Here is a 133238-nt window from a genome sequence, read left to right as displayed (position 1 = left end):
CTCTCCAGTTCTCACATCCCCAGTACTGTCCAGTTCTCACATCCCCAGTACTCTCCAGTTCTCACATCCCCAGTACTGTCCAGTTCTCACATCTCCAGTACTCTCCAGTTCTCACATCCCAGTACTGTCCAGTACTCTGCTCCCAGTTCTCACATCCCCAGTACTGTACAGTTCTCACATCTCCAGTACTGTCCAGTTCTCACATCCCCAGTACTCTCCAGTTCTCACATCTCCAGTACTGTCCAGTTCTCACATCCCCAGTACTCTCCAGTTGTCACATCCCCAGTACTCTCCAGTTGTCACATCCCCAGTACTCTCCAGTTGTCACATCCCCAGTACTCTCCAGTTGTCACATCCCCAGTACTCTCCAGTTCTCACATCCCCAGTACTGTCCAGTTCTCACATCTCCAGTACTGTCCAGTTCTCACATCCCCAGTACTGTCCAGTTCTCACATCCCCAGTACTGTCCAGTTCTCACATCCCCAGTACTGTCCAGTTCTCACATCTCCAGTACTGTCCAGTTCTCACATCCCCAGTACTCTCCAGTTCTCACATCCCCAGTACTGTCCAGTTCTCACATCTCCAGTACTGTCCAGTTCTCACATCTCCAGTACTGTCCAGTTCTCACATCCCCAGTACTGTCCAGTACTCTGCTCCCGGTTCTCACATCCCCAGTACTGTCCAGTTCTCACATCCCCAGTACTGTCCAGTTCTCACATCCCCAGTACTCTCCAGTACTCACATCCCCAGTACTGTCCAGTACTCACATCCCCAGTACTGTCCAGTTCTCACATCCCCAGTACTGTCCAGTTCTCACATCTCCAGTACTGTCCAGTTCTCACATCTCCAGTACTGTCCAGTTCTCACATCTCCAGTACTGTCCAGTTCTCACATCCCCAGTACTGTCCAGTTCTCACATCCCCAGTACTGTCCAGTTCTCACATCCCCAGTACTGTCCAGTTCTCACATCTCCAGTACTGTCCAGTTCTCACATCCCCAGTACTGTCCAGTTCTCACATCTCCAGTACTGTCCAGTTCTCACATCCCCAGTACTGTCCAGTTCTCACATCCCCAGTACTCACATCCCCAGTACTCTCCAGTACTCACATCCCCAGTACTGTCCAGTTCTCACATCCCCAGTACTGTCCAGTTCTCACATCTCCAGTACTCACATCCCCAGTACTGTCCAGTTCTCACATCCCCAGTACTGTCCAGTTCTCACATCCCCAGTACTGTCCAGTTCTCACATCCCCAGTACTGTCCAGTTCTCACATCCCCAGTACTGTCCAGTTCTCACATCCCCAGTACTGTCCAGTTCTCACATCTCCAGTACTCTCCAGTTCTCACATCCCCAGTACTGTCCAGTTCTCACATCTCCAGTACTCTCCAGTTCTCACATCTCCAGTACTCTCCAGTTCTCACATCTCCAGTACTGTCCAGTTCTCACATCCCCAGTACTCTCCAGTTCTCACATCCCCAGTACTCTCCAGTTCTCACATCCCCAGTACTGTCCAGTTCTCACATCTCCAGTACTCTCCAGTTCTCACATCTCCAGTACTCTCCAGTTATCACATCTCCAGTACTGTCCAGTTCTCACATCTCCAGTACTGTCCAGTTCTCACATCCCCAGTACTCTCCAGTTCTCACATCCCCAGTACTGTCCAGTTCTCACATCCCCAGTACTGTCCAGTTGTCACATCCCCAGTACTGTCCAGTTGTCACATCCCCAGTACTGTCCAGTTGTCACATCCCCAGTACTCTCCAGTTGTCACATCCCCAGTACTCTCCAGTTCTCACATCCCCAGTACTGTCCAGTTCTCACATCCCCAGTACTCTCCAGTTCTCACATCCCCAGTACTGTCCAGTTCTCACATCCCCAGTACTCTCCAGTTCTCACATCCCCAGTACTCTCCAGTTCTCACATCCCCAGTACTGTCCAGTTCTCACATCCCCAGTACTGTCCAGTTCTCACATCCCCAGTACTGTCCAGTTCTCACATCTCCAGTACTGTCCAGTTCTCACATCTCCAGTACTGTCCAGTTCTCACATCCCCAGTACTGTCCAGTTCTCACATCCCCAGTACTCACATCCCCAGTACTCTCCAGTACTCACATCCCCAGTACTGTCCAGTTCTCACATCCCCAGTACTGTCCAGTTCTCACATCTCCAGTACTCACATCCCCAGTACTGTCCAGTTCTCACATCCCCAGTACTGTCCAGTTCTCACATCCCCAGTACTGTCCAGTTCTCACATCCCCAGTACTGTCCAGTTCTCACATCCCCAGTACTGTCCAGTTCTCACATCCCCAGTACTGTCCAGTTCTCACATCTCCAGTACTCTCCAGTTCTCACATCTCCAGTACTCTCCAGTTCTCACATCCCCAGTACTGTCCAGTTCTCACATCTCCAGTACTGTCCAGTTCTCACATCCCCAGTACTCTCCAGTTCTCACATCCCCAGTACTCTCCAGTTCTCACATCCCCAGTACTGTCCAGTTCTCACATCTCCAGTACTCTCCAGTTCTCACATCTCCAGTACTCTCCAGTTCTCACATCTCCAGTACTGTCCAGTTCTCACATCTCCAGTACTGTCCAGTTCTCACATCCCCAGTACTCTCCAGTTCTCACATCCCCAGTACTGTCCAGTTCTCACATCCCCAGTACTGTCCAGTTGTCACATCCCCAGTACTGTCCAGTTCTCACATCCCCAGTACTGTCCAGTTGTCACATCCCCAGTACTCTCCAGTTGTCACATCCCCAGTACTCTCCAGTTCTCACATCCCCAGTACTGTCCAGTTCTCACATCCCCAGTACTCTCCAGTTCTCACATCCCCAGTACTCTCCAGTTCTCACATCCCCAGTACTGTCCAGTTCTCACATCCCCAGTACTGTCCAGTTCTCACATCTCCAGTACTGTCCAGTTCTCACATCTCCAGTACTGTCCAGTTCTCACATCCCCAGTACTCTCCAGTTCTCACATCCCCAGTACTCTCCAGTTCTCACATCCCCAGTACTCTCCAGTTCTCACATCCCCAGTACTCTCCAGTTCTCACATCCCCAGTACTCTCCAGTTCTCACATCCCCAGTACTCTCCAGTTCTCACATCCCCAGTACTGTCCAGTTCTCACATCCCCAGTACTGTCCAGTTCTCACATCTCCAGTACTCTCCAGTTCTCACATCTCCAGTACTGTCCAGTTCTCACATCTCCAGTACTGTCCAGTTCTCACATCTCCAGTACTGTCCAGTCCTCACATCCCCAGTACTGTCCAGTTCTCACATCTCCAGTACTGTCCAGTTCTCACATCCCCAGTACTGTCCAGTTCTCACATCCCCAGTACTGTCCAGTACTCTGCTCCCGGTTCTCACATCCCCAGTACTGTCCAGTTCTCACATCCCCAGTACTCTCCAGTACTCACATCCCCAGTACTGTCCAGTTCTCACATCTCCAGTACTGTCCAGTTCTCACATCCCCAGTACTGTCCAGTTCTCACATCTCCAGTACTGTCCAGTTCTCACATCTCCAGTACTGTCCAGTTCTCACATCTCCAGTACTGTCCAGTTCTCACATCCCCAGTACTGTCCAGTTCTCACATCCCCAGTACTCACATCCCCAGTACTCTCCAGTACTCACGTCCCCAGTACTGTCCAGTTCTCACATCTCCAGTACTCACATCCCCAGTACTGTCCAGTTCTCACATCCCCAGTACTGTCCAGTTCTCACATCCCCAGTACTGTCCAGTTCTCACATCCCCAGTACTGTCCAGTTCTCACATCCCCAGTACTGTCCAGTTCTCACATCTCCAGTACTGTCCAGTTCTCACATCCCCAGTACTGTCCAGTTCTCACATCTCCAGTACTGTCCAGTTTCACATCCCCAGTACTGTCCAGTTCTCACATCCCCAGTACTCACATCCCCAGTACTCTCCAGTACTCACATCCCCAGTACTGTCCAGTTCTCACATCCCCAGTACTGTCCAGTTCTCACATCTCCAGTACTCACATCCCCAGTACTGTCCAGTTCTCACATCCCCAGTACTGTCCAGTTCTCACATCCCCAGTACTGTCCAGTTCTCACATCCCCAGTACTGTCCAGTTCTCACATCCCCAGTACTGTCCAGTTCTCACATCCCCAGTACTGTCCAGTTCTCACATCCCCAGTACTGTCCAGTTCTCACATCCCCAGTACTGTCCAGTTCTCACATCCCCAGTACTGTCCAGTTCTCACATCCCCAGTACTGTCCAGTTCTCACATCTCCAGTACTCACATCCCCAGTACTGTCCAGTTCTCACATCCCCAGTACTGTCCAGTTCTCACATCCCCAGTACTGTCCAGTTCTCACATCCCCAGTACTGTCCAGTTCTCACATCCCCAGTACTGTCCAGTTCTCACATCCCCAGTACTGTCCAGTTCTCACATCCCCAGTACTCTCTAGTTCTCACATCCCCAGTACTGTCCAGTTCTCACATCTCCAGTACTCACATCCCCAGTACTGTCCAGTTCTCACATCCCCAGTACTGTCCAGTTCTCACATCCCCAGTACTGTCCAGTACTCTGCTCCCAGTTCTCACATCCCCAGTACTCTCCAGTTCTCACATCTCCAGTACTGTCCAGTTGTCACATCCCCAGTACTGTCCAGTTGTCACATCCCCAGTACTCTCCAGTTGTCACATCCCCAGTACTCTCCAGTTGTCACATCCCCAGTACTCTCCAGTTGTCACATCCCCAGTACTCTCCAGTTGTCACATCCCCAGTACTCTCCAGTTGTCACATCCCCAGTACTCTCCAGTTGTCACATCCCCAGTACTCTCCAGTTGTCACATCCCCAGTACTCTCCAGTTCTCACATCCCCAGTACTCTCCAGTTCTCACATCCCCAGTACTCTCCAGTTCTCACATCCCCAGTACTCTCCAGTTCTCACATCCCAGTACTGTCCAGTACTCTGCTCCCGGTTCTCACATCCCCAGTACTGTCCAGTTCTCACATCTCCAGTACTGTCCAGTTCTCACATCTCCAGTACTGTCCAGTTCTCACATCCCCAGTACTCTCCAGTTGTCACATCCCCAGTACTCTCCAGTTCTCACATCTCCAGTACTGTCCAGTTCTCACATCCCCAGTACTCTCCAGTTGTCACATCCCCAGTACTCTCCAGTTGTCACATCCCCAGTACTCTCCAGTTGTCACATCCCCAGTACTCTCCAGTTCTCACATCCCCAGTACTGTCCAGTTCTCACATCTCCAGTACTGTCCAGTTCTCACATCCCCAGTACTGTCCAGTTCTCACATCCCCAGTACTGTCCAGTTCTCACATCCCCAGTACTGTCCAGTTCTCACATCCCCAGTACTGTCCAGTTCTCACATCCCCAGTACTCTCCAGTTCTCACATCCCCAGTACTGTCCAGTTCTCACATCCCCAGTACTCTCCAGTTCTCACATCCCCAGTACTCACATCCCCAGTACTCTCCAGTACTCACATCCCCAGTACTGTCCAGTTCTCACATCTCCAGTACTCACATCCCCAGTACTGTCCAGTTCTCACATCCCCAGTACTGTCCAGTTCTCACATCCCCAGTACTGTCCAGTTCTCACATCCCCAGTACTGTCCAGTTCTCACATCCCCAGTACTGTCCAGTTCTCACATCCCCAGTACTGTCCAGTTCTCACATCTCCAGTACTCACATCCCCAGTACTGTCCAGTTCTCACATCCCCAGTACTGTCCAGTTCTCACATCCCCAGTACTGTCCAGTTCTCACATCCCCAGTACTGTCCAGTTCTCACATCCCCAGTACTGTCCAGTTCTCACATCCCCAGTACTGTCCAGTTCTCACATCCCCAGTACTCTCCAGTTCTCACATCCCAGTACTGTCCAGTACTCTGCTCCCGGTTCTCACATCCCCAGTACTCTCCAGTTCTCACATCTCCAGTACTCTCCAGTTCTCACATCCCAGTACTGTCCAGTACTCTGCTCCCAGTTCTCACATCCCCAGTACTCTCCAGTTCTCACATCTCCAGTACTGTCCAGTTCTCACATCCCCAGTACTGTCCAGTACTCTGCTCCCGGTTCTCACATCCCCAGTACTGTCCAGTTCTCACATCCCCAGTACTCTCCAGTACTCACATCCCCAGTACTGTCCAGTTCTCACATCTCCAGTACTGTCCAGTTCTCACATCCCCAGTACTGTCCAGTTCTCACATCCCCAGTACTGTCCAGTTCTCACATCCCCAGTACTGTCCAGTTCTCACATCCCCAGTACTGTCCAGTTCTCACATCCCCAGTACTCTCCAGTTCTCACATCCCCAGTACTCTCCAGTTCTCACATCCCCAGTACTCTCCAGTTCTCACATCCCCAGTACTCTCCAGTTCTCACATCCCCAGTACTCTCCAGTTCTCACATCCCAGTACTGTCCAGTACTCTGCTCCCGGTTCTCACATCCCCAGTACTGTCCAGTTCTCACATCTCCAGTACTGTCCAGTTCTCACATCCCCAGTACTCTCCAGTTGTCACATCCCCAGTACTCTCCAGTTGTCACATCCCCAGTACTCTCCAGTTGTCACATCCCCAGTTCTCTCCAGTTGTCACATCCCCAGTACTCTCCAGTTCTCACATCCCAGTACTGTCCAGTACTCTGCTCCCGGTTCTCACATCCCAGTACTGTCCAGTACTCTGCTCCCGGTTCTCACATCCCCAGTACTCTCCAGTTCTCACATCCCCAGTACTGTCCAGTTCTCACATCCCCAGTACTGTCCAGTTCTCACATCCCCAGTACTGTCCAGTTCTCACATCCCCAGTACTGTCCAGTTCTCACATCCCCAGTACTGTCCAGTTCTCACATCCCCAGTACTGTCCAGTTCTCACATCTCCAGTACTCACATCCCCAGTACTGTCCAGTTCTCACATCCCCAGTACTGTCCAGTTCTCACATCCCCAGTACTGTCCAGTTCTCACATCCCCAGTACTGTCCAGTTCTCACATCCCCAGTACTGTCCAGTTCTCACATCCCCAGTACTCTCTAGTTCTCACATCCCCAGTACTGTCCAGTTCTCACATCTCCAGTACTCACATCCCCAGTACTGTCCAGTTCTCACATCCCCAGTACTGTCCAGTTCTCACATCCCCAGTACTGTCCAGTTCTCACATCCCCAGTACTGTCCAGTTCTCACATCCCCAGTACTGTCCAGTTCTCACATCCCCAGTACTGTCCAGTTCTCACATCCCCAGTACTCTCCAGTTCTCACATCCCAGTACTGTCCAGTACTCTGCTCCCGGTTCTCACATCCCCAGTACTCTCCAGTTCTCACATCTCCAGTACTCTCCAGTTCTCACATCCCAGTACTGTCCAGTACTCTGCTCCCGGTTCTCACATCCCCAGTACTCTCCAGTTCTCACATCTCCAGTACTGTCCAGTTGTCACATCCCCAGTACTGTCCAGTTGTCACATCCCCAGTACTCTCCAGTTGTCACATCCCCAGTACTCTCCAGTTGTCACATCCCCAGTACTCTCCAGTTGTCACATCCCCAGTACTCTCCAGTTGTCACATCCCCAGTACTCTCCAGTTGTCACATCCCCAGTACTCTCCAGTTGTCACATCCCCAGTACTCTCCAGTTGTCACATCCCCAGTACTCTCCAGTTCTCACATCCCCAGTACTCTCCAGTTCTCACATCCCCAGTACTCTCCAGTTCTCACATCCCCAGTACTCTCCAGTTCTCACATCCCAGTACTGTCCAGTACTCTGCTCCCGGTTCTCACATCCCCAGTACTGTCCAGTTCTCACATCCCCAGTACTGTCCAGTTCTCACATCTCCAGTACTGTCCAGTTCTCACATCTCCAGTACTGTCCAGTTCTCACATCTCCAGTACTGTCCAGTTGTCACATCCCCAGTACTCTCCAGTTCTCACATCTCCAGTACTGTCCAGTTCTCACATCCCCAGTACTCTCCAGTTGTCACATCCCCAGTACTCTCCAGTTGTCACATCCCCAGTACTCTCCAGTTGTCACATCCCCAGTACTCTCCAGTTCTCACATCCCCAGTACTGTCCAGTTCTCACATCCCCAGTACTGTCCAGTTCTCACATCTCCAGTACTGTCCAGTTCTCACATCCCCAGTACTGTCCAGTTCTCACATCCCCAGTACTGTCCAGTTCTCACATCCCCAGTACTGTCCAGTTCTCACATCCCCAGTACTGTCCAGTTCTCACATCCCCAGTACTCTCCAGTTCTCACATCCCCAGTACTGTCCAGTTCTCACATCCCCAGTACTGTCCAGTTCTCACATCTCCAGTACTGTCCAGTTCTCACATCCCCAGTACTCTCCAGTTCTCACATCCCCAGTACTGTCCAGTTCTCACATCCCCAGTACTCTCCAGTTCTCACATCCCCAGTACTCTCCAGTTCTCACATCCCCAGTACTCTCCAGTTCTCACATCCCCAGTACTCACATCCCCAGTACTCTCCAGTACTCACATCCCCAGTACTGTCCAGTTCTCACATCTCCAGTACTCACATCCCCAGTACTGTCCAGTTCTCACATCCCCAGTACTGTCCAGTTCTCACATCCCCAGTACTGTCCAGTTCTCACATCCCCAGTACTGTCCAGTTCTCACATCCCCAGTACTGTCCAGTTCTCACATCCCCAGTACTGTCCAGTTCTCACATCTCCAGTACTCACATCCCCAGTACTGTCCAGTTCTCACATCCCCAGTACTGTCCAGTTCTCACATCCCCAGTACTGTCCAGTTCTCACATCCCCAGTACTGTCCAGTTCTCACATCCCCAGTACTGTCCAGTTCTCACATCCCCAGTACTCTCCAGTTCTCACATCCCCAGTACTCTCCAGTTCTCACATCCCCAGTACTCTCCAGTTCTCACATCCCCAGTACTCTCCAGTTCTCACATCCCCAGTACTCTCCAGTTCTCACATCCCAGTACTGTCCAGTACTCTGCTCCCGGTTCTCACATCCCCAGTACTGTCCAGTTCTCACATCTCCAGTACTGTCCAGTTCTCACATCCCCAGTACTCTCCAGTTGTCACATCCCCAGTACTCTCCAGTTGTCACATCCCCAGTACTCTCCAGTTGTCACATCCCCAGTACTCTCCAGTTGTCACATCCCCAGTACTCTCCAGTTCTCACATCCCAGTACTGTCCAGTACTCTGCTCCCGGTTCTCACATCCCAGTACTGTCCAGTACTCTGCTCCCGGTTCTCACATCCCCAGTACTCTCCAGTTCTCACATCCCCAGTACTCTCCAGTTCTCACATCCCCAGTACTCTCCAGTTCTCACATCCCCAGTACTCTCCAGTTCTCACATCCCCAGTACTCTCCAGTTCTCACATCCCCAGTACTCTCCAGTTCTCACATCCCAGTACTGTCCAGTACTCTCCAGTTCTCACATCCCCAGTACTGTCCAGTTCTCACATCCCCAGTACTCTCCAGTTCTCACATCCCCAGTACTCTCCAAAACTCACATCCCCAGTACTCTCCAAAACTCACATCCCCAGTACTCTCCAGTTCTCACATCACCAGTACTGTCCAGTTCTCACATCCCCAGTACTCTCCAAAACTCACATCCCCAGTACTCTCCAAAACTCACATCCCCAGTACTCTCCAGTTCTCACATCACCAGTACTGTCCAGTTCTCACATCACCAGTACTGTCCAGTTCTCACATCCCAGTACTGTCAAGTACTCTGCTCCCGGTTCTCACATCCCCAGTACTCACATCCCCAGTACTCTCCAGTTCTCACATCCCCAGTACTCTCCAGTACTCACATCCCCAGTACTCACATCCCCAGTACTCTCCAGTTCTCACATCCCCAGTACTGTCCAGTTCTCACATCCCCAGTACTGTCCAGTTCTCACATCCCCAGTACTCTCCATTTCTCACATCCCCAGTACTCTCCAGTTCTCACATCCCCAGTACTCTCCATTTCTCACATCCCCAGTACTCTCCAGTTCTCACATCCCCAGTACTGTCCAGTACTCTCCAGTTCTCACATCTCCAGTACTCTCCAGTTCTCACATCTCCAGTACTCTCCAGTTCTCACATCCCCAGTACTCTCCAGTTCTCACATCGCAGTACTGTCCAGTACTCTCCAGTTCTCACATCCCCAGTACTGTCCAGTTCTCACATCCCCAGTACTCTCCAGTTCTCACATCCCCAGTACTCTCCAAAACTCACATCCCCAGTACTCTCCAAAACTCACATCCCCAGTACTCTCCAAAACTCACATCCCCAGTACTCTCCAGTTCTCACATCACCAGTACTCTCCAGTTCTCACATCCCCAGTACTCTCCAAAACTCACATCCCCAGTACTCTCCAAAACTCACATCCCCAGTACTCTCCAGTTCTCACATCACCAGTACTGTCCAGTTCTCACATCACCAGTACTCTCCAGTTGTCACATCCCCAGTACTCTCCAGTTGTCACATCCCCAGTACTCTCCAGTTCTCACATCACCAGTACTCTCCAGTTCTCACATCCCCAGTACTCTCCAGTTCTCACATCCCAGTACTGTCCAGTACTCTCCAATTCTCACATCTCCAGTACTCTCCAGTTCTCACATCTCCAGTACTCTCCAGTTCTCACATCTCCAGTACTCTCCAGTTCTCACTTCCCTAGTACTCTCCAGTTCTCACATCCCCAGTACTCACATCCCCATTACTCACATCCCCAGTACTCTCCAGTTCTCACATCTCCAGTACTCTCCAGTTCTCACATCCCTAGTACTGTCCAGTACTCTGCTCCCGGTTCTCACATCTCCAGTACTCTGCTCCCGGTTCTCACATGTCCAGTACTCTCCAGTACTCACATCTCCAGTACTCTCCAGTTCTCACATCTCCAGTACTCTCCAGTTCTCACATCCCTAGTACTCTCCAGTACTCTGCTCCTGGTTCTCACATCCCCAGTACTCTCCAGTACTCTGCTCCCAGTTCTCATAAATTCTGTATTTTCCACACTCAGCGCCTCTCTTGGTCATGAGCTGCATCTTGTATTCAGCTCCATCTTATTTTTTGGATGGGGCAGAGCTGCAGTACTCTACTTTTACCATGGACTGGAGAGGCGCTGTTCTTGGAGAGAATCTCCTAACATTCTGTCATACAATCTTTATTCTGGACAATGTTTCCTTGTGTGTTTAGGTGGCATTGGAGAGGCGGTGGCCGCAGCTGTTGTTGGGGAGCCTGGCATCACGGTGAAGTCATTGGCAGTAAGCGGCGTCCCTCGCAGCGGTAAACCGGCCGAGCTGCTCAAGCTGTTCGGGATTGACAAAGACGCCATCGTGGAGGCGGTGAAGAAATGCTTGCTGAAGCCCCAAGTCTGAAGATGGAACCCATAGGCTGTATCCCACCGTATACAATGTAGTGTCCTGAGTGATTGCAATAGTAAAGCTTTGGGAAAGTGTGACGGCTTCTTATAAAGTCTTGTAAGGGACAGAACACTTCACGTATTAAACCCGCAATCTTTGCTTAACTTTCATATTTTCTTCTTTTGTGTTTTATACAATAATGAAATATAACTCTGTAAAACCAATAAAACATATTTTACAATCACCGTGCTGGGTGCAAATAATTATCAGAGCATCTCCTGATGAAATACTGCCAGGACGCTAAAGGTGCAATGGAAACATATGGACGGGTTCACATAAAAGCTTAAAGAGGTCATCTGACAAAGCCTTGCTGAATGTGGCTCTGGAGAGTCAGGTTCGGGGGGACTCATTGCATCTGCTCTTACTACAATAATGTTTATTGTGCATGTCACCAGAAGACTGGATGTAGCCGAAACGCACGTTGGGGTCCTGGCTATTATTTATTTGTTGTCTGCTTCGTTGATTTGATCCTTCTTCTATGTGGTCGTTCCTTACTCATCATGGTCTTACTGTTTAGAATTCTATCTGTCCTATCAGCTTTATATTTATCAGACAGATACAAAGTTTATACCCTTCCATGGCATTTTCTCTTGTGTTGTGGTGCCATCTACTGGCTCATTCACTTTTTAACCTGTATTTTATATTCTACACATATAGTGGTAATGCAATTCCAAATTATTTTATGCAATGTTGCTGAATGCCAGTGCACACGGCCAGAAATTATGAAATTTAGTGGTAATGTGCACAGGTTACAGATGCACATGGTCCTGTGATCACAGCAGCCTCTGCATAATGTACATCGCTGTCAAACAGCATGACAAAGTGTTGCATTATAGAGAATAAGATAGTGCTGCACTACTAAAAAAGTATTTTGGTTACTCCCGTACAGTTTGGCTTTTTTCTGTCTGTGTCAGCAGTGGGGTCCTCCTGGGTCTCCTCTATAGTATTTAATTTAATTCAGATGTGGACGGATAGTTTGCGCTGACACTGATGCCCTCTGAGCTGCAGGACGGCTTGAATGTCTCTGGATTTTGATTGGGGCTTATCCACCATCCGGACTATCCTGCGTTACAACCTTTCATCATTTTTTTTCTCTGCTGTGCACATCCAGGGAGATTAGCTGCAGCGCCATGGGTTGTAAACTTTTTGATTGTTTTGCACCGTGGACAAAGAAACATCAAGATCTCTAGAGATGGACTTGTAACCTTGAGATTGAGGACTTGAGAAACAAGATTGTTGAAAAATATTATCAGACAGTTCTCTTCTCCTCTTTCTGTTCTCCATGCTTAGTGTGGCGCACACAGATACACAATGCAAAGATTGAGTCAACTTCTCCCCTTTTTATCTGGTGTCAGGTGTGATCTTCATATTGCCCACACCTGTTACTTGCCACAGGGGAGTGTGAACGTGCATCACATAATGGAAGCATAGTTGTTTACCCACAATTCTGGAAAGGTGCCAACAATTTTTTTTTTTTTTTGTTCCAATACACAAAAAGGAAATAAACATCTGTAAAACAAAACGCGTGTAATTGCAAAAATGTTATGGGATAAATTCTTCATTTTCCGGATCAATTCCAAGGGTGCAAATACTTTTGGCCATGACTGTAATAGATGGCAGTACCAGTATAGAGGGCACAGTACCTATATACTAGAGGACAACACCAGTAAACCAAATAAAAAGACACCGTGCAATATAATAGACAAGTTTTTATTCTCTATTTTTGTATCATTAGTGGAAACATTTTCTGTCTCTGACTTTACACTCTTATTTCCTGATTTGCAATGTGGGTTGAAACTAAATAGTTTCCCCTTTTACACCAAACCTACCCATCACCGCTCTACGGTGGTTTGGGGGTGAAGTTTAGTAACAGGTGAATTTGGGTGTTTAGATTGAGAAATGGGTCCTGAGATTTGACCGTACTGTGGCCATGTGAATCCCGGCTCCGCTCACACATCCGCACATTACGGCTACTTTTTCTATGTAGTTTTTCACCAAGAGATCCAAAGGATGCTGCCGTCCATCCACCCTCGTGTCCATCACAGATGGTCAGGGTCTGGGAATAACAACTTCTTGTGATATCTGTTCAGTGTCCTATGGGCAATCTCTGCACAGCTGTAGTTTTTCCTGAGGTTTACGTTCCAAATCCGGCTATTCCTTTTTTTTAAAGCCTGGAAATGCAACAGAAATAAATTACAGATAAATGTAAGTTTAACAAGTTTTTAAAAAAATAAATAAAAAAAAAATAAATCTATTCTGCTATTCCTCAAATGCTCTGTGCTGCTGTTAAAGATGTGCTGTCACCAGGTCAAATATGGCCAGGGTTTGCTATGATTTTATCCCTTACGTAAGCCATAGTAAAAAAAAAAAAAAAAAATCTGCCACATAGTGTTAATTTTTATAGTCTTTACAAGGGGGTGTGGCTCATGGGATCCTCAGGGGCGTGTCTCTTGGCTGCTTTGTTGTCCTGTGAGCCACTCGCCCTCTGGTAAAGCCCATAAAAATTAGCTCTAAATAAAAAGGTCCACATCTCTGGAACCGTATAGTGGATTAAAAACAAACAAGCAGCGAGAATAAGAGCAAAAACTGGACACTTAAGACCCGGTGATGGGTCCACTAAGATTAATTTATAGGATCCTGGAGGTTCTTGGAAATGGACATGTAAAATAAAGTAGTGATCATCAGGACAAGACATTTCTCAGGACATCACATCATCTGGAGGAACACTGGACATAGCTAATGTCTAACTGGAAATGGCTGATACCAGATTACAATCAGCTGCACTGAGAATTGCCGCCTTTCTTTATAAGTTGGTTAATAAAAACGTGTAGTACATTTACCGAGGGTGAATCTTCCCACTAACGGCAGAAATTGTTCCATCACATCCCGGATTCTATGAACTGAAATGAAAAAGAAAACAACAATTTTACACATTGAGAATGAATAAAAACAACCTCCTAACATTATATGGTATAATGTAGCCTGAAAATGATCATCTAAGAGGTTCTGCAGCAGCTGAAGTATGTTGGGTTACTCTGCATATTACACACTGCAGACTCCATCTTAAAAAGTGACCGCCATTATTATCCAATTCATTATTCTAATTATTTTTTTTTTTTAAAAATTGTTTTTCTTGTCTTAGTTTTTGCACTGAATGACTTTGTGTCAAAATTTTTAATGAATTGGTGCAAATTTAAAGATACTTAGATTTTGGCTGTTTTGCTTTTCTTTTTTTTTTTTGAGTGAAAAAATCTCAATCCTTTCAACAATCTACTGTATATAATGTGGCACACGAGCTTTGTATTGATAGGGAAAAAAAATAGATTTTTGTACTGGATGACCAATGCATAAAAAATGTGCAACATTTTGAGAAAATTACACTACAACATCTGGATAATCAACACCAGACCCATAATGCCTAAGTGAACAAAATAAATAAACAAAAACTATTAAATTAACTTAAACTTTTAAAAAATTGCAAATAAAAAAATGTTACTATTAAAACATTTTTTTATTCCAGAGAAAAAGATGCAAAAATAACAATAAATTAATCTGAATTATGAATCGATCTGTTGCTGAAATAGAAGGAATATTGTACAATAGAGATCTGTGATAGACGTCTCCTATCGGAAGAGATAAATATCGCCCACAATAGATGTAACGATGCACCTCTGCATAATAGCCAGGTTCTGACGATACCATTTAGGCGGTGTTCACACACTGTAATTGAATTGCATTTTCTTTTTTTGGGCTGCAATTTAAACTGTAGCGTTTTTGCTGAAATTTTTGAAAATAAATACAAAAGAAACCCGCAATGTGTGAATGCGTCCTTATGTAATGATTATTTACAAACATTTTCTCCTTACTCAATCTGAAATAGATTCCAATTGTTTCCAATGTTGCAAATGTAATTAAACCAACGCCGGCAGAAACGGTCCAGTCTGAAAGATACAAATGAGGAAACACTGGATATAAGAACATGTTATACATTAGTATTTTGTATCTTGAGGGGAATATTTGATACATTTTACAGCTGGGATACATGCAACACAGATTCCCTGGATCACGCCGATCCATGAATGATACAACTGTGGATTTACTTTCATAAATCAATAGTATACAAGGGGATAAACAACTTTGTAACAATCTTATCAGAGAAATCCGCTTCTTCCGCCTCCTGGACTCATCTTTCCCTTCTCAATTCAGGGGTAACATCTGTATCAAGTGAAGACAGATTTTCCCATTACTGAGATTGCAGATGGCAGTTGGTGTTCATAGAATTCTAAGTCGTGAGGAAGAGGAGGAGAAAGAGGCATATGCGGACATTCTGTTGTAACTTCTCCTGAAATTATACGTTAAGACCAAGGTTATCTGCGTCTTTAAAGAGGACTTTTCATCAGATCGTGGAATAGTGACTACAGAGCGGAGTAAAATGTAGCTTTTGGGTTTTGTTTTTTCCATTTCTGCTCTCCACTGTAGAGGCATTATTGTATCAATACAAACACTTCCATCTTATCTGATAGTGTTGTCAGCTCTCTGCCTCCCCCCACATTGATTACTGTGACCGGAGAACTGGAAGTGTTTGTAATGATATATAACTCAGCTCTGCTGTATCTTCCCACAGGAGCTGCAGAGATCGGTTAGGAGAGGAGGGCGTGTTCTTTCTCCCCTGCATGATGCTAGCTGCTTTTGATTGGTCAACTTCTTGTAGTGGAAGAAGAACACGCCCCTAAAGACAAATATTTTGTACTGCCCAGTAACCAAAACTTGACAAGCAAAAATCTCCGCAATGGAAAGGAGAAATTAAAACATAAAAACTACATTTTACTTAAGTCTACAGATCCTTTACCATGATGTGGCCAGTTTAAAGTGCTCAAATTGTGATAGTTCCTAAACTGTTGATTTTTTAGTCTGCATTTACAGTAAGTATACGATTTGTATACTTGCCGTCATGTAATGTAATGAGCTTCTCATCTGCAAATCGTATACTTGTGGTCATGTGACAACTGCTCGAGCAGACAACAGTCCAGAATCAGGATTCATCTATTTGCAGTGCAATAGCGACACTGCAGAAATTTAGGTTTAGCCTGCAAACCCTGTTTAAAGTGGATCTGTCTCCAGATTTTGCAAAGCAAACTGCCGCATTTGAGAATCCTCATCAGAATAACTTTATAATTCTTTTTGAAAGTTTTGCCGCTTGACACAGACAATCTGACATACAGCAGGTTTTCAAAGTAAGTACACCAGCCTCATCAGGTCAAAGATATCTATATAATAATGTGTGCAGCTTGTATTGTGAGATCTGGTAGCAGATCCTCTAACATTCATAAGAAATTGATTACTATTAAAATAGATTTCTTTTTTCTATTGTTTGTAAAACAATTTTGGAAAATATTACGGCTTTCTTTGTTTCTGATTGAATAAAGACCAATTACAATATTATTACATCTGGATGCTGGAAGCATGGGTTTGGTATATTTATACATTTGTATTTCTGTTGTTCTTACCCGAGTATTGGTATTCACATATCAGAACGGCTCCGAGCGCGAAACACACAATGATGAAGTGAAAGAATTCATCTATAAAAAAAAGAATCGGAACAGATGAGGACGTCCCTCTACATGAGGATATGTTTTACCATTATCTATCAATCTTGTAATTTACTGGGTATGTATTTGAAGCTTAATTTTTCTCATTCTCACACTGATGAAAAGCAAAATATTTTTTTTACTTAATAGTGTCTGAACCCAGTGATTATGGTGGGATTTACCAATTATCTAATTTATATTAGGACCTCCTGACTCCCTCCCGAGAAAGGGGGTAACGATTGTGGTCATGACCGGACCAGGGAGGCAGCGGGTCCGTCAACCCCAGGACCTACTGCAGGACGCATCGGACTCACATCCACGTCAAATACATTGCGGCACAGACACTTGCAGGGCCTCTGGACCACAATATATGTTGCCGTCCAATCAGAGGTGGGCAGCTGACGTCATGTGTTCACATTGAAGGAACGCTGATATAAGCTGTCGGCCAATGTATAAGCTACAGAGGAGGACGCTGCACGACGTGGAAGCAAGGGAACATGAGAAGACTGGGATTTTTTATGCATTTGAGGCAGATCAAGGAACATACATACCAGGAAGGAGTCCTTGATGGGAGACATATTCCATGATGGGAAAGATATATACCAGGATGGGATATATATTATATATATATATATATATATATATATATATATATATATATATATATATCAGAATGGCTGATATATACCAGGATGGGTGACATATATACCTGGATGAGGGACAGATATACCAGGATGAGGGACAGATATACCAGAATGAGGGACAGATATACCAGGATGAGGGACAGGTATACCAGAATGAGGGACAGGTATACCAGGATGGTGGATATATATACCAGCAAGAGGTGACATATTTACCAGGATGGGGACACGTTTATCAAGATGGAGGACATATGTACCAGGATGGCACCACGGAAATGGAGGACATTGCTACATAATGGGTAGGGGGCAATTTGTATGTCTTTATAGGATTTATATCGCTACAAGGACCCATACATCTGACTAACGTGCTGGAGGAGGGAGCTTAGGTCCACATTTTGCACAGTGCCCATCGGACTCTAGTTACGCCACTGCTCCAAAAAGATGATGTTGGGGGAGAGAAGGATCCGGCTTTTTGATCCTTTTGTTCCGTTGGGGAGATACAAGGAGTCCGGCAGTGACTTTCTCAAGGAGACAAGTGTTCTTGTGTATGATCTATGATTGTTCAGAACTATCTAATAAGTGGGGGCCTCACAACTCCCGACCAATCGACCAAGGACGATTGTCAGATAAATGCAGCGCCCAGGGTTCTGGAGAGATTCTCTAGGTCCAATGTCTGGTTGATGGGACCTCACAAGGTAGGTTCAGACTCTGCACCCATCACCACATACTAGCAATGTGAGCTCTGCCCTTTGGACAGGTACACTACGGCATATACAGGACTTACCGTCTTTCTTTATTACTCCTCCTCCTCCTCCGTGGTGTTTTCCACGTGATTTGTCAAGTTTACCTGCCAAAAATTGCAAAGAAAAATAATGAAACATAAATTATTAAACTGAAAACTCTCCTGAAAGCTCCTTAGCGCACGGGTGATCATACATTGGGGTGTTTTGGGGTTTTACATCCCCCTTCCTCCAGACTAATGACTTTCAGGCGCTTGTCCAGTTGTGCACATTTCTTCACAAGTCTCTTTAGTTCCATAATGATGCGGGAAATTCTGATATCCTCCATTTTAATGTATCAATGTAGATAAAATGTATCATTATAGAACTCAAAAAGAATAAGCTACAAGTGAGAAAACTGGGAACTGAAAGTTATTGGATCTGCACAAGAAAAAATAAGGAAATAATGCTGCAGTCAGTTGTGTCATTTTTTTCTACATTTTACCATTACTTAAAGGGATTGTTCACTTCTTTTATACTGATGTCCAATTCTGCAGATCTGTACAATGTATATAGACTGGAGCTGTTCCTATTCTCTAACAGGCACTGATGTGTGGCTCCAACCAGCGGCCACTAAAGAGTCCTGGGCATCGGCCGCAGAATCAGGAGAAAAGCCACATGATTCCAAAATATGGAATATCGTCATCTCATCCATTATCCCACAGAGCCAAAAACACAGGAAACCTGACACATTCCAGCTCAGTGTGAATAGAGCCCAAGTCTGCGTGGCTTCAATATAAATTAATTTCATTTTAAAAGCGTAACAATCACAGGGATTTTCCTATATAACCTAAATCCAGTGCTATACTGGCACTATGAGGCTAAGTCTATACATACAGTGCTATACTGGCGCTATCAGGCTGACTCTATACATACAGTGCTATACTGGCGCTATCAGGCTGATTCTATACATACAGTGCTATACTGGCACTATCAGGCTGATTCTATACATACAGTGCTATACTGGTGCTATCAGGCTGATTCTATACATACAGTGCTATACTGGCACTATCAGGCTGATTCTATACATACAGTGCTATACTGGCACTATCAGGCTGATTCTATACATACAGTGCTATACTGGCACTATCAGGCTGATTCTATACATACAGTGCTATACTGGCACTATCAGGCTGATTCTATACATACAGTGCTATACTGGCACTATCAGGCTGAGTCTATACATACAGTGCTATACTGGCACTATCAGGCTGACTCTATACATACAGTGCTATACTGGCACTATCAGGCTGATTCTATACATACAGTGCTATACTGGCACTATCAGGCTGATTCTATACATACAGTGCTATACTGGCGCTATCAGGCTGATTCTATACATACAGTGCTATACTGGCACTATCAGGCTGATTCTATACGTACAGTGCTATACTGGCGCTATCAGGCTGATTCTATACATACAGTGCTATACTGGTGCTATCAGGCTGATTCTATACATACAGTGCTATACTGGCGCTATCAGGCTGATTCTATACATACAGTGCTATACTGGCACTATCAGGCTGATTCTATACGTACAGTGCTATACTGGCGCTATCAGGCTGATTCTATACATACAGTGCTATACTGGCACTATCAGACTGATTCTATACATACAGTGCGATACTGGTGCTATCAGACTGATTCTATACATACAGTGCTATACTGGCACTATCAGGCTGATTCTATACATACAGTGCTATACTGGCACTATCAAACCGATTCTATACATACAGTGCTATACTGGTGCTATCAGGCTGATTCTATACATACAGTGCTATACTGGCACTATCAGGCTGATTCTATACATACAGTGCTATACTGGCGCTATCAGGCTGATTCTATACATACAGTGCTATACTGGCGCTATCAGGCTGATTCTATACATACAGTGCTATACTGGCGCTATCAGGCTGATTCTATACATACAGTGCTATACTGGCGCTATCAGGCTGAGTCTATACATACAGTGCTATACTGCCACTATCAGGCTGATTCTATACATACAGTGCTATACTGGCACTATCAGGCTGATTCTATACATACAGTGCTGTACTGGCACTATCAGGCTGATTCTATACATACAGTGCTATACTGGCACTATCAGGCTGATTCTATACATACAGTGCTATACTGGCGCTATCAGGCTGATTCTATACATACAGTGCTATACTGGCACTATCAGGCTGATTCTATACATACAGTGCTATACTGGCACTATCAGGCTGATTCTATACATACAGTGCTATACTGGCACTATCAGGCTGATTCTATACATACAGTGCTATACTGGCACTATCAGGCTGATTCTATACATACAGTGCTATACTGGCACTATCAGGATGATTCTATACATACAGTGCTATACTGGCACTATCAGGCTGATTCTATACATACAGTGCTATACTGGCGCTATCAGGCTGATTCTATACATACAGTGCTATACTGGCACTATCAGGCTGATTCTATACATACAGCGCTATACTGGCACTATCAGGCTGATTCTATACATACAGTGCTATACTGACACTATCAGGCTGATTCTATACATACAGTGCTATACTGGCACTATCAGGCTGATTCTATACATACAGTGCTATACTGGCACTATCAGGCTGATTCTATACATACAGTGCTATACTGACACTATCAGGCTGATTCTATACATACAGTGCTATACTGGCACTATCAGGCTGATTCTATACATACAGTGCTATACTGGCACTATCAGGCTGATTCTATACATACAGTGCTATACTGACACTATAAGGTTGAGTCTATACATACAGTGCTATACTGGCACTATCAGGCTGATTCTATTCATACAGTGCTATACTGGCACTATCAGGCTGATTCTATACATACAGTGCTATACTGGCGCTATCAGGCTGATTCTATACATACAGTGCTATACTGGCGCTATCAGGCTGATTCTATACATACAGGGCTATACTGGCACTATCAGGCTGATTCTATACATACAGTGCTATACTGGCACTATCAGGCTGATTCTATACATACAGTGCTATACTGGCACTACCAGGCTGATTCTATACATACAGTGCTATACTGGCACTATCAGGCTGATTCTATACATACAGTGCTATACTGGCACTATCAGGCTGATTCTATACATACAGTGCTATACTGGCGCTATCAGGCTGAGTCAATACATACAGTGCTATACTGGTGCTATCAGACTGATTCTATACATATGTGGCACCCTGGACAAGCCAGGTCTTCACAGGTACTACACCAACACACCCCACACCCCGGTTAGGCACACCAAAGCCAAACACAAAATCCTTGTTGCCTTCCTCCAGGGGCTGATGTCCACACCAGGGGGTGGGCCAGGCGCTTGGTCCCGCCCACCGAGGAGTTCACAGTCCTGGAGGCGGGAAAAGCAGTAGAGTTTGCAGATGAGGTTTGAGGAGTGAAGTGGTAGGAGAGCAGACTGACAGCGTCCGGGTGTATGGCCCGGACGGAACAGCAAGGTTGGCAGACGGTGGTGACCGTTTGCAGGAGAGGCCGATTACAGTGAGCCGTAGGGACCATGGACAGGCGGTGGCCCGGCGGTACCGGACCGGTGAACAAAGAGAAGCCAGCACCATCCGGCAGGGTTTACGGACCCCGACCAGGCTAGGAGTCGCCGTGGAATTGGTCAAATCCGTTAGCGAAGGGAACCTCCGAGGTTTCCCAGCAGCCAAGACCCGATTGAAGGCAACAGCTCAAACCGAGAGAGGGCAACACAGTCACCGCCAAGGCTACAGTTCCCAGGGCCAGAGCCTGCGGGCAAAAGGGGCTCCTTCAGCACCCATCCAAGCTGGGGAGCGGGTTACCGGTGGGAACCCATTGGGACCGTACACACTACACAGGTGCAGGGAAAGGCACTCACCATCAACCTGCCGGGAGGAGAAACACCGCAGCCGTCTGTGGGACCCGTCCATCCAGCCGTTTGTTTTACCGGAGACTTTGCATTCGTCATTGGCTGAGTGAATACCACCGTGCCGTGCGGGACAGCGCTGCCTCCGCGACCCTGCACCTCACCAGGCCCAGTAACCCGCCTGCCATCCATCCATACACCTCACCGGGCCCCAGGACAACCAAACCCCCTACCCACGGAGGGAAGAACCAACATCCAAGCTGCTCCCTGTCATCGTTCCGGGATCCCCGTCCAGAGCAGCGGTGGTGTCACCAATCTCACCACAACCGTGGGTGTCGTCACGGACAATATCCCTAAACCAAACCGCCCCCTTTCACTCACGGGCGAGGAACGCCGCTCGAGTCCCCGGGATCCGGCCCACCGCTCGAGCCACCACCGAGCAGCAGCAGCAGCCAAACCCGAGCAATGGGTGAGCGCAGCGTCCCCTCCTCCGCCCGCGACACATACAGTGCTATACTGGCACTATCAGGCTGATTCTATACATACCTTTAGTTTTCAGCTCAGATGTATAGGTTTTGAAACACAAGCAAGTAAAGTTTGTAAAATGAGCAGCTTTTTGATTGACAGCAGCTGCTGATCAGCTGATAGCTAGGGAGGGTTTTCATAGTGATTCACGCCCCCCCTGCCTGTACATTGTCCTCCTGTTATTATGTTAATTCTATTAAAGATTTGTTTTACTAATTGACTAGAAGGACCTGTACTGATATCATAGCCATGTGACCAGAAGGGGCAGGGCCTCAACCAACATAGCTGATACTAGGAAGCAACATTAGTTTTCTGTTAGCTGAATCCCCGCCCCTTCTGGTCACATGGGTATGACATCAGCACAGGTCCTTCTAGTCAGTTAGTAAAACGATTCTATAATAAAATTAGCATAAATAACAGGGGGAGGACGGACAGACCGGGGTGCGGGAATCACTATGAATACACACCCCAGCTATCAGCTGATTGGCAGCTGCTGCCATTCAAAAAGCTGCTGATTTTATTAACTTTACTTGCTTGTGTTTCAAAATCTATACATCTGAGCTGACAACTAAAGGTATGTATAGAATCAGCCTGATAGTGCCAGTATAGCACTGTATGTATAGAATCAGCCTGATAGTGCCAGTATAGCACTGTATGTATAGAATCAGCCTGATAGTGCCAGTATAGCACTGTATGTATAGAATCAGCCTGATAGTACCAGTATAGCACTGTATGTATAGAATCAGCCTGATAGTGCCAGTATAGCACTGTATGTATAGAATCAGCCTGATAGCGCCAGTATAGCACTGTATGTATAGAATCAGCCTGATAGCGCCAGTATAGCACTGTATGTATAGAATCAGCCTGATAATGCCAGTATAGCACTGTATGTACAGAATCAGCCTGATAGCACCAGTATAGCACTGTATGTATAGAATCAGCCTGATAGCGCCAGTATAGCACTGTATGTATAGAATCAGCCTGATAGCGCCAGTATAGCACTGTATGTATAGAATCAGCCTGATAGCGCCAGTATAGCACTGTATGTATAGAATCAGCCTGATAGCGCCAGTATAACACTGTATGTATAGAATCAGCCTGATAGCGCCAGTATAGCACTGTATGTATAGAATCAGCCTGATAGTGCCAGTATAGCAGTGTATGTATAGAATCAGCCTGATAGTGCCAGTATAGCACTGTATGTATAGAATCAGCCTGATAGTGCCAGTATAGCACTGTATGTACAGAATCAGCCTGATAGCACCAGTATAGCACTGTATGTATAGAATCAGCCTGATAGCGCCAGTATAGCACTGTATGTATAGAATCAGCCTGATAGCGCCAGTATAACACTGTATGTATAGAATCAGCCTGATAGCGCCAGTATAGCACTGTATGTATAGAATCAGCCTGATAGTGCCAGTATAGCAGTGTATGTATAGAATCAGCCTGATAGTGCCAGTATAGCACTGTATGTATAGAATCAGCCTGATAGTGCCAGTATAGCACTGTATGTATAGAATCTGCCTGATAGCGCCAGTATAGCATTGTATGTATAGAATCAGCCTGATAGCGCCAGTATAGCACTGTATGTATAGAATCAGCCTGATAGCGCCAGTATAGCACTGGCTTTAGGTTATATAGGGAAATCCTGGTGATTGGTGCGCTTTAAAATAGTCTTGAAAATTTAAAAAATTACCGCTCTCAGCAGCAGAAATATCTTCATCTTCATTGATGTTTTTGTCTTCTACAGATTTCTTCTCTGTTACATAGAAATGAAAACACAGGATCAATATACAGTATATTAATTAACAATAAGTGGTGTGTAAAGGTTTATATATATATATATATATATATATATTTTATATATATGTATATATATATATATCCCATTACACGTTATTTATTGTTAGTTAAATATAACTGTCAATATAATTTGTTATTAATGTTGTACCAGTCATTTAGATAAAAAATGCATTATAGTGTCTGTCATTTCTACATTGGGGGGTGAAGCATTGCACAGTCCCCTGTACGCTATATCCATAGAGTCTCCTGTATGAATGTACGTGAGTGAGCAGCAGCATAAGACCACGTTCAGACATTCAATATTTGGTGAATATGTTACATTAGTATTTGTAGCCAATAACAGGAATGGAACAATCAGAGAAAACCTATAATAGAAGCACGAGCTCCGCTGCGGGATTCATCATCCACTCCTGGTTTTCTCTACAAATACTGATGTTAAATACTGACCAAATACTGATTGTGTGAACGTGGCCTTACTGAGATTTCAGCTCTGAGACCAAATATTTGCAGAGTGCTGACTTAAATGAACACAATGGTTAGAAATCAGACGACCACTTTAAACCTGGAACTTCATTTCCCATTGATACATTTGTGATCACCCAAACAAAGCCTGATACAAAAAATACAGAAAACTGCAGCAAACCGAGCGGTGCGGGCTCCAGACACGGACGTACCATTAGTGGCTGCGTCTTCTCCCTCTTTCTTCGTGGGCACAAGCGGCCGGACTGTGGCTACAGAGGGAGCCGGTCGGCCATGTCCTAATATATAAGAGATCTTCAGTTAGTTACATTTAGAGGATTTTGGAAAATTAATTGGACATTAGGAATAATTAATCATACAAACTGTAAAGATATAAAAGTTACTGTCATCATTAACCTGACAAATCGTATTACCTCTCCATCTCTCCAAAAAAGTGCAAATATAAAGACGCTCGCTGAATTCTGCCCTCTGTCCTGGACCATCATTAGGGACAGTACGAACGTTCCTGCAGCCATTGGGGGGGTCTCGATTGTATCATTAAAGGGGTCGTCCTCAATTAGTAAAATGCTTTACCTTATTTCAACTAATAACATTGAATCGACCATGGGTTGTGTTTGGTATCACCATCCTTCCCATATTCCAGTGAATAGGGGATGGGTACAAGAGACAGACCCTATATTTATATACTGCCCCCAATATGTTCTTATTCAACCCTAGTTTTCAAGTAATAGTAAGGCTAGGGCCCCACTTTCTGTTCACCTACCTGCAGTTCTAAACGCACGTTTTGGACTTAATTGATTTGACCAAAGTTGCCTTTTCCAGAATTTTAGCGCTAAAAACGCATGCGTATTTGCCGCGTTTTTGATGCGTTTTCAGCGTTTTTTACATGCGTTTCCACCTGCTTTTTGCAAGATGCGTTTTGTAAATCTTGACACTGCTAAATAAAGTTTTTAAACAGTCAAAAATAATGAAAATAGAGAACAAAAAGGATTAAATACATAATTACAGAAATTATAAAGAAATTAGAAATATATAATGAAATTATAGCGGCAATATAGTATTTATTAGAAAAATAGCAATAAATTATAAATTGTCTTTAATTTAATTGTCGGATTATGTGTGTGTGAAAAGGGACATATGAAATCATTAAATTAATGTGCAAAAAGCATGCGTTTTGAAAGTCCAAAACGCATGTTTTCTGCACAGAAAAAGCAGGTAAAACGCAAGAATTTGAAGGAATCTTGGTTTTTGCCATTTCTCATTGACTCCAATGTTAGCAAAACGCACCCAAAATGGCAAAAACAATTGACAAGGTGTTTCTTTGAACGCATGGTTTTTGCCACAAAATATGCAAATGAAACGCAGCATTTAGAAACGCAAAGTGGGGTTGGAAAATCCACTTTTTCCATAGACTTTGCTGGTAAATAAAAACACATGCCTTTTGGCATGAAAAAGGTGCTTCCCAAAACGGACCTAAAAAGCACCTAAAACGCAGGTGGAAACGCAAAGTGGGTCCCTAGCCTAATACTATTAATGATATCAATGTGAAACAGAGCCTTACTTACCTTGAGAAAGTAAAGGCTTGGCTATATGGAACAGTTCTGAGACTTTATTTTGCAATAAATGTAACGTTTTGTCTCTCATTCTCGATATTAGTATCATCTTCTCATCTACAAATAGAGAAGTCAGAATAGTACAAATCACCGCACACAATGGCAGACAAGTGTACAGAAGACTAAGAAATACATTCCATGTGTAAAGGGTTGGAGGGAGGGAGCCCCTTACCATGGGTGGAGGTGGCACTGACTGCTGCACTGTACGGGGAGGGACCGGAGCCGATACATAATAAGGGGATTAGTAGGGCATATATGTAGCGCCTTAGGGACGAGCGGCTGGCCTGACCCCACTGCCGGGAGATTAAGGGCTTGTTTGGGGTGAGCAATTCACCAGTGACGAGCTGCCTATGCACAGGGCAGACTGCGGCCATAGTGGCAGAGTAGGATCAGCTCACCCCCATGTAGTCGTTCCAGGAAGAAAAATCCAGACGATGCTCGTGGGTCAAGAAGGCTGTAGTCAATCAATAAAAGGCGGATCCCCATCACAAAGAACGTCCATAGAAACTTGAAATAAAGTTAAAATTTCATTTTATTCCAATAATGGTTAAAAAAGGGGGAAGAAGGAATAAAACATAACTTTTCCGATCTACACGTTTCAGCGCGATCGTCCTTAGTCACGATCTTCTTCCACCTTTTTTAACCATTATTGGTATAAAATGAAATTTTAACTTTATTTCAAGTTTCTATGGACGTTCTTTGTGCTGGGGATCCGCCTTTTTTTGATTGAGAGTAGGATGACTGTGATCCGGCATTCCAGCTAAATATGGAACCCCGGAATAACCCTCCCAGTTATTGCCTGTAGTTATCTTTCTGTCTTTACCACCCAAGACCCCATTTGTACTGCCTTGGTACTGTCTTCTCTGCATTGAGCTTCTTGGCGGCCACTGCAGGTGTCGGTGCCAGGGAGCACAAGCTGCATTACTGCTTGCAGGAGCCACAAATGGGAGAAGAGCCTTATATTACGGAGGCTGAAAATAATGGATACAAAATATACAAACAAAGAAATACCATTCTCCTTGCTGCTGGGGAGCTCTCCGTAGGTTTTCTCATCATTCATGTGTAGCAACAGGTAAAATATTGCAATTGCTTGTGAGCCTTTATCATCTATAGACTTTAGCAGAGCCAGCTGCTTTCCAGGAGGGTCACTGAGTTGAACTATCTGAAATACAAACCAATTTTTCTTAGGACCACTTAGCCACTGTGCTACCCTACATATAGTACCGAGCTGACCACTGAGCCACTATCCTGCCATATATAATATACAGTGCTAATTACTGAGCCACAGTGCTGCCCTATATATAGTATTGTGCTAACCACTGCGCCAATGTGCTATCCTATATAGTACCGTGCTGACCACTGAGCCACTATCCTGCCATATATAAAGTATAGTGCTAACCACTGAGCCACTGTGCTGCACTATATAGTAGAGTGCTAGCCACTGAGCCACTGTGCTACCCTATAGTACTGTGCTGACCACTGAGCCACTATCCCGCCATATATAAAGTACAGTGCTAATTACTGACCCACTGTGCTGCCCTATATATAGTATAGTGCTAACCACTGAGCCACTGTGCTCCTCTATATATAGTATAGTGCTAACCACTGAGCTGCCCTATATAGTATAGTGCTAACCACTGAGTTACTGTGCTGCTCTATATATTGTATAGTGCTAACCACTGAGCCACTGTGCTTCCCTATATATAGTACCGTTCTGACCACTGAGCCACAATCCTGCCATATATAAAGTACGGTGCTAACCACTGAGCCACTGTACTGTCCTTTATATAATATTGAGCTGACTACTGAGCCACCATGCTGCTCTATATATAGCACAGTGATAACCACTGAGCCACCGTCTTACCCTTGAGCCTATTTTTACACTGTAGGTGGCCGCGATGGAGTGAGGAACATTAGGTTGCACCTCTGATGCTATTCCTATGTATAAGTTGTAAAATGTTCTCGTGTTATTTATCGACCAGGAAACATTCCCCCAATATTTACAGTAATGTGGCCAGTGTCAGTGGCTGATTACAGTAATGTGGCCAGTGTCAGTGGCTGATTACAGTAATGTGGCCAGTGTCAGTAGCTGATTACAGTAATGTGGCCAGTGTCAGTGGCTGATTACAGTAATGTGGCCAGTGTCAGTGGCTGATTACAGTAATGTGGCCAGTATCAGTGGCTGATTACAGTAATGTGGCCAGTGTCAGTGGCTGATTACAGTAATGTGGCCAGTGTCAGTGGCTGATTACAGTAATGTGGCCAGTGTCAGTGGCTGATTACAGTAATGTGGCCAGTGTCAGTGGCTGATTACAGTAATGTGGCCAGTGTCAGTGGCTGATTACAGTAATGTGGCCAGTGTCAGTGGCTGATTACAGTAATGTGGCCAGCATCAGTGGCTGATTACAGTAATGTGGCCAGTGTCAGTGGCTGATTACAGTAATGTGGCCAGTGTCAGTGGCTGATTACAGTAATGTGGCCAGCATCAGTGGCTGATTACAGTAGTCCTGTCTTCTATCAGTAATCGCATATTTCTGCTGTTACAGATCACACAGATACATTGTTGCACTCACAGTCTGCGCTTCCTTCTCAGTATACAGGGAGAATGCTGGCATCTTGCAGATGGATATAAAGAGATAACAGACGGACGGGCTAATGGCCGCATTTGTCTTTAAATTCTCAAAATCTCTGCTGAATGCTTTCTGGAAAATATCTAAAGCAAAGGAAATGTCACTGGAGAAAGATCATTACAAATAGAGATTATTGCTGCAATCTGGATCACTGAATATATGGACATGGGAGGGGTGAGAACTGGCAGCTTAGATGAGAACTGGCAGCTTAGAGGGTCGCAGCACTGGGACCCCCAATAGACAGAACGGGGAACAGAGCCCACTCTTCCTCAGCTGCAAGACCAAAGCCAGGAGGAGCTTAATAAGGTGGTCGGGCGGCAGGTATTGTGCCTCCAATGGGCAATAAATGGCAATTAGTGGGGGTCCCACTGGTGAGACCCTCGCCGACCCAATAATTATCATCTATTGTAGACTGGAAAATTCCTATTAATGGAATAACATGCAGCATGTGACAGAGTGAGCACGTCTAACAATAAAGAGTAACAATATCACATCATTGCCGGTCTGGAAGGTGAAGATGTGCTCTCACTTTTATTTCATCTGGAGCACATTAGTACTTAACCCCTTATATCGTAAGCATTATTGTCATTTCCCCCCCATAAATCAATAATACACATGAAAATAATAAATATGTAATATATATTATCAGAGAAATCTGCTTTCTTCTCCTCTAGGACTGATCTTCCATTCTCAGAATTGCTAGTTCACATTTAGGCAAGATCTGTATTCAGTTAATACAGATATTCTCAGAACTCAGATGACAGTTGGAGCTCATAAGATTCTATGCAGAATTGTATAACTGTTGTTTCTGGAGAACTTGCAGTGGAATTCCTGAGTCTGCCTCTAGTTCCTCCCCACGTTCCCATTCCATAGAACTTTACAAGCACCAACTGTCTCAAAAATGGGACAGTTAGTTTTTACACATGAATTTAGAATGAAAGAAGCAGATTTCTCTGATAAGATTGTTACAAAGTTACTATTACTATTGATTGATGATATAAAACTTAAAGGGAACCGGTCAGGTGCAATATGCAAACCACAAGCAGATCTGGGTACATAGATCTCTTTATGCATGCAACTACAGGGACAGTTAGGCAGGGATTAGCAGCATGCACTCAGAACTGCTCATGGTTCTCACTACATATTGCACCTGACAGGTTCACTTCAAAACAACAGTTCCACTTTAAGGACACTAAAGATATGTGGAATAATGCCTGCTCATAAAGTTCTATGGAGATCTGTACCTGTTGTTTCAGGAGAACTTGCAGCAGAATGTCTGTATCACATTGTATGATTTATAAATAATTAATTTGCATTTTATTGCATGAAATAAGTATTTGATACAATAGAAAAACAGAACTTAATATTTAATAGAAACCTTTGTTTGCAGTTACAGAGGTCGGACGTTTCTGATAGTTCTTGACCAGGTTGTCACACACTGCAGCAGGGGTTTTAGCGACTCCTCCATACAAATCTTCTCCAGATCTTTCAGGTTACTCCTCCATACAGATCTTCTCCAGATCTTTCAGGTTATTCCTCCATACAGATCTTCTCCAGATCTTTCAGGTCACTCCTCCATACAGATCTTCTCCAGTTCTTTCAGGTTACTCCTCCATACAGATCTTCTCCAGATCTTTCAGGTTATTCCTCCATACAGATCTTCTCCAGATCTTTCAGGTCACTCCTCCATACAGATCTTCTCCAGATCTATAAAGGTCACTCCTCCATACAGATCTTCTCCAGTTCTTTCAGGTTACTCCTCCATACAGATCTTCTCCAGATCTTTCAGGTTACTCCTCCATACAGATCTTCTCCAGATCTTTCAGGTCACTCCTCCATACAGATCTTCCCCAGATCTTTCAGGTCACTCCTCCATACAGATCTTCCCCAGATCTTTCAGGTCACTCCTCCATACAGATCTTCCCCAGATCTTTCAGGTCACTCCTCCATACACATCTCCTCCAGATCTCTCAGGTCACTCCTCCATACAGATCTTCTCCAGATCTTGCAGGTCACTCCTCCATACAGATCTTCTCCAGATCTTTCAGTTCACTCCTCCATACAGATCTTCTCCAGATCTTTCAGATCACTCCTCCATACAGATCTTCTCCAGATCTTTCCAGTCACTCCTCCATACAGATCTTCTCCAGATCTTTCAGATCACTCCTCCATTCAGATCTTCTCCAGATCTTTCAGGTCACTCCTCCATATAGATCTTCTCCAGATCTTTCAGGTTACTCCTCCATACAGATCTTCTCCAGCTCTTTCAGGTTACTCCTCCATACAGATCTTCTCCAGCTCTTTCAGGTTACTCCTCCATACAGATCTTCTCCAGATCTTTCAGGTCACTCCTCCATACAGATCTTCTCCAGATCTTTCCGGTCACTCCTCCATACAGATCTTCTCCAGATCTTTCAGGTCACTCCTCCATACAGATCTTCTCCAGATCTTTCCGGTCACTCCTCCATACAGATCTTCTCCAGATCTTTCAGATCTATCCTCCATACAGATCTTCTCCAACTCTTTCAGGTCACTCCTCCATCAAATCTTCTCCAGATCTTTCCGGTCACTCCTCCATACAGATCTCCTCCAGATCTTTCAGGTCTATCCTCCATACAGATCTTCTCCAACTCTTTCAGGTCACTCCTCCATACAGATCTTCTCCACATCTTTCAGGTCACTCCTCCATACAGATATTCTCCAGATCTTTCAGGCTACTCCTCCATACAAATCTTCTCCACATCTTTCAGGTCACTCCTCCATACAGATCTTCTCCAGATCTTTCAGGTCACTCATCCATGCAGATCTTCTCCAGATCTTTCAGGTCACGCCTCCATACAGATCTTCTCCAGATCGTTCAGGTCACTCCTCCATACAGATCTTCTCCAGGTCTTTAAGGTCACTCCTTCATATCTTCATATAGATCTTCTCCAGATTTTCAGGTTGTTGGCCAAAATCTCGCAATACATGACCCCATCCATCCTCCCTTCAATACGATGCAGACATCCTGTCGCCTTTGCAGAAAATCACCCCCAAGTATGATGTTTCCACCCCCATGCATCAAGGTTGGCACGGTGTTCTTGGGGTTGTACTCATCATCCTTCTTCCTGCAAACACAGCGAGTGGAGTTGATACCAAAATGTTTTGTGTTGGTCTTATCTGACCACATGACGTTCTCCCATGCCTCCTCTGGATCACCCAGATGGCCACTGGTGAACTTCAAACAGGCCTGGCCATCTGGTGGTATGAGTAGAGGGACCTTACGTGCCCTGCAGGATTTTAATCCATGACATTGTAGTGTGTTACTAACGGTAATCTTTGGGACTGTGGTCTCAGCCCTCTTCATGTCACTGACCAGGTTCTGGGCTGATTTCTGACCTTTCTCAGAATCAGCCTTACCCCATGAAGCGAGATCTTGCATTGAGCCCCAGACCGAGTAAGACTGACAGTCATCTTGTGTTTGTTCCATTTTCTAATACTTGTGCCAACAGTTGTTGCCTTCTCACCAAGCTGCTTGCCTATTGTCCTGTAGCTCATCCCAGCCTTGTGCAGGTTTAGAATTTTGTCCCTAGTGTCCTTAGAAAGCTCTTTGGTCTTGGTCATGGTGGGGAGGTTGGAGTGTGATTGATTGTGTGGACAGGGGTCTTTTATACAGGTAATGAGGTCAAACAGGAGCAATTAATCCTGGTAATGACTGCAGAGGAGAAATATAACAGGTCTGTGAGAGCAGAATTCTTGCTGGTTAGTCGGTGATAAAATATTTATTTTATGCAATAAAATGCAAATTAATAGTTTATAAATCAGACAATGGGATTTTCTGTATTTTTTATTCTGTCACAGGTGAAGTTACCGATGATAACAATTACAGATTCATTGAAGGTGGAAAACTGCAAAATCAGCAGATCAAATCCTTATTTTCCCGCTGTATCTCTCATGTGCGGCTGTGACAATGATTCTAGCAGTTACAGTATATCAGAATTGTGCAGCTGATCGACTGATACAGAAACATCAGCGTGACACATATCCATCATAGAGCACAAAGAGACATGAAATAATTTCTACTAATCTAAGGGGCAGTATCAGACGTAAAACAACATCGTTTGTTTCTTTTGTGGAGTGGAGAGGTAATACTTTGTAACAGAAAAATACAGTGAAATGTGACATTAATAATACAGAGTTATATTGTTATTCACATAGAGAAATGTTACTTTTGGATGAAAGACGCGCTTACATTCTGCACCGGGCACCGGCTGGAGGTAGTGACGGGTACAGCAGCGTATAAATAGATAGATTGTTACTAAAATGGGAGCAAATCTGTATATATCGCATGTGTCAGAGTGACACCCGTTACTCTCGTACCTTGCTCCTCCTGGGTTTGGACAGGAAGGGATAACTTCGCCGTCATTGTAACTTCTGCAAAATAGAATACAAATAAATAGATAACTCCATGCAAAAGTCCTGAGAGATAAGAAGTGATTAGCTCCGGTTAAATGGGAGAATTCATGAGTTTTCAATACTTTTTGAAAAATATATTGTCATATTATATCACTGGTGGACACAGGCAGAACAGGACCCCTGTGTAAGAACAGTATACGGGACATTAACAGTCCAATAGCTCCTCACAATGCACAATTCCACCTGATTTGGAGGTATAAGTGGCCCCCTGACCTCTTCAACAGCTCCAATAGGAATCAGGGCCCTGCTCGAAAGCTTACACTCTATGGGGAAGGAGGGGGACACAAAAGGTGAAGCACACTTGTAGGTCTGGCCGGCCATCGTTATGCTACTTTATTGGTTACATATAAAGATGGATGATCTGGTCTTTACAAATCAAAAAAGTCCATAGAGCCTCTGTTAGGAGTCTCGACACAGAAACTAGCCAGATATCCCTCCGGGAAGGACCTAGCCAAGGAGTGGCTCTTTTTAGGAGACCACAATAACCACCATATTAAGTGGCCCTTTTAGTCAATATCCAACTCTTTGACAAGTTTAAAGATATGACAAGGGAAATACCAAGACCAGGTATCCATCCACAGACAGCTGTTTCGGGGTATTTCCCCTCATCAGTGTGGAGTAGCATTCTGGCCAGGTGGGAGCAATGCCTAGTAGATCAACAAGACAAAACAATCACTGATCTCGGGGAGACCAGCCAGAGAAAACACTGCCAGCAGCCACCAAGGGCGCTCAACACAGTGAAATCCCAGGTGCATTGCCCCCTAGGAAGTATGCAAATCAAAAAAGTCAGTGGAGCCTCTGTTAGCAGTCTCGACACAGAAACTACCCAGATATCCCTCCGGGAAGGACCTAGCCAAGGAGTGGCTCTTTTTAGGAAACCACTTAGGATATCACTGTGTTGAGCGCCCTCGTTGGCTGCTGGAAGTGTTTTCTCTGGCTGGTCTCCCCGAGATCAGTGATTGTTTTGTCTTGTTGTTCTGGTCTTTAGACAGTAACCTTTTGGGTGCCCTTACGTGCTATTGGTTGTATGTAGGATGTGAGGACAGAAATAGGAGAGAGAAGGTTACGAGTAGCATTTAGAAGGTGGGACGGGGGAGAGTTAGGTTAGTAAGTTATTATGATAAGCTTGTCTAAAGAGATGTGTTTTTATTGTACGCTTAAAAACTTGGGGGCTGGATATTAGTAGCATTCTTTGGGGTAGTGCATTCCAGAAAACTGGCGCGGCACGAGAAAAGTCTTGGCGACGGAGGTGTGAGGTTCGTATTATGGAGGATGTTAGTCTAAAGGCCCTGTCACACACACGGAGATAAATCTGTGGCAGATCTGTGGTTGCAGTGAAATTGTGGACAATCAGTGCCAGATTTGTGGCCGTGTACAGTTTGTCCGTGATTTCACTGCAACCACAGATCTGCCAAAGATTTATCTCTGTGTGTGACGGGGCCTTAAGATCATTTGCGGAACAAAGGGGCGGGTGGGATGATAGACAGAGATGAGGGATGAGATATATGGGGGTGCAGAGCTGTGGAGAGCTTTGTGGGTGAGGGATATGAGTTTGTATTGTATTCTGTAACTGATAGGTAACCAGTGTAGTGACTGGCACTAGGTGGAGGCATCGGTGAAGCGGCTGGATAGAAATATGACCCTGGCTGCTGCATTCAAGATGGATTGGAGAGGGGAGAGTTTGGTCCGAGGGAGACCAATCAATAAAAAGTTGCAGTAATCCAGGCGGGAATGAATAAGGGCGACAGTAAGGGATTTTGCAGTTTCGAAAGTGAGAATTGGTCGGATTCTGGAGATGTTTATAAGATGCAGGTGACATGTGCCAGTGAGTGATTGTATATGGGGAATGAAGGAGAGTTCCGAGTCAAATATGACCACCCCAAGACATCAATGATATGTCGGCCCCTGCCATATACCAACACAGGGTCATGCAGGGAGCATGACTGTGGGATCTGATAGGTCAGCGCACCGTGGTGCACTGCTGATCTCACACTATGGAAAATCAGCTTCAGTTTATTAATTGCTTAATATTACTTAGGAAACTGTCCAGAATTATTATTAATTCAATTGTAAGGGAGAAAATGAGAAAGTCCTTCATGTGCCAGATCATAGAAAAGCTGGAGCTTAAAGGGTTTTTCCAGCTGTTTGTAACTTCCGTGGAGGCTAAATGTCCACAGTGTGCAAAGAGCTCCGCTCCGTGCACCATGCACTCAGCTCAGATACGTCAGGGAAATAACCCCGTCATTGCTAATGTTTTTCTCTTCTACATAAGGAGTGCTGAACGCTATGAAGACAGAAGTGATTATTTACAGCTTCTGTCTTCTCCAGGTCCCTGCTACATCATATCCTTTTTAGTGTTGAGCGGACCCGTATCTGAAAACATCCGGATCCGCACGGTTCGAGGTTCCAATCCGAGTCCGACCAGTTTTTTGGTTTTTTCTCTCTCTCTCTCTCGCTCTCTCTCTCTCGCCGTATGTGAGCAGTGTACAGAGGAGGACACTATGACAGGAGCTAGAAATTATCTCTCATTCAATCTCATATTAAAATAGAACCTGTCACCAAAATTTGTCCCCTATAAGCTGCGGCCACCACCAGTAACCCCTATATAGAACATTCTAGAATACTGTATAGAAGTGGCTAAAAGGACCTATGCTGATGTCATACCCATGTGACCAGAAGGGGCGGAGCCTCAGACAACATAGGTGATACCAGGAAGCAACATTATTTTTCTGTTAGCTGAGGCCCCGCCCCTTCTGGTTACATGCATATGACATCAGTACAGGTTCTTCTAGTCACTTAGTAAAATGCTTCTATAATTGAATTAACATAAATAACAGATATGGGGAGGAACGACAGGCTGGGGGGGGGCAGGAATCACTATGAATACCCACTCCAGCTATCAGCTGATCGGCAGCTGCTGCCAATCGAAAAGCTGCTCATTTTACAAACTTTACTTGCTTGTGTTTCAAAAAAATTACATCTTAGCTGACAAATAAAGGTATGTATAGAATCAGCCTGATAGCGCCAGTATAGCACTGTATGTATAGAATCAGCCTGATAGTGCCAGTATAGCACTGTATGTATAGACTCAGCCTGATAGTGCCAGTATAGCACTGTATGTATAGAATCAGCCTGATAGCGCCAGTATAGCACTGTATGTATAGAATCAGCCTGATAGTGCCAGTATAGCACTGTATGTATAGAATCAGCCTGATAGTGCCAGTATAGCACTGTATGTATAGAATCAGCCTGATAGTGCCAGTATAGCACTGTATGTATAGAATCAGCCTGATAGTGCCAGTATAGCACTGTATGTATAGAATCAGCCTGATAGCGCCAGTATAGCACTGTATGTATAGAATCGGCCTGATAGCGCCAGTATACCACTGTATGTATATAATCAGCCTGATAGCGCCAGTATAACACTGTATGTATAGAATCAGACTGATAGTGCCAGTATAGCACTGTATGTATAGACTCAGCCTGATAGTGCCAGTATAGCACTGTATGTATAGAATCAGCCTGATAGCGCCAGTATAGCACGGTATGTATAGACTCAGCCTGATAGTGCCAGTATAGCACTGTATGTATAGAATCATCCTGATAGCGCCAGTATAGCACTGTATGTATAGAATCAGCCTGATAGTGCCAGTATAGCACTGTATGTATAGAATCAGCCTGATAGTGCCAGTATTGCACTGTATGTATAGAATCAGCCTGATAGCGCCAGTATAGCACTGTATGTATAGACTCAGCCTGATAGTGCCAGTATAGCACTGTATGTATAGACTCAGCCTGACAGTGCCAGTATAGCACTGTATGTATAGAATCAGCCTGATAGCGCCAGTATAGCACTGTATGTATAGAATCAGCCTGATAGTGCCAGTAAAGCACTGTATGTATAGAATCAGCCTGATAGCGCCAGTATAGCACTGTATGTATAGAATCAGCCTGATAGTGCCAGTATAGCACTGTATGTATAGAATCAGCCTGATAGTGCCAGTGTAGCACTGTATGTATAGAATCAGCCTGATAGTGCCAGTATAGCACTGTATGTATAGAATCAGCCTGATAGTGCCAGTGTAGCACTGTATGTATAGAATCAGCCTGATAGTGCCAGTATAGCACTGTATGTATAGAATCAGCCTGATAGCGCCAGTATAGCACTGTATGTATAGAATCAGCCTGATAGTGCCAGTATAGCACTGTATGTATAGAATCAGCCTGATAGTGCCAGTATAGCACTGTATGTATAGAATCAGCCTGATAGTGCCAGTATAGCACTGTATGTATAGAATCAGCCTGATAGTGCCAGTATAGCACTGTATGTATAGAATCAGCCTGATAGTGCCAGTATAGCACTGTATGTATAGAATCAGCCTGATAGTGCCAGTATAGCACTGTATGTATAGAATCAGCCTGATAGTGCCAGTATAGCACTGTATGTATAGACTCAGCCTGATAGCGCCAGTATAGCACTGTATGTATAGAATCAGCCTGATAGCGCCAGTATAGCACTGTATGTATAGAACCTGCCTGATAGTGCTAGAATAGCACTGTATGTATAGAATCAGCCTGATAGTGCCAGTATAGCACTGTATGTATAGAACCTGCCTGATAGTGCTAGTATAGCACTGTATGTATAGAATCAGTCTGATAGCGCCAGTATAGCACTGTATGTATAGAATCAGCCTGATAGTGCCAGTATAGCACTGTATGTATAGAATCAGCCTGATAGTGCCAGTATAGCACTGTATGTATAGAATCAGCCTGATAGTGCCAGTATAGCACTGTATGTATAGAATCAGCCTGATAGCGCCAGTATAGCACTGTATGTATAGAATCAGCCTGATAGCACCAGTATAGCACTGTATGTATAGAATCAGCCTGATAGTGCCAGTATAGCACTGACTTTAGGTTATATAGGAAAATCCTGGTGATTGGTGCGCCTTAATGTACAATCTAATGAATACGTCATCAATATGTTAGTACACGGCAACCTAAAGAAACTAACAACAACAACAAACATGCAAACTATGAAACTGGAAAAATTACATGTCACAAACATCAAAGACCAAAATATCTATTATCTATCTATTTATCTATCCCTCTATGTATTTTATCTATCTATCTATCTATCTATTATATATCTATTATCTATCTATCTATCTATCCCTCTATTATCTCTCTATCCCTCTATCTATCCCTTTATCTATCTATCTATCCATCTATCTATCTATCTATCTATCTAGGCCTCTATCTATCTATCTATCTATCTATCCCTCTATCTATCTATCTATCTATCTATCTATCTATCTATCCCTCTATCTATCCATCTATCTATCTATCCCTCTATCTATCCCTCTATCTATCTATCTATCTATCCCTCTATCTATCCATCTATCTATCTATCCCTCTATCTATCTATTATCTATCTATCTATCTATCTATCTATCCCTCTATCTATCTATCCCTCTATCTATTATCTATCTATCTATCCCTCTATCTATCTATCTATCTATCTATTATCTATCTAACTATCTATCCCTCTATCTATCTATTATCTATCTAACTATATATCCCTCTATCTATCTATTATCTATCTATCTATCTATCCCTCTATCTATCTATCTATCCCTCTATCTATCTATCTATTATCTATCTATCTATCTATCTATCTATCTATCTATCTATCTATCTATCCCTCTATCTATCTATCCCTCTATCTATCTATCTATCTATCCCTCTATCTATCCCTCTATCTATCTATCTATCTATCTATCTATCTATCCCTCTATCTATTTATCTATCTATCTATCCCTCTATCCCTCTATCTATCTATCTATCTATCTATCCCTCTATCTATCTATCTATCTATCCCTCTATCTATCCCTCTATCTATCCCTTTATCTATCATGAATGAATGTGTTCATACAGTCACAATTCCACATTTACACTCTGATTGTTGCCATTTCTGACTTTTTCATTTTCCTCTAATGTAACTTGTAACATTTCGCTTCGTTAACATAAACAAGAATCATAAATACGTCCTTATTGTCAGTAGTTTTCGGCGGCTTCTTGTGGAAAGTTCTCACTAAAATTCCATCTAAACAGCAAAACACTTTGTAAATCTTTCCGTCATGTTACATCCCATAAGACATATCGGTATAAAGCGTCGTCATCTGTGGAAGTTACAGCAGAACCTACCTGTGATCAGGAGCGACGTCTTATGTGAAGTGTTGAGTGCTCAGCGCTGCTGCATCTTCCAGCTTCGGCCTCTTACTCACTGCTCCAGTGATGTCACATTATAGGAAGCTGCAGAGCGTCCGACCCAGACAAACCGGCTCTGCTACTGTCTGCGGATGAGCACGACAAATGATAAAAATGAAATAACACATTGGGGTCTGTTCAGAAAACTCAGTACAGCGCTTGTATGAAATCCCCCAAATGTGCTCAGTGCTGAGCGTCCTCAGAGAGTGACCGTCACCAGCCATTATCCTGGAGCAAGGGCGGATTCCTAGTGCTTAAAGTGTAACTGTCGTGTTACATTTATTTCATAAATCAGTAGTATAGATGAACATAAGCAACTATGTAATAATCTTATCACAGGAATCTGCTTCTTTCTCTGCCAGAATTGATCATTTATCAATAATCACTTCTGCGGTAAAATCTGTATTCAGTGAAAACTTTCCCATTACTGAGATAGGAGATGACAGCTGGTGCTGATGAGATTCTATGTAGATACGAGAGGGAGGAAGGGCGGAGCTCTGCCTCTAGCACCTCCCTCAACATCTAGATCCTCCCTCTGCCTCTAGATTCTTCCTCTGCCTCTGGCTCCTCCTTCTGAATCTAGCTCCTTCCTCCTCTGCTTCTACATCCTTCCTTTGCCTATAGCGCCTTCCTGTCTCTAGCACATCCTTCCGACTCTAGCTCCTCCCTCTAGCTCCTCCCTCTGATTCTAGCTCCTCCTTCTGCCTCTAGCTCCTCCCTCTGCCTCTAGCTCCTTCCTCTGCCTCTAGCTCCTCCCTCTGCCTTCAGCTTCCTCCTCTGATTCTAGCTCCTCCCTCTGCCTTTAGCACCTCCCTCTGCCTCTAGCTCCTCCTTCTATCTAGCTCCTCCCTCTGCCGCTAACTCCTCCTGATTCTAGCTGCTCCCTCTAGCTAGCTCCTCCCTCTGCCTCTAGCTCCTCCCTCTGCCTCTAGCTTCTTCTTCTAGCTCCTTCCTCTGTCTCTAGCTCCTTTCTCTGCCTCCATCTTCTTCCTCTGCCTCTAGCTCCTCCCTCTGCCTCTAACTCCTCCTTCTACCTCTAGCTGCACCCTCTCTAGCTCCGCTCTGCCTATAGCTCCTCTCTCTGCCTCTAGCTTCTTCCTCTGACTCTAGCTGCTCACTCTGCCTCTAGCTCCTCCCTCTGCCTCTAGCTCCCTAGCTCCTCCCTCTGTCTCTAGCACCTCTTTCTTCCTTTAGCTTCTTCCTCTGCCTCTAGCTCCTTCTTCTTACTCTAGCTCCTCCTTCTGCCTCTAGCTCCTCCCTCTGCCTCTAGCTCCTTCCTCTGCCTCTAGCTCCTCCTTCTGACTAGCTCCTTCTTCTGCCTCTAGCTCCTCCCTCTGCCTCTAGCTCCTCCCTCTGCCTTTAGCTCCTCTTTCTGACTCTAGCCCCTCCCTCTGCCTCTAGCACCTCTTTCTTCCTTTAGCTTCTTCCTCTGCCTCTAGCTCCTCCTTCTTACTCTAGCTCCTCCTTCTGCCTCTAGCTCCTCCCTCTGCCTCTAGCTCCTTCCTCTGCCTCTAGCTCCTCCTTCTGACTAGCTCCTTCTTCTGCCTCTAGCTCCTCCCTCTGCCTTTAGCTCCTCTTTCTGACTCTAGCCCCTCCCTCTGCCTCTAGCACCTCTTTCTTCCTTTAGCTTCTTCCTCTGCCTCTAGCTCCTTCTTCTTACTCTAGCTCCTCCTTCTGCCTCTAGCTCCTCCCTCTGCCTCTAGCTCCTTCCTCTGCCTCTAGCTCCTCCTTCTGACTAGCTCCTTCTTCTGCCTCTAGCTCCTCCCTCTGCCTCTAGCTCCTCCCTCTGCCTTTAGCTCCTCTTTCTGACTCTAGCCCCTCCCTCTGCCTCTAGCACCTCTTTCTTCCTTTAGCTTCTTCCTCTGCCTCTAGCTCCTCCTTCTTACTCTAGCTCCTCCTTCTGCATCTAGCTCCTCCCTCTGCCTCTAGCTCCTTCCTCTGCCTCTAGCTCCTCACTCTGACTAGCTCCTCCTTCTGACTAGCTCCTTCCTCTGCCTCTAGCTCCTCCCTCTGCCTCTAGCTCCTCCCTTTGTCTCTAGCTCTTCCCTTCTCCCATCATCATAGAGTCTCATCAGCACCAGCTGTCATCTCCTCTCAGTAATAGGAAAGTCTTCACTGAATACAGATTTTATTGCACATTTGAAAATTTTGATAATGACGGATCCACTTTGGCAGAGAAAGAAGCAGATTTCTGTGAAAAATTATTACACATTTCCTTATTTTCATGTGTTCTATTGATTTACATCTTAAAAATTAAAGTGACAGTTACACTTTATTAACTTTTTGGACTGGGTCAAAACTTAAACACTTTATAAGCTAAAGAAATGCAAAAAAGTGGGTTTTATTATTAGTAATAATACTGCAATATTGGTAACAAATCCTAAGAGTCTGGAAATAGACGGGTTTGGGTGGGGTGATCTTATTCTGGACCGTGAGTCGTAGTTTTGCAGAAATGTGACCAGACCGGCTCCTGATCATGACGCATCGCTCACGTTTGGACAGGTCTGAAGATCGGAATTTCTTACAGTCAATGAGGATCTACTCAGAGAAGGCGCAGGGAAGGAAACGCAGAATCCATCGCTTCTTTTTAAGTAATTTTTTGTCCCAAATTTATCAAAATGGCAACAATGACCCGATTCATCAGAACTGGTGTTTGTTACTCCTTCTTGATGAGGGCGAGGTGTTTGATTCATTAGGAGGTGAACGCGGAGCGGTGCACATCTCACCATATGTCTTACTCCTGTCAGGAACCATAACTCCCCCCCCTCATCCCGCTCCGGCTCCGGCCACTTGTAGCAACAATGGAGTGAAAATGCCAAAAGTTGCAACATTTTCTGCAAATAAACCCAAAAACCTGCTATTTTTTTTTTCAAGCTTTTTATATTAGTTTTCTGGCATAAAGCTTTGATGATTTGGGGCTAATATTTGATGAAGTTTGGACATATTGAAAGAAGCTTTCCGGTTGATACTTTGCCTGTTTTGTGCATTTTAAGGGTTAAATTTAATCCTTTAAATGTTTCATTTGTGCAAAAAACTTAAAAAACTGAATAAATAGGAAACGTAATCCAAGGAATAGTGGAGAATATCTGAACAAAAAAATGGAGTTGAGACTTTTCTTCTCTCCCAGATTTCCTTTAATGGCCGAGCAATGATTTGTTATAATAGGGAGAGTGGAGAAAACTGGTCCGTGAGGCGAGACGTCCCCCTGACATGAGCCGGTCAGCCCGTCACCCTGAGATGAGACGGTCGGCCCATCCCACTGACATGAGCAAGTCAGCCCGTCTACCTGACATGAGCTGGTCAGCCCGTCCCCCTGACATGAGCCGGTCAGCCCGTCCCCCTGACATGAGCCGGTCGGCCCGTCCCCCTGACATGAGCCAGTTGGCCCGTCCCCCTGACATGAGCCGGTTGGCCCGTCCCCCTGACATGAGCCGGTCGGCCCATCCCCCTGGCATGAGCCGGTCAGCCCGTCACCCTGAGATGAGACGGTCGGCCCGTCCTACTGACATGAGTCGATCGGCCCGTCCCACTGACATGAGCCGGTCGGTCCGTCCCACTGACATGAGCAGGTCGGCCCGTCCCCCTGAAATGAGCTGGTCAGCCCGTCCCCCTGACATGAGCCGGTTGGCCCGTCCCCCTGACATGAGCTGGTTTGCCCATCCCCCTAACATGAGCTGGTGGCCCGTCTCCCTGGCATAAGCAGGTCGGTCCATCACCCTGGCATAAGCAGTTCGGCCCGTCCCCCTGGCATAAGCAGGTCGGCCCGTCTCCCTGACATGAGCCAGTCGGCCGGTCCCCCTGACATGAGCCGGTCGTCCGGTCCCCCTGACATGAGCCGGTCGCTGGTCCCCCTGAGATGAGCCGGTCGGACCGAGGCCCTGACATGAGCCGGTCGGCCCATCCCCCTGACATGAGCCGGTCGACCCGTCCCCCTGACATGAGCCAGCGGACATATCTAATGTGTATGTGGCTGTCTGGAGGAGATAAGTGTCAGGATCCTCCTGGGACCCGCATGATATGGAATATGGGGACGGTTAACCAAGTGATAGCAGAGCTGCAGTGCACATGACTGACGGTCGCACAATTATTACCAATTAAATTGGAACTTTTATGTGGTCCAAAATGATCCATAAAAACTGTTCTGTAAATTTTATAAAACAACATTAAGAAAATAATTCAAATATAGTCCTAAAAATACTAAGGACCAGGGGGCACTCACTGCGGGGGAAGAAAAGTGATTCCGGCAGCTAAATAGGAAAGGGTTCTTTACAGTTAGAGCAGTCAGACTGTGGAATACCCTACCACAAGAGGTAGTAATGGCAGACACTATAACAGCTTTATATCAGGGCGGAGGATTCCTCAGTGCACACATTATCGGTTATAAATGATTTCAAGACAAAATACATATTTGGTGGAGGAAAGTGAACTCGATGGACTGGGGGCTTTTTTTAACCTATGTAACTAAGTAGAAATTTTTTTCCTGATTTTCACAATGATATTTTCAACTTTGTAACTTAAAACCTTCCACCGGATAGGTAATGACGCGCTAACCTGTGGGACCCCACTGATCCTGAGAACAGGGTCCTTTAAAGCCAGAATAGAAGGGGCCGCCCGGCGTCCACAATCCTGCAGACGATGCATGGAGTGGGAATTGCTGGGAACGTTCCAGAGCCCCACTCTGCACTGGGCAGACCACAACGATTTATCATCTCTCCATAGGATTAGTGGGAGTCTGACCACTGGGACCCCCACTGATCCCGGGAAATGCCGGCATAGAGCGGAGGCCGGTGTACTCACTAGCAGTGCTGTAAATGAGACGTGGAGTGGGCATGGCTCTATTCCAAAGGGGCAGTGAAAGCCCCATTATTGGGATGAGTGGGGGTCCCAGTGCTTGGATGAGCAATTTTGTGAATAACTCATTAGGGGTCCCCCTTCCCCCCTCGTGCAGCGCCTCTTCTCTATCCTGTTTCCGGAATGTAGATTATGACTGTGATATGGAAATGCTGGAGCTTCTTCATGTGTCCAACATGATATATTACAATCAGGAAAAACAAGAATGGAACGGAACAAATAAACAAATGAGTAATTAGCGACTCATCACACTAATTATGTCACACATGTGGCGGCACATATTATCCAGCGGAGTCACAGCGGAGAGGTTCTGCGGCTTCTGTCTATGGAAACGTGTTACAAAACGTATTATTATACAGATGTAACAAACCGAAAACGGAAGAGGCCGGAAAAAAACACAATCAGCAACACATAAATACACACTGGAGGGGATCTCTACGTCTTCCAGTATCGATGGAACAAGTCCTGGGGAAGTAGAAAAAAATGGAGACTCTCTAATGCGTCTTCATTTGTGACTTTACCAAGATGGCGCCTTGCTCCAAATGGCACCCTGGATTGCAGAGTAAGGCCAGTGTCACACTTGCGAGTGCCTCGCGTGTATCTCGTGCGAGTCTCGCGTTGCTTCACCCGGCACGGAGCAACACTGACTCGAGGAGCCACACTGACCCAAGGAGCCACACTGACCCAAGGAGCCACACTGACCTGAGAAGCCACACTGACCAGAGGAGCAACACTGACCCAAGGAGCCACAGTGACCAGAGGAGCCACACTGACCCGAGGAGCCACACTGACCCGAGGAGCCAAACTGACCAGAAGAGCAACACTGACCTGAAGAGACATACTGACCCAAGAAGCGACACTCACCTGAGGAGCAACACTGACCCGAAGAGCCAAACTGACCAGAGGAGCCACACTGACCCAAGGAGCAATACTGACCCGAGAAGCCACACTGTCCAGAAGAGCAACACTCACCTGAGGAGACATACTGACCCAAGAAGCGACACTCACTCGAGGAGCAACACTGACTCGAAGAGCAAAACTGACCAGAGGAGCCACACTGACCCGAGGAGCAATACTGACCAGTGGAACAACACTGAAACCGAGGAGCAATACTGACCTGAGGAGCCACACTGAACAGAAGAGCAACACTGACTAGAAGAGCAACACTGACCAGAAGAGCAACACTGACCAGAAGAGCAACACTGACCTGAGGAGCCATGCTGACTCGAGAAGCGACACTCACCCGAGGAGCAACACTGACTCGAGGAGCAATACTGACCCGAGGAGCCACACTGACCCAAGGAGCCACACTGACCAGAAGAGCAACACTGACCTGAGGAGCCATACTGACTCGAGAAGCGACACTCACCCGAGGAGCAACACTGACTCGAGGAGCCACACTGACCCGATGAGCCACAATTACCCGAGGAGCCACAATGACCCGAGGAGCCACACTAACCAGAGGAGCCACACTGACCCGAGGAGCTACACTAACCTAAGGAGCCACACTGACCAGAGGAGCCACACTGACCAGAGGAGCTACACTAACCTAAGGAGCCACACTGACCAAAGGAGTCACACTGATCCGAAGAGCCACACTACCCGAGGAGCAGCACAGACCCGAGAAGCCACACTAACACAAGGAGCCACAATGATCAGAGGAGCCACACTGACCCGAGGAGCCACACTGACCCGAGAATCACACAGACCAGAGGAGTCACACTGACCCGAGGAGCCACACTGACCCGAGGAGTCACACTGACCCGAGGAGTCACACTGACCCGAGGAGTCATATTGCCTGGACACTTTCACTGCACAATGAATCCCTAAAAACTACTGTGGACTTCCTGTTCCTGTCCTGGCTGAGGTGGAAGCTTAGAGGAGAATCTCCTGCCACCCCTCACAGAAACCGACTAAAAACAGACCCCCCGGACGAGCCACCAAACAGAGAGCAGCACAGGAGGTTACCTAAAGCAGACAGCTATGGAATGGTACCTCCTGAGAAGCTCTGGGAGCGGTGAGTCAGCCTGGAGAAGCTTTGATATGGACAGAGGAGAAGATAAGATAATGGCATCGAGCTTGATGGGGGAGGAGCCTGAACGCATGGTGAGAGACACAGAAAAGCAAACACAGAGCTGGAAGGGGAGAGATAAGGGAGATATGAGCGAGGAGACAGGAGATAAGGAAGATATGAGCAAGGAGTCACAGGAGGACACAGCAGGAGAGAGGTGGATGCAGGGGACTGATGATGGTGGATCGCAATGGGAGGATGAAGGGGATATGGAGGCAGAGGGGAGAGAAGATGCAGACAAAGCAGGGCAGCTCAGAGACACAGCAGTGTTGGAGGATGAAACTGACAAACAGCACAGGGAGATTAATCCCACTCAGACTCACAGGAAGTCAAATGCAAGAATTCATAGTACCCCTTCCAAAGGAAACAAAAAGCAGCCTACTACACCAACATCACAAGCCTGCAAGCTATTGGGGGATGGAGGTGGTGGCCCAGTCCAGACAAAGAGAACTAAGAAAACAGCACCACCTGCAGGCCAAGACAAGTACACACAAAAGCTTAATGTGGACTATAAAAAACTGGCTGAAGAAGTGACATCACACTTGTCAAAAGAGGTTAAAGTGGCTATTGAGGCAGCCATACAAACATCATTAGCTAATATGCAAAAACAGATAAATGCCCATGCATCTAGACTGGCAGAATCAGAGCAGAGAATATCTGACTCCGAGGAGACAATACTGGCTATGCAAGCACAAATAGCAGCTCTAGCAAAATCTAATGAATACTTGAAGGATAAAGCGGACGATTTGGAAAACAGATCGAGACGAAACAACCTACGTATAGTCGGGTTGCCAGAGTCTGTGTCGATTGGACAGTTGGATAATATATGCGAGTTGGAGCTACCGCAGGCCCTGGGCATAAAGGCGAAATTCAGAGTTGAAAGAGCCCACAGAGTGGGTCCACTGAGACACCAGGAGGCGAATAAGGGAGAGGGCCACAACTCAAACAAGAATACCCCGATAAGAGCCAGGCAGGTGATTGTCAAGTACCTTGATTATAAGCATAAGGAGGAAATATTGAGGGCCTTTAGAGAACGAAAGCGTCCACTACAATATCAAGGCAACAGACTGCTAATTTTTGGGGATTATTCAGCGGAAGTATCCAGAAGGAGAAAAGAATTTACCAAAATTTGCTCATTTCTGTACAACAAAAAAGTATAGTGCCAGCTATTATACCCTGCTACACTGAAAGTTAGAAACCCCAATGGCTCGTTTGTATACTACAAGGACTACAAAGAAGCAGAAAACATTCTCATGGCAGAGCTCAACAAGACTAGGTCAGAAAGGCAAGAAAAAGGAGCTAGTGGAGAAGGGAATAATAGAAGAGGATCCCCCACAAGCTCAGGAAGAGATGTGGGACGTCTTGGGGGACAAAAGCAAGTCGAGACCAGGGAGGAAAGGAGGCCAAGCCCGGGTCGACAGCATAATTCTCGCCTGGAACACAGGAACCAACCCTTGGAGAGAAACCATGATACCTGAACTGGAACTCGCTCATTGTTTTTCCTTTTTTTGCCTGTTTTTTTTTTTTTTTTTTTTCCTCTCTTCCCAAACAGGGAGAGGCGTTGAGGAGGATGCATTACGGAGAGAGGGTTGGGGAGGTGAGAGGAGGAGGGGGAAGGGAGAAAAGAGAGGAAAACATCCCAAAGTCTGGGTCCTCTTCCCCCCCCCTCTCTTTTTTTTTTTTTTTTTTTTTTTTTTGTTCTTCTCCTTTCTTTCTCCATCTTCTCTCCCCTTGGTCTTTTTTTTCTTTTTTTCTTTTTCTCCTTTGTCCAGGAACATCATCCAAATTCAAATGAAGTGGGCCTGTTCTGGGCGGACTGATGGCTACCTGGAGTCAGAGATAAGTAGGACTGGAGAATCTTGCTGAGGTTTTGACATACTGTGCTAATTTTTGCATAATTTTCAAAGGCTTATTCAAGTTAGTCCGGGGATAGAACATATATTTTTTGGGGGGTGATTAGGGAGCTACATATTTTGGCTAGGAATAGGGGAGCTCACCAACGTGGCGGGAAACGCCGTGGATTTCTCGGAAGGGAAAATATGTTTTACAGTTACATGCTTTTTGTTGTATTTGTTATATTTGCAAGGTGGGGAAAGGGAGTGTCGATTTTGTGGTACCAACTGTGATTCTAGTGTCGAACATCTCGTCTTCCTTGATGCAGGTGGCCCATAGGGGAGGGAGTAGTAAAAGCAGAATACACAGGTTAACATGATACAGATAACTACGTGGAATGTTAAAGGGCTGAGATCACCTAACAAACGAGCAATGATATTGAGACATCTGAAAAGACTAAAGACAGACATTGCCTTATTACAGGAAACCCACTTGGGGGGGGAGGACTTTTTCCGCATGAAGAAACATTGGGTGGGCACCGTTTACGGGGCAGCGGCACAAGGTAGAAAAGCGGGCACTATGATTCTAATAAATAAACAATTCAGTCATGAGGTAGTGGCACATGAGGCAGACGACCATGGAAGGTGGCAGCACTTAACAATCGTTAGTCCAGCGGGTAAACTCAGTATTTATAATGTCTATGGCCCAAATTCACAACAAATCACATTCCATGATGACATAAAGGCCACCATATTAGCAGATGGGGAGGCTAACATTATAGTGGGAGGCGATTTTAACACTGTCCCAGACTCAGCTGAAGATAGGAGGAGGGGCGAGGAGGGGACAGCTAATGTGGGCAGGAGTTTAGACAATAGGGATGTAACATTAGAAGACGTAGGACTGAAAGACATCTGGAGACTAACTCACCCACATGACAGAGAGTATACACACTTCTCTCACCCTCATGATAGCTGGTCACGTATTGATCAGTTCTGGATCTAGCAGGATTTACTGAGTGGAACGCAAGATTGTGTGATAGAGAATATGGTGATCTCTGATCATAGTCCGGTGAGATTGGGCATTAGAGAGAAATTCAGGAGAGGTACAGATATCATATGGAGATTCCCATCGTTCCTTCTCAGGCAAGATAATTTCCATAAGGTGCTACAGGAGTGGTGGGGAGAATTCGCAGAGGACAATAAGGAACATAGAGAGTCCCCAGTGATATTTTGGGAAACGGCAAAAGCGGTCCTAAGGGGCCGTCTGGTGGGGTACGCAGCCATGATCAAACGGAAAACCAATGAGAATTATAATTTCCATAGTGAAGCAGTACGGGTAGCATATACAAATTATGTGACAAATAGATCTCCCATGACAAAAGGCAGATGGTTGGAGGCAAAAGAGGGATTTGACGAATGGGCCAAAAAAAAGGAACAACTATTCTGGTCGCACAAGGAGGTTGACTTACATAGGTTTGGCAACAAGGCGGGAAGGATGTTGGCCAATCTGGCAAGGGGCAGCAGAAAGATGACAGTGATCTCTAAACTGAAAACAAAGGGGGGAGAGGTGACTACGGATCCTAAGGACATTAATAAACTGTTGGGAGATTACTATAGAAAACTATATGGGTCAGGGAATAACGACATGACTGATGAGGCAGAGTGGCTAAGACAAGCCCAAATGCCTAGCTTGACGGAGGAAGATTTGAGTGCCTTAAACGCAGATATCACAGTAGAGGAGGTGACGAGAACAATTGGGGAGCTTAACACCAACAAGGCACCGGGACCTGACGGTTTCAATAGTGAATTCTATAAGGCTCTGAAGGATCTGATCTCGCCGGATCTAACCTCAGTCTTTAATGCTTTCCTGGGAGGGGCGGAAATACCCAAAAATTCCAACATAGCATATATTAAATTACTCCCCAAGGGAACCAAGGACCTGGATGATCCCTCTAGTTATAGACCTATATCGCTCATAAATCAGGATTTAAAAATTATGTCCAAGATCATGGCTAATAGACTGGCCGAGATCTTACCTAGGATCATTACGAATCACCAGGTGGGGTTTATCAAGGGGAGAAATGCCGTTACCAATATCCGAAAGACAATTCTAGTGGTAGACGCGGTTAGACTGGGTCTCACTGAGGGAGGGGCTAGACCTGCCCTAGTTACACTTGACGCAGAAAAAGCGTTTGATAATGTAAATTGGGGGTGGTTAGACAGGGTAATGGAGGCCATAGGGATTGTAGGCAAGATGAGACTTTACATTAGAAACCTTTATGCCAACTCGGGAGCTAGGGTACACACTCCGGGCTTTCTATCAGACGTGTTCCCTTTGATGAAGGGAACAAGACAGGGCTGCCCATTATCTCCTCTTTTATTCAACCTTGCAATCGAGCCGTTGTCAAGAATACTACAGGGACAAAATAGCTTTAAAGGAATCAAGATAAGGGGTTCAGAAGTAAAGACAGCGCTTTTTGCTGATGACATCATACTTTATATGGGGGACCCCGGTGCGGATTTGCCACAGACTCTTGCCTTGATTGAAAAATTTGGCTCATTCTCCGGTTTCAAACTGAACAAAAAAAAATGCGAGATCATGTTCCTAAAGGGGCATCATGGGACAATGGGGGGACAAATAAGGGATGGCTGTCTATGTGGAATTCCTATAGCACAATCTTCAATTAAATACCTGGGAGTGCATATAGGAAGATCGGTGGAAACAATCTATAACTTGAATTATGGACCGCTAATCAGGAAAATTATAGTTCAATTAAAGGGATGGAAAGGTCTGCCACTTCCATTACTGACAAGATGTCACCTGATAAAAATGATGAGCTTTCCTAGGCTGCTGTATCCCTTCCAGACAATCCCGCTATTGCTAAAACTAAAGGATGTGAATAAGCTCAACTCCGCGTATACAGAATTTCTGTGGAGGGGAAGGAAACCCAGAATAAAGCTGCGTACGCTGATGAAGTCAGCAGAGGAGGGAGGTCTAAACTTTCCAGATGTCCAAGGGTATAATCTTGTATGTATCATGAGGCATGTAATTGATTGGGTGAGAGGAACGAGTAGGCACTCAGATCATGCGATGGAAACTAAATATGCGTCACCGTGGGATCTGACGTCCATTCTGCACTCCCCACTATCCAGGGTTGAAGGGCACATAAGGAACTCAATTATATTCCGAGACACCATGCTAACATGGAAGTCGGTAAGGAAAAAACTGGGGCTCTCATGGAAAGTGTCCAAGTACTTGAACCCCTGGGCATTCCCAAATTTTCCCCTGGGACGAGAAAACAAGCTATTTACTAGATGGAAAGAGAGGGGAGTCAGGAGAATGATAGATGTTATGAATGTGGAGGACAGGAGGTGGATGACAGGTCGGGAAGTGTTGGATAAGTACAACCTTAATAGCTCACATGTCATCCAGTATGAACAATTGAAACATGGAATAATAGGAGACCTGGGTGTGGTTGGAAGAGAGCTGAACAGAAGTTCGATTGATGAGTTACTGGAATGTGATGTAACAAGTATAAATGTCTCTAAAATTTATCGATCGCTAAGGGGGGTGCTTATCTCACGGGAGGATAGTCGGACTTTAAAAGCGTGGGGGAAACAATTGGGAAGGGAAGAAGTGGTGGATGATATACTGAGAGGATGGGTACAAGTGCGGAAACATATTACCAATGAGAGATGGAGAGACACTCAATTCAGAATTCTACATAGGGCCATTATAGGTTTCAACATACCAGGTAGGGATAGGTGGTGTCCTAAGTGTCAAAAAGAGAAAACGGATATGCTGCATGGGCTATGGGAATGTGAGACAATCGCTAGGTTCTGGAACCAAGTCAGACTATTTGCCCAGTCAACATGGGGAATTTTCAGCAAACTAGACTTAATGGTGTGGATTTTCCACTCCTTTGAGGGAGGAGTAGGAGGAGGACCGAACACGCCGGAAAAGAGGAAATACGCAATAATGCATGACATAGCCATGATAGCTAAGCGTTGCATCTTAAAACACTGGATTCAAAGGGAGGGCCCATCCATAAAGGAGGTTGTGGGCGAACTACACAACCTTCTGAAGTGGGAAAAACTAGAAGCGGAGAGGGATAAAGATGGGTTGACAGCCAAGTTTTTTGTGAGATGGAGACATTTTATTGAAAGCCAATTCACACAGGGAGAAATAATTAACCTGATGGCACCTTTTGTTCACTCGGAGTGGTATATCCTGAGCGATATCCAGGACAGCCTGGGTAAACTGAGAATCACCTAGGAGGGGGCTCTGGCGGGAGGGGGAGACGAGACGGTTGGGAATACCAAGACACGCTAGCAAAATTGAAATCATTCAGGGACGACACAGAGATTTAACGAATTGTATTGCATATGTTATATTATATTTCATTACCTATGTTTTGGTTTAATGTTACTGTATACTATCTTAAATCGAACAGCAACATGGAACTCCAAATTGGGGTATCACCCACCTCTATGTCACATTTTGTCAGACGAATGTTCTTCTTTTGCAATGATACTTGTCATGTTTTTACAAATTTGAAAAATCAATAAAAAACGTTTTGGAAAAAAAAAAAAAAGGTAAAAAAAAAAAAAAACTACTGTGGAAATGCAGATTTTTTATCATCACCATTATAAGGTAACGTGAATGTTCTCATTTAAAACCATAATCCGTCCGCAAAATACGAGTCCTCGCTTCAAGGTGGGGAAAGCAGCTGCAGCCATGGTCCCTGATGATGTCCCGTTGCTGTTTATTATAAGGTAGGGACTTATTAATTAAAGTGCATTAGAAAAGAGATCGGATTATTGCATTAAATAGACTTTTAGGATTAAAATCAAATTTATTCTCTGCCCACTCCATTACAAGACATTGAGGTCAATTGTAGCTTCAGCTTTGTGGGAACAGTTTGGGGAAGACCCTTCTCTATCCTCCATGACTGTGCCCAGTGCACAAGCTCCATACAGACATGGAGGGGGGAGAACATGACGCTGCACAGAGTCCGGACCCCAGCCCCATCCTATAATGGAGACTGTGAGCCCGGTCTCCCCCCAACATTAGGGTCTGACCTCAAATGTTCTTCTGGATGAAGGGGCAAAAATCCCCCAGATGCCTCCAAAATCTTGTAGAAATCCTTCCTAGAAGAGCGGGAGACGTTATATCTCTATGGATTTAGAATGAGAGGTCAGAAAAGCTCCTATAGGTGAAATGTGGAGGGGCACAATAATCTTCTTATTGGGATTACATAGGGGACAATCTGTGAGATGTGATCCACTTCCAGATCTCCAGAGCAAAGAAATCAAATCATAGATGTATATAAATTAATTGATGTGTAATATAATGAGAAATGACTCAGGGAAGAAGTATTAGACACGTTACTGCAATTTACTTAATACTTTGTATATGTCACAGCTCTGTTTGGATTCGATGACTTGTTGTTGTGTGATTGGTTCCTCTGTCTGCTGAGTATACAGGGAACACGATATAACGGTAAGCCCTGAAGCTAGGGAGAGGGGAGCGGGGTCACTTTCTACAACTTACCTGAGGCTGATCCCTACACTCCCTGACATCCTGATACGGATCCTTCCCCCCTTTCCCGATTATGTGCCTAGGCCCTTACTTACCTTGAACTCATCCTGGCTAGTGAGAAGGACAGCGAGAACACTAGTCTTACCACTGCAATAATACAGAACAAAGGGAAGGGGGAAAATAGACACAAAAAGAAAACACTCCAAGCTTCTCCAATGCAGCTAAACACCACAGCTGCAATTGTCACAACTCCTCAGCTTCTTCTAAAGACAGGCTCTTTCCAAAGTGGTAAGCAGAAGAATGAAAATTCTATATCCGGCGTCAGATAATAAAACACGTGACTTTTTATAAGGTAGGATAGAGGTCACAAAAGAGCTGCACCTAGGATTAAGGCTACAAAGGATAGCCAGATAGGAAAGAATCCCTACAGCACTAAAAGCACTTCCCCGGAAGAAAGCATCAGCACTGAAACGCACATTAATGACTGTAGCACCATGCTCATCACATAGGTATGATGTTATTCTTATACCTTGTAACATTGAACCTTCTTGGATTATATTGGCTTTCGTGCCCCCTGCTTTACTCTGCACACACTATTTCCCTGGCATAGTTCTATAGTGGTTTATGCTGTTTGCACATTTATATAATTGATTATTTTTGCCCTTTTACTTTAGAATATATTTGTTTATTCATTAATTTGGGCTATTTTCATTGTGAATTTATAGTGCAATTTCATATTGGGCCAGTGCAATATAATTTATAAGATAAACCTTTGCTATAGTGATTAATATTTTTTTGCAACAAATGTTGCACTTATTTACAATAACTAAACTTTATTTATCTAATATTAAAATGTTTTGCCCTTCATTTTCATATTTTTACATATTATTACTTTTCAATTTGGGCCTGTTACATTGTACAATATTACATTTGGCCAGTGCAATAGAATTCTTATTGGTGCAAAAGTAATTTAATTCTTGCAGTAATAATGGGGTTTGTGCAATTGTTACCTATAATTTCTTTTGCTATTTTGGATTTTGGAATTTAATAATTACATATAAATATTGTAACTTATATTTTACTTACCAGTGTTAACACTTGAATTTGAGTTTGGTGCCACCTTGTGGCTATTTGTCGTATTACCATCATTTGTTATAATTGTATTTAATTAAAAATGATATATTTTTCTCAATATTGGTTTCTTGAGAACATTCTTTTTTTTTTTTTTTTTTTTTTAAAATCAGAGCACTAAAAGCAAGTAGATTTCACTCAAATGCAGGTAGAGTATCTGTGAGCAATAATGCATTGTGACTTTCTGGTCCCAGACTTGCCAGAGACCTCCCCAGAGCGGGACACACTCATGACAAGTACAAAAGCCTTTGTAGTGATGAAGCTTCCAGATGCCTCCTGTATGGAGACACAAGTCGCCTCCATTACGCAGGTGGATTTTGGCCCATTCTTCCGCACACACTCCTCACATCCTGTATGGAGACACAAGTCGCCTCCATTACGCAGGTGGATTTTGGCCCATTCTTCCGCAGACACTCCTCACATCCTGTATGGAGACACTAGTCGCCTGCATTGCTCAGGTGGATTTTGGCCCATTCTTCCGCACACACTCCTCACATCCTGTATGGAGACACTAGTCGCCTGCATTGCTCAGGTGGATTTTGGCCCATTCTTCCGCACACACTCCTCACATCCTGTATGGAGACACAAGTCGCCTCCATTACGCAGGTGGATTTTGGCCCATTCTTCCGCAGACACACTCTTCACATCCTGTATGGAGACACTAGTCGCCTGCATTGCTCAGGAGGATTTTGGCCCATTCTTCCGCAGACACACTCCTCACATCCTGTATGGAGACACTAGTCGCCTGCATTGCTCAGGTGGATTTTGGCCCATTCTTCCGCACACACTCCTCACATCCTGTATGGAGACACTAGTCGCCTGCATTGCTCAGGTGGATTTTGGCCCATTCTTCTGCACACACTCCTCACATCTTGTATGGAGACACTGGTCACCTGCATTGCTCAGGTGGATTTTGGCCCATTCTTCTGCACACACTCCTCACATCTTGTATGGAGACACTGGTCACCTGCATTGCTCAGGAGGATTTTGGTCCATTCTTCCACACACACTCCTCACATCCTGTATGGAGACACTAGTCGCCTGCATTGCTCAGGAGGATTTTGGTCCATTCTTCCACACACACTCCTCACATCCTGTATGGAGACACTAGTCGCCTGCATTGCTCAGGAGGATTTTGGTCCATTCTTCCGCACACACTCCTCACATCCTGTATGGAGACACTGGTCGCCTGCATTGCTCAGGTGGATTTTGGCCCATTCTTCCGCACACACTCCTCACATCCTGTATAGAGACACTAGTCGCCTCCATTACGCAGGTGGATTTTGGCCCATTCTTCCGCACACACTCCTCACATCCTGTATAGAGACACTAGTCACCTGCATTGCTCAGGAGGATTTTGGTCCATTCCTCCGCACACACTCCTCACATCCTGTATGGAGACACTAGTCGCCTGCATTGCTCAGGTGGATTTTGGCCCATTCTTCCGCACACACTCCTCACATCCTGTATGGAGACACTGGTCACCTGCATTGCTCAGGTGGATTTTGGTCCATCTTCCGCACACACTCCTCATATCCTGTATGGAGACACTAGTCGCCTGCATTGCTCAGGTGGATTTTGGTCCATTCTTCCGCACACACTCCTCACATCCTGTATGGAGACACTAGTCACCTGCATTGCTCAGGTGGGATTTTGGTCCATTCTTCCGCACACACTCCTCACATCCTGTATGGAGACACTGGTCGCCTGCATTGCTCAGGTGGATTTTGGCCCATTCTTCCGCACACACTCCTCACATCCTGTATGGAGACACTAGTCGCCTGCATTGCTCAGGTGGATTTTGGCTCATTCTTCCGCACACACTCCTCACATCCTGTATGGAGACACTAGTCACCTGCATTGCTCAGGTGGATTTTGGCCCATTCTTCCACACACACACTCCTCACATCCTGTATGGAGACACTAGTCGCCTGCATTGCTCAGGTGGATTTTGGTCCATTCTTTCGCACACACACTCCTCACATCCTGTATGGAGACACTAGTCGCCTGCATTGCTCAGGTGGATTTTGGCCCATTCTTCCGCACACACTCCTCACATCCTGTATGGAGACACTAGTCGCCTGCATTGCTCAGGTGGATTTTGGCTCATTCTTCCGCACACACTCCTCACATCCTGTATGGAGACACTGGTCACCTGCATTGCTCAGGTGGATTTTGGCCCATTCTTCCACACACACACTCCTCACATCCTGTATGGAGACACTAGTCGCCTGCATTGCTCAGGTGGATTTTGGTCCATTCTTTCGCACACACACTCCTCACATCCTGTATGGAGACACTAGTCGCCTGCATTGCTCAGGTGGATTTTGGCCCATTCTTCCGCACACACTCCTCACATCCTGTATGGAGACACTAGTCGCCTGCATTGCTCAGGTGGATTTTGGCCCATTCTTCCGCACACACTCCTCACATCCTGTATGGAGACACTAGTCCCCTGCATTGCTCAGGTGGATTTTGGCCCATTCTTCCGCACACACTCCTCACATCCTGTATGGAGACACTAGTCACCTGCATTGCTCAGGTGGATTTTGGTCCATTCTTCTGCACACACTCCTCACATCCTGTATGGAGACACTAGTCACCTGCATTGCTCAGGTGGATTTTGGCCCATTCTTCCGCACACACTCCTCACATCCTGTATAGAGACACTAGTCGCCTGCATTGCTCAGGTGGATTTTGGCCCATTCTTCCGCACACACTCCTCACATCCTGTATAGAGACACTAGTCTCCTGCATTGCTCAGGTGGATTTTGGGCCATTCTTCTGCACACACTCCTCACATCCTGTATCGAGACACTAGTCACCTGCATTGCTCAGGTGGATTTTGGCCCATTCTTCCGCACACACTCCTCACATCCTGTATGGAGACACTAGTCACTTGCATTGCTCAGGTGGATTTTGGTCCATTCTTCTGCACACACTCCTCACATCCTGTATGGAGACACTAGTCGCCTGCATTGCTCAGGTGGATTTTGGCTCATTCTTCCGCACACACTCCTCACATCCTGTATGGAGACACTAGTCGCCTGCATTGCTCAGGTGGATTTTGGCCCATTCTTCCGCACACACTCCTCACATCCTGTATGGAGACACTAGTCACTTGCATTGCTCAGGTGGATTTTGGTCCATTCTTCTGCACACACTCCTCACATCCTGTATGGAGACACTAGTCACCTGCATTGCTCAGGTGGATTTTGGCCCATTCTTCCGCACACACTCCTCACATCCTGTATGGAGACACTAGTCGCCTGCATTGCTCAGGTGGATTTTGGTCCATTCTTCTGCACACACTCCTCACATCCTGTATAGAGACACTGGTCACCTGCATTGCTCAGGTGGATTTTGGCCCATTCTTCCGTACACACTCCTCACATCCTGCAGGTCCCGGCTCCTTCTATGATCTCTGAGCTTTACTTCCTTCCAGACATTTTCTATTGGATTCAGCTCCTGTGATCGGCTCGGCCATGCTAGTGTCGTGGGCGGAGGAGGGGACGCCGCGCTCTCCCACTGCTTGGGTCCGGCTGCTGCGGCTGCTGCGGCCTGCTGCTGCTCGGTGGCTCGAGCGATGGGCCGGATCCCGGGGACTCGAGCGGTGCTCCTCGCCCGTGAGTGAAAGGGGATTGGGTTGTGGGATAGTTTATTATCCGTGACGCCACCCACGGCTGTGGTGATTGAGTGGACACCACCGCTGCTCTGTTTGGGGAGCCCGGGAGTGCTGGTACGGAGCAGCCAGTTGTTGATTTTCCCCTCCGTGGGTAGGGGTTGTGGTGCTCCCGGGGCCCAGTGATGGGGTTGGTATGGTGGACAGGCGGGTATGGGGCCTGTGGAGGTGCAGGGGCGCAGGGGCAGCGCTGTGCCGCACGGCACGGAGGTACTCACTCAGCCAGTAAACACGACACAGTTCTCGGTAAACAAACGGCTGGTTGGACGGGTCCCTCGGACAGTTACGGTGCTGCGGTTCCCTGCAGTTAGCGGTGACGGTCTCTTCCCTGCACCTATGTAAAGTCTTTTTGGTAGCGATGGGTTCCCACCGGTTACCCACTCCTCGGCTTCAAGCTGGGCCGAAGGAGCCCTACTTTGCCCGCAGGCGCTGGCCCTGGGAAACTGGTGCCCTGGCGGTGGCGGTGTCTCCCCTTCACGGTTGGGCTGTTGCCTTCAATCGGGACTTGGTTTTTAGGAGACAGAGGTCCCCTTCACTGACGGATTTGGCAAATTATGGCGACTCCTAGCCTTGCCGGGATCCGAAAGGCCCCTGCCCTGGTGCTGACTGTTCTTCGTATACTGCTCCAGTACCGCCGGGTCACCACCCGTCCGCGGTCCTTCCAGCAACCGCCAAACAGTCCCCCTGCAGACTATCACCGCCGTCTGCTGACCTTGCTGTCACAGTCCGGGGCACACACCCGGACCAACTTCAGGCTTTACTACTCTCACTTTTCTGTCACTTCAGCTTTTCTCCTTAGCTCCTTTACCACTTCACTTCCTTCTACTTTCACTTCCTAAACTCTTCTGCCTGGTTCTTCCCGCCTCCAGGGCTGTGAACTCCTCGGTGGGCGGAGCCAACCGCCTGGCCCACCCCCTGGTGTGGACATCAGCCCCTGGAGGAAGGCAACAAGGATTTTGGGTTAGCTTGGTGTTCCTGCAGGGAATGTGGGGTGCATGTGATGTTGTGACCTGTGACCCCTGGCTTGCCCAGGGCGTCACACTAGCAGATTTATTTTCTATCCTTGGCCGTGTGTTTGGGATCATTGTCTGCTGAAATATCCGCCCTCGTTTCTTCTTCATCATCCTGGTAGATGCAGCAGATATTTATCAGAAATATCTCAGTACAATTGTCCATTCATCCTTCCTTTAATCATATGACATTTTTTAGTGCCGTCTGCTTAGCCACAGCCGCACACCATGATGTTCCCACCTCCACACTTCCCTGCTGTTAGTGTTTTTGGGGTGATTTGCCTTTTGGCCTCCAATCATTATGGCCTCCAAAGAGTTCAGTTTTGGACTCATCTGACCAGACTATATTCTCCAGTATTTCACAGACTTCTCTAAATGTTGTGGAGTAAACTTTGAACACTCTTGAATTTGCTTTTTGTTCAGCAATGGAGTCTTGCATGGTGAGTGTGCATACAGGAGCGTGCATACAGGAGCGTGCATACAGGAGCGTGCATACAGGAGCGTGCATACAGGAGCGTGCATACAGGAGCGTGCATAGAGGTCATGGAGGGGGAGTGCATTACTTACTGTTTTCTTTGAAACAATTGTACCTGCTGATTCTAGGTCTTTTTGTAGGGCTCAAGGTGTCCTTGGCTCTTGGGCAATTCTTCTTATAATTCTTTTCACTCCTCTGTCTCAAATCTTGTGGGCAGCACCTGGTCATGGCCGGTTTATGGTGAAATCATGTTCTTTCCATTTCCAGATTGTAACCACAATCCAGGAGGGGACCCACACGACCGTGCACCGGACTTCCCCGAGGAGGCAACCGAGAGCTAACTCCTATACAGGGACTGTTGGGCGCAACCTCAGAGGGCCGAAATGCACAACAGCTGGGATTAGCAGGGTACACTGGGCAGTGTCCTATACGGGTCCACGGTAGAAGCCGCAACTAGCCCGAGACTGATGCAGACTGGTTGGATCAGGATGAAGACCAGGACTGAAGACAGGTGCAGGAAGATGGAATCAAGAGGAGTACGCAGCTGGCTGTTACAGGAGGTGACCAAAGGAGACGGAAGGACGGACGTACTCAGATGGGCACTCAGGATCTGCTGGCAGAGACAGAGTTAATAGAAGCACCCACAAAGCTTCTCATGAGCCACATCAGACACCCCATACTTTGCACTGACGAGGGGCAAGCACCCCGAAACACCGTGTCTGCAAATTGGGATTCTGATCTGGCATAAATCCTAAGTCATATGCAAAGGATTGTTAAAAATCCACTTTTGACTTTTAGGATCGCTACTTCCAATAGGTGGCGCTGCGCTAGAGTTTGTCTCCTTTCCTGGAGAGACAATTGGAAGCACAAAGGAACCTGAACAACTAGCACAGAGACAAGGCTACAGGGACACGATGAACAAGCACCACCCAAAGAAAAAGGAAGTCTTAAGTACCCAGTACCTGTCAGTAGCAATATCTGGATAAATGGTGCTGGCCCTTTAAGAAAAGGTGAGAGCATCGCCCGCGCCCTAGTGTGCATGCGCGAACTCCGAGACGCGGACGCCAGAGCTGGAGACACAGGAGAGGACGCTGAATGCAGGCGTGCAGGACACCGAGCGAGGAGCATGGTGCGATGCTGGGACCGGCGGGCAGGAGGCACTGGCAGCAGTGCTGGAGGAGAGCGGGCACAGCGGCTGTGAGCAGGGCGCACGGGAACCAGAGCGGTGAGTGATGGGCGGTGCAGCCGCCCCAGGTGCGGGACACAGATTATCACCTGAACTGTGCTCATTGGTACCTTCAGTAGTTTAGAAATTCTTTTGTTACTAATGTTATCAGAATCTTTTGCCACAATAAAGTTGTGAAGGTCTTGAGACAGCTCACTGGTTTTACCCATCATGAGATGTTTCTTGTGTGGCACCTTGGTAATGAGACACTTTTTGCTAGACCATCAATTGAACCAGCTATTATTTTTCCCTAACTGGCAGGATTGCTTTCTAATTACTGACAGATTTCAGCTGGTGTCAGGATTCATTTCAGCGAGTTTATTTATATTTGAGGTAAAAGACTTAAACGTTTTTCTAGCAAGTTTGTCCTTTCCATTTGGATCAAGAAATTAGCCAAGTTACTGCAGCCTTTTTTTTGTGTGTTGAAATCTAATTATCCACTAGGGGGAAGACTTGTATAGAACATGACGTCCATATTGTGGATCTGCAGACTGGAGTTGTCATCGCTCTGCTGCACAAACACCAGCACTAAGGCTAGTTTCACACTTGCGTTGTTTTCCTTCAGTTGCAATCCGCCTTTTTGGAAAACAGCGGAATCCGTTAACGGATTCCGCTGCTTCCCATAGACTTGTATGGACGACGGATTACGAGTGATGCTTCCGCTGGGAGGAAGGAACGCAGCATGTAACGTTTTTTGAGCAGCAGAATCCTTAGGATTTCACTGCACATGCTCTCTCTGGCTTCATGCATACGTAACCAGGGTACACATTGGGTTACTAAGCAAAGCACTTTGCTTAGTAACCCGATATTTACCCTGGCTACGTGTGCAGGGAGCCAGCACTAAGCGGTGTACGCTGGTAGCCAAGGTAAATATCAGGTAACCAAGCAAAGTGCTTTGCTTAGTTACCTGATATTTACCCTGGCTACTTGTGCAGGGAGCCCGACACTTACCTGCTCGGCTCCGCCCCTCCCGCATTCCGCATGTACACACACACACACTCACTTGTCCCCAGCCATGCATGCAGTCCCCGCGACACTGACGTCCTCAGTGCCATGGCCCCGCTCAGCCCCACACACCCCGCACTCCGCCCCCCAGCACACATTCTCGGTGGCTGAATGATCAGCTGATCACCCGGCAACCGGTTGCTCTGAGCATTCAGCTGATCACACGGCGACCGGCTACTGTGAGCGATCAGCTGATCACCCGGCGGCCGGCTGCTGTGAGCAATCAGCTGATCACCCAGCGACCGACTACTGTGAGCGATCAGCTGATCACCCAGCGACCGGCTGCTGTGAGCGATCAGCTGATCACCCGGCGACCGGCTACTGTGAGCGATCAGTTGATCACCCGGCAGCCGGCTGCTGTGAGCCATCAGCTGATCATCCAGCGACCGATTGCTGTGAGTGTTCAGCTGATCATCCGGCGGCCGGCTACTGTGAGCGATCAACTGATCACCCGGGTGCTGTGAGCGATCAGCTGATCACCCGGCAACCGGCTACTGTGAGCGATCAGCTGATCACCCGACAACCGGCTACTGTGAGCGATCAGCTGATCACCCGGCAACCGGCTACTGTGAGCGATCAGCTGATCACCCGACAACCGGCTACTGTGAGCGATCAGCTGATCACCCGACAACCGGCTGCTGTGAGCGATCAACTGATCACCCGGTGGTCGGCTGCTGTGAGCGATCAGTTGATCGTTCACAATAGTCTGCCGCCGGTAAAACTGTAAAGAAAGAAAAAAAAGCAGATTCCGTTCGTTTGTACGATCCGTTGTACCACTATATGCAACATATCCGTTGCATCCGTCACACAACGCAATGCAACGGATGCCGTTCAACGCAAGTGTGAAACTAGCCTTATTCAGTTTTTGCAGCGGTTGTGCATCTGGTCTCCATCTGATCAGCATTTTTGTATTATTTGTATGTTTTCCATCCCTGCAGTCTTTAGCTCAGGGTGTGTTTTATGTTGTCAAAGGCAGGTGTCACATTTATACAGTGAGTGTGACTTGTCCAAAGCCAGAAACCGGTGCGAGCATCGTCCAGATCTGGCACACGCTGCAGAATGATTTTTCAATGAAGAAACACTTTGATTTTATAAATTCTTACACATTTACGTCACATTACAGACTTTATCGCATTTGCTCAAAAATGCAAATTTGTGCAAATATCTTGTAATTCCTGAAACATTCCGGCTGACAGAAAGATTCTTAACCCCTTCTTGGATTTCATTTTTACAGCGTTCATTGTACAGTAGAAATGACCGAGTAATATTATTATCCTCTGGATCAGAGCAATGTCAAATTCCAAACTTTGTGAAAAAACAATGTTTTTTTTGTTGCCATTTTCTTAGATCTGTAACATTTTTCTTTTTTTTTTTACTGATGGCGCTGTACGAGTTCTCTTTTCTTTCACTTGTCTTTTTTTATTGGTATCATATAGGGAAACATAAAATTTCTTTATGCTTTATGCTTTTTATTGCATTTTTTTTTTTTGTAAAATTGCAGCCGCTGAAAACTGGAAATTTTGGGTCTGTGAATTTTTTACAGCATTTAAGATTCAAATTAATTATATTTTGATGGAATCAACTTTTATGGACATAATAATTGCAACCCTTTTTTTTTTTAATTGATAAATGTATTTTTTTCTTAAATTAGGTAAAGGGGCGATTTACACTTTCATATTTTTGGTTTTGATCATTTTTAAAACTTTTTTTAACATTATTTTTCACTACAGTTTTTAGTCCCACTAAGGGACATGAACCTGCGATTGCTTGTATTATATAATGCAATACTTTAGTTTTCGACTATGTAGTAAAATTGCTGTTCTTATCAGAAGGCCAGCCTGTGGCTCGTCTTCACAGGGACACAAGGTTGCTGGTGATAGGGGCCCAACAGAGGATGCAACAATTGTATCTTGCACCATTTAAATGCCGTATTCAGAAATTCTCAGCAGCTTTTAAAGGGTTAACAGCAGCGATGGTAGCTAGAGCAGGTCGCTACTGTAACAGGTGCCAGCTATACTGTATAACAATGCCAGTACTTGCCTGAAATAGAATAAGTTGAAAAAAAATGGTGTAGGGTCCCCCGTTTTTTGATACCCAACTCAGATAAATGAGTTGAAAAATTGTCCTAAGACAAAAGTAAGCGCTTGACTCAGACTTGCTTAAAATCCTGCAGCTGGTTTATAGGCAAAAAAAACCCCACAAATTGCCTGGATACAAACAATAAATTATAATATAAATTGAGATTTTTCTATATATAAAATCTCAAAAACCAGCGCTGAATAATAAGATTAATTGATATTTTAATACTGACAGCAAATTAAGATAATTTCTACAAAGGACAAACAACAGACAAAGTAAATATACAAACACTAAGAAATTATAAAATAACTACTCATGGGGCCCCGGCCGGTGGCAATTACAATTATTAAAAATTAAAAATTAAAATATTGGTGAGGGTAATTGTCCAAGTAAAAGAAAAAAACTTCCTCAGGAAAAAATATTTGCAAAAGTTTTTCCTAGGGGGTGCCACGTCCGTGCTAGTCCATATATAATGGGGTCATTCAGGTCCATGCTCCACCGCGTGTTGGCAAGTCACCGACCTGTGCACTCCACAAAGCAGCGGACACCGGTAACTGAGCGGCACTTTACAGGACGCTCCTCTCCAGCCAACACCGCCAGATCCTCTCTAAACAGCGCTCCCCAATTCTTGGACACCATCCCGGGTAGCAGCATAGTCATCCAACGCACGTTCCTGCGGTTACATGCCTTCAGTGTAGCGCACCACATCCAGTTGATGTCGCTTCTGCATCATACGACCATCCCTGCTCTCCATTACGTGAGTCTTCTTCTCTTTGCTATAAATAGGTTCTAATGAAAGGGCTGAGCTATCCTTGAGGAAGGGGGGACCGGTGACGCCCCCGAAACGCGCGTCGGATTTTGCTCAGTCTATTAGTCTATCATTGTGGAGTGGACGTAACTGTCTGCTCGTTTTTACCGACTACGGAACTTGCCGGTTCACTGACAGGTGGACGCCCAAGCAGGTGCACGAAGGACTCTATATTTCAGGACAGTGCAATCCTGCCATAGTAACTTTTAATCAGCACCCTACAATTTGGATCTAAGGATACTTGCAAATCGCGATCCAGCACTAATCCTTCCTCTCCAGCAGGAGAGAGATTCAACCCACGCAAGGACCACATCCCACGGAGCCCTAACACCAGCGGTGGCGTCAGGTAACATACACCGGGGACCTGTAATAAGCCCCCGGTGCACTGATCCCTCTGTCCGCTAGACTCCTCGATAGGAGCGCGGCTTATTCAAACCCTATTCAGGGACTGTGGAAGTGTGCAGCGTGGCTCTTAATTTTCATCTAACTAGCATTAAAGTATCCATCCTGGTACAAATACTTGCTAGAAGGAATATTGCCATTATATATGGACTAGCACGGACGTGGCACCCCCTAGGAAAAACTTTTGCAAATATTTTTTCCTGAGGAAGTTTTTTTCTTTTACTTGGACAATTACCCTCACCAATATTTTAATTTTTAATTTTTAATAATTGTGATTGCCACCGGCCGGGGCCCCATGAGTAGTTATTTTATAATTTCTTAGTGTTTGTATATTTACTTTGTCTGTTGTTTGTCCTTTGTAGAAATTATCTTAATTTTCTGTCAGTATTAAAATATCAATTAATCTTATTATTCAGCGCTGGTTTTTGAGATTTTATATATAGAAAAATCTCAATTTATATTATAATTTACAACTCAGATAAAGCATACAGCTGGAGGCTGCAGCCCCCAGCTGTCTGCTTAATCTTGGCTGTGTATCAAAATACTAGGGATCCCATGCTTTTTTAAAATTATTTAAATAAATAATTTAAAAAAACAAAAAAACAACACATGGTCGCCCTCCAATTTTGATACCTAGCCAAGATAAAGCAGACAGCTGTGGGCTGCTATTCTCAGGCTGAGGAGGCCCATGGTTATTGGGCCCTTCCCAGCCTAAAAATAAAAGCCTGCAGCTGCCGCAGAATTGGTGCATCCATTAGATGTGTAATCCCATTGCTTGCCCAGCTCATTCCGATAGCCCTTGTGCGGTGGCACTCAGGTAATATGAGGTTAATGACAGCTGTGATTTGTCAAAAAAATATCACAGCTGCCTCAAAGTTCTGGAATAGTTATCAGGACCCCCATATTATTAATGAGACCCCCATTAATAATAGTGTAAATTAAAAGAAATAAACACAAAACACCGAGAAAAATTCTTTATTTAAAAAAGAACACAAAACAAAAATCACCCACTTTCTCCAATTTATTAATCCCCCAAAACAGCCCTGCAGGTCCAATGTAATCCACACCACAATGTCACATGATGATTCCGGCCCTGCTACATCCTGAGGTTACAGTGCGTGGTCACATTTGAATACCTGACCACTCACTGTGGCATCAGGGACACACTGACAGAGTGTCAGCTATGAGAGCAATGATGTTAGTGAGTTCACCTGAGGTCACAGCTGGGGTTCCCACGGTAACCCAGCTGTGACCTCAGGTGATCTCACCTCAGATTAATTCATTGAACTCAACACAGGTGAATTCATTGAACGCCATGCCAGATTACCGGATCAGGCAATGTGCGCACATTGAGTATTTGTTTACAGACATTTCTGTACCAAATCTGCATCTCCTGGCAGAAAAACGCATCAAAACCGCATAAAAATTACACTGCGTTTCTGGTGCGTTTTTCTCCCAGAAGAAGCAGATTTGGTGTAGAAAAGGAGAATTAAGGAGCAGAGGGGGACCCATCAGGGGGCTGCGGGGTGTAAGTTCCGGCTTCTGCAAAGAAGAAAGTTGCCGCTGAGGTTTTATAGCAGTGGAAGGGCAACTCTGAATGTGATTATAAAAGTGCATTTAGATTTAGCAGCTAAAAGTTTTACTTTTTGCTTAATTCTTGCAGTTTAGGAAGCAATAGGTTCAAAGTAATTTTTGTATTGTGGAGCACTGCCGACAAACCCTTTATATACTATCCATCAGTTGCACAAAACATCATTGGATGCAACTTGTAAAACTCACATGTTCTCGCGGCTCCGTCCACGGTCCCTGTTTTATTACAAGTATGTAACTCCACGCTGAAGGCTCAGGATCGCGGCTGTAATGCCATACACAGGTCCTGGTACAACAGCTGACATAACAACTGTCAGGGGATCCAGAGCAGCACATTGAGCTTTGAGTTTAGTAACGTCCATTTAATGGCTTTAATAGCATTTGCTCCGATGCCAGAGACATTTTTGAGTTTCGTCTTTCTAGAGGGGTGCGGCGGGGGTGCCATTTTTTTGTTTGAAAAGTAAAATACATTTTCTTTTGAATGGTTTTCCATTTATCTGGTCACAAGATGGGTGATAAGTGTATGATCACTGGAGATCCCACCACTCAAACCCATACCATTCCTGAGATGGGGATACCATGTCCCATGAATAAGCAAGATGACAATCACCCCTGAATGGATACTTCAAAGAGATCATGGATCTGTAGAAATGCCAAGGGGCACCATGTCTCTGCATTTTGTTCTTCCATGGGAGCAATGCCAAGCAAATATTCTAACTGCATGAATTTATATGAAAGCAAAGCTCTGATGCTGGAGAAATATGGCGGCACAATATGGGTCTACTGTTGCACATGATTAGGCTAGTAATATCGTAATTACCTGCATATTAATATTAAAAGAACATAACAATTATACATATAAATGTTTGCAGGAAATAAGGCCCAAATAAGGAGACCCTGATGAAGGCTCCTGCCGAAATGCGCATCGGGCACATTTCCTCCACGGGTACCATATAACAAGGTAAATAATCCCTATCCTATGTTGTTAACTAGCCTCCAGAGTGTTTAATATAGACTATGTAATTAATGATGGGCTGACATGAGGTCTGCTTAGCACAATTTGATTGCAATATCTGATGTAATTGACTCTTGGACTGTTCAGACCTGTTTCCAGTGTGTCTAATTATTTACAAATATTGGAACTATAGGTTCCCTCTGATAGTGGTTCTCATACACATTGAACCTACATATTTTTCTACCTATATATGACTGTGGTCCCATCTGGGTTTTACATGTCCTAATTACATACACATATTGGAATCATAAGTATATATCTACTATTTATAACTTTTAAGTCCTCTGTGCTATACCATATATACATATTGGAACTATATAAACTTATTTACTTTTTTACTCATCTTGTCCTCTGTGCTATACCATCTACACATACTGGAAACATACGGGCCTATGTATTTTTAGGCTATTCTTTGTCCTCTGTGCTATACCATTTATACATATTGGAACTATATAGGTTTTCCTATTGTTCCGGATTATGTCTAGAATCCTCTGGTGTGTCTACTATACACATATTGGATTTGCAGTGACTGTATATTTGATATCTTTATTAGATCATTGTATATACGCTTATCCCTACAATAATATTCATTACCTTGTTTTGATGTATGTGATGAAACATCATATAATATATATACCATCAATTTATTGTACATCTTTGTTGCCCTTGGTGATGTTCCTACCTCTCCCCTTTCACCTGTTCTAATTGTAACAATAAATAATTTCATTATATTCGACCTGTGTGTTCGCAATTCTCTTTTTTTGTTGTGCATGATTGCAGAATTACACAACTGTGCAACAAGGATCTGCACTAATGCCGAGTTAAAAAGAAAAAACTCAGGACACCCGAGAAAACATTTACCGACTTTACCCGATACATTGATGACCACATATTAACATTTACCAACTTTACCCGATACATCGACGACCACATATTAACATTTACCGACTTTACCAGATACATCGACGACCACATATTAACATTTACCGACTTTACCAGATACATCGACGACCACATATTAACATTTACCGACATTACCAGATACATCAACGACCACATATTAACATTTACCGACTTTACCCGATACATCGACGACCACATATTAACATTTACCAACTTTACCAGATACATCAACGACCACATATTGATACTATTGTAGAATAGGAAGAAAAAATAATATATGACAAACATCAGATGACAGGTCACAAAGTTACAGACTATGGCATCTGATTATCTGCACTTGGAATGTTTTCTTGGCATTGTGTAGCCCTTTTATCCAGGCATTGTATGGCATGAATAGTTTGGCTTTATTTACTCAATGAATGGCCATTCTAGAAGACGTCTGTGTTTTCTTGATTGGATCCTCCCTCCATGGGAAAAAAAAACACTTGACCTCAGAGTGACCCATAAGATCATGTGAGCAAGTTTCCCATAGATCAGAATGGGAAAATCGACCGATCTGAGCTAATTTGAAAGACACAGTCACCGGTGCTAGGAGGTAGATCAAACACTGCACCTTGTTTAGGGTTTTCCAGTGCATTAGGAATGGTGTGATAGAGGAAAAATATCAAGCAAAAATGTATCACCAAAGAGTAAAAGGAGGATGTGAAGAATTCTTCTGACAGGCGGAGCACAATCCAGCACTATGGAGCTCAGAACGTGCTCCTCAGTCCATGGATGGATGATAACAGCGGGAGACCACTCGAGGGCCTAAGAAAAATTGTAAGGGGAAACGCCGGGGGGCAATACTTTAAAAATTGGATCACAGATTAATAATATTGCTGGGTTAGATAATTACAGATTTCTGTTACATCATGATATAAAAGGCAGAATGTGGCTTAACCGTCCTGTATTAATAAACTCTTCCTGATAATCGGAATGGCGGAGGAGGTGCAAAGGTCTGATGAAGGGCTTCTTATATGCAAACAGACTCATCATAGAGTCAGAGAGGAACTCTAGCGCCACCTATTGGATGGAGGGGGATGAAAAACAGGTGTTTTTTCTGTGCTGCTCCTGAAGACGTCAAAATGGAAGAGTCCAGGAAACTTCAAGATCAAATGCGGTTTATTCTATAGATTCCTATGCTGTCCAGCTTCTTCCTCAGGATGTAATCACAGTTCAGGCAATGCAAGCCCACGGAAGAAAATAGCTTATAGAGTATCACTATTTACAAAAAAGGCTCCAAATGTAGAAGGAAGGGAGAAAGGGAGAAAAAAGGAAGAGAGGAAGGGGGAAAAAAGGAAGAGAGGAAGGGAGGAAGGAAGGGAGAAAGGAAGGGATGGAGGAAGGGAGGAAGGAAGGGATGGAGGAAGGGAGGAAGGAAGGGATGGAGGAAGGGAGGAAGGAAGGGATGGAGGAAGGGAGCAAGGAAGGGATGGAGGAAGGGAGCAAGGAAGGGATGAAGGGAGCAAGGAAGGGATGGAGGAAGGGAGGAAGGAAGGGATGGAGGAAGGGAGGAGGGAAGGGATGGAGGAAGGGAGGGAGGAAAAAAGGAAGGGAGGAAGGAAGGGATGGAGGAAGGAAGGGATGGAGGAAGGGAGGAAGGAAGGGATGGAGGAAGGGAGGAAGGAAGGGATGGAGGAAGGGAGGAGGGAAGGGATGGAGGAAGGGAGGAAGGAAGGGAGGAAGGAAGGGATGGAGGAAGGAAGGGATGGAGGAAGGAAGGGATGGAGGAAGGGAGGAAGGACGGGATGGAGGAAGGGAGGAAGGAAGGGATGGAGGAAGGAAGAAATGGAGGAAGGGAGGAGGGAAGGGATGGAGGAAGGGAGGGAGGAAAAAAGGAAGGGAGGAAAAAAGGAAGGGAGGAAGGAAGGGATGGACGAAGGGAGGAAGGAAGGGAGGAAGGGAGGGAGGAAGGTAAAGAGGCAGAAGAATAATGGAGACAATAATATAATTAAATTATATGAATGATAAAGGGAGGAATACATACTCAACCAATTTACCTCTTCTCTTACAAGATGACTGAGTGGCCCCCAAAACACATTATTTATCCCATTGCACTTCTTCAGAGGCCATGAGACACTAGCCTGAAATACAGTATATTGTAAGTAGTGGCGTACCGCTATGGGGCCCGTGAGTCGAGGGCAGACACCAAGCCCCCCGCCTGTTCAGCTGTATCGATATCTAGGATGCCGATACAATCGAAAGCACTGATGAAGGACGAAGCACTCCGCTGACGCTCCATTCTCCATCATTCTCCCTCAGCGTATGATGTCTCAGAGCAGCGAGCACGATGATGTCACTACTGCGCGCCGCCTGTGCCGAGATGAGCAGAGCTGCAGAGCGCTCACCACAGAGACCGAAGCAGCAAAGGAATGACCGGAGGTGAGAATTTTTTCATCAATGAGTACACTGGTTGGCCATAATACATTATGGATGACTATAGGGTATGCATTATTTACATGAAAGACTATGGATGTGCATAATTCTATATGGAGAATCATATGGGGTGCGTTATTCTATATAAAGGACCATGGGATATGCATTATTTTATATGGAGGGCTATTGGCTGTGCATTATACTATATGAAGGACTATGGAGGGATGCATTATACTATATGGAGGAACATGGAGTATGCATTATATAATATGGAAGACCATGGGGTATGCATTATTTTATATGGAGGACTATGAGGTGTGTATTATACTATATGGAGGACTATGGGGTGCGCATTATAATATATGGAGGACAATGGGATGTGCATTATAATAGGACGACTATGGGGTGTGCATTATACTATATATAGGGTTATGTGGTAAGCATTAGAATATATGGAGGACTATGGGGTGTGCATTATACTATATGGGGGACCATGGGGTTTGCATTATACTATATGGAGGTCTATGGGGGTGCATTACACTATATGACTATGGGGTGTGCATTACACTATATGACTATGGGGTGTGCATTATACTGTATGGAGCATTATGGGGGGGTGCATTATACTATATGGAAGACTATGGGGATGCATTATTTTATATGGAGCACTATGGGGGTGCATTGTTTTATATGGAGGGCTAAGGGGTGTGCATTATACAAGATTTCTATGTACGTCCCTGATTGTAGGACAAGCAGATGATGGTATCGCTGCAGGCAGGCGTCTGTATGTAAATCGGGCCAGCTTGCTGCGGCTCCGGGTGATTCCATGGTTATGTTTAGACATGTTTACATCCCAGTACATCCAGGGTGTATTCCTAATAATTCCCAATAATTATACTCCTTGCTCCTGGCTACCCACATGATGCGAGAACTCGTGCTCTGTGACTGGCACATTATGCGCGGCTCTCAAAGCTTGTGCCCTCATTACCGATACATAGGATCTATGTGATGACGGCTGCCGGTCGCATGGAGGCAACAAACATCATTCAGACGTGTTCCTACAAATATATTTGTCATTTTAATAAAATAATTCACAAGTGGGCGAACTTGAAATGCTGAACGTCGCATAGCGAGAGGCTTTGATCCTTTTTCTCATTACTTCCTTTATCGATGGGGTTAATTTTTTGATAGATCTGACTTTTATGGACATGAAGACTCCACATGTATGTAATTTTTTAATTAATTAAAAAACAAATTCATTTTTTGTAATTATTTTTAATGGGGGATGTGAAGGGAAGATATAATTGTAGGGGAAATGTATAAACAGCAATAAGGTTACAATTAGTGACAAAAGGGCAAAGTAGACTTACCAGTCCTGCAGGAAAAAAGGGCTTTCAAACATGGCACCTGAGCTTCAAAGGGTTAAGAAATAGAATGTAACCCTGCAGAATATTTCCTTTTTACTGTAAAGAGAGGAGTCATAAGATAATTAGCCCATAGTCTAATTGCAACAAAGCCATTTTAATATTCCAATCTAGGCCGTTCTGCAAAAATGAGCCCAGGACCAGGCACATAAAGGATGGGCTGAACAAAAGAAACTTGCTCACATATTGGGGTTCGGCCTTTGCTTGTTGTGATTCATAATTCATTTTTCTCCTCCCCTAAAGGAAACAGAAGGCAACTACTGTAGGTATTTTCTGTTATTTCTCCCTTATCATTTTAGAACTGTTTTTGCATATTTATGGGTCGTTTTACTTTTACCTTTTTATATTTTCATTGTACGCTCTGTATAATTCACATTAAAGCTTAAAGGTTTAACAAGTTTGATCCTTGTATGCTTGAGGCTAGTTTCACACTTGCGTTCAGCGCATTCCGTCACTATGGAGAATAGCGCAGTCCGTTAACGCACTGCGCTATTCTCCATAGACTTGTATGGACGACGCACTGTAACGCAAGTGTCTGCGTTGCATCCGCTGGACAACGCAGCGTCGTTATTTTGACGCTGCGTCGGGCGGATGGAACGCAGCATGTAACGTTTTTCTGCACTTGGCGGAGTGTAAAAAACCCGCAATCTGCAGGAATCCGTTAGGCGTCCGTTGTTTTTATAATGGACGCCTATGGTGGCGGATTCCGTTAGAATGCGTCATTTGACGGATTCCGTTAACGCAGCTGACTTTACACAACTGCGCATGCCCAGATGTGTAAAGTCAAGGAAAAAAAACTACAACGGACTGCGTTATTTTGTACGATCTGTAGCATGCGTTGTGCCACTATATGCAACGCATCCGTTGCATGCGTCACACAACGCAATGCTACGGATCCCGTCCAACGCAAGTGTGAAACTAGCCTTAAAGTATCCATAGCCTTTCAGGGAGTATGCAGCCCCTTTTGATTGTCAGACAGTAGCATATATTTCGGGAACTCATCCCCCCATGTGTTTAATAATTGGTGGCAGCGTGTTGTGTAGCCTGTGTTGGGGATGTGATTTTGCTCACTTTATAGCCTGTAACAGGTTAAGTGCTAGATTAAGAGGCGATAAATTAACCCTTGCAATGACACCAACGTCATGTGCTGAGAAGTGTCACGATGACTATGAGGATAGCATGAAACTGGGGCTCGTACACTGACCCTCAAGCTAGGGGGCCCTATGCTATCCCTAATCTAAGGGATACTCCTAATGGTGGGGATGCGTGAGTCTCCTTCCTGCTCCTGACAAGTCCTGATCTGAAACCCCTTCCCCGAGGGAGGAACATGACAGAAGTGAGATGAAACCCACAGTTATAGACAGAAAGGGGAAACCAAACCTCTGTCACACAGCACGCACACACAGAGCTATAAAACAATAAGGAAATAGGAGGAAAACAAGAGCAGGAAGGAAGCAACAAGACAACAGGGGTAAACTCCACAATCACTCCAAGCAAAAAGCAACACTTTCATCAGAAAGTCTGGGACAAGAAAGGTCAAAAATAAACCAAAATAAACTATAGCTGGCATGGGTAGAAGATTTTATCCAGCATAAATAGGAGGGGAGGAGATGTTATTGGCTTCCTCACCACATGTGATCAAAGAAGCCTCACAATCAGACTAGCAGACATTAACTCTTGCTAACTTGACTATGATTCAGCACACAGCAGGTCGACGCCTGAGTCTGCTTGTGTTAATTCCAGAATAGAAGAATTGCCGACACTTCCTAAGCTGAAGGTCTGAATTGGTGCAAACTGAACATTGCATACATTATCCAAAATAACAGCTGCACTCAAGTAAAGGGGAGGGAAAAATAACTGAAGGATATAAATAGTGAATATTGAAATGAGAATATGCATTACTGCCCAGAAAAAATGAAAAAACAAAAATAAATTGAGGAAAAAATAAGTTATTTTGAGCCCAGTTACCACGCCAAGGTATAACTCTCAAGTTACACCTTGGCGTGGTAACTGGGCTCTAGTAAATTTGGACAATTTTATTTGGAAAATAACTCATTTTTTTCAAAAATATTTTCAAGTTTTCTGGGCAGCAATGCATATTCTCATTTCAATACTCATTATTTACATCCGTTATTTTTCCTTCCCCTTTACTTGAGTGCAACTGTTATTTTGCATAATGTGTTGATTCCAGACATCTGAGAAACCATTGGACTGAGTGTTAGAATCTGCAAAGTGAACAGAACCCGACGCCGCCATGACAGTTGGCAAAATTTGTGCAAAACTCCGTGTGACAAGAAGTGTGAAAATGGGGCGGGGGGAGTCAAATTTTTAAACTTTGTTTTACTGTATTTTCGGGTACCTGCGATCGACCGATCACTTGTATTTTACGCAGGAATATAACATTATTGATTTATATAGTAAAAATCACTGTCGCCTATGAATAGCAGCTGCAGACTGTAATTCATAAGAGTAGTACCGTCATGACTGACAAGGGGGTCCTCAGCAGACCCCCAGCTGTCATGGCAATCCACTGGTGCATCATTGGGGGGTACGATGACAGGTTAGTCAGAGCGCCCCCATGGCGGTGCTCTGTAAATGCCGCTGTTACATGGGGATTTGTAGAAAACAGATCATGCACTGGACAAACCTTGCACTTCAGTTTTCCATTCGAGTCTATTCAGTGATACATTTTTAAGAGTCAATCTATATATATAATTGCCTTATTCTGTCTGTCTGTCTGTCTGTCTGTCTTGCTCCAAAATTGTGTCCTAAAATTGTGTCCTTACGGTGACACAAAGCTGATTGGCCGCTGGGCTCGCCATGGCCCCGCCCTCCCGCACGGATTGGCTGCTCGCCCAGGCTGCGCCCCCACACGGATTGGCCGGCCGCTCGCCCAGGCTCCGCCCCCCACAGATTGGCCTCTCGCCCCAGCACCCTGCAGGCATTGGCAACTCGGCCACGCCCCGCCCCCTCACGCAATGCACGCTAGCTCTGGCCCCGCCCCCCCACGCATTCCCCGAACCGACACGGTCACTGAGCCACGACTACCAGGTGAGTACTGTACCCCTGGGAGCCCACATCAGCGTACGCCGCCAAACCAGCCGACACATACCCTCGCATTGCTGGGGCTGGCCGGCGTATGCTGGTGTGGGCTCCCGTGCGAGCGGGGGACGAGATACGCTGGTAACCATGGTAGCATAGTTACCAGCGCATCAAGGTCCTGCAGCGGCGGAAAATACACACACGCACACACATAACAGCACACACACACACACACATCAGATCACACTCACTCTCACACACACCTCACACACACATCACATCGCATCCACACACTCACAACATCCTGGGATATCGCTTGCTTCTCGGCGGCGATACTGTTCTGTGAGCTTCCAGGACCTGCCGGAAAATCACATGGCCAGAAGCATGTGGTATCTCCGGATGTTGTGAGTATAAGCGCGTATGTGCAATATCGTCAATGTGTGTGTGCGTGAGTGTATGCGATCGGGTGTGTGCGTGTATGCGATCGGGTGTGTGTGAGTGTATGCGATCGGGTGTGTGTGAGTGTATGCGATCGGGTGTGTGTGAGTGTATGCGATCGGGTGTGTGTGAGTGTATGCGATCGTGTGTGTGGGTGTGTGTGAGTGTATGCGATCGAGTGTGTGTGAGTGTATGCGATTGGGGGTGTGTGTGAGTGTATGCGATCGGGTGTGTGTGTGAGTGTATGCGATCGGGTGTGTGAGTGTCGGCAGAGGAGCACGGCGTGCTGGAGGAGGCTGGGAGGAGAGAGGCTGATCCTCGGGAAGGCTGGGATGGGGAGGCTGAGAGAAGAGAGGCTGATGCTGGGGGAGGCTGAGGCTGGGGTAGGCTGGGAGGAGAGAGGCTGATGCTGGGAAGAGAGAGGCTGATGCTGGGAGGAGAGAGGCTGATGCTGGGGGAGGCTGATGCTGGGGGAGGCTGAGGCTGGGGTAGGCTGGGAGGAGAGAGGCTGATGCTGGGGACAGAAAAGGCTGATGCTGGGAGGAGAGAGGCTGATGCTGGGAGGAGAGAGGCTGATGCTGGGGGAGGCTGATGCTGGGGGAGGTGGAGGCTGGGGTAGGCTGGGAGGAGAGAGGCTGATGCTGGGAGGAGAGGCTGATGCTGGGAGGAGAGAGGCTGATGCTGGGGACAGAAAAGGCTGATGCTGGGAGGAGAGAGGCTGATGCTGTGATGAGAGAGGCTGATGCTGGGAGGAGAGAGGCTGATGCTGGGGACAGAGAGGCTGATGCTGGGGACAGAGAGGCTGATGCTGGGGAGGAGAGAGGCTGATGCTGGGGAGGAGAGAGGCTGATGCTGCGGGTAGAGAGGCTGATGCTGCGGGTAGAGAGGCTGATGCTGGGAGGAGAGAGGCTGATGCTGCAGGCAGAGAGGCTGATGCTGCGGGCAGAGAGGCTGATGCTGCGGGCAGAGAGGCTGATGCTGGTGCAGCATGGGGGATGGAGCACGATGGGGGATGCGCAGCATGGGGGATGGAGCACGTTTGGGAGTGTGCAGCATGGCGGATGGAGCACGTTTGGGAGTGCGCAGCATGGCGGATGGAGCACGTTTGGGAGTGCGCAGCATGGCGGATGGAGCACGTTTGGGAGTGCGCAGCATGGCGGATGGAGCACGTTTGGGAGTGCGCAGCATGGCGGATGGACCACGTTTGGGAGTGCGCAGCATGGCGGATGGACCACGTTTGGGAGTGCGCAGCATGGTGGATGGAGCACGTTTGGGAGTGCGCAGCATGGCAGATGGAGCACGTTTGGGAGTGCGCAGCATGGCGGATGGAGCACGTTTGGGAGTGCGCAGTATGGGGGATGGAGCACGTTTGGGAGTGCGCAGCATGGCGGATGGAGCACGTTTGGGAGTGCGCAGCATGGCGGATGGAGCACGTTTGGGAGTGCGCAGCATGGCGGATGGAGCACGTTTGGGAGTGCGCAGCATGGCGGATGGAGCACGATGGGGAGTGCGGAGTATGGCGGATGGAGCACGTTTGGGAGTGCGCAGCATGGCGGAGGAGCACGTTTGGGAGTGCGCAGCATGGTGGATGGAGCACGTTTGGGAGTGCGCAGCATGGCGGATGGAGCACGTTTGGGAGTGCACAGCATGGGAGATGGAGCACGATGGGGGGTGCGCAGCATAGGGGATGGAGCAGGGAGTGCGCTGCATGGGGGATGGAGCACGATGGGAAGTGCACACCTCCCCCCAACACACACACACGCGCGCGCACTGCACAACACACCACACACACACACTGGGAACCACAAACAACTGCCCTACACAGACACCCACACACACAGACAACGCTGCACACACACAACACCCAACACACAAACACCGCGGCACACACAAATATACGCACATACCGCACAACACACACATTGCACAAAACATACGTCCCCCCAAAACACACCGCACACACACAAACCGCGCAACACACACACACACAACGCTACAGACACACAGCGCTCCACAAACAACGCAACACACGCAACACACATACAACACCGCTCTCACCCCCCGCCACACCCAGACAACACCCACAACATGTACAGCGCCCTACACAAACACTTGGTAACTACACACAACAACATCTATATATATATATATATATATATATATATATATATATATATAACAAAAATCATACATGGACTACACAATACGTAAATTCTAGAATACCCGATGCGTAGAATCGGGCCACCTTCTAGTGGATTAATAAACAAATTGTCTCTGCAGGAATGGAGACAAACTCTAGCGCAGCGCCACCTATTGGAAGTAGTGATCCTAAAAGTTAAATGTGGATTTTTAACAACCCTTTACATATAAATTAGGCTATATAAGCCAGATCAGAATCCCAATTTGCAGACACGGTGTTTCGGGGTGCTAGCCCCTCGTCAGTGCAAAGTATGGGGTGTCTGATCTGGCTCATGAGAAAGCTATGTGGGGATCACGGGGAACACTATTCTCCTTATGAAGACTTTGCAAGCCAGTCTGGCTGCTTTCAAGTAAGGGGACTTATAGCTGCCATGCCCCTCATGGATTAATAAAGAAAGAGGAGTCCACCTACTCCAGAAAAAAAACAAATGCCAAAATAATGCAAAAAAGTACAGTAGGCAAAAAGGATGCAAAAAAAAAAAACCCCAACAAAAAAAGGCAGAGAAGATTGCCGGGGTCCCAGCGGGGGGGACACTTTGTGATTAGGTCATTGTCAGAGGATTGTCCTAGTAAGTAGTGATTGCAAAGAGCATTGATTATGTTACAGGAGATCCAGGAGCAGATGATGAGGAGCGATTGCAGCGGTTTATTTCTTTTCCAAACTTGGCCAGAAAATTGCAAAAATGCTGGGCTTTCCTGGCCGGCGACTGGCAAGATAATACATATTTGCTGGTCAATAGGAATTGGGCAGAGTCTGAAATCTGTTTCTATTAAGTCCCATCTGCTGCTGATGGGATCTGTGACTTCGGCCTCGTGCAGCCGGCACCGGCTTTCTTGATGCCGGCAGCAGATGGGGGAGCGGATTCTTCACGTGTCCTCCGGTTGCCTGAGATTTTTCAGACAGCATCATATGTCAATGTGCGATTACATTTTCCATAAAACGGTTTACGAGGATTCGCTCCTTTTTTCATCACTGATCCATGGTTTAAGGATTTCCTTGGGTTTTATATTTCAGGACGCAGGGAGCGTGCGATCCATAATGCACAATGGTGACATCTCCATCTGGATCACGCAGACGCCGGAAGATCTATTGGATCTCACATGAGAACCTTCTCTGTGGCCGAGGAATCGGGCCCATTATGGTTACAAGACTATGGAGCGGCTGAAGATGAATTAATGCATTTTTGTTTGCAAATATTTGTTTTTTGTGTTTTTTTTAAGTAAATAACGAAGGAGAAAGATCAAATAAACCAGTTACGGAGGTTACTAAACTAAGCAGATGGAGATGTCTGAATTGTTCATGATAATGCAACTGTGAAGCATGATATCTGACAAGACCGGGGGGAGGGGGTGAGGGGGGGAGGGGGGGAGTAGATGTATTAAAAGGATTTGGCAAGTGAACTGTAAACTATAAGTATACATGTATGTGCCCCCTCCACTTTACACCCACAGCTTTTCTCACCTCCTATTCTGCATCCATGAGCATTACTATGGCGTTCGCCTCCACTTTACAACTTTCACTTTCCAAGGAAAAAATTCTACAAGATTTTGGAGGCGTCTGGGGGAATTTTTACTTCTTCATCCAGAAGAGCATTTGTGAGATCAGAGCCTGGTGTTGGGGGGCCGGGGTCACAGGCTCTTTTCTAGTTTATCCCAAATGTGTGTGATCAGGTCTCTGTGCGGCCGGTCATGTTCTTCCCACCAAACTCACTCAACCATGACTTTATGGAGCTTTTACACTGGCCACAGTCATGGGGAACAGAAAAGTGCCTTCCCTAAACTGTTCCCAGAAAAGTGGAAGTAACATCAGGTGGGTAATGTTCTCCTGCACTCCCCAAACCCAGACCCCACCATCAGATGCAGATATAGATGTGTCATCCATCCCTGCACACAACACGTCTCCTCCAAAGTCCAGTGGTGGCAGCTTTATACTGATTCATCCGATGCTTGGCATTGTGCTTGGTGATGTATGGCTCGGCATTGTGCTTGGTGATGTACGGCTCGGCATTGTGCTTGGTGATATACGGCTCGGCATTGTGCTTGGTGATGTATGGCTCGGCATTGTGCTTGGTAATGTATGGCTCGGCATTGTGCTTGGTGATGTACGGCTCGGCATTGTGCTTGGTGATGTACGGCTCGGCATTGTGCTTGGTGATGTACGGCTCGGCATTGTGCTTGGTGATGTACGGCTCGGCATTGTGCTTGGTGATGTATGGTTCGGCATTGTGCTTGGTGATGTACGGCTCGGCATTGTGCTTGGTGATGTACGGCTCGGCATTGTGCTTGGTGATGCACGGCTCGGCATTGTGCTTGGTGATGTACGGCTCGGCATTGTGCTTGGTGATGTATGGCTCGGCATTGTGCTTGGTGATGTATGGCTCGGCATTGTGCTTGGTGATGTACTGCTCGGCATTGTGCTTGGTGATGTATGGCTCAGCATTGTGCTCGGTGATGTACGGCTCGGCATTGTGCTCGGTGATGTACGGCTCGGCATTGTGCTTGGTGATGTATGGCTCGGCATTGTGCTTGGTGATGTACGGCTCGGCATTGTGCTTGGTGATGTACGGCTCTGCATTGTGCTTGGTGATGTATGGCTCTGCATTGTGCTTGGTGATGTATGGCTCTGCATTGTGCTTGGTGATGTATGGCTCGGCATTGTGCTTGGTGATGTACGGCTCGGCATTGTGCTTGGTGATGTACGGCTCGGCATTGTGCTTGGTGATGTATGGCTCGGCATTGTGCTTGGTGATGTATGGCTCGGCATTGTGCTTGGTGATGTACTGCTCAGCATTGTGCTTGGTGATGTATGGCTCGGCATTGTGCTCGGTGATGTACGGCTCGGCATTGTGCTTGGTGATGTGCGGCTCAGCATTGTGCTTGGTGATGTACGGCTCGGCATTGTGCTTGGTGATGTACTGCTCAGCATTGTGCTTGGTGATGTATGGCTCGGCATTGTGCTCGGTGATGTACGGCTCGGCATTGTGCTCGGTGATGTACGGCTCGGCATTGTGCTTGGTGATGTACGGCTCGGCATTGTGCTTGGTGATGTACGGTTCGGCATTGTGCTTGGTGATGTATGGCTCGGCATTGTGCTTGGTGATGTACGGCTCGGCATTTTGCTTGGTGATGTATGGCTTGGCATTGTGCTTGGTGATGTACGGCTCGGCATTGTGCTTGGTGATGTACGGCTCGGCATTGTGCTTGGTGATGTACGGCTCGGCATTGTGCTTGGTGATGTACGGCTCGGCATTGTGCTTGGTGATGCATGGCTCGGCATTGTGCTTGGTGATGTACGGTTCGGCATTGTGCTTGGTGATGTACGGCTCGGCATTGTGCTTGGTGATGTACGGCTCGGCATTGTGCTTGGTGATGTACGGTTCGGCATTGTGCTTGGTGATGTACGGCTCGGCATTGTGCTTGGTGATGTATGGGTCGGCATTGTGCTTGGTAATGTACAGCTGCTCGGCCATGAATCTCCCGGCGGGTGCAGTGTTTGTGCTGATGTTACCAGAGGAGGTCTGGACTCTGCAGTTATGGGGTTAGCAGAGCGGTGGGGGCTTTTCTGTCCTCTGCTCCTCTGCACTCGCCCCCCGCTCTGTAACATTATAGGGTCTCCACTTTGTGGCTGAGTTGCTGCGGTTCCTTCCACTTCTCAATAATATCAGTCACTGGTGATGGGGAAGATTCAGGAAGAGAAATGTCAGGAACGGACTTGTTCCCCCTGTGGCTCATTTTACAGGACGCGCTGGTATCACTGAGCTTTGCACCACAATACTGTGCAAAAGTTTTAGGCAGGTATAATAAAAATGCTGCAAAGTGATCTTGCTTTCAAAAATAGAAATATTAACGTTTTACAGTATATTGTACATAGGAGCAGGAAATTGTGCCATTGAATTCAATTGACCAAGATCATCATATCATTATTATACATGTACAGTATATTTCATGAATATTTTCTTTTCTTTTACTGACTATATCAGTTTCCGCGTTGCTTTTATGACTGGCAGATGTGTTATGGTTGTTTCCCTTGACCACTATTCTGCCTTCGTCTATTTTCTATACTGTGCAAAATGATACTTTGAAAAACCCTCTCATCCGTGTAGTGTTTCCTGGCAACAATTAAAAACAATAAAATTATATGTACAGCACCTTGAAAAAGAATTCATACCCTGAGAACGTTTCTACATCGTTTTGCGTTACCTTCACAAAATTAAATGTAATTTATTGGGATTTGATGTGATATCAACACTAAGTGCAAGTGTTTGTGACGTGTAAAATAAATGATACATGATATTCAAACTATTTTAAAAATATGAATCTGAAAATTGTGAGGTGTATTTGTATTCAGCGCCCAGATTTATTACTTTCTAGGGCCGCCTTTCTCTGCCTTGCATTTGTATTCAGCCCCCGGAGGCAGTACTTTTGTAGGATCACCTTTCTCTGCCTTGCATTTGTATTCAGCCCCCGGAGTAAGTACTTTGTAAGGCCACCTTTCTCTGTCTTTTGAGGTTTTTGCAGCTTTGCACATCTAGGTGGTGACATTATCTCTTCATTGCACACTCGCGCTCGCTCAGTGAGATTGGATGGAGACGTCTGTGATCGGTGATTTTCCCGTCTTGCAACAGATTCTCGGTGGATTTGGGTCTGGCCTGTGGCTCGGCCGCTCACACACAGGAATATGCTCTGATCTGAACCCTCCATTATAGCTCTGCCGGATGTTTATGGTTGTTGTCCTGCTAGAAGGTGAACCTACGCCCCGATCTCGCATCTTCTGAATCCTTTAACAGGTTTTCCTCCAGGATTGCCTTCTAATTAGCTCCATCCATCTTCCCATCACCTCTGACCAGCTTCACTGTCACTGATGAAGAAAAGCCTCCCCACAGCAGAATGCGGCCTCCACCATGTGTGATGGTGGGGAGGGGGTTTTCAGAGTGATGTGCAGTGTTAGGGCAGCGTTACACGAAACGATTTATTGTGCGATCGCACGAGCGATCGTACCCGCCCTAGTCGTTTGTGCGTCATGGGCAATTTGTTGCCCGTGTCGCACAAATTCGTTTACCCTCGTCACATGTACTTACCTCCCGAACAACCTCACTGTGGGTGGCGAACATCCTCTTACTGAAGGGGGAGGGACGTTCGGCGTCACAGCGACGTCACACAGCGGCCGCCCAATAGAAGCGGAGGGGCGGAGATGAGCGGGACATAACATGCCACCCACCTCCTTCCTTCCGCATTGCCGGTGGGACGCAGGTAAGCTGTGTTCATCGTTCCTGGGGCGTCACACGTAGCGATGTGTGCTGCCTCGAGAACGATGACCAACCGGCCCGCAGAAGGAGGAACGACATTATGAAAATGAACGACGTCTCAAGGAGCAATGATAAGGTGAGTATTTTTGTTCGTTCACAGTCGTTCGGAGGTGTCACACGGTACGACATCTCTAACAATGCCGGATGTGCGTCACGGAATCCGTGACCCCGGCGATATATCGCCCGATATATTGTAGCGTGTGATGCCGCCCTTAGTTTTGAGCAACACACAGTGTTTTGCATTTAGCCCAAAAAGTTCTCTTTTGGTCTCATTTGAGCAGAGCCCCATCTTCCATGGCTTGCTGTGTCCTCTACATGGCATGTGGAAGAAAGAGCTCTGGACAGAGACCAAAATAGAACATCTGACAGATGCAGGTCATCATCTTCAACCCCTTGTCATATCCCCCAAAATAACCCCTGTGTAAGACCTGTTGACATATATATATATATATATATATATATATATACATATGTTAAAAGACTGTTTGGTGGACTTCCTTGTGTTATGCTGCCACCTGCTGTCAAAACAGAGAACAGCGGGAAAAAGTCCTGCTCAAGTGACTTGATGGAGTCTGGAACAGGGGGAGGAGGAGTCTACATGTGGCTGTTTGTCTGAGAGGAGTTTGCTGGAGTGGGCTGTAAGATAGAAGGCCTCAGTCTGCCCTGTTTTTCCGAGGTCCAAGTACCTCAGAGTGTTGCGTGGTGTCCCCCCCAAGACACAGATCCAAAGAGGCTGGATGTGGAGCGAGGAGCCAGACAGCACGTGCAAATTACAAAATTACAGATCCAAAGAGGCTGGATGTGGAGCGAGGAGCCAGACAGCACGTGCAAATTACAAAATTACAGATCCAAAGAGGCTGGATGTGGAGCGAGGAGCCAGACAGCACGTGCAAATTACAAAATTACAGATCCAAAGAGGCTGGATGTGGAGCGAGGAGCCAGGCAGCACGTGCAAATTACAAAATTACAGATCCAAAGAGGCTGGATGTGGAGCGAGGAGCCAGGCAGCACGTGCAAGTTACAGACCCGGGACAAAGACTGAACTTTAGAGGTGTCTGCCGGCGGAATACAGGCCCCAACGGTGACGAGGTACCCCACGCTGAAACCTGCAGTTAAGTGTGCACACTACTTTTAGTTAGGGACAGATAGGAAAAGACTCTGCACTGTGTTATACAAGTAAGATAACAAGGACTCTGCGGTTTTTTTTGTTTAATAAGGATTTCTGTGTTTTGCTTTTGGGAGTACAATCTGAGGCTTCCTATCCTTGACAAGTTATTCAAAGTAGTTGTATGTATATTGCATTATCTCTACTGCTGTGCACATTCCCGGCTTTTCTCCCCTTCCCACACTTTTCCTCTACCTATGTTGTGCAATACATTATTAAATTTGCATTGATTAACCCCCGTGGTTCCGTGCAGTCCTTGCGTATCCCGTTACCTGCAGGTTATTACATTTGGCGTAGTCGGCAGGATACGCAGGCTGGTACGGAACAATGGACGGACAGGGGGGTGTCGCTGATGGGGGTGTTCTAATACAACCTGATGGGGGAATACCAGCAAGACAGCTGTCCCTGGGGGCTATGCTGACCCATATACCAAAATTTACTGGCAACAATGTACCTCTCCATGACTGGGCGCAGAGAGTGAGGGGCATGTTGAGAGTAGCAGGAGTGACTGCGGAAAATCAAGGGGAGATACTGTTGATTGCCCTTGAAGGCCATGCTCAAGAGACTATTTTATTGCGCCCTGAGAGTGAACGAAAGACGTTAGAGCAGGTGGTGAAGATTCTTGAGAGAGTGTATGGCGGGAAACCAGAAGCAGGAGATTTACAGGCGCAACTGTTCTACAGGCTGCAGGGTGAAGAGGAAGGTCTGCCACAGTATGCAAATGCACTCCAGAGAATAATGAGACAAATGCTTACAGCAGAGCCAGAGCTAGCACAAACCCCCGGTTATGCTGACCGTACCCTGCGAGATCAATTCCTCCGCGGATTACATAACCCCAAGATCAAAGGTGCCCTCCGTGAACGGCTCAGGGTAGAAAAAAACTAACTTTCCAGGAAATATTGGAAGAAGCAGTCTCTCGCACACAAACTGAAAATTGCGACCCGCAGAACGCCTGGGGTGAAGTTTGTATGCATAAGATAGTCCCGGGTGAGAAAAACCGAGAACCGAGCCAACTTGAGGCTAAAGTGGATCAGTTACAAGAGACGGTTACTGCTCTACAAGAGTTGCTGAAGAATATGCAAGCCCCGGCGTCAGAAGTAAGAACGACAGCACCGCGGCCAAATACCCGCACGCATACCTATCAAGAAGAGAGGGGACAGATCGAGCAGAGACGATCGAGACCCGCTGGAGAGTACCAGTGTTGGAATTGTGGAAATCGGAACCATTTATTCCGACACTGTCCGGAGAGGAAGACGTCGCAAGAAAGACCGCCGTTAAACTAGTGCCTCCCTCCATGGATGGGCACATGGTGGGGAGACCAACTGAGCTTAGAGAAAACCAACGCCCTGAAGATATAGCAGCCTGCACGCCGACGATCACGGCCGAATTTGAAGGGAAAGAAGTAAAATGCCTGATGGATACTGGGTCCCAAGTGACCACCATGCCAGAACAGTTCTTCTACCAACATTTTGGACAAACTGTATCCATTGACAAAGGGGCACATATCAAACTGAGGGCTGCAAACAATCTTCCCATTCCGGTTGTAGGGGTCGTGTGGATGAACATACGTGCCTGTGGCCAGAACTTAGGCAAAAAAGGGATTGTGTTAACGGAGGGCCGGTACGACAGAGAGGTGCCAGCTATCGTGGGCATGAACGTCCTGAAAGAATTAGACCAGTTGCTCTTCAACAAGGGGGGCTGTGATTACTGGAAGACGACAGTTGCTAACAGGCCTGCCCAAAAGGTCTTCCAACACCTTATCCGTGCCCGAGGACTGTGGAAGAATGGTGGGAGCCGCTACCCGGTGGGGAGGGTTCGAGTCCCAAGACAGACAACAATTACTCTACCTCCAAATCGTGAGACAGTCCTCACCTTGCCAGTCGGGGCCCACCGTACACTCGAGGGGATAGAGGTGTTGGTGGAGCGTTACCGTGGTGAAGAAAACGGAGACGAACCGTTGGTGGCTCGCACTTTAGCAACAGTAAGAAATGGAAGGGTCCCTTTCCGTTGCGTGAACACCGGTGAACAGGCCTACACCTTGACCTCGGGAGTTGTTCTGGCCCATGTCTACCTGGCGCCTGAAGAGGTGGCGGCTGCAGAATCGATTGAATTGCAGCCCATTGCAGGGGAAGCCTGGACTTGGGCTCTTTCTATGGAAAGAAAAGAGAAACCCACTGATCAATGGAACAGTCGCGTCATCTTAGGGCAGATGGGAGTGGACCTGAGCCCCTTCGATTCGGAGCAAGCCCAAGCCATAGAGGACTTTATTTGGGAGAATCAAGCCACGTTCTCCCGTCACGCAGAAGATTTCGGCTGTACTGACAAGATTCAGCATGAAATACCCACAGGAGATGCCCCACCGATCAGGGAAAGGTACAGGCAAATACCCCCAAAGTACTACCAAGAGGTAAAAGAGCTTTTGGCGCAGATGCTGAAGAGCGGGGTGGTAAGAGAAAGTCAGAGTCCATGGGCTGCCCCAATTGTGCTGGTCAAGAAAAAGGATGGGTCTACCCGCTTCTGTGTTGACTACCGCAAGCTTAATGGATGCACGGTTCGTGATTCCTACCCTCTGCCCCGGATAGAGGAGTCCCTGTCGGCGTTGGGAAAGGCACGTTACTTCTCCTCCCTCGATCTGGCCAGCGGATATTGGCAGGTCCCTGTGGCAGAGAAAGACAAGGCCAAGACCGCATTTATTGTACCCATGGGACTCTTCGAGTTCAATCGCATGCCGTTTGGACTAAATAATGCCCCAGGAACTTTTCAGCGCCTCATGGAAAGTTGCCTTGGAGACATGAACTTCGAGGCCACATTGATTTACCTGGACGACATAGTAGTGTATTCTGCAACCTTTGAGAAACATCTAGAAAACCTGGGCCAAGTGTTTCAGCGGTTACGGGCCCATGGGCTTAAACTAAAACCAAAAAAATGTCGGATCTTTCAGGAAGAGATTGAATATCTCGGACACAAGGTGTCGGAAGCCGGCGTATAGCCCTCCGATGGGAAAGTGAGAGCAGTGCTACAATGGCCCACACCCAGCACAGTGCGGGAGGTTCGAGCTTTCCTGGGGCTAGCCGGTTATTACCGTCGCTTTATCAAAGATTTCGCGAAGGAGGCAGAACCTTTGCACGAATTGCTCCGAGGCACTGCGAAAGGACCAAAAGCACAGAAAATTTGCTGGGGACCAAGACAAGCAGAAGCCTTACACCGATTGAAAGAGGCCTTGGTTAGCGGCCCTGTGCTTGCTTATGCAGACTATAACCTCCCCTTTCGGTTGTATACAGACGCGAGCCTCTACGGCCTGGGTGCAGTACTGGCCCAGGTACAGAATGGTACTGAACGGGTGATTGCATATGGAAGTCGGACATTGCGAGAAGCCGAGCGCAACCCCGAGAATTACAGTTCCTTTCGGTTGGAGTTACTGGCACTAGTATGGGCAATAACCGAAAGGTTCTCGGAATATCTCACGGGAGCTCAAATTGAAGTCTATACGGATAATAACCCCCTGGCTCACATCTCCACCGCCAAACTGAGAGCAATGGAACAGAGGTGGCTGGCACGACTGTCCAGATACAATTATCATGTGCAGTACCGCTCTAAGCATGAAAATCAGAATGCGGATGCCCTTTCTCGTGTTACCACCGAAGCCCCAGTGGGGGAGAGAGATGAACAGTTGGAGGAAGACGAAATTCCGGACTTTAGTAAATTCACCGCTCAAGTGGTAGAGGCTCGTATGCTGGAAATTACGTCGGGCACGACATCACGCCTGCTTGGCCAAACCAGAGAGGAATGGGTGAAAATCCAGTCATCTGACCCAGAACTGCTTCAAGTGAAAGAGTGGGTGATCCAGCAGCGCAAGCCTAGAAAGGAAATACGGGCCACGCTGTCGCACGTGGCCCTCCAGATTCTCAGCCAGTGGGATAAGCTGTCGGTGCAAGAAGGGATGCTGTATCGGAAGGTGCACCTAGCTACAGAGTTGGAAGTACGGTGGCAAGTAGTGATACCCCAGAAGATGGCAGTACCATTGGCCCGAGAGGCGCATGAGAAGGGAGCCCATTTCGGACCGGACAAGACTTACCAGTGGTTGCAAAGAATAGTATACTGTCCTCAGATGCTTCGGGCAGTAGAGAAGGCCTGTAAACTGTGCCGTTCCTGCGAGTTAAGTAAGGCTCCCCCACAGCAAGCACCAGTACAGACTATTGTAACCAAAGAGCCGTTGGAAGTACTCATGATCGATTATCTCAAGATTGGCCACTCCCACCGGGGCTATCAGTTCTGCCTTGTGATGACAGATCACTTCTCCAAATTTGCGGTGGTGACGCCCACCAGAGATCAGATGGCTGAATCAGCTGCTCGAGCCATCAGTGATGACTTTATCCGGGTGTACGGCTGCCCCAAAAGAATACATTCTGACCAAGGAGCTTGCTTTCAGGGCAGTGTCATGAGAGAGCTGCAAAGGATTTACGGAATGCAGAAGTCAAGGACTACGCCTTATCATCCACAGGGCAACGGAGCCTGCGAGAGATTTAACCGGACACTCCTACAAATGCTACGCACGTTGGAGGATGATCGTAAGAATCACTGGCCCGGCTATCTCGCAGAACTCGTGTGGGCGTACAATAATCGTGTCCACTCCACCACTGGGTACACCCCATACGTGCTACTGTTTGGAAGAGCCGGAAGAGGCATTGAAGAGCTGAACCTAGCTCCCCCCGAGATCAGTGAAGGTCAGAGCGTAGGTTCCTGGGTTGATTGTCACCGTCGACGGCTGGAGACTATCCATCGAATTGTCACCAAGCGGTTGCAAGAAAAGACACACCCGCAGCGGAAACCTGTGTGTGAAACCCCGTTCTTACCAGGAGACAGAGTACTAGTTGCAGAGAAACACCCGAGACACAAGTTGAGCGAGCGCTGGAAAACAGAGCCGTACATTGTGATCAGAAGAATCTCTCCCCATGGATCAGTATACGAAGTGAGAGGCGAGCAAAGAGGCGGCACCCTCATCCTGCATCGTAATATGCTGAGGCCCTGCTATTCAGAAGACAGGACCAGACAAAGTACCTCGGAGACGGTGCCTGTTCCTGTTACCTTCGAAGAGGGCTCTGACGATGAAGAATGGTGGCGGGCCCCGACCAACCCAGCAGACTGGGAGAGATCCACACCCCCATCCGTTCAAGACACAGGTGCCACCCCTGCAGAGCAGGAGTCACTAATCTCCAGAGATGGGGACGGGAATACTGTACTCCCTGATACGGCGCCGACGTCTGGCGAGTTAGCTGTGGTGCCACGCCGGACTGAGCGGGCTAATGCTGGTATTCCCCCTGATCGGTACTTGGCAGATGAATTTGTGTGTTCTGTCACTGAATCCTGTTTTACGACATTGGCTCCCAAGCAACAGGTTGTGAAGCAGGGCAGGAGTTGCCACCGTGTGCCCCTTTGCAGAGTGCCTCAGGAGTGTATCGGCCGGGACGGCCGAGGTTAAAGAGGGGGGGAAATGTAAGACCTGTTGACATTTTTATATATATATATATATATATATATATATATATATATATATATATATATATATATATATATATGTTAAAAGACTGTTTGGTGGACTTCCTTGTGTTATGCTGCCACCTGCTGTCAAAACAGAGAACAGCGGGAAAAAGTCCTGCTCAAGTGACTTGATGGAGTCTGGAACAGGAGGAGAGGAGTCTACATGTGGCTGTTTGTCTGAGAGGAGTTTGCTGGAGTGGGCTGTAAGATAGAAGGCCTCAGTCTGCCCTGTTTTTCCGAGGTCCAAGTACCTCAGAGTGTTGCGTGGTGTCCCCCCCAAGACACAGATCCAAAGAGGCTGGATGTGGAGCGAGGAGCCAGACAGCACGTGCAAATTACAAAATTACAGATCCAAAGAGGCTGGATGTGGAGCGAGGAGCCAGGCAGCACGTGCAAGTTACAGACCCGGGACAAAGACTGAACTTTAGAGGTGTCTGCCAGCGGAATACGGGCCCCAACGGTGACGAGGTACCCCACGCTGAAATCTGCAGTTAAGTGTGCACACTACTTTTAGTTAGGGACAGATAGGAAAAGACTCTGCACTGTGTTATACGAGTAAGGTAACAAGGACTCTGCGGTTTTTTGTTTAATAAGGATTTCTGTGTTTTGCTTTTGGGAGTACAATCTGAGGCTTCCTATCCTTGACAAGTTATTCAAAGTAGTTGTATATATATTGCATTATCTCTACTGCTGTGCACATTCCCGGCTTTTCTCCCCTTCCCACACTTTTCCTCTACCTGTGTTGTGCAATACATTATTAAATTTGCATTGATTAACCCCCGTGGTTCCGTGCAGTCCTTGCGTATCCCGTTACCTGCAGGTTATTACACCTGTACAATTTTTGCAATATGTCAGGGTAAACAATCCTTCTAAAAGAAGCCATTGTCCGTAGGGAATACAGTTCTTACTGCAGTTGGTCTGTATGATATGTAGGTACGCGGTACATGAGAAAGGACTCAAAACCAAAGTTTTGCATCAGGATGTTGCGAGAGCATCACATGATCTCTGCTTGTCTCCTTCGTAGTGTATTTGTGTCCCACCACAAGACTGCAGTGCTCACCACTGAGCCACCATGCTGTCCATTGTACAATGCTAACCACTGAGCCACCACAAGACTGCAGTGCTAACCACTGAGCCACCATGCTGTCCATTGTACAATGCTAACCACTGAGCCACCACAAGACTGCAGTGCTAACCACTGAGCCACCATGCTGTCCATTGTACAATGTTAACCACTGACCCTCATGCCTTGGATAATTTTTGGGGAGTACTAACCACTGCATACATATTTGCTTTTTGTAACAAATTTTTAATGCATAAGTCGCATTTTCTGCTAAAGTCAAATGTACATAAAATGCCTCCTGGGGTAACTGGAGGACATCTGCACAAAACTGTTGTGACTTTAAAAAAAAAAAACAAAAACAAAAAAACAAAACAAAAATCGCAATAAAAATCAGGAAAACATCTGGAAGGCCCAAACCTGCCAACTGTGCCGACCATAACAAAAAGCAGAGAAATACACACACAAGAGAGAGAAAATAGACTGTAGAAGAAGTTGCAAATTAAAAGAAGTGGGCATAAATGAAAAACAGTCAATAAACACCAAAATCTAAACCAAAAAGCCACAAAGGCCGATAAGACTTGGTCATGAAGAACATGAACCTGTGAATTATATCTTTACACCAAACTTCTAAAGTAAGGATCCAATAGTTTACAGTAACCCCGTCATGTCTGCACACGTGCGAGTGTCTGGGCACAGGAGGGTGTATAAATGCTGAGATAATGCTGAGGTCGTGCTAATTTCGGGTGTGTGCGATTATAATTGTGCAGACAGACTATCTATATTCCCTGCACAGAGACCTGAAGACAAGTGATCAATTACAGCCGTCACTTAGGGTTTTCGGCTAAATACTTACATGAGGTTGGGCACCGGCTGCCCTGGAGGAGCGGGACATCAGGCGGGTGTAGTCTGTAAACCTGGTGCTGGAAGTGACGCTGCAAAATAATTAAGGAGAAAAAAAAAAAATCATTACTTTTAAAAGGCAAGGACATGTACACGAGGCCGGTGAAGAGAGCCATGGAATATTAATTCTGTTATTTCCTGAGCACTTGCAGCTCTTTTCTGAGCACTTGCAGCTCTGGTTCATTCTGCACAGATGCGCTGTCCTTGAAGACGGATTTATGTAATGTCACTTTTTCTAGAACAGAGACATTATATCCGGAAACAGTTCTGGTGATCCAGACAATCCAAATAACCGTGCGATGCTTGAGATATTGGTCATTTTACCTAAGAGAGAATTGTGCACAAAGACCAAATCCTCCAAACGTTCTAGAACACGACAGCGCCAAATATCACACATCATTAACGTAAGGATAATTGAGGATGTGATACATTGTAAGGACTCCGCATACATGGGGTCACACCCGCAGGTGAGGCGAAGTGGACCAGTAGTTTAACAAATCCCAAGCACACAATGATTGTGTGCTTGGGATTTGTTAAACTACTGTAACGTTCTTTTCCCTTAAGCACCTCCCCCATACCCGCAGTTGAGCCCAGCTCTACCCTGTACTTAGACGAAGTGGACCAGACATTTTAAATTGCATCAAATCTGAAAATGGCTAATTTATCCCAAAAATTCTGTGTACTTTCCTCCTCAACTGCTATAGAGTGTTTCATCCTGCAATCTTAAAAGCCCCCGACATGCAGATTACAACCTGATCCAACATTCATAATTTTCTTGTGTGGGAGTGACTCTCCCAGTAATATAGGCTGGATGTGAGCTTTATGTCTCTCCCAGTAATATAGGCTGGATGTGAGGTCTGTGTGTCTCTCCCGGTAATATAGGCTGGATGTGAGGTCTGTATGTCTCTCCCAGTAATATAGGCTGGATGTGAGCTTTATGTCTCTCCCAGTAATATAGGCTGGATGTGAGGTCTGTGTGTCTCCCAGTAATATAGGCTGGATGTGAGGTCTGTGTGTCTCTCCCAGTAATATAGGCTGGATGTGAGCTCTCTGTGCCTCTCTCCCAGTAATATAGGCTGGATGTGAGCTCTGTGTTTGTCTCTCCCAGTAATATAGGCTGGATGTGATCTGTGTGTCTCTCCCAGTAATATAGGCTGGATGTGATCTGTGTGTCTCTCCCAATAATATAAGCTGGATGTGAGGTATGTGTGTCTCTCCCAGTAATATAGGCTGGATGTGAGGTCTGTGTGTCTCTCCCAGTAATATAGGTTAGATGTGAGGTCTGTGTGTCTCTCCCAGTAATACAGGCTAGATGTGAGGTCTGTGTGTCTCTCCAGTAATATAGGCTGGATGTGAGCTCTGTGTGTCCCTCCCAGTAATATAAGCTTAATGTGAGCTATGTGTGTCTCTCCTAGTAATATAGGCTGGATGTCAGCTCTGTGTGTGTCTCCCAGGAATATAGGCTGGATGTGAGCTCTGTGTGTGTCTCCCAGTAATATAGGCTGGATGTGAGCTCTGTGTTTGTCTCTCCCAGTAATTTAGGCTGGATGTGATCTGTGTGTCTCTCCCAGTAATATAGGCTGGATGTGAGCTCTGTGTGTCTCTCCCAATAATATAAGCTGGATGTGAGGTATGTGTGTCTCTCCCAGTAATATAGGCTAGATGTGAGGTCTGTGTGACTCTCCCAGTAATATAGGCTGGATGTGAGGTCTGTGTGTCTCTCCCAGTAATATAGGTTAGATGTGAGGTCTGTGTGTCTCTCCCAGTAATATAGGCTGGATGTGAGGTCTGTGTGTCTCTCCCAGTAATATAGGCTGGATGTGAGGTCTGTGTGTCTCTCCCAGTAATACAGGCTAGATGTGAGGTCTGTGTGTCTCTCCAGTAATATAGGCTGGATGTGAGCTCTGTGTGTCCCTCCCAGTAATATAAGCTTAATGTGAGCTATGTGTGTCTCTCCCAGTAATATAGGCTAGATGTGAGCTCTGTGTGTGTCTCCCAGTAATATAGGCTGGATGTGAGCTCTGTGTGTCTCCCAGTAATATAGGCTAGATGTGAGGTCTGTGTGTCTCTCCCAGTAATATAGGCTGGATGTGAGCTCTGTGTGTGTCTCCCCGTAATATAGGCTGGATGTGAGCTCTGTGTTTGTCTCTCCCAGTAATTTAGGCTGGATGTGATCTGTGTGTCTCTCCCAGTAATATAGGCTGGATGTGAGGTCTGTGTCTCTCCCAATAATATAAGCTGGATGTAAGGTATGTGTGTCTCTCCCAGTGATATAGGCTGGATGTGAGGTCTGTGTGTCTCTCCCAGTGATATAGGCTGGATGTGAGGTCTGTGTGTCTCTCCCAGTAATACAGGCTAGATGTGAGGTCTGTGTGTCTCTCCCAGTAATATAGGCTGGATGTGAGCTCTGTGCGTCTCTCCCAGTAGTATAGGCTGGATTTCAGCTCTGTGTCTCTCCCAGTAATATAGGCTGGATGTGAGCTTTGTGTGTCCCTCCCAGTAATATAAGCTTAATGTGAGCTCTGTGTGTCTCTCCTAGTAATATAGGCTGGATGTGAGCTCTGTGTGTCTCTCCCAGTAATATAGGCTGGATGTGAGGTCTGTGTCTCTCTCCCAGTAATATAGGCTGGATGTGAGCTCTGTGTGTCTCTCCCAGTAATATAGGCTGGATGTGAGCTCTATGTGTCTCTCCCAGTAATATAGGCTGGATGTGAGCTCTGTGTGTGTCTCCCAGTAACATAGGCTGGATGTGAGCTATGTGTTTGTGTCTCCCAGTAATTTAGGCTGAATGTGATCTGTGTGTCTCTCCCAGTAATATAGGCTAGATGTGAGGTATGTGTGTCTCTCTCAGTAATATAGGCTGGATGTGAGGTCTGTGTGTCTCCCAGTAATATAGGCTAGATGTGATCTGTGGGTCTCTCCCAGTAATACAAGCTGGATTGAGGTCTGTGTGTCTCTCACAGTAATATAGGTTGGATGTTAGGTCTGTGTGTCTCTCCAGTAATATAGGCTGGATGTGAGGTCTGTGTGTCTCTCCCAGTAATATAAGCTGGATGTGAGGTCTGTGTGTCTCTCCCAGTAATACAGGCTGGATATTAGCTCTGTGTGTCTCTCCCAGTAATATAGGCTGGATGTGAGCTCTATGTATCTCTCCCAGTAATATAGACTGGATGTGAGGTCTGTGTGTCTCTCCCAGTAATATAGGCTGGATGTGAGGTATGTGTGTCTCTCCCAGTAATATAGGCTGGATGTGAGGTATGTGTGTCTCTCCCAGTAATATAGGCTGGATGTGAGCTCTGTGTGTCTCTCCCAGTAATATAGGCTGGATGTGAGCTCTGTGTATCTCCAGTAATATAGGCTGGATGTGAGCTCTGTGTGTGTCTCCCAGTAATATAGGCTGGATGTGAGCTCTGTGTTTGTCTCTCCCAGTAATTTAGGCTGGATGTGATCTGTGTGTCTCTCCCAGTAATATAGGCTGGATGTGAGCTCTGTGTGTCTCTCCCAATAATATAAGCTGGATGTGAGGTATGTGTGTCTCTCCCAGTAATATAGGCTGGATGTGAGCTCTGTGTGTCTCTCCCAGTAATATAGGCTGGATGTGAGGTCTGTGTGTCTCTCCCAGTAATATAGGCTGGATGTGAGGTCTGTGTGTCTCTCCCAGTAATATAGGCTGGATGTGAGGTCTGTGTGTCTCTCCCAGTGATATAGGCTGGATGTGATCTGTGTGTCTCTCCCAGTAATATAGGCTGGATGTGAGCTCTGTGTGTCTCTCCCAGTAATATAGGCTAGATGTGAGGTCTGTGTGTCTCTCCCAGTAATATAGGCTGGATGTAAGGTCTGTGTGTCTCTCCCAGTAATATAGGCTGGATGTGATCTGTGTGTCTCTCCCAGTAATATAGGCTGGATGTGAGGTCTGTGTGTCTCTCCCAGTAATACAGGCTGGATATTAGCTCTGTGTGTCTCTCCCAGTAATATAGGCTAGATGTGAGGTCTGTGTGTCTCTCCCAGTAATACAGGCTGGATATTAGCTCTGTGTGTCTCTTCCAGTAATATAGGCTGGATGTGAGCTCTGTGTTTGTCTCACCCAGTAATATAGGCTGGATGTGAGGTCTGTGTGTGTCTCCCAGTAATATAGGCTAGATGTGATCTTTGTGTCTCTCCCAGTAATATAGGCTGGATGTGAGGTCTGTGTGTCTCTCCCAGTAATATAGGCTGGATGTGAGGTCTGTGTGTCTCTCCCAGTAATACAGGCTGGATATTAGCTCTGTGTGTCTCTCCCAGTAGTATAGGCTGGATGTGATCTGTGTGTCTCTCCCAGTAATATAAGCTGGATGTGAGGTCTGTGTGTCTCTACCAGTAATATAAAAAACGGGCATGAAAGAAGACGGGTTTTCCAGCCGCGCTATGAACCACACCGTTGAAGATTCCTTAAGATATTTTTATTGAGTCAATTCCAACGCGTTTCAAAGGCAAACTGCCTTCTTCCTCAGGGAATAAAAATATACCGATACAGAAAAAAACAGGGTTTAAATAGAGACTGCACAGAGAGGCCATATTGCTGAAAATGACCTCATTGCCCCATGACTCATAGACACGAGGAGTGAATCTACGTCATGATTAGAAAAAAAGGGGGGGGGGGGAGGAGGGATGAAAAAGAAAAAAAACATTTTTTTATATTATTTTTTATTTGATGCATACAAATCTTGCATGCTTTGATGAATTGAATGAAGGAAAATTCATGTTCAGCATGGTGATGCAATGGGATGATTATATGGTGTATGAAAAAATATATATATATAGCGGAAACCACAATAGAAAAATGTGATAAAATAAAATTTGTTTTATCAAAAATTGTGCGTTCATTTATGTGTGCTCTATAATTGTATTTCTTTGGAAAAAGAATGGGGGGAAGGGGGGTCTTTGGAAAAGAGAAAAACAAGGAACTTGAACCTGCAGAAGAGGCATCGGAACAAACATAGAGAATCTGCCTCCTTCACCATTACTCTGCTCTAGGAGCATACTAGAGCATAGAGGCTCAAAAGGGATGTCATAAAAAATCCTCATCCACCCGGGTTTATAGTGAAAGAAATATATATATGTAGGTGAACGCTCTGGAATTTCAGCCCCATTAAATTTGGGGATAATGTGAGAACCATAAATGAACTGTTAAATCTCTACAAGGGCAGCGCACCCGCAGGCAAAAACCAAAAAGGAGCGCTTGCACAGAGAGCGGATTCCCTGCAGTGAAAGGTCAAATGGGTTCAGATCGTGGGAAAAAGATATAGAGCGCACGCGCGGTGTGAGGGGAGTCAGCGATTTCTCATAATGGAAGGAGATGTGAGCTCAAAAGGAGATGTGAAACACGAAAGGAGGCATGCTTAGGTGAAACAGTAATGTGAAAAACCCGATATTTCCCGATATTTCACAGGGGTGAAGTGTAAGGAGGGCATCCCTGCTTTGTCAAAAGGAGGAACTCCTTATACTGAAGTCGAACATGCTGCGATCTGTGGCTCATGAAAGCTATTCAAAAATATAGAAGCTATTTATCTATTCTATGATTGGAAGAAACGAAATTATATGATATATGAAAAATTGTGTGGTAAAGATATGATACAATGCTATAATAAAAATTAAAAATAAAATAAATGTATGTTTTATCAGAAATTGTGTATTCATTTGTATGTGTTCCATGAGTGCATTTCTTAAAGAATATTTATTTGGGGGAAAGAAGAACAGGGGGGGCTTGAAACTACAGGAGGGGCATCGGAATAAACAAAGAGTGCCTCGTTCTCCTTTACTCTACCCTAGTAATTTGCTGAAAAAAACAATGGTTCAGATGAGATGTCCTATAAAAAACTATTTTTATCTATCTAGTTTAGTAGTACCATATATATATAAACATATATATATATACATATATATGTGTATATGAATTTCTGAAGTTTTATCCCCATTTCATTTGGGGAACATGTGAGGATCGTGAACAGACTGATTGAATCTCTGAAAGGGCAGTGCACATGCAGTGTGAGTTAAAAACAACAAGGAGCGCTTGCCTAGAAAGCGGATACTTTGTGGTGAAAGGTGAAATGGGTTCAGACCGTGGGAATAAAGATATGGGACGCATGCGTGGTGCGGGAAGAGCCAGTGGTGTCCCGAGATGGAAAGTGGTGTAACCTCAAAAAAGGGGGGGGGTGTGTGAAGACACGAAAGGACGCATATTTAAGTGAGACAGGGATGTGAAGATCTGGATATTTCACAGGGATGAAATATGTTGAAGGCGTTCCTGCTTTGCTATGGATGGGTATTTCTTGTGCTGGAGTCAAACATACTCCGGTTTGTGACTTATGAAAGCTATATGAATAATAAAAATTGTCTTTTAAATATGATCATTGTATTATTGGAAAGAACTAAATCGTCGGGAATAAACAAGTGAATTTGAAATAAGATGCATTCTATACTGAAAGGGATCACAAAGGTGAAAACACATAGGCTCATGTGGGAACCTGTAATGAATAGTGTGATCGTGATCAGAGAGAAAAATGTATAAAGATGTATAAAACAGACATATTGATGTGAAGGTGCTGCTTGTGAAGGGAATCGACGGGCAAGGGGACCGTCGATCCACAATTTGGATGATGGAAACAAATATGATATATATATATATATATAAAGGAGTGGAAGTATTTGAAATATAATGGAATAAATATAATGAATGTAATGAATATAATGAAAGCGTTGGATAAATACTTAAAAACTAAAAAAGGGGGCCAGGTAAAATCCAGATCAATATCTGTTATAAAAATAATAATAATAATCCCCATAGGATGAAAAATGGGTATAAAAACAAGGCATGTAAAAACATTCACAAAAGTTTGAACTAGAGGCACGTACATATAAAAATTATACAAGCATATACATGCATATATATACATATAAAAATAAAAATACATATAAAAATATATAATATTTTAAAACCTGAGGATTGATTCCATATTCAAAAAGGAATATCCCCTTTGATGGAAGAAATCTCTTCTTGAGTACCAAGAGAATATCCAATGCAGAAAAGGGAACTCTCAACAATCTAGTAGTCCCTGAAGATACAATAAAAACTGGCTTTTGGAAATAGGTTGGAGAAGGAGGAGCTCATAAAAAGGACTTAATAAAAAAGGTCAGTAACTTCATTTAGTCCAAAGGGCTTCAGAGTATTCAGCCTGTGGATCCAAAAGGTCTCCTTCTTACTTAAAACCTCCATCCTGTTACTGATATTCGGAGGGATCTGCTCGATGGGGGTGATCTTAAAATCAAAAGACCTATTATGCTGAACCGTACAATGTTTCGAGAGACCATGCAGCATAAAACCTATCCTAATGTTATGGCGGTGTGAATTTAATCTATTATGGAGGGCCTGGCTGGTCCTCCCTACATATTGTTTACCGCACATGCAATCTACTAAATAGATCACATAATCGGACTGGCAAGTTAGATGGTTTTTGATATGAAAAATTTCAGAGCCCCCCAGGGAGCAAAAAGTGGTTTTCTTATGCTGGATACTTCTGCAGCACAAACAATTTTTTGTGCCACATTTGTATGATCCATCTGGGAGGGTGACCTTGGAACCCACCGGCTTTGTCCCCAGGCGACTTGGTGCTACAATATTTTTAATTGTGGGTGCCCGCCGGAAAGTGACACCCGGTTTGGTGGGCAGAACGGGCTTGAGGATGGGATCATTCTGCAGGATGTCCCAGTGTTTCAGCAACGTATTCCTTATAACCCCATTGTCCCCACTGTATGTGGTTATAAAATTCAAAGTGAGATCTGATGACTTCTTGTTGTGGGAAGACTCTGGAATAGGCTGGTCCCTCTTGGGTATAATGAGATAACTTTGTTTAAGTCTATGAGTCCCCTGAAAGGCCTTCTGGATCAAAGTCTTGGGGTATTCCTTTTCCAAAAAATGTCTTTTGAGGGTCCCTGCTTGTTCCCTGAAATCCGCATCCTGTGAGCAATTCCTCCTGATCCTTTTGTACTGATTTAAAGGGATGTTTTGTAGCCACTTGTCATAATGTTCACTATTGTAATGAATGTACCCATTAGCATCCACCTTCTTAAAATAAGTTTTTGTACATATCTTATCATTAGAATGGAAGATAGTCAAATCGAGGAAATTGATCTCTTCTTTATGTACGGTAGATGAAAAAGCTAGACCCCAGTCATTTTTATCCAGGTTGTCTAGGAAAATCCTGACATCAGAGAGGTCACAGTCCCAGATGATGAACAGGTCGTCAATGAATCTTTTATATAAAACAATGCTATTCCCATACAGGTCGTTTTTTACAAAGACCAGCTCGAATAGACCCATAAAAAGGTTTGCATATGAGCAAGCTGCTTTAGACCCCATTGCCGTGCCAAGGCGTTGGTGGTACAATTTGTCATCAAAGGTAAAAAAATTATTATGTAGGATGAAACTCATGCTTTCTAAGAGAAACTCCTTTTGGACTTGGGGCATCCTGTTATCGCTTTCCAGAAAAAAGGAGAGACAGGACAAACCCAAATGATGGTGTATATTTGAATATAAAGCGGCCACGTCTATAGTTATAAATGTATATGACTCTTTCCATGGGATGCCCCCCAGGTTTTCTATGAGGTGTGCCGAGTCCCTAAGGTGACTATTGAGACCAAGAACATGCGGCTGTATTAATATATCAATATAATGAGCTAGATTGGCTGTCAGTGAATCAATGCCCGAAATAATGGGCCTTCCAGGGGGATTGATTAAATTCTTATGAATTTTGGGGAGGTGGTAAAAAAATGCCAAGGGTGGGTTTTTGACTGATAGGAATCTTTTTTCAGCAGAATTTAATATGTTCTGATCTGCAGCATTTTGGATTAGCTCTTTATAGGCTGAAACAGCTCGGTTATATTTATCAATGTTCACCACCCCATAGTAGGTCGGGTCTGATAAAATTCTGTAGGCTTCTTTCAAATAATCTTTCCTATTTTGTATAACTACACCACCTCCTTTATCGGCTGCTCGGATAACAATGTCTTTATTATTTTTCAGGGATTTGAGAGCCTTTCTCTCAGTGTGTGATAGATTACATTTAAATTGTCTTTTTTGACTCAACGTCTTCTTAAGGTCTACTAAAACTAAATCACAGAAGGTCTTAAGAAAGTGCCCCTTACTCTCTGTCGGATAGAACCTTGATTTGGGTTTGACTGTGGTGTGGCAGAAAGGGATTGTCTCCGTGGGGGTGATGGGGGGAATGTCCCCTTTTATGAGGAAATGTCTTTTTAGGGTTAATTTCCTGATATAATTCTGTACATCCAAAAATAGATCAAAATCCTTGGATCTATATGAAGGGCAAAAGGATAACCCTTTATTTAAAACCTGGGTTTCCCCCTTTTGAAGCCTGTAGTCAGAAAGATTAAAAATAGAATTAGTCACCTTGGGCTCTTTGGGGTCTTTAATGTCCCTGTCCTTGGTGTTGTTTACGGGGCCTTTTTTTCCCTTTTGTTTAAATTTGGATCCCGCTCTAGTTCCTCTGTTGTGCTTTTTCTTTTTTTGGTGGATGACTTTGGTATTAAAAAATCCGTAATTAGATTTTTTTGAAGTTTGGCCGACGGTAAAAAAGGCACTAAAGGTTGAGACATGCCTGTATTATCTATAATGATCCTCTCTTTGTCCGCTGGGATGCCGGATGCGCATGCGAATATCTGTGTGTCAGGCAGGGGAATGGGATCATCATGGACTGATAAATTAAGAAGGTCAATGAAATCCTTCTCCTGGGAAATGGCAATATTTTCCTCTGATTCCATCAGAGCCCTCTCTTTCCTTATTTTATCTATCTGGAGTCTGATCCTAGCAAGGTGTGCTCGTGTTGCTTCAGGGTCTGGGGGGACCGGGTCTGTGGGGCAAGTGATGGCAGGTCCATTGGAGTCAATGGGGTGGGCAGTCAAAACTTCTTTATAGTTATTGGAGGTATTCAATTGTAAGAATACTTCATCGGCTAATGTGTCAATCCCATCAGGGACTTTATCTTGCTTTTCAGGGTTGGGATTTAAAACAGCTGTTACACTCTCAGATGTAGCTATGGTGCTTCCTGGGGTGGAGCTATAATTTGAAGGAGTTCTGTTGGGTTTATGAAACCTGCTATTTACAAAACTTTTTCTATTGTTGTATGTATTATTTGACAATGAGCTGTGTCTCCTAAAACTATTTTTCCTCGGGTTAGGAGCTGATTCCTCCCTGGAGTGAATTGGGCCAGCTCGACCATTCTCCTGTCTATCCCTTTGAAGCTTTTTAGATTTTCTGATGATCGTGTCCTGCTCTAACTGTAGTAGTCGGGTATTTAGAGCAGAATTCAGATTCCTATAGTCCGAATGTAAAACAAATGGAGCTAGCTCCTTATAAAGTTCTGCAATTTTTTCTGTTGCAGTCATGGCTATACTGGTTCTCTTTTCATGCAAGCATAATAGCATACCCTGCATACAGTTCTTGAAAAGATTTTTCCACTTATCTGAAAAAGATGAATCCTGTGGGAAAGGGGAATCCTTCCAGATCTGGAGTCCTCTTGGACAGAGTCCTTCATCCATATAGATGGAGAGGAATCTGGCATCAAGGCTGTAATGTAGTTCCTCCTTCATGAGATCTTCCAGGGAGTGGAACAGTTTTTTCATACGGATAGTATCTTCCTCCGAAAAGAGTATTCCTGAATCCATGTGTACCTCCATATTAGGGTCATCTGGGGCACCGACCGTTTGCAGGATTAGGCGCTCCCTAGATGACAGGCGATTATTATAGTAATCCATGCCGTTCCCCGGCAATAGGCACTGGCGATCCCTCTGCTGCCGGCTTCCCCTGGAAGGATGGGGTCTGGTCCGTGCGGCCAAATCCCGATGTCCAAAGGACTTGACACGATCTGTGGTGGGGGAAACAAGGGTGCAATAGGGTCTTACCCGATATTTAGGGTGTAAGAAAAAGAAGAGATGCACTCACCTGGTCTGGTTGTGATAGTCACAACTCCTATGACAGCGTATGGGAGTGCTGAGCTGGTTCCAGCTGCGGCCCCGTCAGGAGTGGTTGCTGTAAAAAACGGGCATGAAAGAAGACGGGTTTTCCAGCCGCGCTATGAACCACACCGTTGAAGATTCCTTAAGATATTTTTATTGAGTCAATTCCAACGCGTTTCAAAGGCAAACTGCCTTCTTCCTCAGGGAATAAAAATATACCGATACAGAAAAAAACAGGGTTTAAATAGAGACTGCACAGAGAGGCCATATTGCTGAAAATGACCTCATTGCCCCATGACTCATAGACACGAGGAGTGAATCTACGTCATGATTAGAAAAAAAGGGGGGGGGGGAGGAGGGATGAAAAAGAAAAAAACATTTTTTTATATTATTTTTTATTTGATGCATACAAATCTTGCATGCTTTGATGAATTGAATGAAGGAAAATTCATGTTCAGCATGGTGATGCAATGGGATGATTATATGGTGTATGAAAAAATATATATATATAGCGGAAACCACAATAGAAAAATGTGATAAAATAAAATTTGTTTTATCAAAAATTGTGCGTTCATTTATGTGTGCTCTATAATTGTATTTCTTTGGAAAAAGAATGGGGGGAAGGGGGGTCTTTGGAAAAGAGAAAAACAAGGAACTTGAACCTGCAGAAGAGGCATCGGAACAAACATAGAGAATCTGCCTCCTTCACCATTACTCTGCTCTAGGAGCATACTAGAGCATAGAGGCTCAAAAGGGATGTCATAAAAAATCCTCATCCACCCGGTTTTATAGTGAAAGAAATATATATATGTAGGTGAACGCTCTGGAATTTCAGCCCCATTAAATTTGGGGATAATGTGAGAACCATAAATGAACTGTTAAATCTCTACAAGGGCAGCGCACCCGCAGGCAAAAACCAAAAAGGAGCGCTTGCACAGAGAGCGGATTCCCTGCAGTGAAAGGTCAAATGGGTTCAGATCGTGGGAAAAAGATATAGAGCGCACGCGCGGTGTGAGGGGAGTCAGCGATTTTTCATAATGGAAAGAGATGTGAGCTCAAAAGGAGATGTGAAACACGAAAGGAGGCATGCTTAGGTGAAACAGTAATGTGAAAAACCCGATATTTCCCGATATTTCACAGGGGTGAAGTGTAAGGAGGGCATCCCTGCTTTGTCAAAAGGAGGAACTCCTTATACTGAAGTCGAACATGCTGCGATCTGTGGCTCATGAAAGCTATTCAAAAATATAGAAGCTATTTATCTATTCTATGATTGGAAGAAACGAAATTATATGATATATGAAAAATTGTGTGGTAAAGATATGATACAATGCTATAATAAAAATTAAAAATAAAATAAATGTATGTTTTATCAGAAATTGTGTATTCATTTGTATGTGTTCCATGAGTGCATTTCTTAAAGAATATTTATTTGGGGGAAAGAAGAACAGGGGGGGCTTGAAACTACAGGAGGGGCATCGGAATAAACAAAGAGTGCCTCGTTCTCCTTTACTCTACCCTAGTAATTTGCTGAAAAAAACAATGGTTCAGATGAGATGTCCTATAAAAAACTATTTTTATCTATCTAGTTTAGTAGTACCATATATATATAAACATATATATATATACATATATATGTGTATATGAATTTCTGAAGTTTTATCCCCATTTCATTTGGGGAACATGTGAGGATCGTGAACAGACTGATTGAATCTCTGAAAGGGCAGTGCACATGCAGTGTGAGTTAAAAACAACAAGGAGCGCTTGCCTAGAAAGCGGATACTTTGTGGTGAAAGGTGAAATGGGTTCAGACCGTGGGAATAAAGATATGGGACGCATGCGTGGTGCGGGAAGAGCCAGTGGTGTCCCGAGATGGAAAGTGGTGTAACCTCAAAAAAGGGGGGGGGTTTGTGAAGACACGAAAGGACGCATATTTAAGTGAGACAGGGATGTGAAGATCTGGATATTTCACAGGGATGAAATATGTTGAAGGCGTTCCTGCTTTGCTATGGATGGGTATTTCTTGTGCTGGAGTCAAACATACTCCGGTTTGTGACTTATGAAAGCTATATGAATAATAAAAATTGTCTTTTAAATATGATCATTGTATTATTGGAAAGAACTAAATCGTCGGGAATAAACAAGTGAATTTGAAATAAGATGCATTCTATACTGAAAGGGATCACAAAGGTGAAAACACATAGGCTCATGTGGGAACCTGTAATGAATAGTGTGATCGTGATCAGAGAGAAAAATGTATAAAGATGTATAAAACAGACATATTGATGTGAAGGTGCTGCTTGTGAAGGGAATCGACGGGCAAGGGGACCGTCGATCCACAATTTGGATGATGGAAACAAATATGATATATATATATATATAAAGGAGTGGAAGTATTTGAAATATAATGGAATAAATATAATGAATGTAATGAATATCATGAAAGCGTTGGATAAATACTTAAAAACTAAAAAAGGGGGCCAGGTAAAATCCAGATCAATATCTGTTATAAAAATAATAATCCCCATAGGATGAAAAATGGGTATAAAAACAAGGCATGTAAAAACATTCACAAAAGTTTGAACTAGAGGCACGTACATATAAAAATTATACAAGCATATACATGCATATATATACATATAAAAATAAAAATACATATAAAAATATATAATATTTTAAAACCTGAGGATTGATTCCATATTCAAAAAGGAATATCCCCTTTGATGGAAGAAATCTCTTCTTGAGTACCAAGAGAATATCCAATGCAGAAAAGGGAACTCTCAACAATCTAGTAGTCCCTGAAGATACAATAAAAACTGGCTTTTGGAAATAGGTTGGAGACACTGTGTGTCTCCCAGTAATATAGGCTGGATGTGAGGTCTGTGTGTGTCTCCCAGTAATATAGGCTGGATGTGAGCTCTGTGTGTATCTCCCAGTAATATAGGCTAGATGTGATCTTTGTGTCTCTCCCAGTAATATAGGCTGGATGTGAGGTCTGTGTCTCTCCCAGTAATATAGGCTGGATGTGAGCTCTGTGTGTGTCTCCCAGTAATATAGGCTGGATGTGAGGTCTGTGTGTCTCTCCCAGTAATATAGGCTGGATGTGAGGTCTGTGTGTCTCTCCCAGTAATATAGGCTGGATGTGAGCTCTGTGTGTCTCTCCCAGTAATACAGGCTGGATATTAGCTCTGTGTGTCTCTCCCAGTAATATAGGCTGGATGTGATCTGTGTGTCTCTCCCAGTAATATAAGCTGGATGTGAGGTCTGTGTGTCTCTTCTAGTAATACAAACTGGATATTAGCTCTGTGTGTATTCAGGATGTTGTCGTCTTTACCTCAAACACCAGCACAGCTTCTATCCCGTATTAATTCCCTCTTGAGCTTACCTCCTTTTCTATATACTATTTTTTTGCCTATCTTGAGATACAGTCACCCCTCTCCATTTTGGTGATCTCCATATATCGCCCCTTCTCACTCCCTTCTGCTATCTCTAACACTGAAAGAAAAGAGTGGAGCAGAGAGATCTGGCAGAATCAGGAGCTCTAACAGATTTCTACCTTTTTAGCAGGTCACTCAGCTAGATAAAGGACTTACAAATATTCCTCAGCAGTCAAATGGTAAATACTGATTAATGGAGACTATTTAGAAATGTGCTCAACTTATTTTGGATGAAAATGAACAGTAAAAAGCAGATCATGTCTAAAAGGTGCAGAAAGCTGCTAATGTTGACACAACAAATCATGAAAAAAAAAAAGAAAACAAAATAGGCAAATCCCCTGGGGTAAGTAAATAAATAGTAATAATACTGGTATATATAAATAACAAAGGACTTCCAGCGAGATGATGGACCAGGATGAATTTCACCAATGTGTTCCGGTTCTTTAGTTTTGGATACTTTGTAAGCCTAACCCTATAGCACGGCGCGGCCTCGCTCACATACTGTGCATAACGCATGACTGATGGGAATATGGATTTTGTTCCAGGATCTCCCGCACATGATGCTGAGAACCAAATAAAACACGGATATAGCTATAAAAATAGTCTATAAAACCCTTCCCCTTTTATCTTTTTAGTATAATGATATTGAGTAACACTTAGGAAGCTTATTAAATGCTGAAATGACTCCAGTATATTAGTTCTATTAGTCCTCGTCATGTCAATTACATTAATATACTCTGCATGACAGACCACGAGGGACACACGGTGACCATGGGACTCACTTTTACTATAGTATGATATAGAAACTTTTCTTGTATCCAATTCTTTATTTTTTGGTGCATTTTTTCCCCTTAGGAGGAGCCTGAAAAAAAGTGTGAAAAACTGAAATAGGCTTTTTAGGAGAACCAACCAGCAGGATTTTTCTATGTAAAGTAAAGCCAGTGCTATACTGTAGCTAGGATGCTGGATGTGAGCAGAACTTGGGTGCTGAGATTGGAGGTTTTATTTCAGAAATATGTGCAAGTAAAGTTCCAGCAATGCACTGCTATTTGATTGACAGGTGCAACAGGAAGGGAATAGGTTGGTTGGGTCTTGCTATCTATTCCCGTCTGGTCTTCGTTCCCCTGCCGCCGTCAGACTTTAATTCTGGTGCCTGCTCATTAGCATTTATCACAATTGCAGCAAACTCTTCATTTAAATGGCGCCTGTGTAACGTTATTGAAAAGTGTTAAAGAATGTGCCCACATGGACTAATGTGAGATGTTAAAAACCATTACACTTTTCTCCACTACAAGGACTCTTGTAAGAATTTGCAAACTGGAAAGGAACCATCAAAAACAGCCAGTGCAGTGAAATTCTACAACATGGTCTGTGTGTCCCACAGCTGCACTCAGGGACAATCAAAAGTGGTTTTGGGCTGTAATCCATAAGCAAGTTAATGCAGAAGTTATTTTGTTTTACTTTGGACTGGAGTTCAGTTAAGTAGTCTGAGGACGTACTACTCTTAACTAGGGGGGAATGTTGCGCCCTGTGCCTAGTTCCGAGTGGTGATGTGACCACGCATGCGTCACCCTCACAACCAACAGTCCAATGAAGGAAGAGAGAGTCTTCACAAAGATGGTGCAGGAGATAGCGTTATGCGCAGGCGCCATCGCCATCTTAGTGAAGAGTTTTCTGCATTACTAATAAATGCTAATGGGCACACGCCATTAAAGTCTATGATGGCGGCAGGGGGAGAAAGGCCAGGCAGGCAAACAGGGGCGGGAATAGATAGCAAGACCTGATCCACATATTCCTGCCCCTGTTGCACCTATCAATCAAATAGCAGGGAATTGCTGGAACTTTACTTGTAAATATTTCTGTATTAAAATCTCCAATCTCAGAACTGATGGTAAAAAAATGCAGAAAAAAGTTACAATAATCAAAGTAGATTTCTAATATTTTGGTGCAGGAAAAAAAAGTGTCAGTTTGTCAAATGGGGACACGGGCTGACAGATTTACCTGCGCTGCGGAGGTCTCAGGGGGCTATAAGAGGCTCCAGACCCCCAGAGATTATAAAGTGACAGTATAGGTGGTCATTGCTTCTCAATATGGGAATCCCTCGTCCAGTGACAGAGCGAATGTCTCCATTTCCACGCACATCGTGAACCCGATGAAGCATCCAATTTAGTGAATGGACGGCGAGAAGCCTCAGTGATGGGAATGTTCTGTATTTGTTCTTTTTGCATCTAAAGAATTTATTTATTCTGTTTTGCATTCCTTCTTATTTTGGTTTGTGAAGGTTTTTTTTTCTGGCCGCGTCTTATTGGGTTTATTACAACGTGCTGAGCTGGCAGATTTTCCTGGGAGTAAAAAAATGTTAATTATGAGGTGTTGTCTGGCGGTGACACCGGGGAGCGCCGGGACGGGGACGATTGTCAGCTCAGATTGTTCATCTTTTCTGCCTGAAGTGACAGAATTGGAGGTCACCGAGAACAAACTGCACGGACGGCTCTTAACCCTAAACTTGCCACCAGCAGCAAAAGGACTCGTTGAGTCAAGAGACCGAAAAATGAAGGCGCGCTCAATCTGAATGAGTAATGATTGAGGATGGGCAACACGCACATATTGTGTATGGCTATTGCTGAGACTGTCGCAATGTGATATAAATAAAATACATATAAACATACAGACCAAATGTTTGGACACACCTCAACTGTAGAGCAACTGTTAAGAGGAGACTTTGTGCAGCAGCCTTCATGGTAAAATAGCTGCTAGGAAACCACTGCTAAGGACAGGCAACAAGCAGAAGAGAACACAAGGAATGGACATTAGACCAGTGGAAATCTGTGCTTTGCTCTGATGAGTCCAAATTTGAGATCTTTGGATCCAACCACCGTGTCTTTGTAGAAAAGGTGAACGGATGGACTCTACATGGCTGGTTCCCACCGTGAAGCATGGAGGAGGAGGTGTGATGGTGTGAGGGGGCTTTGCTGGTGACACTGTTGGGGATTTATTCAAAATTGAAGGCATACAGAACCAGCATGGCTACCACAGCATCTTGCAGCGGCGTGCTATTCCATCCGGTTTGCGTTTAGTTGGACCATCATTTATTTTTCAACAGGACAATGACCCCAAACACACCTCCAGGCTGTGTAAGGACTATTTGACTAAGAAGGAGAGTGATGGGGTGCTACGCCAGATGACCTGGCCTCCACAGTCACCAGACCTGAACCCAATCGAGATGGTTTGGGGTGAGCTGGACCGCAGAGTGAAGGCAAAAGGGCCAACAAGTGCTAAGCATCTCTGGGAACTCCTTCAAGACTGTTGGAAGACCATTTCCGGTGACTACCTCTTGAAGCTCATCAAGAGAATGCCAAGAGTGTGCAAAGCAGTAATCAAAGCAAAAGGTGGCTACTTTGAAGAACCTAGAATATAAGACAGATTTTCAGTTGTTTCACACTTTTTTGTTAGGCATTTCATTCCACATGTTTTGATTAATAGTTTTGATGCATTCAATGTGAATCTACAATTTTTAGAGTCATGAAAATAAAGAAAACTCTTTGAATGAGATGTGTCCAAACTTTTGGTCGGTACTGTATACATATATACAAAACTGTATGTATATATAAATATATGTATATATACACACGTATACATACAGTGAGTACGGAAAGTATTCAGACCCCTTTATATTTTTCACTTTGTCTCATTGCAGCCATTTGGTGAATTCAAAAAAGTTCATTTTTTTTCTCATCACTGTACATTCTGCACCCCATCCCCCATCTTGACAGAAAAAAACAAATGTAGAAATGTTTGCAAATTTATTAAACAAAAAAAAATGAAATATCACATGGTATATAGTCCATAGACTTCTATTGAAAGTCTGAAGAAACCTGTAAAAAAAACCCAGTGTATTTAAACGGCAGAATCCCAGCATTTGTGAACTAAAAAATGCACAAAAAACTGCTTCAATTCTGCAACAAAAAAAAAAAAAGCACAAAAATAGTCACAAACAACTAAAAAAAAAGCCAGCAAAAACATAGCAATTAGGTTACTATTGCATATACTGGTGTGGACGCTTGTAGAAAACAGCATTTTTGCAGGTGACAACATGGACCATCACTGCCAGTCTGACGCACAGACACAAAACTGAATATGGCCACAAATTTCAACATTCCCCACTCCGACCACCTTTTCAGTGCCGATGCCCTGTGCCGTGCGCCCTATACATTGCATATAGTGTGCAAATTACAAGACCACTCTGTGCCCATTGCCCAATCAGGAACACCGCAATAGCAGCTGAACACATTGCTGAAATAACACTTCCACGCTTAATAAGCTTGTTGCATGGTAAGGCTGCTTTCACATATCCGGTTTTTGCTAAGCGGCACAATATGGCGCTTTGCAGAAAAAACGCAACTTTTTTTTGCCGCCGATTGCGTTTTTTCCGCATAGACTTGCATTAGCGCCGTATTGTGGCATATGGCCTTGCTTTGCGTCCGTTTTTTGCCGGATGCAGCATATTTAGCCCATGCGGCGGCCGGATGGAACGTTGCCTGGCACGTTTTTTTCTGTGGCGAAAAAAAAAAATAGCGCCGGATCCGGCACGATTTACAATGCGAGCCTATGGACGCCGGATGCAGCGTCCTGCAGCAAAAACCGAATACGGCCACCGGATGCGTTTTTTTGCACTGCGCATGCTCAAGATCAAGCCGCATTCGTCAAAAAACAGACGGGCCGCATGGAAAAACTAATGCAACAGATCCAGTTTTTTCGCCGCATCTGTTGCATAGGTTTTTGAGCCGGATTGAGCCGCACTGCAAAAACCGGATGTGTGAAAGCAGCGTAATAGACTCAATTGCTTCCAATCTTTGGTGTCCAATTAGCGGGGGAGGTGATGGGCACATTTACACCAGGCTCGTACCCCACCAACAGCAGGACATTTTTGGAGGCTTTTTCCAGGCCTCGTCCGCCTTCTTCCTCTGGATTTGCTGTTTTTCCACATTTTATTAATCAACTCCAAATTACTAACACTTTTCTCTACTCCAGAATGTTCCCTGTGCCGCAGCGGATGAGACTAGAGCAGCGCTAAGATCGCCCGGTGAGCAGCTAATAAGATTATCGCACGCGGCTCATATTATCTATATGGAAAATCTGCAGCATTATCCAATATCAGCGAACTTATAAGGTTTGATGTTATACCGAATCTATAGAATGGGGGTAACGTTCTGATGGCAGGAGGTCCGTCCAACCCATGGGACATCCACTGATTCCTACTACTCCATTCATTCTCATTGGGGAGGCCATAGACAGCCGAGCACGGTGGAGAACTCATCATCTGCAGCAGGTCAATTATTGGTGCAGCGTTCATTGTATACTTCACCCTTTGCAGTGCATTGGGTGAAATTCTCTACAAAATCTGCATGCAACACATAGGGACTTTACCGCCTAAATGTTGCTATAGATTAATTGGTCTCAGTTGCCATTCTTCCTGTAATTAACATTAAGGGACCATTTTAAAGGGCTCATACACACTTTCTACTTGGCCAAACATGCTAATATCAGCCAGGACCTAATGTGTTTGGTGGCGTCCTGACTCTCTCCTGACAGATGGGGTCGGTGGAGGGAAGGATCAGCACATTGGATTCCAACAGCCAAACCTCTTGTTCTTCATGGAGATAAGGAAAAGCCTGGCAGAGGCTCTCATAGATCTGTGTACGAAGGAGGCATGCAGCTAACAGTGGTGTAATCTGTATTGTAAACTTAAAGAGGTTTTCCACTACTAATGTGGACTCCTTTCTTTTGTCCTAACTCTTCCTGACACTTTTCTAATATTCTTCTGCTATCTACTCTGCTCCTGTAAGATTATCTCTAAGAGGCTCGTAAATACATTTATTGTTGTTGTAGCTTTGCTCCTTATGGCAGCAGACTGGAATAGGACTAACTGAGCAGGGCACGTCACTGATGAGGACTGAGAGGAGATCTGGGTACGCATGCCCAGACTGCTGTCACTCACAGAGGCGCTGCCCCACCCCCACCAGTGACATGCCCTGCTCAGTTGCTCCGATTCTGGTCTGTAGATGGAAGGATCAAAGCTATAAACAACAATAAATGTAATTACAAGTCTCTGTGACCAATGACCTATTGACAGCAAAAAGTAACGGTGACCACTCTCTGCTTATCCTTCTTGACCTTTCTGCCGCCTTCGACACTGTTGACCCCCATCTCCTTCTCTCTATGCTCCATTCTATCGGCCTAAAGGACACTGTTCTTTCCTGGTTCTCTTCCTATCTTTCTGGCCGTTCGTTCAGTGTATCATTTGCTGGTTCCACATCTTCTCCTCTTCCTCTCACTGTTGGGGTTCCTCAAGGCTCAGTCCTTGGCCCTCTTCTTTTCTCCCTCTACACTGCCCCAATTGGAATGACCATCAGCAGATTTGGCTTCCAGTACCATCTTTATGCTGATGACACACAGCTATACACCTCCTCCCCGGAGCTCACCCCCGCTGTACTACAGAACACCAGTGACTGCCTGACTGCAGTGTGTAACATCATGTCTGCTCTCTATCTGAAACTTAACCTTTCCAAAACTGAACTTATTCTTTTTCCTCCATCTCCCAACCTTCCTAATCCTGACATCTCCCTCTCTGTGTGTGGCACAACGATAACTCCTAGGCAGCAGGCCCGCTGTCTGGGGGTTATACTTGACACTGACCTCTCCTTCACCTCCCACATACAATCTCTTGCCCGCTCCTGCCGCTTGCACCTCAAGAACATCTCTAGAATCCGCCCCTTTCTCACAATGGAAATGACAAAAACCCTCACCGTGGCCCTGATCCACTCCCGCCTTGACTACTGTAACTCTCTATTAATTGGTCTCCCCCTAACTAGACCCTCCCCTCTACAGTCCATCCTTAATGCAGCATCCAGGGTCACCTATCTGGCTAACCGCTACTCGGATGCCTCTGCTCTGTGCCAGTCATTGCACTGGCTGCCCATATATCACAGGATCCAATTCAAACTACTTGTTCTCACCCACAAAGCTCTCCACAGTGCGGCACCCCCTACATCTCCACCCTCCTCTCTATCATTACAAAGCTCTCCACAGTGCGGCACCCCCTACATCTCCACCCTCCTCTCTGTCACCACAAAGCTCTCCACAGTGCGGCACCTCCTACATCTCCACCCTCCTCTCTGTCACCACAAAGCTCTCCACAGTGCGGCACCCCCCTACATCTCCACCCTCCTCTCTATCACCACAAAGCTCTCCACAGTGCAGCACCCCCTACATCTCCACCCTCCTCTCTATCTATCACCACAAAGCTCTCCACAGTGCAGCACCCCCTACATCTCCTCCTCATCTCTGTCTATCACCACAAAGCTCTCCACAGTGCAGCACCCCCTACATCTCCACCCTCCTCTCTATCACCACAAAGCTCTCCACAGTGCAGCACCCCCTACATCTCCACCCTCCTCTCTGTCTATCACCACAAAGCTCTCCACAGTGCAGCACCCCCTACATCTCCACCCTCCTCTCTATCACCACAAAGCTCTCCACAGTGCAGCACCCCCTACATCTCCACCCTCCTCTCTGTCTATAACCACAAAGCTCTCCACAGTGCAGCACCCCCTACATCTCCACCCTCCTCTCTATCACCACAAAGCTCTCCACAGTGCAGCACCCCCTACATCTCCACCCTCCTCTCTGTCTATAACCACAAAGCTCTCCACAGTGCAGCACCCCCTACATCTCCTCCTCATCTCTGTCTATCACCACAAAGCTCTCCACAGTGCAGCACCCCCTACATCTCCACTCTCCTCTCTGTCTATCACCACAAAGCTCTCCACAGTGCAGCACCCCCTACATCTCCATCCTCCTCTCTGTCTATCACCACAAAGCTCTCCACAGTGCGGCACCCCCTACATCTCCTCCTCATCTCTGTCTATCACCACAAAGCTCTCCACAGTGCGGCAACCCCCTACATCTCCACCCTCCTCTCTATCATCACAAAGCTCTCCACAGTGCGGCACCCCCTACATCTCCACCCTCCTCTCTATCACCACAAAGCTCTCCACAGTGCAGCACCCCCTACATCTCCACCCTCCTCTCTATCATCACAAAGCTCTCCACAGTGCAGCACCCCCTACATCTCCACCCTCCTCTCTGTCTATCATCACAAAGCTCTCCACAGTGCGGCACCCCCTACATCTCCACCCTCTTCTCTATCACCACAAAGCTCTCCACAGTGCAGCACCCCCTACATCTCCACCCTCCTCTCTATCACCACAAAGCTCTCCACAGTGCAGAACCCCCTACATCTCCCCCCTCATCTCTGTCTATCACCACAAAGCTCTCCACAGTGCAGCACCCCCTACATCTCCACCCTCCTCTCTGTCTATCACCACAAAGCTCTCCACAGTGCAGCACCCCCTACATCTCCTCCTCATCTCTGTCTATCACCCACAAAGCTCTCCACAGTGCGGCACCCCCTACATCTCCTCCTCATCTCTGTCTATCACCCACAAAGCTCTCCACAGTGCAGCACCCCCTACATCTCCACCCTCCTCTCTATCACCACAAAGCTCTCCACAGTGCAGAACCCCCTACATCTCCACCCTCCTCTCTATCTATCACCACAAAGCTCTCCACAGTGCAGCACCCCCTACATCTCCACCCTCCTCTCTGTCTATCACCACAAAGCTCTCCACAGTGCAGCACCCCCTACATCTCCTCCTCATCTCTGTCTATCACCCACAAAGCTCTCCACAGTGCGGCACCCCCTACATCTCCACCCTCCTCTCTATCACCACAAAGCTCTCCACAGTGCGGCACCCCCTACATCTCCACCCTCCTCTCTGTCTATCACCACAAAGCTCTCCACAGTGCCGCACCCCCTACATCTCCACCCTCCTCTCTATCACCACAAAGCTCTCCACAGTGCAGCACCCCCTACATCTCCACCCTCCTCTCTGTCTATCACCACAAAGCTCTCCACAGTGCCGCACCCCCTACATCTCCACCCTCCTCTCTATCACCACAAAGCTCTCCACAGTGCGGCACCCCCTACATCTCCACTCTCCTCTCTGTCTATCACCACAAAGCTCTCCACAGTGCGGCACCCCCTACATCTCCACCCTCCTCTCTGTCTATCACCACAAAGCTCTCCACAGTGCAGCACCCCCTACATCTCCACCCTCCTCTCTGTCCATCACCACAAAGCTCTCCACAGTGCAGCACCCCCCTACATCTCCACCCTCCTCTCTGTCACCACAAAGCTCTCCACAGTGCGGCACCCCCTACATCTCCACCCTCCTCTCTATCATCACAAAGCTCTCCACAGTGCAGCACCCCCTACATCTCCACCCTCCTCTCTGTCTATCACCACAAAGCTCTCCACAGTGCAGCACCCCCTACATCTCCATCCTCCTCACTGTCTATCACCACAAAGCTCTCCACAGTGCGGCACCCCCTACATCTCCACCCTCCTCTCTGTCTATCACCACAAAGCTCTCCACAGTGCGGCCCCCCCTACATCTCCACCCTCCTCTCTATCACCACAAAGCTCTCCACAGTGCGGCACCCCCTACATCTCCGCCCTCCTCTCTATCACCACAAAGCTCTCCACAGTGCAGCACCCCCCTACATCTCCACCCTCCTGTCTATCACCACAAAGCTCTCCACAGTGCAGCACCCCCCTACATCTCCACCCTCCTCTCTATCATCACAAAGCTCTCCACAGTGCAGCACCCCCTACATCTCCACCCTCCTCTCTGTCCATCACCACAAAGCTCTCCACAGTGCAGCACCCCCTACATCTCCACCCTCCTCTCTATCACCACAAAGCTCTCCACAGTGCAGCACCCCCTACATCTCCGCCCTCCTCTCTATCACCACAAAGCTCTCCACAGTGCAGCACCCCCCTACATCTCCACCCTCCTCTGTCTATCACCACAAAGCTCTCCACAGTGCAGCACCCCCCTACATCTCCACCCTCCTCTCTGTCTATCACCACAAAGCTCTCCACAGTGCAGCACCCCCTACATCTCCACCCTCCTCTCTGTCCATCACCACAAAGCTCTCCACAGTGCAGCACCCCCTACATCTCCACCCTCCTCTCTATCACCACAAAGCTCTCCACAGTGCGGCACCCCCTACATCTCCGCCCTCCTCTCTATCACCACAAAGCTCTCCACAGTGCAGCACCCCCCTACATCTCCACCCTCCTGTCTATCACCACAAAGCTCTCCACAGTGCAGCACCCCCCTACATCTCCACCCTCCTCTCTATCATCACAAAGCTCTCCACAGTGCAGCACCCCCTACATCTCCACCCTCCTCTCTGTCTATCACCACAAAGCTCTCCACAGTGCGGCACCCCCTACATCTCCACCCTCCTCTCTGTCTATCACCACAAAGCTCTCCACAGTGCGGCACCCCCCTACATCTCCACCCTCCTCTCTATCACCACAAAGCTCTCCACAGTGCGGCCCCCCCTACATCTCCACCCTCCTCTCTATCACCACAAAGCTCTCCACAGTGCGGCACACCCTACATCTCCGCCCTCCTCTCTATCACCACAAAGCTCTCCACAGTGCAGCACCCCCCTACATCTCCACCCTCCTCTGTCTATCACCACAAAGCTCTCCACAGTGCAGCACCCCCCTACATCTCCACCCTCCTCTCTGTCTATCACCACAAAGCTCTCCACAGTGCAGCACCCCCTACATCTCCACCCTCCTCTCTGTCCATCACCACAAAGCTCTCCACAGTGCAGCACCCCCTACATCTCCACCCTCCTCTCTATCACCACAAAGCTCTCCACAGTGCAGCACCCCCTACATCTCCACCCTCCTCTCTGTCCATCACCACAAAGCTCTCCACAGTGCAGCACCCCCCTACATCTCCACCCTCCTCTCTGTCACCACAAAGCTCTCCACAGTGCGGCTCCCCCCAACATCTCCACCCTCCTCTCTATCACCACAAAGCTCTCCACAGTGCAGCACCCCCTACATCTCCTCCTCATCTCTGTCTATCACCACAAAGCTCTCCACAGTGCAGCACCCCCTACATCTCCACTCTCCTCTCTGTCTATCACCACAAAGCTCTCCACAGTGCAGCACCCCCTACATCTCCACCCTCCTCTCTATCACCACAAAGCTCTCCACAGTGCGGCACCCCCCTACATCTCCACCCTCCTCTCTGTCTATCACCACAAAGCTCTCCACAGTGCAGCACCCCCTACATCTCCACCCTCCTCTCTGTCCATCACCACAAAGCTCTCCACAGTGCAGCACCCCCTACATCTCCACCCTCCTCTCTATCACCACAAAGCTCTCCACAGTGCAGCACCCCCTACATCTCCACCCTCCTCTCTGTCCATCACCACAAAGCTCTCCACAGTGCAGCACCCCCCTACATCTCCACCCTCCTCTCTGTCACCACAAAGCTCTCCACAGTGCGGCTCCCCCCAACATCTCCACCCTCCTCTCTATCACCACAAAGCTCTCCACAGTGCAGCACCCCCTACATCTCCTCCTCATCTCTGTCTATCACCACAAAGCTCTCCACAGTGCAGCACCCCCTACATCTCCACTCTCCTCTCTGTCTATCACCACAAAGCTCTCCACAGTGCAGCACCCCCTACATCTCCACCCTCCTCTCTATCACCACAAAGCTCTCCACAGTGCAGCACCCCCTACATCTCCACCCTCCTCTCTGTCTATCACCACAAAGCTCTCCACAGTGCGGCACCCCCTACATCTCCACCCTCCTCTCTGTCTATCACCCCACCCGTTCTCTACGCTCTGCAAGCGACTTTCGACTAACATCCACACTAATTCGAACCTCCCACTCCCGGATCCAAGACTTCTTCCGAGCTGCACCAATCCTCTGGAACGCTCTTCCCCAAGAAGTTAGGACAAATCACAACTTACTCAGCTTCAGACGCACCCTAAAGACGCATCTTTTTAGGGCGGCCTATCACACTCCCTAATCAGATTCGATTCACATAGTCCCTCTACAACTTCTCACAACATAACTCCACATCAAACTCCATGGCACCCAAAGGCATCTCAAGGCTTTGGCCCACTGGTCCAGGAAACCATTATCTATCCCCCATTTCCGTGAGATGGCTGGATTGACATTGTAAATAAACACTTGAACCTTGCCTCTCCCCCCCCATATCTCATTGTAGATTGTAAGCTCTCACGAGCAGGGTTGTGTTTTTTCGTTTTTTTCCTCTAAATATTGTATTTGTATAACTGTTACTTGTTTGTATATGATCCTCCTGAATTGTAAAGCGCTGCGGAATATGTTGGCGCTATAGAAATAAAGATTATTACTATTATTATCTAAGGCACGTTTCACACATCCGGCATTTCGCCGGATTGCTGGATCTGGCACACTCCAGTACAGTGTAATACTGTACAATGGCATTGTGGCACCTGCGGTCACATGCTCCAGTCACATGACAGCATGTGACCGGAGCTTGCCGTGATGCCATTGCCATTGTATTATATTGTTGTGTGAAACTAGCCTTAGAGATCAGTGTACAGGAGCAGAGTAGATAGCAGAAGTATATTAGGAAAATGTTAGTTGGGAAGAGTTAGGACAAAATAAAGGGGATCATATTAGGATGGAAAATCTCTTTAAGGAACAGGAATTACCCAAAATAACAGTTTAGTTGATAACTGTTATCAGTGACACACAGCCTGTGTAATGGATGACAGACAGTCCTGTGGTGTCCGGCTATAAAAGATCACAGCGTTTGGTTGTGCAAAGTTCTCCATGAGCTTCTAGTATTTCTGCTTGGTTTTCATCCCTTTACGACCCTGCAAAGTTCCTCAGCCTTTACACTACTTTTCATCAGCACTTCCTTTCTTAATATACCTTCTGTCTTTATATACCTTCACTTCCTATTACTCGGTGCTGGTGATAGCTTCAGTGCAAGCAGTCAGCTCGTATACATCTGGAGAAATTTTGTGGTTGTTGCAGTTCCTCTCCGAGTCATCTGGAGATAACGTTCACTTTCAAAGTTTGTTATCTCTGTGTCTTCTTTAGAGCTTAGTGGGTTGACTAAGCGCTCATCCCACCTGTTCCCTACCTAGGGTCAGGTATCCATCTCACTGCATAGGTGCAGAACCTATCTAGGGTGGTGAGGAGAGCCAGGGCCCAGCGGTAGGCTCAGTCAGGGGTCACCATCTTCCCCCTTCTCTAGACACAGGGTCTCCCCTCACTTGTTTGCTGGGTAATTCACCATACCAAGCGTGACACCCTGCTCTCAGGATACACCAATTCCTGCGGTGTTGGAAAGGATTTTTAAAAAAACGGTCAAATGTATTACTTCTTGCACATTTAGCTTGTTTATATTTTGTTACTTTTATCTATATATTTTCTTACTAGCATTAGTTTTCACGGCAGCCACGGGACTGGCGTCAGAATATAGGATTATCAACAGGAAATGTATTATCAGCCAGGAGCACAGGGAGCGGGAAGAGCACAGTGATTAGAGAGAAAACAAACGGTCCCCGGCTCCCGGCCATGAGGACACCTCCTACAGAAGCCGGCAGTATATGGAATTCCTTGTATCTTTGTTACCATGAATGTCATGAGGGCCGGAAAAATTCCAGTCATGCTTCACAACTGTATGCGGCGCTGAATGTACGGAGCACAATGGGATTTATTTAGAAAACTCAGAATAAGAGTTTGTAAAAGTTAATGTCACCAAACAAAAATATCATTGGATAAATCCATCAAATGAAATCAGAAAAAACAAAAAGTGTATAAAAAATAGGGCGCAAGTGACGAGCAACAGATTTATGGAATATTATTATATTACTCTGGGGAATAAAAAGGTACAATAAAAATCTCTCTCGATGATTGCAGTTGGGTTCTTACAAAATCTCTAGTACAGATGCCAATACAACGGAGAAAGTAACCAAACCCGAAAGATCCCATTACAAGAAGTCAGGGGGGCTGCGAAGAGCCCCTCATGGCTGTGTTGTAACAGATCTGGTGATCATTATAAACTGAATTCACAAGGCAAAACTGAGCAGCCATAAAAGACTTGGGGGTCCCTTGGAGATTTGCAAACATTCATCAAAGGAGTACACCCAAAATCAGATTTTTGTACATACAGAATGAATGTGTGCCAATGCAAACTAAGATTTGCATGTGTCACCCCAAAAAATGCTGCCCACTAGTGTTCTCTTCCTCCTTTGTTGCCACTGGACCGGTCCTCCAGTAGTTTTAATGCTTTTGGTCAATGATGTTCAGATGCACCTACTGAGCCTGTATAATAAGACATCTGACAGTCGGGATGTGGCACAGCTCACCTTTGCTGAAAATCCCACTGGATCTCTCCTCCAGTAGTTTTAATGCTTTTGATGGATCACACTCCGATGCTCCTACTGATCCTGTGTAATAAGACATCTGACATCCAGGATGCAGCACAGCTCAGCTACGCAGAAGATCCCACTGGATCTGTCCCTCAGTAGTTTTAATACTTTTAATTCAGATGCACCTACTGACCCAGTGTAATAAATCTTTTGACAGCCAGGATACGGCACAGCTCAGCTACGCAGAAGATCCCACTGGATCCGTCCCTCAGTAGTTTTAATGCTTTTAATTCAGATGCACCTACTGACCCAGTGTAATAAATCTTTTGACAGCCAGGATGCGACAGCTCAGCTACACATAAGATCCCACTGGATCTAAGTAGTGTTAATTATTTTGGTGGATGCTCAGATGCACCTACTGACCCCTGTGTAATAATTCATCTGACAGCCGGGATTGCGGCACAGCTCAGCTACGCAGAAGATCCCACTGAGATCTGCTGCATTTGCATGTATCTGATGAAAATCAGATGCACCTCTGCTCCTTTTTAATAAAACAACCCTCAACTCATCTCATGGCATTCTCATTGACAGCCATGCGGTAGCAAAAAAATTAATATTTGTCAAATAGTGGGAGACAGACACCATAAAAAATAACAATGCTGGGAAATGTAGTTTCAGCAGATGAGAATAGAAGAAATGGCCATTCTTCTCTGTGACGCTGGACACCAGAGGAACAGAAGATGGAAAGACAAGGGAAGAAGAAACTTGCGATTCATTCACTTTGCACTTTGTGAATTGATACAAATAAATTAGTAACATTTTTGTTTTTGAAAACATTGTTACATTGCAGCATTTTTTCTACAGCTGCCAAAATATTTCTACAATCCTATATGTGCCGCAAAAAAATATAAAGAAATCGCCAAACTTATCGACTTTACATGAATGTAAACACCTCGGCCACACACTGAGATCTCCTGATTCGGCAAAGTGAAGCAATGCTAAAAAGGTGCCTGAAAGGGGTTCGTTACTTTTGCTCAAATTTCAAAAATTTCAAGGTGTAATGGTATAAAGAATGCTAAAGTGCTCCAGGGCTCACCTCAGTGTGCAGGACACCAGGGCTGTGATGTGGAAATATCCTGGGTGTCCACAGCTTCTGAGTTTTCTACTGCGCCAATGCTGCAATGTGAAGCTGTGGACACACTGTCTTTATAAGCCGCTGTATGATCTTAAAGGGAATCTGTCAGCAGGTTTTGCTATTTAATCTGAGAGCAGCATGATATAGGGGCAGATGTCACAATTCCAGAGATGTGTCACTTGCCATAGTTTAAATTAAATACAATCAGTGTTTTATCAGGAGGAGGTTATCATCGCAGGACAAGGTGTCAGGTACCAGTCATTCCAGCTAAGGCTACTTTCACACATCAGGTTTTTTCCATCAGGCACAATCCGGAAAAAAACGGGTAAAAAGGATACGGTACCGCATCCGTTTTATCCCCATAGTTTTGCATTGTTACCGGATTGTGCCTGAAGGCTTTGCGTTGCATCCGTTTTTTTCAGGATGCAGCAAAATTAATTAAAGCGGCGGCCGGAGGCAACGTATCTTGTAAGACTACTTTCACACATCTGGTTTGAGCAGTGCGGCTCAATCCGGCTGTGAAACCTATGCAAAGGATGCGGCGAAAACACCGCATCCTTTGCATACGTTTTTTTCATGCAGCCCGTCCGTTTTTTACGGCTGCAGCACGCTACTGAGCATGCGCAGTGGAAGAAACCGTATGCGGCGGCCGGATGCGGTTTTTGCCGCATCCGGCGTCCATAGGTATGCATTGAAAAATGCGCCGCAGCGGCCGGATGCGGCGCGATGCGTTTTTTTTGCCGGAGCAAAAACGTGCCAGGGAACGTTCCATCCGGCCACCGCATCGGCTAAATCTGCCGCATGCGGCAAAAACCAGACGGAACGCAAGCCCATGCGGCACAAAGCGTCGCCAATGCTGGAAAAAACGAAACCGGCGGCAAAAAAAATTGATTTAGTTTTTTCAGCAGAGCGCCGGATTGTGCCGCACTGCTACAGCCGGATGTGTGAAAGTAGCCTAACGTTTTTTTGTACGGCAAAAAAACCACATTGCGCCGGATCCGGCGTGTTTTACAATGGAAACCTATGGACGCCGGCGCAATGTGGCAAAAAACGTATGCGACTGCCGGATCAGTTTTTGTAAACTGAGCATGCTCCAATGTTTTGAAAAACGGATCCAGAAAAAAAAAAAAAAAAAAAAAAAAAAAAAAATCGGACAAAACGGATGCAAAACGGATCCAACTGATCCGTTTTTTTACGCATCCGGCATAACGGATCCGTAAAAAAATGGATCCGGTGGATACGGTTTTTACATTTTTTGCCGGATCCGTTGGATCAGGAAAAAAAATGATTGTGCCTGAATTTCTGCAACTGATGTGTGAAAGTAGCCTAATCTGTGTAACCTCACCTAAACAATGCACACAGAAAGCTGCCAATCAGTGTTGTGGGCGGGGTTATACAGGACTCCGCATTCTGAGTACTGCTACATCTACAGCAGAGAAAACTGTGATTTTATCACAACTGCAGTAAGCAGCCCAGTAAGTGACATCGCTGGAATCAGGATTTCAACCCCTACATCATGCTACTTTCACATTACAAAGCAAAAACCTGCTGACAGATTCCTTTTAATAAAGTCTTAATGAGTTTGGCTCATTCTGTTTTTCTAATCTAATTTTATTTTTATAGATTTAATATTATTTTCTTCACATAATTATGAGCGCTGACATCTTGCCTGGACTCTTAACATGTCAAAAGGTATCCACATGGAACACAGAAAACAAGTCAGGATATGTTTAATTTGGAAATGGCAGTTTTATTGGCACGCCATGTGACCATGGAGGTTACGGGAGGGGGAGAAGGTGTGCTGTGACCATCAATATTGTGAACAGCTGGTCCTGTGTTGTTGGTCATAGTAATCCTGCCTGTGATGATAAGATGATGTCAGAGCAGACATGTCTGATTAGTAGGGTTTTTTAAACATATAGTTACGGTATATAAAAATTAAACAAAAATATTCTTCAGTATAAACACTTGTAGTGGTTCACTCATGTACGCATTATGTATTGGGCGGTGTTCATACTGGCAACGTTTTTAGTCCAACAAGGTGTCACAGGTGTGTCACACTTGACAGAAAGTCCTGTGGTGTTCAGGTGTAGAAAGTCACAGCTTTTGGCTACACAAACTGCTCCCAGACCTTCTTTTCTTGGGGTTAATCCTTTTCCCTTTAGGACCCTGCGGATATCCTCACCTTTCAGCTGTTAATCATCATCACTTCCCCTTGTGTCCTTTAATACTCATTCCCCCTTAGTATTTGCTGGTAATAGTTATATTCCTATACAGGCCCTGGAAGCAAGCAGGCGGCTTGTATCCATCTGAAGAAACATTGTTGTTAGTTGCTGTTCTCCCTGAGACATCTGGAGATAAGTTTTGTGTATAATTTCCCCTATCTGTGCTCCCAGTGTCTTCTTTAGAGCTTAGTGGGGTTCACTAAGTGCTCCTCCCATCCGATCCATCCCTCGGGCCAAGTTCAGGATCAGCCAGGGTCAGGTACCCTGCTCGGCGCATAGGTGCAGAACCTATCCAGGGAGATCAGGGGAGACAGGGACCAGCGGAAGGTTTGGTCAGGAGTCACCATCTCCCCCTTCTCTAGACACAAGGTTTCCCTTCCCTGTCGGTGTATGCATGATACTTACCTGTACCTAGCGTGACACAAGGTTTATTAACTCCATAAACCCCAGAGGGACTAGAATACAAAACAGCCGTGCTCCGGCACAAAGGTAAATGCAGCAGAACTGTACACCACATACAGCCGGTTAGTACTCTGGGAAAGGTATGTCCATTACTCCGCCAGGTATACAGTTGAAACCAGAAGTTTCCATCGGCTCTCTATTCAGACACATCTGCAGGTTTTTCCCTCCGCTCTCTATACAGACACATCTGCAGGTTTTCCCCTCCGCTCTCTATACAGACACATCTGCAGGTTTTCCCCTCCGCTCTCTATACAGACACATCTGCAGGTTTTCCCCTCCGCTCTCTATACAGACACATCTGCAGGTTTTCCCCTCCGCTCTCTATACAGACACATCTGCAGGTTTTCCCCTCCGCTCTCTATACAGACACATCTGCAGGTTTCCCCCTCCGCTCTCTATACAGACATCTGCAGGTTTTCCCCTCCGCTCTCTATACAGACACATCTGCAGGTTTTTCCCTAACTTCTCTATAAAGACACATCTGCAGGTTTTTCCTCTGCTCTCTATACAGACACATCTGCAGGTTTTTCCTCCGCTCTCTATACAGACACATACACTGAGTACTGTGCATTTAAACACTAAGTGACCGCCCATATGATGATGTCATGTCTTTGGAAGCTTCTGATAGGTTTATTGGCATCATCTGAGTTAATTAGAGACACACCTGTGGATGTATTGTAACGCACACCTGATTCCCATGATGCTCCACAAAGAAGCCGTGTGTAAGTCAAAAGAAATCAGCCAAGATCTCAGGAAGAGAATTGTGGACTTGCACAAGTCTGGTTCATTCTTGGGTGCAATTTCCAGATACCTGAAGATGCCTCGTTCATCTGTACAAGCAATTATACGCAAGTACAAAAAAGATGTGTCTTTTTAGATAGTGGATGGAAACTTCTGGCTTCAACTGTACATCCAGTACTCAGACAGGTAAATGTCCGATACTTCGGCAGGTGCACATCTACCCACACACAGGTCAGTATGAGATTTCTCCAGCTTCCATGCTCTGGGAGACTGTGCACCATGAAATGCTCCATTGCCTCTCTAGCATCAAAGACTGCTCAGCTCCTCAGCGGACTCCATTCATTGTGAGACCCTGACATGTTTCCCTCTACAGCGGACATCTTGGTCACTCATGAGTGTACACGCTCCCCTCTGCTACATCCAGCACACCGACTCACCGGCCGCACACCGACTCACCGGCCGCACACCGACTCACCGGCCGCACACCGACTCACCGGCCGCACACCGACTCACCGGCCGCACACCGACTCACCGGCCGCACACCGACTCACCGGCCGCACACCGACTCACCGGCCGCACACCGACTCACCGGCCGCACACCGACTCACCGGCCGCACACCGACTCACCGGCCGCACACCGGCCGCACACCGACTCACCGGCCGCACACTGAACACATATCCTGGTTATTTTGCAAAACACTGCAGGTGAACTCATTAATAAGACCTGCGGAGCTGGAATTAACCCTGTCCTCCCCAGCTAAGCTACACACTGCATTTAATCAAAAGATCATTTCCTGATGACACATTCTCAATCTTTGTGTTTTTGGTAATAACATTCAGCAATTATCTTTCTACCTCCCACTGCTGCAGTTGGAAACAAATTGTTATGAGAATTGAGAACATCTGTCTGAAACCACTCAACAGTAAAGAACATTAGATAGAAAGAGGGAGGGATATAGGGAGGGCGGGATAGAGAGATAGCTAGAGGGAGGGAGGGATAGAGGGAGGGAGGGATAGATAGATAGCTAGAGGGAGGGAGGGATAGATAGCTAGAGAGGGAGGGAGGGACAGATAGCTAGAGAGAGGGAGGGAGGGACAGATAGCTAGAGAGAGGGAGGGAGGGACAGATAGCTAGAGAGAGAGAGGGAGGGATAGATAGCTAGAGAGAGAGAGAGAGAGGGAGGGATAGATAGCTAGAGAGAGAGAGAGGGAGGGATAGATAGCTAGAGAGAGAGAGAGAGAGAGAGAGGGAGGGATAGATAGCTAGAGAGAGAGAGAGAGAGAGAGAGAGAGAGGGAGGGATAGATAGCTAGAGAGAGAGAGAGAGAGGGAGGGATAGATAGCTAGAGAGAGAGAGAGAGAGAGGGAGGGAGGGATAGATAGCTAGAGAGAGAGAGAGAGAGAGGGAGGGATAGATAGCTAGAGAGAGAGAGAGAGAGAGGGAGGGATAGATAGCTAGAGAGAGAGAGAGAGAGAGGGAGGGATAGATAGCTAGAGAGAGAGAGAGAGAGGGAGGGAGGGATAGATAGCTAGAGAGAGAGAGGGATAGATAGCTAGAGAGAGAGAGAGAGAGAGAGAGGGATAGATAGCTAGAGAGAGAGAGAGAGAGAGAGAGGGATAGATAGCTAGAGAGAGGGATACAGAGAGATGCTAGAGAGCGGGAGGGCTAGAGAGCGGGAGGGCTAGAGAGCGGGAGGGCTAGAGAGCGGGAGGGCTAGAGAGCGGGAGGGCTAGAGAGCGGGAGGGCTAGAGAGCGGGAGGGCTAGAGAGCGGGAGGGCTAGAGAGCGGGAGGGCTAGAGAGCGGGAGGGATAGAGAGCACCTCCAACAGCGCCTGTCGAGCCGAGCTGGGCAGATTCCCTCTACACCTAGCAGCTCTGAAGAGGTCACTATCATTTCAGGCTCACCTACAGAGCAGCAATCCAAGCTCCCATCACCACAAAGCTCTGATATATATACGTGGGCCAGATGAACCCGGACCCCTGGCACAGCCCTCCCAAACCCAACTGGACAAAATAACCAATCACAGCAGCCTGACAAGAACCAGAATCAGGAAGATGGTAGACGAGGGCCAGGAGAGGTGTCAGTGACTGGAGGACCGACATCAACACCTCACAGAAACTGACCACGTACCAGAGTCTACAGAGAGACCACAGACTGGCCCCGTATCTGGAGAAAATCCCGGACCCCAGAGACCGCAGGACCCTGAGCCGATATAGACTCAGTGCCCACAGTCTAGCCATCGAATCCGGCCGACACAAGCAGAGCTACAAGCCCTGGGAGGACAGACTGTGCCAACACTGTGACCTGGAGGCCCTGGAGGATGAAACCCACCTCCTGCTACACTGCACCAAGTACTCAGCAGTGAGGGACACTCACTTCAGGAGACTCTCCCATCTCTTCCCGGATTTCAGCTCCATGAAGGAGGAAGAGAAAATATATATCCTGCTGGGGGAAGAAGAGAGCGCAGTGGAGATAGCAGCGCGGTATGTGAGCGAATGTCATAGACTTCCAGAAAGAGAACTATGATAAGCCATGGACTTCCATAGCCCCCCATCCCAGATGTGGCCCCCCAATCCCCACCCTGGATATGTCCCATCCACCGTTACCACAGTCCCACCGTGGATATGCCCCATCATAAGCCATGGACTTCCATAGCCCCCATCCTAGAAGTGCCCCCACAGTCCCCACCCTGGATGTGCCCCATCATAAGCCATGGACTTCCATAGCCCCTCATCCCAGATGTGGCCCCCCAATCCCCACCCTGGATATGCCCCAACAACCGTTACTACAGTCCCCACCCTGAATATGCCCCATCATAAGCCATGGACTTCCATAGCCCCCCATCCCAGATGTGGCCCCCCAATCCCCACCCTGGATATGTCCCATCCACCGTTACCACAGTCCCCACTCTGCATATGCCCCATCATAAGCCATGGACTTCCATAGCCCCCCATCCCAGATGTGGCCCCCCCAATCCCCACCCTGGATATGCCCCATCCACCGTTACTACAGTCCCCACTCTGCATATGCCCCATCATAAGCCATGGACTTCCATAGCCCCCACCCTGGATGTGCCCCCTCCATCCTTCCTACAGCCCCAGCCCCTAATGTACACCTGCTTTGGCAAAACTAATTTGTATTTGGAGCTGCCAATAAAGCTTATTTGATTTGATTTAATTTGATAGAGGGAGAGATAAGAGATTGTCCAGGATTCTACCCATTTAGCCCTGCACTTATTCACATTTTGCAGCTGAAGTCAATTCACTTTCCATAGAGGACACTTCTCATGAACAGGTGGAGGTTGTTTTGGGAGGAAAGCAGCATGTTTTTTCTTAGACTGGATTCACACATCGAGTGTTTTGTGGTCAGAGTATGATCTGCAATGCAGTGACCAGCTGGGGGTCTCCTGACCCGACCGCGACAGCCGCTTAACTAGATATGAGGTTGCTGAGTTTTGTCGGCTAGAGTCACACTGGAGAAGACTCGTGCATTGCACTCGGCCCCATGTAACACAAAGCTGCAGCTCAGATCTGCGAGTGTTTCCTCAGCCCTAATCGCAATGAGGAAAAAATGGCAGCATGCGGTGATTGTCTGTGAATCTTTCATCACTCACACTCATAGAAGTCTATAGGTGCGAGTGAAACATCGGACTGCACTCGGATGACATCTAAGTGCAGTGCAATTATACACACAGGCTGACAATGGAGGAGATGGAGAGATCAATCCCTCCATCACCTCCGCAGCTGTGATCCAATTGCAAGATCGGATCATAGTTGCATGATACTCGGAGCTCACTCGCAGAAGATCCTGAGACAAGGATCATTAGCATATCGCAAATCACATGCCATATGCTAATGTGACTCCAGCCTTACTATCAGAGTTCTGGAACACACGAGAGGTGCAGCGCTGGAGAATCAGCGTCAAACTTGACTGTTACAGGCAATGTACTGTTTTGCTTTTGTCATGTGCTCTGGTTTTCCAGCACTCCTCCTCGCCCGGGCTTCCGGCGCTCCTGCTCGCCCGGGCTTCCGGCGCTCCTGCTCACCCGGGCTTCCGGCGCTCCTGCGTTCCAGCGCTGCTCTTCTGTGCTCCGGTGATAATTATACAAAATATTTACATTTTGGGCACAATTTGGCCATTTTCACTTAGGGGAGTACTCACTTTTGTTGCCAGCAGTTAGACATTAACGGCTGTAATGAGTTATTTAGAGGACACCAAATTTACAGTTATACAAGCTGCACACGGACACTGCACACGTAGCAAAGGGGCAGATCTGCAGTGTCGTCCCATAAAATGATATAATAAAATATGAGGGGTGAGGGGTCTACTCACTTTTGTGACATACTGCAGCTTTTCAAAGGCAGATGTGAAATAGTCGGACCCGGGACCATCCTGATTGTCACCTTGTCACAGACAATAGTGTCTAGTCTCCATGTTACTTTCATGCACTATTAGGCTATGTGCGCACGTTGCGTACAGTTCACTGCAGAAATTTCTGCAGCGATCTGAAGAGCACATGTGCGCTTCTAATCGCTGCAGAAAATGTCCGTAGTGAAGCCGATTCCATGCGCTCTGCCTGCAGCTCCTGCCATAGACAGAGCAGGAGCTGCCGGCAAAGCGCACGGAAGAAGTGACATGTCACTTCTTTTTACGCAGCGCTTTGGCAGTAGACGAAGCGCTGCGCTCTAAAACGCCACGTGCGCACAGCCCCTGCACAATCTCCATAGACTGTGCAGGGGACGCAGGACGCATGCAGTTACGCTGCGCTACAAAGCGCAGCGTAACTGCATGCATTTACGCAACGTGCGCACATAGCCTTTTATTTCCTTACTGCAGGGGATTTTCTCTTTTGCATGTGTAAACGTGCTGCATTGTGTATTGGGTTTGCTGATTGCACCCTCTGTGCCCCCGGGGTGGGGGGTGTCATTTCACCCTATGTGTGGCTCCAGCTATCACTGCCTCTGGCCTGGGTTATCTAATCATAGCCTTGACTTGTCTGCAGACCCCAACCAAACCCCCCCCCCACCCTGTCTGACCTCCCTCCTGGAAGATTATTTTCTGCTTGTGTTTCTCTTTTATATCAGGGATTACTTGTTTGTTTGCTGATCGCTGCCTTTAGGCTCTATGCCCACGTTGCGTATTTGCACGCAGTTACGCTGCGTATTGCACTATGAAGATTGTGCATAATCCATGCCCACGTGGCGTTTTAGAACGCGATTTCCATGCTGCCAAATCGCTGCGTTCTAAAAAGCATCATGTCACTTCTTTCGTGCGCTCTGCATGCGGTCTCCATTCTGTCTATAGGGAGAGGCCGCATCCAGAGCGCACGAATTCTGCAGTCACCAAAGGTTCAGAAGGGAGCTTTTCAGCTGCGCTCTGCAGCGCACATGCAGTGACATTACGCTGCGGTGCAGAGCGCACACACGTGGGCACATAGCCTTACCTGGGTCATAATCGGGAACACAGACACAATGAGACTATGCCTGCACGCCGCATCGTTTTCTGACAACAAAGATGCAGCGTTTTTGATCCAAAAAAAACCAACAAAACAAAACGCACCTGCGGCAAAAACGCATAAAAAAAGCATGATTTTTTGCGGGGTTTTTTTTGGTGCGTTTTTGTCTACTGCATTCAATGGGTGAAAAACGCAGTGAAAAATGGAAAAAGAATTGACATGCTGCAGTGGTCACCACAAAGACGCAGCCAAAAAAACCTGCAATGTGCGGACAGCAAAAACAAAATCTCATAGACTTTGCTGGGGAAGGAAATTCATGCAGTTTTTAAACCAAAAACGCAGCAGAAAAACGCACAAAAATGTGTCAAAAACACAGCGTGTGAACATAGTCTTAAAGTAACCGTTCACCTTAAAACAAGATAATAGAGGCCCAGAGGGGGCCCCCTACTACTGCTATACAGAGGCCCCAAAGGGGGGCCCCCTACTACTGCTATACAGAGGCCCAGAGGGGGCCCCCCTACTACTGCTATACAGAGGCCCAGAGGGGGCCCCCTACTACTGCTATACAGAGGCCCAGAGGGGGCCCCCTACTACTGCTATACAGAGGCCCAGAGGGGGCCCCCTACTACTGCTATACAGAGGCCCAAAGGGGGGCCCCCTACTACTGCTATACAGAGGCCCAGAGGGGGCCCCCTACTACTGCTATACAGAGGCCAGAGGGGCCCCCTACTACTGCTATACAGAGGCCCAGAGGGGGCCCCCTACTACTGCTATACAGAGGCCCAGAGGGGGCCCCCTACTACTGCTATACAGAGGCCCAAAGGGGGGCCCCCTACTACTGCTATACAGAGGCCCAAAGGGGGGCCCCCTACTACTGCTATACAGAGGCCCAAAGGGGGCCCCCTACTACTGCTATACAGAGGCCCAGAGGGGGCCCCCTACTACTGCTATACAGAGGCCCAAAGGGGGGCCCCCTACTACTGCTATACAGAGGCCCAAAGGGGGGCCCCCTACTACTATACAGATGCCCAGAGGGGGCCCCCTACTACTGCTATACAGAGGCCCAGAGGGGGCCCCCTACTACTGCTATACAGAGGCCCAGAGGGGGCCCCCTACTACTGCTATACAGAGGCCCAGAGGGGGCCCCCTACTACTGCTATACAGAGGCCCAGAGGGGGCCCCCTACTACTGCTATACAGAGGCCCAGAGGGGGCCCCCTACTACTGCTATACAGAGGCCCAGAGGGGCCCCCTACTACTGCTATACAGAGGCCCAGAGGGGGCCCCTACTACTGCTATACAGAGGCCCAGAG

The 133238-nt window shown here is 46.0% G+C and overlaps 1 protein-coding gene across 1 annotated transcript; it reads right to left on the bottom strand.

The window, feature by feature from the left end:
- Nucleotides 1-13088: 13088 nt before the first annotated feature.
- TMEM40 (transmembrane protein 40) lies at nucleotides 13089-93181 on the bottom strand. The gene is made up of 13 exons (XM_075320644.1): nucleotides 93102-93181; nucleotides 39975-40123; nucleotides 33672-33725; nucleotides 29256-29395; nucleotides 27694-27844; nucleotides 26635-26739; nucleotides 25264-25347; nucleotides 24483-24545; nucleotides 18381-18443; nucleotides 16875-16946; nucleotides 15234-15308; nucleotides 14208-14267; nucleotides 13089-13538 (listed from the first exon to the last, which is right to left on the bottom strand). The coding sequence occupies exons 3-13, from the start codon at nucleotides 33715-33717 to the stop codon at nucleotides 13519-13521; spliced, it is 879 nt and encodes a 292-aa protein (XP_075176759.1). The 5' UTR covers nucleotides 33718-33725; nucleotides 39975-40123; nucleotides 93102-93181; the 3' UTR covers nucleotides 13089-13518.
- Between the last annotated feature and the right edge of the window lie 40057 nt (nucleotides 93182-133238).

This window comes from Anomaloglossus baeobatrachus, chromosome 8, assembly GCF_048569485.1.
Source record: "Anomaloglossus baeobatrachus isolate aAnoBae1 chromosome 8, aAnoBae1.hap1, whole genome shotgun sequence".
In the NCBI taxonomy this organism is placed as follows: domain Eukaryota; kingdom Metazoa; phylum Chordata; class Amphibia; order Anura; family Aromobatidae; genus Anomaloglossus; species Anomaloglossus baeobatrachus.
This window is presented reverse-complemented; position numbering and strand designations above follow the sequence as displayed.

Bases quoted from the DNA above. Each gene is read 5' to 3' on its own strand.
- TMEM40 (XM_075320644.1), bottom strand. From the start codon at position 33,717: ATGACGGCGAAGTTATCCCTTCCTGTCCAAACCCAGGAGGAGCAAG. The intron at 26,740-27,693 runs GTATTTCTTTGT...CTCTATTTGTAG, and splicing joins CCCCAGCAGCAAGGAGAATG to ATGAGAAGATGATACTAATA. The intron at 15,309-16,874 runs GTAAGAACAACA...TGTATCTTTCAG, and splicing joins ATGTGAATACCAATACTCGG to ACTGGACCGTTTCTGCCGGC.